General features: G+C 39.7%; 1 protein-coding gene across 1 annotated transcript; it reads right to left on the minus strand.

The window, feature by feature from the left end:
* Positions 1-5,372: 5,372 nt before the first annotated feature.
* On the minus strand, positions 5,373-97,232 carry LGR5 (leucine rich repeat containing G protein-coupled receptor 5). Its single transcript, XM_086471744.1, has 18 exons — positions 97,021-97,232; positions 58,938-59,009; positions 44,257-44,328; positions 42,567-42,638; positions 30,609-30,824; positions 27,798-27,869; positions 25,129-25,197; positions 22,035-22,106; positions 21,140-21,211; positions 20,964-21,032; positions 20,738-20,809; positions 17,759-17,824; positions 17,474-17,545; positions 16,507-16,578; positions 14,557-14,682; positions 9,409-9,554; positions 8,327-8,410; positions 5,373-6,463 (listed from the first exon to the last, which is right to left on the minus strand). Exons 1-18 carry the CDS (start codon positions 97,230-97,232, stop codon positions 5,373-5,375), a joined length of 2,727 nt encoding a protein of 908 aa, XP_086327870.1.
* Between the last annotated feature and the right edge of the window lie 15,218 nt (positions 97,233-112,450).

Below are 112,450 nucleotides of genomic sequence, written 5' to 3' on the forward strand. Positions count from 1 at the left end.
TTTTTTGCTTGACAAGTGGAAAATGTTGCCACCTGTGAAAAGATTAAATGGGGATTTTGAGTGGACTCTTTGTCTGTGACTGAGTTTTTAAGAAAACCTGGCTGTGGGCCAGCTCTCAAGAGGAATATTCTTAATGTTTGTTTTTTCCTATGACTGAGATCAGATCCTTAGATAATTTTGACAATGCCACAACAAATTGTTTTATGGAGGGAACATACTCATATTTCTTATGTCTCCAGAGTCACTGGAGCAGAAGTCTGTGATTCTCATTATGTGAACAAGATGTTCTTAATGTTGATACTGCCTTTTCTTTCCAGTAGGCTTGCAAGTGTTAGGTATAACACATGGAATTCCTTCTTCTTTATTTATTATCATGGGTAAACTGCATTTTTCTTTAAAATTTCTAATCTCATGTAACTGTGACTCTGTTCAAGCAAAGACAGATAAAAGTGTTGAATCAATTTCCTAGGCTTAGTTTAGATAATATACAATAATACCCACATTATTTTTTACAATAACACTTTTGCAGAATGACAGATTTGTCCCTTGGTTGGCACATGTTACTGAAAGAGAACACAAGGTGCTTATTGTGGTTGCTGAGATGCTGGTCTGTCTGTTGCTGGTGGAAGCAGCGCAGCTCTGCTGGAGTTTGAGAGCTGTGTTCTCCTGCAGCACCCGAGCATCTGCACAGTCACTGTGCCTCACGAATCTGGAAAGGATTTTCTAAGATTCTTCTTGCTGCTGTGATCCTAGTTCTGGTCTTTTAATGTTAGCTTTCCTGTATTCATGTTCTTACTCTTCTGTCTCCACTTCCTTGTCTTCCAGTGCTTTCCTGAAGGAAGAACATTAATTTTGCTACAAACATTTTTAATTATTTGAGCCTTTCTGAAGTGGTTGAATAATGAGGTTTTCAGCAAGACCTTAATGTTCATACAGCAGCTTAAACTGATGACAGAGAAATGTCTGATTATGAGATTATGTATGTGTTTCATACAACGGTCAGAGGAAATAAGTGGTGCCCAGTACTGTAAAGCTGAAATTCCTACTACAGATGATACGGATAGAAGATAGTTTGATACTTTGTGTGGCAGCAGCTTTCTTGCTGTCTAGCGTATGTAGGCCACCAAGGCAGAAAGCAAACATGGAGCAGCAGCAACAGCAAGGACTGTGCAAGTGGTTGGTCTCAATTCGAGATCAAGTGTAACCAGCAGTTTACCCAGGGGTGTTCTCCCCCGTTTTGAGAACGAGGTCTGAAGCCACACGCCCAGCTGATGCAGCATTTCTCCTGCAGTGTCATTCTCTGTACTTCTCTGCTAGTGTCTGCTAAGGCTTGGCCTTTATGCCCATCCATTTTTTTTACAGGTGATCACATCTTCTTACCATTTCGGTCTCCTCAGCCATCACACCGCTTCCATCCTTTTGTATCCACTCTGAGCTCTTCATCCTTCACAGAACTCCACCACCCTTCTTAATAAAACTCTGCCCCTGTTCACAGTGGGTGTCTCCTCTCTCCTCCCTGCCTTATGCACTCCCCTAAGCTATCTTTGTTATGCTGCTGGTTTTTTTCCTCTTAAAGATAATTAATGCCTTTCTCATCTGCATTCTCCGCTGGTTCTGTCCCACCTCAGCAAGACTATTCTGAAACTCACCCACCAAAATGACTTCTTCTCCACTGGCCCTTCTGGCTGAAATGACCCCATGCACTCTAGCCTCCTTACCTACACCAAGAATCTGCCTATTCCCTGCTAAAATCAATTTATATCTAGGATCATTATACTTTGTTTTTTTTTGTAATCTTTGCAATTCGTTACCATATGGAGTGGGATCCTGACTAAACAATTGCTTTCTCAGTGTTCTTACTCCATTGGTATTTTTGCCTCTTTCTTGGAAAAACCAAGCACATGTAACTGCCCCGCAGTTCCCCCTAAGAGGAACGCATCCTCTGTCTCGCCTTTCCTTGATGCCTAGATGATGATGTGACTGTGCTTAGCTGCTGCTTGTCTTGAATTCAACTGAGCTGTAACTTCTAGCACAGACTGAGCAACCCAACTCTTGCCAAGTCCCATGTGTTAGGCCCCACCTTTCACTTGCCCTTAGCACCTCCACCCTATGCATTTCATACACGACCGTGCCACTGCCTCTCTGCTGTGTATCGAATGAATTGTTTGGTAATCCCCTGACCCGCTTTGTCTGCAACATAAAGGATTGGAGGGAAAACAAGGAATCATGTGGGAAAATTTGCTGTTTCACCAGAAGCAGCAGCCTAGTGCAGCAGAACCTCATCGCTCATCTGGTCCAATATGGTCCTGAATCCTGCTGGTAACTCATGCACGTTCATGGTCTGACCTGATGCGTGCCCTTGTCACATGGTCAGAGGTGCCAGCCTCGCAATGGGGCAACTGCGAGAAGTTGTCACTGAGATATGGACAGTGGGCACAGGGAGCAGGATCTATTCGTAAGGGTCTGTGAGTGAAGTTTTGGTAAAAGACTTAGTCTGTGTTGAAATCAAACCTTCTTTTTTTTCTTTTTTTTGCTCCCTGGGCACACAACCTGTAATTTATTCTTCACTAAGAATTCCAGACACCTAGGGAGGTTAGTGTAAGTATCACAATAACTTGGGAAGGATTAATTGAGGATGCACGCCATTTTGTGAGGTGTCAGGTCCTGATTAAATGCTCTTTACTGTGTAGTCACATTTTATTACAACTTACATATGTTTGGAACACTGATAGAAAAGAAAGCATGTCACCTATTTACAATCACTACACATTTACATTATATTATTTACAGATAATGAATTTAGTAATATATATGAGCAGAAAATATAGCAAATATCAATATGAAACTGTACAGGCAGGGCTTAATCTCACGTCCTTTACTGTGGTTGCATTTCACTGTAATAATAAATACAGTTCTATATTTACACATTTTACTTTAAAAATCTATTAAATGAATTTTAACAATTTCAAGTTTAAAATATCTGATCAAAATATTTCAAACATGCTTATAAAATTAAGACACAAAGCCTTTAGGACTTTCTGCAAGCTAAAAAGTTCTGATAAAAGCAGCTTTCTTTAACTAGTCTTTAGAATGATAACATTATTTTGCTTCTGAAATCACTTTACAAACTTCTTAAATATAGCGAGCTGCAAGGAATTTCACTGACATTAAGCAGTGCAGCACAGATGGACCCCAGTTAAATTAAAGCTAAGTAAACATGGTAATAGGTATTGTGCAATGGTTGACTGATCTTCTGTTTAATCCAAAGTGGTTTCAGGCATCGTTCTCCAGCTGTATGCTGCACTGCTTCAAAAGCCACAAGAGATAAAGGATTAAGATAAGTGCTCAGCTGACTTTATCATACATAATGTCGGCATTGGTTCATTTTTTTTCCTGAAGGATGAACGTGTCAGCCAAAGTCAACTGATGCCATCTGTAACTGCAAAACTAAAAATATGCCAGTGTGAATGGACAAGAAAATCAAGGCATATCCATTGTTGGCAACAAATTCTTCATTGTGAAAATCCATCCTTTGAGTCCCAGGAAGTTTTATAGACAGTAACAGATGAACACCAGAGATCATCTGTAACTGATTACCTTAATTACTGGGCTAGTCTAACCTTCACAATGTTAAAAAATTAGTCTCATTCACCTGGAGCTTGAGTGACCATTAACTGAGCAGTGAGTACTGGGCTATTAAATGTTACTCCTCAGGGAGCTATTTTTAACAACAAAAAAAAGTAAATTTGTGCACTTTCGTGTCTTAAATGATCAGCTCACTCGAGCAAAAGGTGCCAGGTCTGAGAAGAGAATACTGGAGTATACCCTGATGGCTCGGCCAAAGGCAAAGACTGATATTCTAGGGAAGTGAAGGTGGCTCTGTTTGAGATATTTTGACAGTAGACTTGGTGAAGACCTTAAATCTCTTCTCTCTAATTGGGATGCTTCCGGTGTGTAAACATACCTGCCTTGATTCAGCAAAGTATTAACAGATTTAAAGCCAGAGAGGAACTCTGTTAATCTAATCGAACCTTTTCCTAAACTAAAGCCATCAAAAGTTCCACTAGTAATGACCATCACTGTCAACAATTTGCACCTTCATTTCCATGCTGCATATCCTTAACCTGAACTTCCAGGAGACCTTACCAGATTCTTCTCCTCTTGAATGAGTAGTCCTCTGCTCCCAAACGCCTGTTTCCCAGAAGTAGCTACTTGTAAACTGTGATCCCAGTAGCGTTTGCACCAGCGCCAAGAACACAGATCATACAGCCTCTTCACTCCTACTGGATACTGCCTTGGACAGTGGACACGGTGGCCTCAGATCTTCAACTGACTAGTGACCGTGAACTAGAAGCTTTCTAGAATCACTGTTTCACAGGACAGAGATCATGACATGAGCAGGACTACAGTTTTTGTTCCTAGACAAATTACCTTAAATGAATGCTTCTATACGAGTGCCTTTGGTGTCCTTTAATTGCCCGCAGCATGCCAGTCTTTTTGTACTGATGACTTTCCATGTAGTATTTTCCACCCTCAAATGATATGAGTCATCTGCCAATTTTACCAGCAGTAATTCTGGGAGTAATCCTACTGGCATGGTAGCAATTCAGGACCAAATTGTGCATAACCTCACTAGAAAAATATCCATGTGACAATGGCTTGCCATTTACAATTACATTTTAAGCACTTAACAGGATCTTGATTAACTTTTTTCACACCGTATTAAATTTGTAGGTTTAGCTGGCAATTAAAAATGCTTTGTCAAGTCAGATGATTTCTAAAAACCAAATCCAAGGGCAGTTAAACTATTAATTCAGCTTTATCAAACACGGAACTTCACCACAGTCTATTCTGCAGAAACCTTTAGGACTTGAACAGGACTTCTGTTCCATTTAGATACCTTGCTGAATGAGGGCCATAGACAGATGCTTATAAAAACAATCATGGCACTGAAAAAAACCTGTTATTAAACCGAAATTACAATAAACAGGAAAAAAAAAACCCAACCCCTGAAAACAAACTGTATCAGATAATGCTTTGAAAAAATATCTTACCAATTTAACGTGCTGTATTTGTGCTCTTGACCAACTGATGCCCTTTCTGAGCAGTGCTACTTTAAAAGAGAGCAGCTAATAGAACTGCACAAACTGCAGCAGCTTTCAGTTTCTCTCTTCATCCCAGCATTTTGGAAGCAGGCTGAGAAGGCTCAAGTATTGGATATTCAGCCTGCTGCAAGTTTTGCCATTGTCTGTTTTCTGATGTGTGTAACAACAGTTCAGAGGTGCTCTCTAGCTTGTACACACACAGAGCCATACTTCCTTTCGGGATTAAAAATTTTGTAAACATAGATATTTTCTGTACTGCCACTGAAACTAGCGACATGAAACAAATGCGACTGATGAGAGATTGCAGCTTTCTGTCATTTGATAAGACGATGTCATTAGTGAATTGCTGGTAGGCATATCATATGATATGCTGGCACTTGTGAAGGTTACCAATGCTTGTGTTGAGTCACAAGATTGTTTTTCTATGTCTTCTGAATTCACAGAGATCAGACTAGCATGTTTTGACCTCCTCCATAACAAAGTTTGCTTTCGCAGACTTCCCAAGTCCTCCTTAAAGTGTGGATTGAAAAGTATATAAAGGAGTGGGTTTAGACATGCAGGCAGTGGGACAATCACTAGCAGTATTGACTTAATCACCTCTGGGCTGATAAAGGTGAGGTTTAGTAAGGAGGAGAAAGATAAGAATGCCACAGGGCAATAAAGAATGCAATTAGTGAAAAGTAGCAAGGCTATATGTTTGACCATAGAGCAATCCCAAATGTTGTCTAGTTCTCCCTTTTCTAAACTACAGTAGAGCTTTGTATAAGCAATAGTCATTACCAGAAAACACAGGGAGTTCAGCAACACCAGTGCCACCATGTAGCCCATCGCAGTGGGTTCTCCAAATGGTAGTGGTAAACAAAGCGGAGAAACCCCATACTCGCTCCCAGTAAGGAGTGGTATCGCTGCAATGATTAGTGCCAACATAAAACAAAAGAAAATGGCAATTTTTACACTAGCAATGGAGGATTTTGTCTCAAACTTTGTAGCATGCTTTACAGAGAATGCACGTTCAAGTGCAGCCAGGGTAAGGAGGAAAATGGAAGTCTCTGAAGCAAAAATGGAGAGAAGGCCAGTTATTTGGCAACCAACTCCACTTTCCCACTGTGCTCCGTACTGAGCAAAGCTACCAAAAGTTGATGCATCCACGCTAGCCAGTACTCCGCTGGCCAGACCCATCAAGGCATTTACAACAGCTATTAAACCGATCAAAAGTTTTACAGAAGACATGTACAGTGGAGATCTGAAAACTGTAGCAGACACCAGTGCATTGCAAATGAAGGTCAAACCCACTATGGTCCACACTCCAATTCTGATCAGCCAGCTACCAAACAGATGGTCACATGGTTTGAAGGGACCTGAAATGACAAAATAAAAAGGGCAAGGGAAACCCATGTAAACTAAAAAATAATTTTGTGCCTTCTAAGACATTAAATTTCATGCTTCTTGCATGTTCTTAGCACGGCCAAGCAGTAAGTTTCCTTTGGATTAATCCAAGACCTTGACAACACACTGCTAAGTGCATGTTGCATGTTGCCTTACTGGTGCACTGAGTCTCTGTTCCTCAACCCGAATAGTCTATGGGTTTCTTTTTGTGCCTAGCAGTACAAGCGTACTGTTGAATGTCCAATCTGTAGTTTCAAGAAATGCTGTGATGTTTGTCAGTGTGTGAAAAAAAAGCTGAAAAAGATACCTCTCACTAAACTAGGACAGGTTGCTAACCAGTCCTAGTGAAGTGTGATGTAATGGATATGGACAAATGTTCTTTGGCTACCTTATAACATGTCATGACACAGTCCGAGAAAATTGAGGCTGTCTTTGCATTTGGAAGTGCTGCCTTTTTTGGAGAGGATTCTGATGATCTGTGGCTGAAGTCACACAGAATCACACAGAATCAGAGAATGTTTGGGACTGGAAGGGACCTCAAAAGCTCATCCAGTCCAACCGCCCTGCCAGGGCAGGACCACCTAGAGTAGGTCACACAGGAACACGTCCAGGCGGGTCTTGAATGTCTCCAGAGAAGGAGACTCCACAATCTCTCTGGGCAGCCTGTTCCTGCTCTGTATTCTCATAGAATTGAGATGCATATGCTGTGTGGTTGAAGCTGAATGCTCTGCACTCTGAGAAACATTATTTATCTTGGTACGAGCCAGCTGTGAAAGCAAGTCCTTCACAGTGGTCTGTACTTCTCCAGGAAGACACAAACCCGGCAGCTGAGATGCATTCCATATGACTACAGCTGGGGCACCAATCAGGCATAAGTGTCTATTGTGTCAGTTTGCAAGTTGTTCTAAGACACCGTTTGAAAGATCAGCATGGAAGCTCAATTTTCTCTTGGGTCTGGTGATCACTTACCTTGAAGACAGTGATGTTTTCCTGAACTCAGCAGTTATATTTAGGCCACAGGAGACTATGCGATGGCCAAATAGTTCCAAATTACTTGTCTTCCTGCCTTTTCTATTCCTCTCTACATAACTTTTAAAGTTTATTATTATTTGCTGTTACAAACCAGAATCTTCGCTTGGAATGAATGCTGAAGTACTAGTCGTCACTTGGGATTTTTTTTGTTCATGTTTCACAATGAAAGAACGGCTAGGGAAAATGATGAATGAAGCAAACAAAACTTATGACCATGGCTCTTAACACTAGAAGAGACCTTCCAAAGACATGTTTCTTTCCTTGCCTTAAAGAAAACTTTCAGTGGAATTGGTGGCCTGTAGCTTTGCAATTCCATCAATGTATTTCTTTCTCCTTTCTGCCACATTGCGAAGCCAGGGATGCACCACCATTCTACAAAGAAGATGACAGTGATGGCTTTGTGATGGATGGTGTGCCTCAGTATGGTAGTGTTTGGTATTTCCTAGACGTTGAACTAAACTGTGTTGTTCAAGAAGCTCAAGCGTAGAATAACTCAGTGAAGTTCAGAAGAATTACTTTAGCTTTGCTAAAGACTGAGCGAGCAAAAATTCTGCTCCCCTTTATCATCTGTGTCTTGGTAGAACAGAGTCTTTGCTCTCTCATTCCCTTGATAAGGGGATCAATTCCTGTGAAAAGGAGCATGGTGTGAGGATCTGCTTGAGGACTGGTTAAAACTTTTGTTACACTCAAATTAATCGAAACGATCATGTTACTGTCCTAGTATCAAATTCAGAGTTTGTTCTGCATATAGAATATCCAGGTAATACTGTGCTTGGATTCCTATCTGTCTGGCAATTTCATACCTGGAGAAGGTGAGCATTGCACTGAATGATGAGCTTTCAAATCTTCTTCAAAGTCAAGAAAAAAATCTTCAAAGTCACGCTCATCTGCAGGGGAGAAAATACCCAGATGCGATACTGCAATTTTCAGGAAAACTTTTAGTACAAATTGCAAACATGTCTGTGGCATTTAAGGCCTGGTCTTGTCCCTTTGCCTGCCAAACTGTGAGCAGAAGCAGAAGTATGCCTGCTTAGTTTTGAATTACTGTACCCAAGATTATTTAAACAGTTGGCACAATCACTTCTCTGAAAATAATTGCTTACAGGTACATTCTCTATTACCTAATTTTCAGTGTGATGACTGCCTAGGAAAGAGTTTAAAATACAAATTCTGCTGTTGTGCCAGACTACTATGAATTACCACAAGTTTTTCTGTGTTTCTTATGTCATTGCTGTACCATGTATTTTTGGCTCTGTTCTTGCTGGGGCTAGCCCTGAACTCTGAGACTTTCTGGATCCAGAAGCGGAGATAGCACAGAAAGCAGCAGGATGGTATAACACGTACGTGTGCACCTACGTAACAGGTCAAGTAACAGACCTTGTGCTGAAGAGGAAGAAAAATACAGTAGTCTTCTGTTTTGGAGTGCAGGTGCACTCTCTGCTAGCCAGGAAGTGCTAGGAAAAAATAGCAGCAGCTATGCCGAATTAGCCACATAAGCTCTGTGACTCATCCTGAAGCATGTGGACAGCAGGAGAATCAAGGATGCGCTGCTGCTTCCAAGGCTGGCAAGAAACTGGATCTTTGCTGGCCTGGTCTTGTATGGGGTTCCATACTAGCACCACTTCCCTGTCTCTCACATAAAGGGAAAACTTAACTTCCACATTATTATAGTCATTATTTGGATGGAATGATGAGTGAGTGAGATTTTTTTGAAAGTCAGACCTGAAAAAATGAGTTTGCTAACCATAAGAATGCTTGAGTAACATATTATCGGGCAAGAGAGAGGGAGAGGCTGCCTCTGTGTCTGTAAGAGTTTTGGATTTGTTTAACATCACAGGCTGCTCACAGCCTTCAGGTAGACTTAAAAGCCAAAGATGATGATTACCTTGAATTTGTAAGAACCCAGCATCCTTCCTGTGAAAATCATCAACGCTGCTATTCTCATCTTTGTTCCATTGGCTGGAGATTTTGTAGTGGCTCTCACAAGCTCCAAAGGCACAGCACTGATAAGCATAAGGCATCTCCATGACCCTGCAGAAGAATAAGGAAGCATGCCATGATACTGGTTTAGCACCGGAGTTACTGGATTGTACTGCTGCTCTACCCTTAGCACAAAGGAACTTGTTTAAACAACCATGACTGAAAGTAAAAGTATGTATGGGTAAAAATCAGCCATGATAATACAAAATGAGTACTCAAATAAAATTCCGCATCAGAAATGCAGATGATTTATGGACAAATTTTAGTGAAGGCACAATGAAGTTTTCATTGGGTTTTGGATTTTCATGGGAGATACGGAAATGGGTGATACGTGCCTTACCATTGACTGAATGTTACACTTACAGCTGTATTTTCTATTTTATGATTTTGAAAGATATTACAGTGTAACTCAACAGTTGCTCCATGTTACTTTCTTAACAGTTTCTTTTGAAAAAGCAGATCCAAAGATCATAACTGCATCTTCCTGTCTAACCGGCAAAACCAACACATCACTTCCCAAAGGGAATTTCTCCAGTTTTGGGAGTATGAGAACTTTTGGAATTCAAACTTTATCCACGTCTTTCCACATCCAACTCTTTTCACAGTAAAATGGCAAAAAGGAGATTGTCTTTGGTGCACAGATCGAGAAAGCAGTGTTCTAAACCAAAAGGTGAATGAATCAGAAAGGCACTGTGTGTGAGAACAGACGTCATCGAGGAAAAGTTTTTACTTTATTAATCATCTTAGAAATGACGACGGTCATTGCAGGACACCAGATGCTCATTCCTAACTCTTTAAAGATCATTGGTATTCCTAACATATAACTGAGTATAGATCAGTGAGTTTCAATGATTTTGAGGGTTTCTTTTGTCAGAAAATGGCTCATTTCCCCTATGTTTTGAATTTGATTCTTTTGGGGATGTGCAAATTCTGGGGCAGCATGGAAGAGCTACGTATTTTCAGGTTTTATAGACTACTTCTTTTATTCCTTAGATATATTTTATGCTTTGGAAGCAGAGATTTCATTTGCGCAGTTTGCCAATAGTACATAGTAAACACAATCACCTTAATTCCAAAAGCCCAATAAACCAAAAAATTCAAAGATAAAGAGGTGATTAGAAGTTATTCTGACTTAAAAGGAATAAAATAGAACTAGGTTCTACTATCAGATTACTTTCAACAGGTTAATAATGTAAATTAACATAATGAGCGTTCCAAGCAACCTCTAACCCCCTGGGAAATCTGCAAAGAAATCAGTCTGAATCAGGCCTGGTGCCAACAGGACTTAAACTTGCGCGCTAGCCAAAAGCTTGGTACAAAGGGGAACAAATGGAACCCAAAGCTCTAAAGTGATTTTTAAATTAGTGCATTTTGGGCCATTTAGATTCTATATACTTATAATTTCTGTTGGAAATTAGCAACAATAATCTGTACCCTTGTAACCAATACAAAAAGCTACATAAGGTATTTTTAAGGTACTCCAACAAAAGTACAAGATAACCAAGATATAACTATCAAGCAACTTCATGCCAGCAGATTTAAATATTTAATTTCTAACTCATTTCTGTGCATGCCACCTTTTAAAATAAGAATATTATCTCAGTTAAGCATTTTGGAACACATTTCCCAGCAGGCCTTCTTAAATAAACTATTACTAAACCCATAGACTACTAGACTAACCCATAGCTAGGCACCTGGGCTAAAGCCAAACCGAACCCCCAACTAGAAATACCCGTCTTCTGAAAAAGATCCCCACAAACAACCAAAAAAACTTACAAAAAGAAACACTGACAGTTCTGCAAGGGGATCACTGCAACTTGTGGCTTCAGACCTTTTGGAAGACATTGATACAGCTGGGGAAATGAACAGCTAGGGGGTATTAGGCTCAAGTGACTAACAGAAATATATTCTCTGGTTATTCAAACAGCTCTGTGTGATCAGTGATGACAGATTTCCAGATGCTGTTGCGCTTCTAACAGCCTGCTGGCCGTCATACACTGGAAATGTGGCTCTATCACACTGTACTGGTCCACTACTTTGACGAAGTAGCCAAAAAAACCCCACCACTTTTTTTAAAGAGCAAGACTCCCTTTTCTTATCCTCTCTGTATGTCTTTCTAGCATCACTTCTTAAACCTGAACAGTTTTTGTGTTGGCTGTTTTTTGTTTTTTTTTCTCCCCCCCTGCGTTACTAGGTTATACATATAGGCCTCAAACTGGCAAACGCTTCTGAATCTGTGTGCAAAACATAATTGCACAGAATGACTGGGACCCAGAACATGGAGGACAAAACACACTTCGCAATGCAGAGAAATTAGTATCAGCTCTTCTTGGTGACACGAATTTCTCTCTTGCAAAAGCTACAGCCATACTTCCAAAAGGAAGCAGTCCTTTTTATGGCTGGCCTTTATTTGATGTAGGTGATTAGTTTTTGACTTTGTCAAATTAAACTCTTTTAGAAACACTGGCTGAATTTATTTTTATATACTGCCTATCTTACTGATGATATCTGTATCCTTGATAATCTTTCTTCTGCAGCAATGAATGCCTCTTTTTTTTTTTTTTTTTCTGTTAGATTAAACTGCAGAGAACACAAGGTCATTTTCCACCTCACAAAGGTGTGGGGTTGATGGTGAATGCGAAGGCACAGTTACGATGAATGGAGCAAATCACTGAGTTCTTTACAGCGCTGAATCAAAGCATCAGATAAAGAAGGAAGGAGTGGCTGGCAGCTGGGCTTTACTTCCTCAAAGCTTGCCATAGCAGGCTGGGTTCAGCTCTGTAGAGTGTTCTCATGCCATTGCTGAAGGTGGGGCAGAGGATGCTCAGCTCTTTGATGTGTCTGTGTATTGAACAGCAACGACCCATTCAGATGAGCAGGAAGCTTTTATACTGGAATTTCTCTTTAATGTTGTAAGCAGTGTCTAGTTCCAACAATTACAAAAGGTGAAATTTCATTTTGTTTTAGATTTTCGTTCAAGTTTGGTGCTTCATGCATTATCCGTGCAGTGATCCTGTGTGAAGTCCTGGCCTCATTTTGATTTATGGTAAAAGTCCTGCACACTCCAGGTCAGGATTTTACCCTATTCTCTCCTGACTGGATATAAATTGTTCTTACAGATGTTAATCAGCTCTAAATCTATTAATCATACTTTTTATACCTTTTTTTAAGACTTAAGCTACTGCCTGACATATCCTTGTTAACTACTTACCCAGGCTAAATACACTGTAGTTGTATTTCAGCAATGTACGTAATTTTACTGGTGGAAAAATCATATCATTTTGATAAAAGAAGTAAAAAATCTTAGTTATACATAGTTCAGTTGAATAGTGGATTATTCCAGGACTACTGCAGCACCTGTTATGCCTCTAGCCCATGGTATATGCATCACTATATATTTGCTGTGTTGGAGTAATCCATTTTCTTGTGTTTACATTCTTCTAAAGAACCTTCAGGTATTTTAGAGTTGCCACCTGCCCCAACATGTGGGCAAAGACAGTAAGAGCAGAAAAATTATGGCAGAAGCTCAGCCTCAACCATTCATGATTTCTTACGGTACTTGCTTCTTGACCTCTGAGACCCATCTCAAGGTCTCTAGTGTAAGAGAGGTGTAAGGCCTCTAGAACTTTGAATGTTTATGTTATAAAGTAGTTTCATACACTGTCCTGAAGTCACTGACTAATCTCCCTGTGACAAACTACAAATATGGGGTTTATAAAGACTTTTAAGGCATTGCTTCCTAACCTTGGAACCATTTTTTGCAGCTCTTCTCTCAGTTTATATTAGAATCATAGAATAGTTCGGGTTGGAAGTGACCTTTAAAGGTCATCTAGTCCAACCCCCCCTGCAGTGAGCAGGGACATCTTCGGCCAGATCAGGTTGTTCAGAGCCCCATCCAACCTGGCCTTGAATGTTTCCAGGGATGGGGCTTCTACAACCTTTACGGGCAGCCTGTTAACAGGCTGTCATAGAATTGTTCCAGTGTGGATCCCTCCAGTGCTGTATGCAGAGCTTTAGTCAGTGCCACACTTGTACTCATGACTCCATTATTGATAACACTCCAGTCCTTTTAGTTAGTTGTAACATCTCCTTGAGTTGTCTGCCTGCTAAGACTCATGGGACTTTTCCAGTGCAAAAGGCAAATCTAGTGAAGACATAAGGGTGGAGTCCCCATCCTTGGAGATATTCCAAAGCTGTCTGGTCACTGGGCAACTGGCCCCAGATCCCGCTTGAGCAGCGGAGTTTGGATAAGGTGATCTCCAGAGGTCCCTTCCAACCTCAACCATTCTGTGATTCTGTAACTATGTGCACACTGTTTAATTGTTTCAAATTTTATGATATCAAATGTTTTACAGTAAAAAGTGGAAAAAACATATCTTGCACTTGGCATCCTCTAATTAAAATATGAAAATCAAGGGAGTGTTAGGAGACACTCCCAAATACCCTAGTCAGAGGTAAAACTCTCTTTACTGTGATTTCTCTGTGGTCATCCAGTGACTGGCAAATCTGCAAATGATCTCTAGAGAACATTTCCTTCCTGTATCACAGAGCATCCAGCAGAAAATTACTAGCATCAAAATGTTTTAGTAATAATAGCAAAGTATAATCTGAATCTTAATCAAAAGATTACAGAAAAAACATGTTCAAACAAAAGAGGTCAAATATTTTGGAACTTCAGGAGTATATTCTTCCCTTGATATTTGCTGTGTTCTCATTAAATATAATGGAAGCTCTGTAAGCACAATCCAGTAGAAGCAGCACATATCACTAAGCTGCTAGCAATATTGTTTTAACAGCTTTTGAAACGTATCACCAGGAAGCAGATGTGGGCTGTATTAAGCAAGTACTGGGGTTAGTATTTCAAAACCCTCCATAGTTTCTTCAGTTAAAAGTGAGCATAATAAAAGAAGTCTATCATTTTTATCATATTTGCTTTAGTTTTAATAGCACAGATCAAAGACTGACAATACGAAGTAACATGCGTTACACACTGACACACCTTCCATTGCACATGAACACAAATGTGGCTTATTAGTTTTAATGATATACTCACTTGAGCTCTGGAAAATTTTCAGATGATATCAAACTTTGTAGGGCATGATTTCCTGTTAATTTTAAGTGAGTTAAACCATGTAGCCCCGTCACAGGAAAAGAGGACAAAAGGTTGGATGACACATCCCTGCATAACAGCAAATAAAAATCAGCTTACGGGTTTTCATTTTTTTCCTTCAGCACTAGAAATGTCACGTTGGAAAAACAGGTTAAACTTTTCTAACTCAATCGAAAATGACTGCATCAAACAGAGGCCCCAGACAGCAGAGCAAAGCTGCAGCACCACTCAGGGGTATGCACCTATGTGCCTAAGCAGAAAGCTAAAATGAATATCTAGCAGTTAGCTAAGTCTCTCTTGCCAGATTTTGACTCCAAACGTTCATAGTTCCAGTTTTGAGACTAGTAGATGAATTTAAGATCTCTTCATTAGATTGTTTGAATTAAAGGGATCCAGTACCAGAACAGCTTCCCACAGTTTAAAAGATTCGGCTGCCCTGAAAGCTCCACAGGGAGCAGGTCAGGTGTACGGGGAAGGTGTGGGTTTCAGGGTAGGACAGGTCTGGGCTGGAGCAGATGAAGGTGACAGTTCTACGATGAGGTTTGTCTGAGGAGCTGAGGGAAGACCATGCAGATTAACACAGATATGTAACTCGAGGAAAGTAAAACAGGTGAACGAAAAAGTGCCAGTGATCAAGGAGATATGATAAAGTAATCAAAGAGGGGGAAGTCCAGAGGTATTCTGTTCTCTATTTCTCCCTCTCTTCCATTTATTCTACAAATCTTTTCAATCCTCTTCACAATTATCTACACTGCAATACTTAACATGGTCAACAGTCAAGAAGGAGGACGAAGGGGAGACTGATGCTGCCAAAATGCTTTTATGCCCAAGGCTGTAAAGCAAAGTTCCCGTCTCTTGGCCTATCTACTGAGACCTGAGGGCTAGACATAAAATAAAGTATGTTGACGGACTGGTCTTTTACCTATCTGGTTTAGTGTGTGTCCTCTTGCTCACAACATAGTTAAATACTGAAGGTGAATTTCTGGTCCTACTGCAATAGCAAAAATGCTCAGTGACTTCAGTCAGACCAGGGTTACAGACCAGCATTTCAGGAAACACTGGTACACTGCATTACTGTGTGTCTGTGTTAAAGGGCTTTTTTCTTTAACCCTCTCAGACTGGTCTATGCTATTGACTAAAGCTACAGTTTATTGCTCACCTCACAAAGCAGGAAAGTTCTGAGGAGGGCCCCAAAAGGGATGTCATAGACAACATTGTCTTTATGGACATTTTTCAGTGCACCATTCAGAGGGGAGGCTTTGCACATCGACAGAAATGAACACTCCTTTTCAAATTTAGGTTTCCCAGCAGCTACTGGATTATCTGTGAGCAAATGTCTTTGTAACAACCAAGCAGCAGGATGACTCCACAGGATTTTTTTTTCATGGCTTCCCCATACACCCATCACCTCAGGGATTCACCTTAAAGAAGCGTCACAATAACAGTGGGAAGCAGGAAAAAGTAAGGACTGAGGAGTGCTTGAAAAATTACTCCATCAAATGAGGAATGATGAAATAAAGATATGTACTAGAAAATGTCTTACTCAATTTTTAACCCAATCCCTTAGTCCTGAAACACAACAAACAGGAAACATTCCTCACTGCTACAAGAGACTAAACTGCTAACAAATTGAATGAAGAAAGGCAGATGCCCTGATATTCTTCATGGAGCCCAAATCACTCCGATTACACAGTATCGTTTGCAGCTTTGCCATTATACCTATGGGAACTGGCGAAGTACAAGCAAGCAGGTGTTTAGATCCGGATTCAACAGACCAGAAGACTAGAATAGAGAAAGCCTCAGTTTCCACTAGGGCACCAAGTTATTAAATTTTTGTATGCTCTTGCAAGAAAAATGTGAAAATTTGAATGTAAAAGATATACAAATACTTACAGTTTGATCAGAGATGGTAAAGAGGAGAAGGCATTGGGGTGAATAATTTTAATTTTGTTCCAAGCTAAATCCCTACAAGAAAAGTGAGTGGAAAATTACATACCCGCTGAGTGAATATGGAAGTTTTCATACACTTGATTAGGAGGCCTAAATATAAAAAAGGTATTAATTACATGCAAATATTTTCAATAAGCTTCTGCATATCTCATAGTGCAAGATCTTTTTTCCATTTAGAGTTACGTTAGTCAGTTAATGGTGTTAGTTATTAAACTGACAACTTTCTTAAAAGGTCTTAATGCCTTCTATAGCCTGAGGCAGTTATTTTCAGTCTGCTTCAGAGCCTTCTAAGGCAGCAAAAAGAAGGGTGAGTTATATGGACTACTTCTAAGAGGTCCTCATGATATAACTAAGAACAGCAAATCCATTGTCAATAGTCTTAACTTCCTAATCTCAATCTTCACCACCCCTGAAAAATCAAAAAGACCGAAAGCAACTCAAAAAAATTTATGGGTTAGATCCTGCAAAAACTTACAACCATGAGTAATTTCTTGCAAAATTACTCTGATAGCACACGTGTGTCTGTGAAAACTAGAAACTCACACATGACTGGACTCTATTTCTTTAGACACTGTTCTGTATAAAAAGACTTCAGGCTCCCTAGACCTGATTATTATGTGAACCTGCCAACAGATATCAGCTCTGGCTCAGTATCTCTCTTCACCTCCATCAGAAAAGTTTAGAAATAACACCTTTTCCTTTTATAGCTGTAAGTTTACATCTTTGAATTCATTGCTGCAGATGCTAAACTTCACAACATTTGTTCTCCTTTCACAGTTATGACCTAATGAATGAAAGATCAAAGTGAGGAAAAACAGAAACACGGATGTTTTGCGGCATATAGTGAGCAGACAGTATATACCCCATATTTTTGAGAACCTGGGTGAATGGCTGTTAGGGCTGTACTCACAGAGACCGAAGAGCAACCAGCTGCCGAAATGTGTCTGCTTTGATTTCACTGATTTCATTGTGATGCAAGTCACTGAAACAGCAATAAGAATCTCTTCAGTTTCAAAGGCACTCAGAGGACACTTCAGGGTGTTTTAGATTGTGTTTATGATCCACTTCAGTACAGTGTAAGGTTATGTATTCGGGATATGCCAAATTGACCAGCAATAACCAAGTTAATGATGCTCAAACACATTCATATATAGATGCTTCTTTTTAGGCTTTTTTAGGGTAGTTTGATGCTTACATTTTTTGGAGTTTTTTACATGCAGTAAAACACGGTAAGTTCTCCAGCAGGTTATAAGACAGATCCCTGTAATACAAAAGAAGAGAAAAGATTAACATCAAAGTAACGTTACAAGAAAAAGATCTTTCATTGCCTACCTTCATGCTCCATTTAAAATAACTTGGTTTTATCCACACTCACAGAATAGAAATGTGCAATCTCACTTATCATCTCTCATCTGTCAGATTTTGATTTCTAGCTGAGAAGGAGAGAGGAGGGGAAAAGGGAAGATGTATTAACTCCATATCCTACATTTGCAAATTCCTTGCATTGTCTGAAGGTTTCCTGCCTTAAGTGTAGACTTCTGCTGAGTGTTTTACAGTAACGATATCGGCCATCTGCTTGTAGGGACAGAGTTCATATTCATCATGTTTTAATTCTGACAAATATTTAAACCATTTAAAATAATCTACTAAATATGTATACTTATATTTTTCCAGAGAAGGTCCTGTATTTTTCTGGTAATAATCACAATGGATTGTAATCAACTTTTCGTTCTACCCTTTTAATTAAGCACTATTGCCTCTGATCCTTAGACCATTATAACTGAGGGAAATGGTTAAAAAAAAATATTGGAACTAACTTTGAAATCAATCACTACATGGGGGTAAAAAAAACTTAAAAAGACTTGAGCCAAAACTCAACAAATTACAGAATAACTGAAACATCTGGACTGATTTATAGTATAATATAACTAATTTAAACCAAGCCCAGGCAATTTGCAGAAATTGGAGGGGGAAAAAAAAGGAACCAAACACCCACCTCCACCACCCAATAGTCTCATCCTAAATATACATGTTGCTCCGGGAAAACTGAATGGGAAATTTGCTAGTGAAGAGAATACAGGAAAAAAGCTTATGCCTATAATTAGGGAAAATGTCCTTTTCCACAGTTATCCAATATTATCACTTAAAAGACTAACCTCTTTTCACTCCTGTTTCAAATTCTTTAAAACTGGTTAATCTCCACCCATTTACCTCCTTGGTAAAATTTTATTGTCCCTGTTACTATTCCAACAGGGGCGTTTAGGCTATTCTATATGTGATTTGTGGAAGTGGTGCAAGTAATGACTGTGCATGTTTTTAAGGTATTCTACTCTGCCTTTGCTGTACATAAAGGCTACCATCAATATGTGCATATTTTTTGTTACAGCAGGGGAGACTATGGCCTCCATTTTTGTATTTTTCACAGGTACTCTGTGGTCCAAATCAGACATGACGGAGGAGAATTCAAGTGAGCTGGAGGCTTTTAGGCCAAGGTAAAAGACGTTTGGTATGTCTGGCGGACTATGGCTATTCTGTCACGCACAGACATGTGACTTAGGTCTCCTTAAAAGTATGTTATCAGCCTGAATTTTGTACATGCTGACACTCCCTCTTTACACATGGGGAGAAAAAAAACTAATAAAACTGAAACTCTTCTCCCCTCAGTTTCTGTTAGAGCTCCAGGAAATATTTTACTTGTTTATTTTTAAGGATTTTTTCCCACTTTGTTAATACATGAGATTCTTGGCAGCAGCAGAAGGCAAGTGGTTTTGGTTCCTGTGTTGACGTGCATACCCAGCTGTGCTGAGGGTAGCCTCCTGAGGACTGCTGGGGCCATATTCTCACATACACCTTTACTGCAGGTGCACAGACACCCAGGAAGCCTCTGTGTTCATTAACCCACATTTGGAAGTATTGGTGGCTAGGTAGGATGCACGAATTGTCTTTCAAAGCAGTGTTAGTGCTTACAGTGTTTGAGCATGTATCTGAGCCAGGAAGCCCCTTCAAGATTGCAGCTTCCAAGTAACTTGTGGGGTTCAACACACCGTTATACTTCATGGTACAGGTAAAACTGATGTGCAAACCTAAGTGTGGGCTTGGCAAGCTCGTTCCAGTCTCATGGGAACGGGGAAAGAGGAACTCTGAGTACGTGAAATTGCTGTTAAATTGGTTCCTCACCATTTTAAATATCAGCTCTGTTAATATAGGGTGATACTCAATAATAGAAAGTGTGAATTTCCAATGGACAGGCCCACTCTACTAGGAACTACACAATTTATTAATTACTATAGCACTTATTTGCCTTCTGTTTTGAGATTATTTATTGGTTTTGAATAATACAGGACATATTTAAACTTAAGTCTGTGTGCAGACTTTCTTCTGGCAACAGATTCTGTCTTTTATCATTCTGGAAATGATTATATTGGGTCCATCAACTAAAACCTAATTTTTTTCTGGAAATGTTCATGACATCCACACTGGTATTCAAATAATGTGTTATAATTAGTGCTATTTCAATGTTGGCCAGAGAGCTAATACCAAATACATTCCTAGTGATGTCATACATAGAGGAAAGTGCTGTTGGCTCATTCTCAAAGAAGCGGACACAATGATTACTTTCGTTAGTGATTAAGCAAACTCCAAGGAAATTTCCAAGCTACAATAATATTGGATATTTAGTATAAAAACTATGCTCCAACTATGCCAAGGAATAGCCTATTAAAATTTTAGTCAGCTACTTACGTCTAGTTGGAAAAGAAACTAAAAGAAGAGCATAACACGGACCCAAAACGGCAATCCTTACTTTATTTTCCATTCGCTTCACTGAATTATCTGCCTCAGTGAGGAAAAAAAACCCAGACTACTGTAGGAGAGATGGAATGAATGAAAATAAGGTAGTTCCGTTGTTTTTTTAAACAAAATCAAGAACCACTTTACCATTTCCTAAAAAAAAGCAAAGTAATTATCTTTTTCAGCGATGTATGGGAAATCCTGACTGATAAGCGGGTTGTGAACTTTTTGAGTAATGCGGGGGCCCGCTCCCTGAGCTGGATTCCTAAGAAGTAACATGATACACAGAAACAGCAGTTACTGGGTAATTTTGAAATCATAATGATTTCATTTGTCCATTAATCTCTTGCATTAATGTAATGTTAATAATCTTACTGAAACGTACAGCACTTGGAGATTAGGTAACTGGTCACAAGCTGATTTGGGGAGAGAAGTGATCTGTGCTCCTGTGAGTGTCCTGTTGAAAGTATTTATTAAAAAAAAAAAAAAAAGAGAAAAAAAAAGATGACTTTTTAAAGACCGCAAAACAAATATATTTTTTAGGACATTGTTTAGAATAAGTCAGTATCCAAAAAAATAAAGCAAAGCAAAAATACTTCTCCAGCACTTACAAACTCTCCAGACTTGTAGTCCCTGTCAGGTCAGGAAACTCTGTTATCTGTGAAGCACCATTTAAAGTCCTAGAATTTGAAAACATCATTTCAAGACAATTGTGGTGAGGGAAGTAGGGGACAACTCTAATATTGCAATATATAAAGACAATTAATATGAAAAAGTAAACACATACAGAGTCCTGAGTTCTGGTAAGTGTTGAAAAGCAGATTTTCCAACAAGCTGGATAGGGTTATCATAAAAATGTCTGCAAAAAGAGGATAAAAAGACATGAGAAATATTTTAAAAGATTCTAAATATATTACATGATTACACTATAAGCAAATGAGTAAACTCTCTATCATCAGCCACAGACTGTGCACCTCTGGTTGTAGCAGAGATGCACGTCTAGGCTTTTCTTACCCACTAAGGTATATCCATCAACCATACTTCACATTTTGAATATCCACGTAGTCATTGTTTTCTTGGTTTTAAAGCCAGAAGCCAGCCAACAAAATATTCCCTCTTTCTCCCAGGTTTGCAGAGATAGAAATCCAAACACGAAGAGCTTTGTTACAAATTTGAGACAAATCTAAGTTAGCAGGTTAGCAGGTGAAGAAGTCAGAACTTCACCAATTCAGAAGGTTCCCTTGCACTTTTGAAGTCATGCTGCTTTTGCTTACAGAATAATATTGCTCAAGATGAGTCACTATTTTTCTTACATGTATTTTACAATTTCTTATTTTGGGGTTTACCCATTAAATGCATTCTCATGTAAGCCCTTGGGAACTCAGACTGGAATCCGTCATGAGTAATTTTTGCTAGCTTCTGCATTGCCAGTAATTCAAAGAGACTTAGAAGAAATAGTTCAAATAAAAGGTCAAAGGCCAGAGACCACTACTTGCTTCCCTTAAGCAGGGCATGCAAACCGCTGTTCTTTCCATGAAGTTGGAAAGATATGAGCTCGTTTGCTTGTACAATGATGTGCTACACCGTACGCCCGCAAGAAGAGCTATTCGACAATTAGCCATAAATAATGACACGTAGTTACACGTTCTCTAAGAAGAAGAGTCATCAAAAAGATCACTTACATTGTAATAAGTGATGGATTACCCACAAATGCACGCTCAGGTATTGACTTGATGTTATTGCTATGAAATCCCCTATAAAAGGAAAAATGGTTTACACAGTGGGAAAAAAAAAAAAGTGAAGGCACAATCTGTACTCACAACGCACAGTAACTTGGTTTGGAATAAGAAAAGTGTCTGTATGTAAAAGTATGTCCTTGTTTTCTGCAATAAGACAGAACTGAAAAAAGCAAAAGAGAAGAAAAGCAATGAAACAGCTCGCATTCTGCACTTTTCTAAGGGAACAAATCCATTTAGACGAAGTAAACTGCAAAATGGCATTTTAAAATTCAGATACGCTCAGTAGGAAACTGCTTTGCAGCTGTATGTCAAGTGTCTATGAATCTATGTGTGTATGTATATAGATACAATGTAAATACATACACACACATATGAACTAATAACATTAATAGTTAAATATTACTAATTAAATAAATAACAATAAAATAGTATCTATATTTCCTCCTGTACTTGTAAAACCGCAACTATTCCTTTTGCTGGGATAATAATGGATTGCATAAGTTTATCAAGTAAACGATTTTATACCTTATACTGTAGTGTATTGAGCCTCCCACAACCACCTTTTTGTTGAAATATTTTAAATGTGGACATGAACAAACTATCCAATGTAGTTGTGCTTCCTGGATAGAGGGCCGAATCTTTGTCTCATCATTAATTATTGGATTTTATTCATATGAGTAATTCTCCATTGTGAAAAACAAAAGAAACAACTAAGATTTCAAAAGAACAATGATGATTTGTGTGGGAAACTCCCATTAGTTCAGTCGGGTATGAAAAAGGCTTCCCAGCTTAAATTTATGCATTTAGAAAGCCTCAAATTGTTCACTGATGCAAGTGCGTTTGGCCCACACTTGAACAGGTCCCACGTTATTGGTTTTACTTGTTTAGGCACTGTGCTACTGCTGATGAGCTACAGAGCATGGCTCTAAATCCCTCATTCTTTTGCATACAATAAAAATTGCATCCATGCAGATGCAGACTTTAAGCAATATGAGGATCCCATTTCATCTAGAAGTAGTAAACAAACTGGTTTTGTGTCTGTATTGAAGGGGATTCCTTGCACGGCAGAAAGGCTGAGGAGATGGCACGACTATTCCCAGGGCAGTATCCGGCCCCCTCATCACCATTCTGACTTGAGTCAGAGTGCAGGAGCAGCCCCATCATCAGCCAAGAGCAGGCTCCAATGCATTTATGCACAGAGCCTGAAGCACTTCTGAGCTGGCTGGAAGAGAGTGCGCTCACGGCTGCAGCCTGTGTCCTGGGACAATGTACCCAAGTGACACACCCTGTCTGAACCGAAGGCACTTTACAGCCTGTCAGTTCACATACTGAGCAAAAAAAGCAGTAAAATCTTTCTAGGTATAAAGACTGTATTAAGGCCACACTGGGAAAAATGCTTCTATAGGTGTCCTCAAAATCCAGTCTGGAAAACATTACGTATGCATTAACTTTGGGTAACAGCTATACCCACTTACTTTGGAGAGGTAATGACTCCTACCGCTGAGACCTCAAAGTGCAGGGCACCTGGGACAATGGTAGCATCAAACAGATACAGCCCTGACTCGCTGGCCACTTGCCAGCAGATCTCCAGCTCTCTGACTGGCTTCCTTGGATGCCTCCAAGCTGTAGACAAACAGCCATAGCCTGTGTTTTCAGTCCAGGCACAAACTCTGAGAGAGAAATGAGGTCCCACCCAGAAACACCCTTACTAAGGTTGCCCTGCAATGAGCCGAACCTCTGGGGGCCTCAGCTCCCACTTGGGTGAGAACAGCAGGGCATGCACAACCTTCTGGGAAGACGCCTCGTGCTTATGAGATCGGTTTCCAGGGCCCCAACAAAGCACCGAAGCACATGGTCTCATGGACTGTGATGGATTTGGGATGTCAGGTTGCAATTTCACAGTCCAAAGATTTCCCGCACCTAGGAGCTTATCTGAAACTGTAAGTTTGATACTTGGAGGTCCTACAGGGGCCAGTAAGTGATCTCAAGCACATCAGGTGCTTTGCTGGACTGGGCAAACTGCATTTACTGCAATCCTGGGTTATCTATGTTTGGCTACTGACTCCAGATGTCAGCAAAAAGGCAACCCTTTGAGGCCACTGGATTTCATACTGATTATTTTAGCCAACAGGTGACATAACAGCAGCTGAGAACAGTTGGGCTGAGACACTCATAGCCCCACTCCCTCCTCCAGAGCCGCACTCTGCCGACACTGGAGGTGCTGAGCTGGAGTCAACACCGCCTGGGGATCCCTGTTTTGGAAAAAATTGCAGGTAGCTACATAAAGCGGCTTCAAGATCAGTTTGTGATGTAGCAGGGGTATAAATGTGTCCAACTAGTATATGATTACCTTTTTTCTTTTTCAAAAATCTATGTGGGTGGTACCAGTAACATGGTAAATAATTCAAATGCAAAGAATTCTGAATATGTGCATTGATGTGTATGTTGTGTGTATGACATGAACATAATACCATTCATTTTTTTATAATTCAGCTCTTTCTTACAGTAAACTTGGTTGGTTTCTTTTAATTGTTGATTTTTTTAATGCAAACTATGTCTGTGCATCCAGAAGTGTTTTATCTAGAGCATTACAAAGGACTATTTATATTGAAAAGAAACTGCTTTGACTTAATGGAGGAGGAGGGAGGGAAGAAGATAAAGACATTTAAACCTGATGGACTAATAAGGGTGCCACACCTTCTTCTTCTTAGACTAGAAGGCTTAGACTAGATTGTTTGCAAAATCCAGCCATTGTATTTGGGACTCAAAGTGAATTAATTGTTTATTATTTACTGTATTCCAAGGATGAAGTTCCTGGAAAAAAACCACTTGCACAATGCAGTATAAAATTAAAAGTTGTCAGAACTTGAATGCTTTAAACTGGACGTTGAAAATGATGTCTGATGCATGTTGGCATGTTTATTAGTTTTTCCTAGGATATCAGTTTTTAAGGATTACTGATAAAATCACCAGCATTAAAAAAATAATCACACACTAGACAAAACATCCTCCTTCCTAATAGGAGCTCTGTACTTACAGTTCTTTTAGGTTTGTTAGTGTCCTGATAGCAGTGGGGAACTCGTCCAGACTGTTGTAATTTAAATCTCTGTGTGAAAATAGATTTTATTATTTATGTTAGGCACTGCATAACGGATAACATAGAATTGCTGGCATTTGTAATGAAATATCATCTTCCATGCACTGAAGAAATACACACAGCCAAAAGCCAAGAAATCCTCAAAAGTGTATGGATGTTTTCCAACAATCTCTATTTAGGGCACATTATCATTCCTATTTTTTACCAGCACCCTATTTTTAATTATATGTTAGCTATTCTGCAATAAAGAAAACGTAAGTGGATTCAGACACTACTAAAGGATTTGCTGTTTTGTAAATTGCCCATCCTTTTCATTACTTGGAAGTATTAATGGAGAAAAAAACCCTTTCAAACAGAATATTCAACAGCTTTGTATGCTGAGCTGCATTTTACATGGCTAATACATCTCACTATAAAGGTTTCATTTGCCTCTGACTCACTGCCTAGTTGTATTAGTCTTTTTTTTTTTTTTTTCCCACTGATGAAAAAAATCTCTAAAGAGGTATTTCCCAACGGTTAAGTGGTAAAAATAAGAGATACTGGAGTTTGGAGGGTAAAAATGATTGGGAAATATCTTCCTCTGGCTAAAACAAGTGAGAAAACATACAGTAAGTTCAACACTACCATTAACTGTACTGTTAACTTTAAGATTTGTCAATATTCATATGGAGAATGCTTCTAACCACAGAAATTGTAAAAATGGTAGTTTAGCTAGGGTAGTGACCCCTGCTTTAGGAACTGCTCACACCTCAACAGTAATTGGACTTTATTCTGGTAGGCTGAGTGGACTATAAGCCTGCTTCTGCCCTCAGCATGACATGTGCATCCTTCAGCATTCAGGAATCACCTGCGACTAAAATTGAGATCTGCCAGTTCACTGTGGTGCTCTCTGGCACTGCTTTGTGAAGAATATACTCTGAAAAACTTGAGCAAAAGCCTTTTGAAACAAAACACAAATCACAGTTTACAATAGATTGAAATTGAAATAGTATCAGGCTGAAGTAATGCAGGCAGGAAACTGCTGTCTGAACTCAACAAGGCTTTCCTTCCTGCTTGTAAATCTCTCTCTCTTGCTTATTGACAAAAAGAGATTACAGGCATGTATGGTTTGGTTTTGCCCTCCAGTGATATGTGATTTCCAGACCCATGCGTCGATGCAAACAAACGATCTTAAAGCTGGCGTCCATCATTTACACTGAGATCTCTTTAGATTATCTTGAAACTATCTGGAAACCGGTCTATACAGTATACAATTACTGTGCTTGAGGCAAGCGCTAAGTTCTCTTGTCGCAGTGGAGAGGCTGCACCTACACTTATTCCCAGGTTCCTGACTGTCCTCTGTGTTTTCATCTCCCTCATGCCAGGTGGCTGCGACTGGGTTTGCAATTACTTATTCCATTGTTCTGTTTTTCCCCATTTTTGACCGAGTGCCATGTGAATCTCACTTAAAAAAACAAAACAAACAATTACATTTTCCTTCTCCCTTTCCCGTCCCCCTTTCCGGTGCTACACTAAGGGACTTCCTCTCAACTCACAGCCGGCTAAAAGTCAAAATTGTAAAACTGCCTTCAGTGGCAAGGGATCAATGTAATCAAAAACAGTGATACAAAAAAAAAGCCCCTAATTTTGTATTTTCTGATCTTAATGAAACGTGAAAGTGGGCAGTACACAGTTCTGTGGATGAGAAAGCAAATAGGCACCTTTAGACTAGCATTACTGATGTTCAAAACTTTGTCTATTCATTCCCTTCTAACAGGCCTTTTAGCCTCTATCCTGGTTGGGTAAAATATCTAAAATCTCTGAAAATGATGCAGCTGACTGCGGCAGGTGCTGCGGGGAAGGACATGCAAAGTTTTACTGTCCCTGTAGCATTTTTGGTGTCTGTGGGATACTCCGGCAGACAACATCTTTATTTGACTAACTCTGTAGTGAAATACTTTGCGCTAACCCTCAGCACTGCGTTCCAGTTTGGTGTTTTTCTGTAGAACTATGTTTTTGTTAGAAAAAAAAAATAAATTAATTGGTCTGAACAGACTACAGTGAAAACGTAAGGAAATTCCAGTCCTTAACAGTGCTATTCTTTATCAGAGCTCTTTAAGGACAAAAACTTGGATAGAACTGAAACAGTCCTCTTCCCCCCTTGTAAAATACATGCATAATTTGGCTACCTGGAACTTTCCTTTTTTCTAGTGACAAAAAAATATAAAACCATCAAATTTTATAGCCTTCCTCTATGACAAGGCAGTTTGTTAATGTTAAAGCTTTTCATTGTGACAATTTATCAATCTGGCTTTATTGATTAAACAAGACAAATAAATAGTACTAGGCAAACATAACCGTTCATGAATGGCCACTTCTTTTTCAATGCTTAGTACAGTTTTCAACTGTCCTTCAAACAATTTATCAATTCACAATGCTTATTAAAAAGGCAAACTAATTTTATAGTCAAAAATAGGATTTGCTACATAGACTCATTGTAAACCATCACTTAGGTCCTGTAGCGATTAGGCAAGCCAAAAAACACATTTGGCTTTTAGGCTATTTTTATTCTTTCAGAATATTAATGAAAACACTCTAAAAAAAAGGAAACAAATAAGAGGTCAACTCACAAAGTCTCTAGGCTGTGGAGCCCATCAAAGCATTTCTTTCCCAGGGAGTAGATTCTATTGTTATGGAGATGTCTGCAGGGGAACATTAAGCACACAGTCAGGAAAGCACACTGCACACAGTGGACTTAAGCAAAACATTTTGATGGTTAAATCAAAAGAAACTTATTTTCAGGCATGCACTGATTATATGCAAGTCATGCTTTTGCAAGAGCATGTATAGGAGGCACCTCCACCGCCCTCCCCCCTTCCTCCTGATATCTTCCCACCCACGCAGGCTTCCATTTGGTTTCATGGAAGAGATTTGTTTTAAAACCACCTAGATTCCTTTAAAAGGGTATATCCTGGAGTGCCACGTTGGGGTTTGCGTATCGAATACTGGGAAATTGTAGAAATATTCTCAGTGGTGCTTATTTAACGTGCTGCCTTGAAAACCGTGTGTGAGGTGTAGATTTGGAAGATGTATATTCAGAAGGTGTTAGAGGGTATGGCACAGAACAGGAGCAGGTGAGGAGGTGGACAATACGGCAGACAGGAAAGGGGCATTAGGCTTGCAGAATGAAAGAAGACACAAAGCCACAGGACAAAAAATCATAGCTTCACTGAGATGAGTTAAATAACCAATCTTAAAAGTTCTGTAACTTGCCTTCCTTTGAAACTATAAAAACTAACAACTACTTCCTCAAATGTTTAGCAACTGAAAGCAATTTAGTTCTATATTTCAACCACACCCCCTGCACGGAGGCTCAGAGTGCTGCCTATTTTTAAGTCTTTTAGACTGACATGGAAAAACCCCACTCTGAGGGAAGCTCATTAATGTGAGTAGATACAACTTGGAGCCACTTCAGGTTGTTTTTTAAGAAAGGATGCCTTTTCTCAGCAGATTTTTCCCTTTATTTTATTCTTGACACTACAGGAGGGAAACTACAGGAGTGGCACTTTACAAGAAGGGCTGTGAATGAGGGGCTGCCAGGCACCTTCCCTTCAATGCTTCATTCTGCTCTGAAAATAAAGCGCAGAGGTTCTCTGAATGTTCTGCAGAACCTGCAGAAATTGAGTCTACCTGTTTGTAAAAGGCAGGGATTCTGATGGCAAAATGCAAATGTTCTGTGGGTTTTTCCTTTCCTAGGAAGAAACCTAACAAACTTTTTTTCTTTTTTTCAATGACTACACTGACCTTTAATGCTTTAGTTAGCATGAAAAGTGCCTCTCCAAATTCTAATTATGTTTGGATCTTTAATGACAGAGCTTCAAACCTGCTCCAATTGACCATGCATTTTTTGTACTGAGTTGAAAATTTGCCAGACTGTATAGAGTAGCAAACGAAACAAAGCAGAACCACACACAAAGATTTTGCTGAGCCAAAAATATCAGATGTTGCAGATCATGAGGAGTGATTCAATTATCAATCAATATGAAGCCCAGAAGATTAGAAATAAGCAAGGGAGATCTAAATTAAGGAAACTCAACTGAGCAGAAGCAATCAGGGCATGAAAAGAAATAATTTTCTCTGGCATTTCTTAACTGTCCTCTTATCACTATATTTCTGGTAGGGATCTAGAGAACAACGTTCGAGACAATCTCTTGTCTTTAGCATTACTGAGATGAGTCTAAAAGCTCAGTCAAATGACAAGTCCATTCACTCTTTAATGTGAATGGGATTGATAGTTAGTATAAACAGAAGGCAAAGACTTTGCAGCACAAGGCAGCTTTTAACCCCCATTTTTGGTGCCCTGTATGCTTGTTTAATATATTAGGCACTAGGTAGAGACAGTGGTTATAACTGTCAATAAAGAGCCCTTGCGTGTGCCACCTTCAATGCTTACACTGGGGCTAGAATATGCTAAAATATGCTAAGCATCTTACAGACTGTTTTCAGACAGCTTGTAAAGCTTGAATATATTATTCTCTCTCAAATAATTCAAACATTTTCCGAAGTATCCTGAAATAACTTCTCCACTTCATTTCTCCACCCAGTCTAGAATTTTTTCCACTTGGTACATTCCCAGAAGATAAAAAGCTGAAACCGCACTACACAGCCTACCTTCCAGATTTAGGTGCGAGCTACACACGTTTCCTTTACCTGAACTGGTATGCAAGCATAACAAAATACAAAACTACATATACTTTCTATGAAGGGAAATGCATACTTTTTCTACTGGATGGCATTCTTTCCAAGCCACCCAGAAAGCTTTCAGTTCATTTCCTGTTTCTAATCTTCCCTCATTCAGCTTTAGTCTTAGAGGGCACAGAATTCGTCTCTTCCTGTTTGTTCTGCTGACCAGATAGGGTGATTTTTTAATTCCCTTACATAGCTCTTCATTGAAGATGAAAACCTTCAAGCTCAATCAAAACAAGTGATTTAGCAAATGCTAGTTTAACTGTAGGAAGATGTAAAAATCTAATTCTCCAAGACAATTTGTTTAAATTTTGGTTTGTAGTACCTATACAATCCAGAAAACTTAATTTATATTTCAAAAAGAACATTTTCTGCAACAAACAAAATTGACCTCTGGGTAAAGGAATATCACTAAGCCTAGTGCACATGTAGAAGGGAAACCGCAGGTTTATAGCCCCAAGATACCAATTTAATATTAGGACCGTAAGACAAAACAGACAAACACTTAACCCATGTATATACCTATTACCTATCACTTGCCAACTGGGGAGAGACTAGGGGAATATCTAATTATTAAAGGTTGTCTCGAGCAACATCTAAATTAAACATTGCATCTTCAAGTAATTTATCACAAAGAGGTCTAAGCCCTGCAGAGAAGCTGAGATTGTGTCTAAAAAGCAATCAATAAAACTTACAGAACTACCAAACTAGAGAGGTTTCCAAAAGCATAGTCTGGTATGTAATGGATTTTATTCAGTGCCAATGTCATTGCCTGAAGCGCTGGTAAACTTCTAAAAGCTTGGACAGGAATTTCTGTCAAAGAATTATCGTCTAGCCACAGGTGTCTAAGGGAGACCAAGCCATTGAAGCAGTTGGGGGGCACATAGTTGATGTGGTTAGCATCCAGACGTCTAGAAGAAAAAGAAATAGAGAAAATTGACTCTGAGAAAAAAAACAGTAGACTTACACAATGGCTATCAGAAGTTATCACCAAGAACACAACCCCAAAATGATGAACATGGGTTGCCACATCCATTTTTCATTTGCTGGAGATTCTACATTTCCATCTTGCCTGCAGCCTCACCCCTGAGACCTCACATCATGTTTACAAATCTCGTCACCTGGCTGTCCAAAGACAGCTCTTCTTTGGAACCATCCACTCACTGAGAGCACACACCAATCATTTTTGACCAGAGCCTCTCTACAGACCAGGTATGAATCTGTTTCCTTTTCCAATTATTTGAATTTGAAAAGTATGGAATGAAAAAGTGCAAGAAACTCAGCCAGAGATTCTCTTTCAGAACCTATAAACCACTGAGCTGCAAGATGATTTGGGTTTCCATACGCTAGACATCCATTCTAAGAGCCAAAAATAAAACTAATTTCTTAGTCTCTGTTCCCATTATACCGTTAATAAACAAAACATTGTTTATTCCAACAATTCTAATAAGCACTGCAGTTCACATTTTTTAGTAGTGGAGCAAAATGTTTTTTAAACAGAGATTAGTGTTGCTAATGCGATGTATTATTTTAAAAAAGAAGTTATTAAATACACTTCACTTTCTAAAGAGCCAACAGAGGGAGCTCAACTGCACATTGGACCTCTTTGGAGTCTGCAGGTGATATCTTGCTCTCACACTTGTGTAAATAAGGATTAAATCTACTGAACCTTTTGCAGATGTGGCAATAGAAATATTATATCACATATTCATTGGCTTTTGCTTTTGCTCTGCTTTGCTTTCCCATTGTGATGCTTTCAGGGAAAGATTTATAAGTGTGATTCAGATTCCTGAAACTTCATGAAACATTCAGATGGTGATCTGTATTCTGATATACTTTTTCTGCTTTTAATGTGTTGTAGTGACTTGTACCTTGTTTAGAACATGAAAGCCATGCTCTAAAACTTTTCTTGAAGATGTCTGTACAGAGGAGTAATTAAGTGAATGGTCAAACAGAAATAAATTTAAATAGATGTTTGAAAACACTACAGAACAAACAGCCACACCCAGGGTACAAAGAAGTAACTCTGTGCAACCTAAATTTGGTCTATTTGAGAGAAATGCAATACTCTTTGTGGCAGGCATACTAATCTCTTTATTTAAAGCTGCTTCCTCATTTGCAGTCATGTAAAATGTCAGGTCCATTCTATCTCCTGCTCCATGCTGCTCCTACCTACTGCATGAGAACAAATAATGACTGCTAAGGCTCCGTGCCAGGCTGGCAAATAACTGAGACAAGGTCAGTTGGAACAAATTTATAAAGTTCAGTGTCAAAGCCCTTGTACAATTAAATTTTCAATATAATAACTGACATGGCAGGCAGCAGAGACAGAGCTTCCAAAATAACTCAAGGGTCTGTCAACAAATGGGTGAGGCTGGAAATGTTTAGAAATACTCATGCTGTACCTCCCCCATTCCCCAGGCAACAACCATGCTATGCCTGTGTTTTCAAATAAGGTATAATTTGAATGAGTAGACGAGGTTTCTTTGTGTTCAGTCAGAAGTAAATTTCTTCCCTGGGTGATGCTGGTATGTAAACTAAGAAGTTACAGTTGCCTTAGTTTGACAGTTACACTGATTAAAGAATGGAGGCTTTATTCAAACTAAATGTGTTACTGTATTACAGTTAACATCTTGTTCAATATGAAGCCTGCCTGTGCAGCTCTGACATCCCTGTTGACTCCACAGGAGTTACTCACAGGATGCCTGGCTGCGTGGCACAGCCAACAGTTGTCTGTATGTGACCCTGTCACTAAAATGGCAATATTTCTGCTGTCGTCAGTGAGACTAGGATTTTTATCTTAGCAATATTTGGTAGCAAATTAAGGAACTTATTTCTTTTATAGCTGAAGTTTCCAAATGTAAACCCACTAATGGCTAGGTAAACAAAATACATGATATAGAAAGAAAAACAGGACTGCTGTAATATAAATGAAGTTCTAGGTAGTTGAATTATTGTTTAAATAAAGCTTGGAAGAAATCAAGAAGATACAATGATCTGTGCTGCAGGTCCTCTAACTGGATTACATATCTTTCAAGTGCTCATAAGAAGTACTGCCTCAAGTGCTCTTTTGTTATCTAATCTTTTTACAATTTCCAAGTACCGTTTTCCCTCTTGCAGATATTAAAAGGTTTCAGCAGTGGTTATGTTTCCCATCATACTGTAGGTAATGCACACTGATGTATAAAGCATTGGTCAAAATTGCTGTTTTCAGCCAATCGTTTTACATGTGTTGATCGAAGTTTTGGCACTTCCAGAAACAAACCCATTAACTCCCAAACATGACCCTACTTATAACTGAAAATATAGATAACATGTGGTGAGTTTGAAAGCTGCTATTGTATTCCAGAGAGAGCCAATTTAGGGAAACAGAAACGCTTGATCTCTTCTGATAGGCAGCATGTAAATAAAGCAGCCAGTATGAAATTCACCATGAGCTCACTTAAAACGTCCGAACCTTTCAAAGCAAATGCTTGAGCTATGTGGACTGTATCCCACTGGTGTTTCCTGTCACATACTGTGAATGCTAAAACCATGTGCATAAATTATGAGAAGATATTATTCATATAGAATTGTAAACAAGAGTCATTTATTGGTACTTTAAAAAGGGTGAAGGTAGATGTTTGGAAAAGATTTGATTTGCGTTTTTTGATCAATTCAGTATGACTGGATACTTAGTTTTACACCACTGCTAGGTTTCTAAGGGAATATATTTTTTTTTCCTTTCTCTGAGTCCTCTCTCAAAAGCAAGCCCAGCTAGAGCCTGGATGTACTTTGCAGTCAAGAAATTCCTTAATGCCTTGTTGAAGTGTCTTGCTCATTCATTCAGGGTTAAATCAAATGCTAGATATGGGATCAGGAAGGGGATTTCTCCCAGGCCATTCCCCCTTCTGAAATAACAGCTAGTACATGGATTGCCTCTTCTTGCAATGGATGAGGGCCTGAATACAATGAAGCACCTGGAGAAGAGGACAGTCACAAAGACAGATAAAGAACTCAAGGACAAAATGGTTCTTCTGATATTTAAGTTTAAAATAGGGGAGTTAAAACCAAATGAAAAGGGACTATACGTAACAGACAGGGGAGGCAGAGAAGTGCGAGCACACAAGGACAGATTTGGGGCATGGTGGATTAAAGAAGGGGTGCATTCCTCTCTCTCCGACCACCTTCCTCCCCTCCTGACCTGTCTCTGTTACGCAGGGAGCCACAGCCAAGCCTCGCCACAAGGTATGGGGCAATGATGGACAGGGCCTGTCTGGGGAGGGTATAATGGGCAGGAGGGGGTCACCTGCAGCTCCACTATCTTTGCTTGCACGTGGTGACATGGACCCTCTCAAGGGTTAGTTCACAAGAGTTTGATTAAAGCCTCATTTAAGTAATGGCAAGTGACATCGAAACTGGCTCTGAAAAGCGGATGTAATGAAAATACAGCCATCTATTGGGAGCCATGTGTTTCAAACATGGGGAAAATGCTAGGACTATTGTAAAAGCTTAATTGCAACACATCAGTACAGTAGTTTCCACAGCTCACTTTCAGCTCTGCCCTTGTATGGGCTTCTACAGGACTGATACAAAGCACCCTGTGTGGCAACAGCAAGCCGAAAAAAGAAAAGTCGTAAGTCACACTTTAGGAGCATTCACTTCTGTCCCACTGCTCAGTTTTACATGAGCAGGTCTCTGCAGCTCTGGGAGTTTCAATCCTTAGTGTTTCTCTTCATATCCAAACATGCCAAGTTAGGTGGGAGTGTTGATCTGCATGAGGGTAGGGAGGCTCTACAGAGGGACTTGGACGGGCTGGATCGATGGGCCGAGGCCAACGCTATGAGGTTTAACAAGGCCAAGTGCTGGGTCCTGCACTTGGGTCACAAGCACCCCATGCAGCGCTACAGGCTTGGGGATGAGTGGCTGGAAAGCTGCGTGGCGGAAAAGGACCTGGGGGTGCTGGTCGACAGCCGGCTGAACATGAGCCGGCAGTGTGCCCAGGTGGCCAAGAAGGCCGACAGCATCCTGGCCTGTATGAGGAATAGTGTGGCCAGCAGGAGTAAGGAGGTGATCATCCCCCTGTACTTGGCATTGGTGAGGCCGCACCTTGAATCCTGTGTTCAGTTTTGGGCACTTCAATACAAGAAAGACATCGAGGTGCTGGAGAGAGTGCAGAGAAGGGCAACAAAGCTGGTGAAGGGCCTAGAGAATAAGTCTTATGAAGAGCGGCTGAGGGAACTGGGACTGTTTAGTGTTAAGAAAAGGAGGCTGAGGGGAGACCGTGTTGCTCTCTACAACTACCTGAGAGGGCATTGTAGAGAGGTAGGTGCTGGTTTCCTCTCAGAGATGATTAACGATAGAACAAGAGGGAAGGGACTCAAGCTGCACCATGGCGGCTTTAGGCTAGATATTAGGAAAAATCTTTTCACAGAAAGGGTTGTCAGACATTGGAATAGGCTGCCCAGGGAGGTGGTTGAGTCACCATCCCTTAATGTGTTTAAAGGTTGTTTAGATGTGGTGCTCGGAGATATGGTTTAGGGGTGTACTTGGTAGAGTAGGGTTGATGGTTGGACTTGATGATCTCAAAGGTCTTTTCCAATCTGAATGATTCTGTGATTCAATGCTGCTGAGGTGCTTTGGTAAACCTACATTCCAGGCAGTGGGCCAGGATGCTAGCACATTGCATAAAGCACAAACAGCCACCTGCAATGCTATGTTTGTACAAACATTGGCTCTGATACTGGGTACCCTCAATCCCCACACATGGGAAAAAGCGGGGGCCAGCAGAAGTTGTTGGGTTATCCCAGGAATCTGGCTGCAGACTCCGATCAGGTGTCCACAGCTAGACCGGCACATGTGGCGTGGCTGGGAACACTGCAGCCAGCTGGCTTGGAGTGACCTGTGTTATGCTAGTGACCTCTCCTAGCCTCTCAGGCGAGGTGGCTGTATGCAAAGCACCTTAGTGGGGACAGTCCCAGGGGTATGTGAACTGCCAGATGTCCCCTGGGAACAGTTCAGACAAATGTCAGTTGGCACAGGTCAAAAGTGGACCAAGGACCCTGTTAACAGTGCAGCAGGACAGACGGTCATGGCCAGTGCCTGGGAGCACTCCGAAATACTGTTTGCTTTGCTAGGCTGGCTGTAGCCACAGTCTGTCACTGTATGGTGCCCAGGAGGATCTCGGAAATCTAGTGTGAGCCCCTGTACTGCTAACCACTCCAACAGTGGTTTCTTGTCCTCCTCCCATGTGGTGTACATCCTGATGGGCTTCAGCCATGCAGGATGATTTTTGACTAGCAGTTCTGAGGTTGAGAAATTTGTCTGTCCCTTACAAATGTGATAAAAAATCCCTCTTTTGAGATTATTCAGAAGACAGAAAAAGAGTCAGATGCCTAGTAGCTTCTACGTGATGAAAGAAAACATTGCCCAGTGGCCTGGAATTGCTCATCTAGTTCAGCCTATTTGCACCCCACTTTGAAAGCAACTGGCCCTACAGCTGGTTGAGTTACGAATTGCATCCAAAAAAATAGTAGCACATGCATTTTAGGGAACCTTGCACCTCTGTCTTCCTCCCAGCTGCTCATCAAGCTAGAAAAGTGTCTGAGAGGGGTGGTCTGATGTTGTACGAGTGCTCCAGTTTCAGCCACTCTTCTGTTACCTAGTGTGCCCCAGGGCTCTAGCAGCTCAGATGGTTAAGTTGTGCAATAAACTCACTGCAACAGTGAGTTTTGAGACATCTTTGCCATGTGTACAGACACCTGCATGGTACACACAACCTGGATTTAAACTGTAGGAAATTCCTCCTCAGGGAATTTGTGGGTACCTGTCAAGGATAATGCCTTCTCTAGGCTTCATTGTCATGGGGTGTAACATGGAAAACCACAACTAAAGCTCCTGTCTTTTTATGAAAACAGTTCTCTTGGGAGAATGTGACTTCATAAAAGTTGTTTTGTCTTTTAACTAAAAATCAGGGTTATTAACACAAGCATCAAAATGGAAAAGAATTGTTTAAAGTTAACATTTCTGAAAAAAAGGCTTTTTAATTGTAAGCCTGAACTGGAAGCAGAAATCTGTGCCCTCAAAATCTTCAGCTCTTTGTTCAGATTAAGAATGGAAACTTCTCTTGAAATGTCAAATATTTGGAGGAGTAGGGAGAAAATGAAAAATCCACTTGCTGACCTGTTCCAGCCAGGAAATTATTAAGAACATCCAAGATGATTTCTAGATAACCTTTTATGTAAACCTTGGTGTCACCATCAGGTGCTCCACGAATACTGCAATATCTTAAAAACAAAATTTAAGTGATTTACAAATTCTGTTAGGAAATGTAAAACAAATTTCATTGTTACTATTTTCTTACTACTTGTGAAGTCAAATTAACTTCCTTCACTAAACTGCAACTTTGCATGTTATCAAGGGAGAAAAGATGGTTTATTTTTTCCCTCTATCAACTGTTTCCAGCGCTTTGGAAGACAGGCTATGTTGTATTCTGCCCTATTTTCTACTAATAGTAGAAATACTTACTTAAAGTAAAAATCCTCTTAAATTTTACAGGAATGAAAGCAGGTGATACAGTAAACAATGCTTGCTTTTAATGTCCTTCATGACTAGTCTGGCATAGGCAGTGACAGAGCACGCAATCTGTTCTTGATTTTGACTATTTCTGTGTCTGATGATGCCGCAGTAAAAGCTGCTTACTAACAATGATGTCTAAACAAGAAAATAAACAGGGAGTGAATTTTCATCTGTTGTATTCACTGCAAAGGGTTGTATTGCAATAAACCAAATAAAGGAATAGTAGAAGCTTTGCTTTTCCATCAGCAATGCCAGTTATGCATTCCTCCTTTATTTAGCCACATTCGCAAATGGAGTTCTGCGACTTATCGGTTACTAGTAATATAAAATCTGTGTTAACACATTCAGGAAAAAAATAAATTAAAAAAAATTATTGATATGTCATTGCCTGTTTTACCAATCCCTTCTTGTTCAAAAATAATTAAATTACATGCAAATTCTGGTACATAAGGGATGTCATTAGAAATTATAAGGCAATTACACTAGAGGAAAAAAGCTACCTATTTAAACAAATACATACACTAAATGAAAAAAGTTGGACAGAAATAAGCTGAAAATAAGCTGTTAATTAATAACGAAATTTGAAAAACAAATAAATATACATATGTAGAAGGTTTTTGGACTATACAGGTATATTCAAAATCATTAAAAGGCTTCTTGATTTAAAAGCAGAATGGAGATTTGATGTTGTGAGAAACACAAAATCCAGAGACCATCTGCTTACAGTCAGTTCTAAAGAAATACATCTGCTCAACGTGAGTAACAGGGAAGACAGCATTCAAGTGACACTTCAAACCCTGCTGCCAAGATCGAAGTTGTGACACATCAGTGTTTGTGTGTTCATCCCTTTCAATCATGGTACCTGCGAACATATTTTCCTGGTTTTGGCTTAACAGAAATAAATGCCATTTGCATTGTTAGGACTAATAATCCAGATAATTTGTATTCACACTAGATTTCATAGGAAAATCATAAAAAGTTGAAGACATCATTCTGCTGAACTTGGAGATCATAATCACATCTCAAAATCAACACGTTCTGCTAACTTCCTTAAATCCTCCTGCCACAAAGGGAACTGGAGTCCTGCGCAATCATTGTCCAAGCTCTGGTAGCTGAACTCATTTATTAATTAAAGTAGCACATCACTGTTGTTGAGTACTGAACTACAAAGACTTTTATAAAATTGGAGAAGATTTTAATATTGTTTAATCTTATTTTTTGCTTCAGTGAAGAAAAATCCATATTGTTGATTGTTTAATGCAACACTATAAAGGCTTTCTTGTATATTTTTGCTGTTGAAGATGAAATTCACAAACCTTAGGGGTTTTTGGTTAATTTTTTTGTGCCGAGTTTTAATTTTATAATATTTATTGAATAATGTCTCCTGTCTGAAGAAGACCAATCTATTCTAGAGGTAGGTCAAGCCTTAAGAAATTTACGAATATTTATCACCCAAACTTGTCACACCATTCTGCATGTCAGCAATAGCACAACTTGGACAAGAAAGTGGAAGAAATTGTTGCTCGTTCCTGCAGTACATCAGTTCTTGTTCTGTGTGCCACAGGCCATTTAACATCAATTAATGTACCAATCAATATTGATACCTATACTGTAATTTTTGAGCCTGGAAGTAGATAATAAGGAGAGCGTATCATCCAGAAATACCTTTTTGTGCAAAAATTTGTGATGCATTCGCATGACAAGTGAACATTGAAAACTTGTGTGTGCATATATTTACCCATATATCATGCATGTACACACACACACAGAGTTATGCATGTATACTGACATAAAAATGATTTTAATATAATCCTCTTCACATTGGTTAAGGTAGCAAGGCAGTTAGCCTTAGCTGCCCCTCTACATGACTGCCTTTCTTAAGTAAAACCACAAAAGGCAGAGATTTGAGTCCTGTTACCAGTTTTCATTTTTTTTCATCTGTACTAACCTAAAGCAAAGGGTTAATGAGGCTTTCAGAAATCATGCCACCTGCATAGTTAAACATAACAAATACAAGAAGTTGCTATCTTATAGGAATTGCCTTTGTGAAGGCTTTTAACCTCTTAATTACACTCTTGAAAAGACTCCTGCTATTTCAAAGGTTTGAAGAAATAATTCCTATTGTAAATCAGAAACCAATGCAAGAACCACCTTGTGAACAGAAAATTCCTACACTATATGAAACAAGAAATTGAATCTGTGCACACCTTTATCTGACAGGCACAACCCCATTTAAGCAAACAAAAGAAGAATAGTTTTCTTTTCCTCAAAGAGGTCTCTTTTGCTGGTGATCGTCTTTCAGGTGATAGTAGCTTTTCTGTACAAGCCTGTATCTTTCCATCTTGGGTCTGCTACACAGATGTCTAAAGGTTTCCACTGACCACTCCTATTCTCCCTCTGTTTTAATTCTGTCACAAAATATCAGTCCTTTACATAGACTGCGCAAACTTTGTTTGGTTTACTTCTTCAACTTCTTCATCCAAGGAAAAAAATACTTGCAACAAAGCCTGAGTGAGACTGTCATTTTGTTTAGAAACTGTGCTGAAAATTCTACAGCCTCTTTCAGAGCAACAAAGGAACCCTTGTTTGCTTGGCTTATCGTGTTTTGGTCCAGAATGTATATAGAGTGATGTGATCTCAGCAAGATTTTTTCTGTTTGCTTAGCAGAAAGAAAATCTAATATAGTCACTAGACCAGCATTTTCTCATGACTTTTTCAAAGATCAAAGGAAAGAACTGAAACCTCAAAAGTGTATGGCTGAGATATTTCAGTCTGTGTCTGGTCAATAAAGAAAAAAGGTACTGACCAAATAACAATTATAAAATAATTAATTCTTAGGGCTCCTTCACCTTTAGAAACCTTAATGAATGCTTCATATATTAAGGAGGTAAATGTTGTTCAAGATGGACATAAGAACCTGGGAGCTAATACAATATAATGTATCTCTGTGTAGTGGTAAGTCATACACAGATGACACAACTCTGCTGAAAACCAATTCATTCCATTAATTTCATTCTTCAGATTTTGGCTGAATTGAATGTATGCAAAAGGTCTTAGCCTTCTCATGGAACTTCTTTATACACAAAAAAAGAAGAGCATGTTCAACACAGCACATTTCTCAACCAATACATCTTAACTCTAACCAGACTGGACAGCTTGATACAGATGCTCACTCTATCCTTGTCACCGTTAGACTTTTACCAGTGGCGCTGGTGATCAGTGCACACTGTAGCAACATTTTTTGTGATAGTTATATGAACTTCCAGATTGACTTCCACATTTGGATCTTGGAATGTTTTAGGAAAAGAATTTTATTTCAAAGTAATTCTGTGAAAATATAAAGTGGTCAGCTAAAGCACAAAGAGTCAGTTGACATTTTCCTCTGTCCAAACAACAATGCTGCACATTCAAAACTAGTAGATCCTTTTGAAAATCTAGTAATTTTTTTTTTCTATCAAGTGACAATGGAATTCTGTGGATAATTCAGAAACATACTCCATTTACTGAGTCCTGCATTGAGACAGCAAGAGTGGCCTTGTGGTTGCAAAATGTGAACTGCAAGTGCAGCAGAAGGAACTCATGACACTCAGTTGACTGAACAAGAACACAGCAGGTGAATTTCGGTATAGATAGGTGTCGAGTGAGACACTTAAGAAAAAGGCAATTCAAACTTTACATGACAAACTCTAGAGTAGCTACTAACATGCTAGAAAGAGGTCCCACAGTTGCAATAACTATGAAAAAAACAGCTCAGTGCTCAGTAAAGTTTTAAAAATGAAGCAAAACAAAGTTTGGGGAGTTGGTAGGAAAGCAAACAAAAAAGCATCCATAATTTCACTCTATAAATCCATGGTGTGCAAGCGTGTTATGCAGGTCTGATCCCTCCATAACTCGTCTCAAATCAAACATATGTGAACCAAAAAAAAGGTTCAGTGACAAGGATGACCAGAGGAAGGGAATAGCTCCCACATGAGAGACAAGCCCAACAGCCTACAGCTGAAAAACATGACTAATGGATATAGAACAGAGGTCTATAAAATCTGGCGTACATCAATAAGGAACTGCTTTCCAATATGGAAAGTTTCCACTTTCTCCTGATGCTCCAAGAAATGTAGTGGGAAGTTCCAAGTAAGTAATAGGAGGTACTTCACCATGCTACACAGGGCTAGCCAATCAGCAGATGGGCTGCCACAATAAAATCATGAGTGTTACATTGGCTCAAAAAGCAATTGTACAAACTCATAAAAGAAAATTCTTTAAGAGCTATTAAATTCAAAGAAGCCACAATAGGCTCAGTGAGTCCCTGAGAGCAAACCTCCAGCAGCTGGGACAGTTTACCAGAGGAGTTATTACTATATTCTTTGCTGGACCTTCTAGTTTTCCTTTGGCATCTGCTGTTGAAGACTGGATATTGGGCTAGGTCAGCTTTTAGCACAACCTGGTACAACCACCCTTATGTTATGGGGCAGAAGCACATCAAAATAATTTCATTCATACCACAAAGCAGCCAATCCTCACTCCTGGTCTAGCAATTCTGGCAGGAGTTCTGTTAAAACTGAAGCTCGTGGACTGAGTCAGCACAGCACAGTCAAGAACTATAAATATGGAGACCTGCCTGAAGCACAGAATATAATTAAGCATCCTCTAGTACACTTTGTTTCATGAGTTAATCGTGTTTTCCATACTGCTTAAAAAGAAAAAAATTACACCAAATGAAAAAAAACAAGGGAGTCATTTGGGATTCTTTATTTTCCCCAGTAAAGAATATGAGCAAGAAACCATGGGAAAGACCAGTGCTCAAGGGACCATATTCTTCTTGACAGACAGAAAGCATTGCAGGGCAAGGAGTGTCTTCTCAGACGGTGAACTAGTTTGTAACACTGCAAAGAAGCTGCCAGTGTCATGAAATTACTGGAATGAAATCAGTCACTTTTGATGTTTAATTGAGAGAACAATTCTCTTGAAAAGCGGCTCAAAGAGAGGTAAAAGAAAAAGTTGATTCAGCACATTATGAAGTGACATTAGCACGTAATTAATAGGTAATCATGTATTATTGTCCATGCAAGGTTACAAGTTGATTTATCAAGTGTACTCACAGAGACTGCAGGCTGCGCAAGTTCTGGAGTGCTTCAGTGGGAACCTGGCGTAGTTGGTTATTCTGCAGCATCCTACATTTGAGTAGCACAAAAACCAGAGACAGCACAGTAAAGATAAGTTCTTTCTAATGTAAATTTTCTCCCAAGCTTACCTCCTTTGTACTTGTTCTACTTCAAGACTACAAACAAAGGAAAGCCACACAAATACTCTGTTCCCCTATCCCTGTCAAATGCCAGTTCTCATCAAAGCAAACAATACCTGTAGCATATTAGCTTTGTTAACAGCTACGCATCAGCTTTGAGCAGGATTTTCGAAGCAGCTGAGGAAGTTGAAAGAATAAATTTGATTTGCTTTCAGCAGGGCTTGAGCTCCTAATTGCCTCCAGTGATTCTGAAACTGTCATCTTCATGTACTGATTTAGTTTTCCTTCTGAACTGCTTCAGTTTCTTATTTTGATAAAGCTGTAAAGGATTGACTCTTGAAATCCTTATGCAGGAAAATGCTAATATGGCAAACAGAACTTTTAATTGTATGAGGACTTTATGATTTCATTGGAATAAAATTTTATCTCTGTAAAAACAGCTGAATTTTTCCCAATGAAATCAATTTTCTCAAATGGAAGGTTGCTAGCAATGACCTGACAAATCTCTTTTCTGAAATATCACATCATTTAGCTTGCAAAGATTGAAAAATCACTTTTCATTCCAAAAGAATCTTTCCTCCTTTTGAATACAGCTTCATTCACGCTACCTAATATCCTTGTTTGGACCAACTTCTACATATATAAAAGGATTCTATGTGGGTAAACCCAAAGTAGTACATGCTGCCTTCAAAATGAGGCATACTAGATGGGACATTGTAAATGAAATAATTTTTGGCAGGCCTGAATCTCCTTAGGCCAACAAGAGCTACAGCTGGCCAACTTGAGAGTAGATGGAGTGGGAAGCTCTTCATACTTCTTTCCCACTTATGCATTTTTTCAGTAGAGCTTTGTATACTCTTACAGTAGCATCTGGCTTGGCTTGATGCTGCCTAGGAGGTTGGTGTTCTTGCTAATAATACAGTTTCTGTGAACTTTACATAGGCAAAGATTCCCTTTAGTATAAATATTGTGAGATGTGGCCTGCTAATAATTTCAGTAACTATATGTACTCTCTTATCACTTCAAATAATAAAGGGTTTTGTCAATTTTTTAGCAATTTATCTTATAGTAATTACATGGCAAAGAACAAGATACGAAATACGAACTGCATTTTAAATTACATGGTGTTCTACAATACTGGCTTTTCCCCTGGCTCTCAAGCAAAGGAAAATGCAATTTACCCCCTGTTTTGTGTGATCATGGAAAGTTCACTAAGATTTTTAGTCTTGAAATCAGAACTTTTGAGACAATTAAAGAAACTACGAACGGAATCAATTTTTACCTTTGATATTGTACAGAGACATCTACTTGATGAGCAACTTGGTTTTAGAATGCCATTAATGTTTTCCAACCTTTGTGTTTAGGATATTTTATATATGAAAACCCAAAGATTTAATGATGTTCAGATGTATCTTCACTTCAATTGAATTGTTCAAAATGAGCTGATCAAAATATGTAATTTTCTTGATCAAAACTTCACTGGTTAATTAGTTCCCTGGAGCATTTAGGAAATCAGAAATATATCAAACAACACACAGTTTACTTACAGCACTTTAAGACTGAAAAGGCCAGCAAATGCTCCCTTAGGAATGTATGTCAAGCCATTTCCTGCAAGACGTCTGCAAAGTTTGAAAAAGGGAAAGAAAAAGAGTGAATACTTTTTCTCTTCATGTGGAATTAATTTGGTTGTTAAAAAGTGCAACACAGCTATGTTTGAGCGACTGATGCCAGAGGCAGCAGTTTAAAAGCCTTGTTTTGTCATTAATATACTTTTAAAAGCTAAAAAAAAGAGAAGCCCTTAACTGTACAGTTGATTTACTGACAGCTGGACTGCAGAGACAAAATGCAATTTCCCTGCAAATCGAGCTTATGGTTTAGAACGCACTTCGAATCCCTCATATTCTTTCTAAGGATGATAGCAATCTCAGCAAGTAAAATACAGATATACTGACAACTAGCATCATTGGATTTATAGCATGCACTTCTGGAACTGTGCATGTATGTCGTCTGTGAACATTTAAGTCACTTGCACTAATATCAAAACATACCCACATAGTAATGACTACAGTTAATTATAAAATAACTACACATAAGCCTGCTGTACTGATGGAATCATAGTTTTCCCTGTGAGCAGATGTGTAAAAGGTTGGCATAAAGTGTATTTGCTAAAATTCGTAAGGCTTTTTTCCCTACTTCTATTGCATCTTCCTTCTCAGAATGCCTGACAGTATTTTACAGGCCTAGGTAAGTACAACAAATACCTCTGTTAAAGGTGTTACTCTAACAAAAAAAGACTGCATTCTTTAAGGTTTGTGCCTAGGAAAAAGATCATGTTAATTTATGTGAAATAATGGCATTTCCCTGTTCCCCCTCACTGCAACTCCAGAGCATGTTGCATTTAGCCTCCTAACATCTCAGTTCAGCACAAATATGCTGTGACGCCTGCATCCTAGCTGGAAACCTGACTGGTAGGGGTCAGATTCCCAGTCAATTTACTTTGTGTCACTAAAGCCATAGTGTCTGCTCTTAGCTGGCAATGAATGCGGGTTGATATGATGTAACCCCCTTCTATTTGCAGACCAAATTAAGCCAAGCGGAATTGGTATTTCCCATCAGCTAAGATATTGCACACCAAAACTGCAGTTACCATAGACCAGCCGATGTGATAACAGAGCTGACATTTCATTTGGCCTCTGGCCCCTTAGCAAAGACCACAGGACTAGATCCAGAAAAATGCCTTAGGCAGGAACCCACAGCACTGAAATAGGCACCAGAGTTGCCAATACTGTTCACAGAAAAGGCCAGGTGCTCATGTTTGCAGTCCCACAGATCCAACACTGACTGGCCCTTAAACGTTGTCTTCCTTTGGAGTTTAGCTGCCCCAAGCTAACTACAGGGTCCTGAGCACACCTTCTCTTTAGACACCTCTTTGATGCAGAAAATAAAAATTGGGCCATAAGGAAAGAAAATATGATTCTAGATCCCAGCTCCAAAGGCTTTTCAGGTATTTTCAGTGTGTGGAAAAGGCTCTTCCCTGTACACACACACTTGCTGAGCAATGTGACCGGTAACTCCCAGCAAGCAGCTCTTCCTCTCTCTGTTCAATGAATTTAATTGTGCTCAGAGCTGCTGAGCTTGTCTCTTCCTTTGGAATACCCTGGAATCTGATCTTCAGACATCTGAGAATTGTCCACGTGCACCTGAATTCCTGCAGGCAGCTGAGTGAACCAAACCTGGCTCACTTTTGCTCCCAGGTGAGGCACTCACAGGCTGAGATCTTTTTTTTTTTTTTTTTTTTTTTTTTTTTTTCCCCAGATGTGTGAAGGGCTTCTCCAGCTTCAGCTTTCACTCTGAATGAAAACAGCAATGACTTTTGGATTGTTGCTGGATCTAGCAGGCGTGTGTTAGGTTAGGCACACTAGACTGGGTCTCTGAAAGTAAATGCCATTTGTGGATCACTGATAGTACTGGCTCAGGACCTATCTAATGCTCATCTCCGTTTACGACACGATTTTTTTGGAAAGACTAAGGACTGGTTCACCCCCACAGCACCCTTTTGCTCTGTCTTTTTAATGACATGACTGGACACTAGTCTGAACATGAGCCTGGCATGAACCAGAAAGTGAGGCGTCTGCAAAACTTTACTGAAAAAAAAAGTAGGTACTACCAAGATTTTCACTTACAGCTGTAAGTTACTGCTTGGAGTGTCATATGGAAAGCTTGATAAAGAGCAGAGAACTAAATCCACATGTCTAAAGACTCAAGTTGGTGCTCTTTCAGGCCACCATCCCTTTCTTAGGAGCGGCTGTGTTGCCATGCAAACTGCCAAACACAGTAAATGTCTGTCTGTTTGAACTGCAATGCTCTTCATAAAATGGGCTAGCTGAGAAAATCAGACCTGTTTAAGAGCTCCTGAAGAAAGGCTCTGGCAATTACCAGGTATGCTCCTCCCTGTTGCAAATGCAGGATTACAACAATTTAATTGGGATACTATGCAGCTTTAAAGTTTTGTTTCCATGTGTAACACTCGCTTTTCCCAGCTTCAGAGCATCATCATGGCGTTCTGTGGTAAGCCTTAATGTTTGGCATTTTTTAAAAATGGACTGTCATAATTTGAAGACATTTTAATGGTACCTGTAATATGTATCTAATATATTTACAAAGAAATACTTAAGAACAGAGACACACCTATACAGGCATATGCTACATGTCTTACTGACATTCAGGATGGTTTTAGTGAGACTGTACTGCATTGGTCTGTATTTGACCTAGTCTCCGATGGCTAAAAGTTTTATGTGTAACTTTTTCCCGTTTCCTTTTGTGGCCAGGTTTTCTGTCAAACCATCTTCAGAAGATTTGCCAGATCAAACTGTTGACATTCTGACTGTAAGGTCCATTTGGATCATTCGGCCACCCACATTATACCACCCTAAGAGCCTGACCCCTCTGCATGGCCCCAGCTCCAACACCTTTTAGAGGAATATATGAAACTGGCAGTTAGTTGTAAATGGGGGATGCTGAGCCATGTTCCTGAGCTGTTCTGAGTGATAGCTACCCGCACTGTTAAACTGAGATGTAATTTTTTCCCCTTTTTTCTCTCGTTTAATTTCAGATTCCAACCCTTACATTCTGCTTCTTTTCCTTTTAGATCACAACTTCTCCATCATTAAATATGTCTTGTACAAACACTTTAGGCTGATGAAACCACATGTTAATCTTCTTTTTGGTAGACACAGCTTCTGCATTTACTCCTTATGAGTTTTTCAAACCTCAGGTTGTTCTTGAAGTTCTGCTTTGAATATTTTTCATTTTGGAAATAGCTCTCACTAATTTTGCAGACAGTAATTAATACTATCTTACATGATACTCCTCTGCTTTTGCAGCAGGAGGTCACGCTCATCATGCATAGCCCTGCATATTTCAGTAGAGGGCTACATCACATGTATCACAAAGAGCCAAAATACAGGTATGTCCTTGTAGCTCTCCCAGTGAGCAAACTGACAATGTCTGAAAAGGCAGACATCTGGCAATAATTATTTGCTATGTAACGATGTTGTCTGACCTTCAGTTACCATATGAAACGCTTTCTCATGATGCCCTTTTCATGATTTTCTGCGGAACTGACTTCAGGCAAACCACCTATCTATTGCCAAGACACTCCACGAGACGACTTCTGAACACTGGCACAACAGTAGCATCTTCCCAGCCCTTTGAAATTCCCAGGCATTGTGGTATTTCATAAAAATCAGAAAAAAATATTCATTGTGATCATTGTCAAATTCTGTCAGTGTTCTTGGGTGAAAGTTAGCACACCAGTTCTTTAAGGCATGCTGCAAAGCTCATTGAGTTTGGCTTATCTGTTCCTGATCATTTTTAATGCCTTCCTTGCAGGTTTTTCCTGCTGTGTTTCTATTCTCAGTCTTGGCATAGGACAAAATTAATCCCCTTGTTGACACTAGAATACCTGTCAAGTATCTATCAGGGTTTACCCTTCTCCAGGGATTTTGTTTTCCATTACCCTAAATTATCTGAGGGAAGCTGCCCAGTATTTTACTGAACTTTGTATGGACTTCAGGCAGTGATTTTAGTTTGGATGGGTAAATATCACTTTCCCTGGACAGATGAGTCTGTGTCTATAGTTCAGCATTTAGTTAATGATTTCTGAGAGCAGGAATGAACTAGTTTGTTTATAGTGCTTACATAGACATATGCCTGGCTTCTATTGTTTGAATGACTTAGAATCTCAATTTTTAAAAGTTATTTCTTCTATTTCCACCATTTCTGACATTATTTTAGAAATATCTCATTAAGTACCTTCAGGCTCAAATGTATCACACTCTTCAACGAAAAACTACTCAAAAGTACACAGCATTGCCAATTTTGGATCATATTTTTTGAGCTATATTATTTTAGAACTAGATTTTACTTATGCTAGTTCATATAATCTTGCAAATTAATGGAGGCTGGAAAAGTTTATGGGGAAGTGTTACCACATGCTTTCCTCAGCACCTGCTACTTGCCACTGTTGGAGTCAAGATACTAGGATACTTTTGGCTTAAGCACAGGCTAAGTTTTTATACTACCACATGTTTCTTTCTAAAAGACATAAAATAAATGAGCTTAGAGAAAAGCATGTTGCCTCCATCCTTTCAAACGGCAGCAATTTATAAAGTATCTTTCAACACAGTTCTGCCCAGCTGGCAATCTCTGCTCACTGTTGGAGAAGCTGCAGTGCTGCAGGTCAGGTCAGATCTAAGAAAAGGTGTGTCTGGGCTCTCCTTTGAGTGTTCCCCATCTGTTTACCCCTTTGGTGTATTCTGACCTCTCCTGCAGTGGTCATAGTTCTGAGAAATGGTGGTCACCAAGTCAGGAGAACATTCCCAAAGACAGCACAACTAATGAGACATTCACAAAAAGCTCTGAAAATTATCAGAAACTTTTTTGTTTTCCTTCGATTGTTGCTCATGTCTGAAAAGAAAAACTTCATTCCTCAAAGAAACAAATAAACATGAAGTTGTGACTGAGCACGGTCAACTATCGCCTTCATGTTTCTAGTACAATAATTCTTCTTCACCAACTCAAACCTGCTTTGTGCGTGGATGTTTTCTGCATCTCCTCATTACCTGCTGGGATGGAAGGTGAATTTGAAACACTAAAACGTCTTTTCTCTACAGCTAACAAACTGTGGCATTTCATAAAGAATGCACCTCTCCACTAATGGTGGAAAGAAGCTGCGGCAAATCTAACCCAGCTCCTCCTCACTGTCTGCAGCAGACAGTGACAGTATGATATGGGTAGTGGCTGCTTTTCTTCTTTGCCTGAGTAAGATCCAGCCCAGCATATGCTGAACAAGCACCTGTAAACTGTATTTCAAAATCTAGTAGTATCAAACCTATAGGAAGGATATGAAAGGAAGATAATAGTCTCCTTGGGAAAACGCATACGTTTACATTAATTAATATTCATACCATGTTCTAACAGGATTAGCACACTGGAATTTTCTGGAACAAGTTACTGATCAAATCTTGCAAGGTGCTGAAATGTAGGAGAATAGATGGCACTCTGGATTTTGGCGTGGCTCAACATACAACAGGAATAAGCAGCGAGAAAGCAGTCGAGCTCCACTATTAAGAAGTGAAAATCCAGTGAAATCTGTTGTAATTCTATTTCAGAACAGATACAGTTAAGTAGAACTCCATTACACTCAGATTTATGATAAATATATTGGACTCATTATTATGCCAGTAAACCATAATACCAATACCGGATTGACTCAGTGTTTCTAGACGTGCCAGTGCATGCTCTTTAATACAGATTAGCTTATGGATCATTGCATTACTTGTGCTGCACTATATTTAATCAGTCTACATGTGCTGCAATATCCTATACAGAACATAATTGTGAGTTCAATACGAAATCATCCTTCAACTGTGCAAAGATAATCGAGGGATTTCCACAAAAAGAATTCCGTGAACTACTACCTCGCCTTGATGTCCCTTTGACACTGCATTTTACTTCTTTCACTAACTGGTTTGCCAGGGTTTTTTTTAAGCAATGAAAGCAAAGACTGCACATGCTAAGAGAATGCTATCATGAATTTGGTGGATTTTATATATATATATATATATATGTATATATTTATATATGTATGTTTAAAGATGAGTAGATTAATATTAACAATGTCATGATTCAGTCAGTCTTATATTTGCCTGTTTTCTTAGAAAACAGCTACATTATATACTACAATGAACAATTACTTCAGACAAAAAATTGAAAAGGAATTATATAGAAGAATCTTTGCTTTTGTGAATAGAAATTGAAAGTACAGAAGGCCCGAGACAGTGAAAAACCCCAACAGTTGGGACAGTTCTGCTGCTATGGGGTACTAACCTTCCTGAATTTGGTGCCAAAACACTAGTATGCCATGTAGAACATTCCATTAAAATTCAAGTAATCATGGATATTGTCTTTTACACTTTGGGTATAGGTAAGAGATTCTCTTTTGTAATTTGAAACTTCTTCTTAAAAGCCTGATCCGCCTCTCCAACTGCCATAATCGTTCTGAAAAACTGATAAAGATCCGTGGTGAAATCTTAGTCTCATTGATGTCTGTGGAAAAACTTGTGCTGACACAAGTAGAAATAGGACTCTCATTTGCATCCTACCTCAACATCATATCTGCCAGTAATTTACTCTTCTCTGAGGAGTTGTACCAATAGCAATAGCGCCAATCCTAAAACTATTCTCTCCAATTCTAATAAAGGAAATGGCTGTTTGTGAAGGAACAATGTGGAAGTGTCACAGGAAAACATAAATTTCCAAATCTTTTTCTAAAACAACTTGTTCTGGGTATAAAAAATTGTCTCTGTTCATGGAAGAATTACCGATCTTTAATCTTCTGCTTCAATTTTCTTTCCTGTCAAAATTAATCAAAGATACACAAGCACACAACTACACATATGTTTAATCCAACTATATATAAATATATAGCCAATATATAATTTATATGTTTCTATGGCCATGATTTTCTTTAGCTTACATATACATCTATAAAAGGTAACACGAAATGTTCTTGCTTCTTACATCAAGAAAAATTTGACAATATGGATACTCATCAAGCACTTATCCAAAGCCAAATAAAATTTTGAGATAAGAGTTTAATTTGATATTTATTAGTGATTATTCTTGGGCCAATGAAATAGAAATGTATGAATTAATGGGTGACTAATTACTGTGTTAATTATTAGTTAATTAATTAATGATATCAACATATATATTTCAAAATGTTTTTGAGGAACTGCTTCATTAGACTAGGAATTTAAATGTTACTCTATTTTAATTATCTTTTTATATTTCAATCTGTCATGTTAATTAAATCTGTAATCATTACAGCAATATAAAAAGAAATGTGGGTCAAACGATGTATTAAAAAATGTGATGCTCAGAAAGATCAAAGAAAATGTAAACATATTCTCCTTTCTTTAAAAAAGGGGAGGGGAGTGTGCAAGTCATAATTGTGCTGTATATTATATTTATTGCTACTTACAGTTGAGTTAGAAATTCAAATATAACACAGTCTGCTCTTGCTTTAGGGCCTAATTGCCTTTTAAAATGCATGTGCCAAATTCTCATAGGGTGTAAACTGGAATTACTCCAACTGACCTCAAGCAGTTGAAATGAAATCAGTGTGTATTTGATCTTGAGCTGGCTTTGATAAAACAGATCATAGATTTTTGTCAGTTAAGTATATGGTCTAAAACGGACTATTTCTTTCTCCATTTATAAAAGGCAGAGACTCTTTCTGCACCTGGCATGAGGGTGATCCAATAACTGCTAAAGACAACTGATCTCTCCTCTTGTGAAGCTGTCCACGGCCAGGGCTGAGAACAAGCTGTTTTGCTCTCCATGCTGCAGAAGGCAGCACCCGTCTACAGGGCTCCAACAGGCAGCCAGGTATCTGCCTTCTGATTGCAGCAAGGCCAACTGTCGGGAGGTACTCCAGCATCAGCCAGGAAATCCCACACTGATTCCCAGCAGTGGGTCCCAAAGATACCACCAGTAAGAGACGTAACTTTACTTCTGTGTTTGAAGAATGCTGTCACCAAATCACTACTCCCAGAAAAATCTTAAATTCATTAAACACTTTCTCAGTGTTTACATGTTACAGCAAGATGGAGCAACAAATGGTGGGACCACACACACCACATTCCCTAGGCCTGGTCTTCCAAGTGTCATTTGCACTTCTGATGCTGGTTTTTGTTTTAACCCAGTAGCGTCAGTATCACCAGAAAGGGTAAGAACTAATAATAATCATTAATAACAACAACTGGCTGAAGTGTACTGCAGTACAACACACCATGATCAAACTATTAATAATGAAAAATGCATTAGCTGTTTTGTCATTCCTGTGTGACAGGCAAAGGACACAAATTGTGCAGATCTGAGTTTTGAGGTTACTAGCATTTTCTGAGTGGTACAATGAAGCAACACTAAAGAATTACTGGAGAAATTACTGCTACTCCTGCTTGGAAATTCAAAAACCAATTTAGAGAGAAGAAGTTTGTTTTACTGTGCTTGTGAACCTGTTAGATATAAATGTGATATTGGCTGAATTCATTACCCATAATCCTAAGCAAGTGTAAGTTTGAACAGTGTAGGTATCAGAAGTGTTTACTGCGCTGAAATCAAGCAGTCTACAAATAGGCTGAATTTCCACTGACAAAAAAAGGAAATTTTTTCTGCGTACTTGCTACGGCAGTACACACAGAATGTGCAAGAATTAAATTAAAATCCTGCCTCAGGATCTACAGATATATAGCACGTTTAATAAAGCATCATTTCACCTTAGTTTAATTAAGTATAATTTCATTATCTGTATTGATCGCAAAACACAAAAAGCTCTTCCTATGATTTTTTTTGATAGTCTAAACTAGTTCCTAACAGCTATTGCTGGATAACAAATCACAAGTTCCATAAAGCATTTACAAGCTATAAGCCAAAAATAAACTTCAACACATGCTCAGTAAGAGCAGTGCAGCAGCACTGACAAGGTTTCTTGGGTATTGGCCTAGAACATTTATTGTTTCTGCTTGCATGCATATCTTACTCTTTTCACTTCACTTTTATCTACTTCCTCCCCCCATCTTCTCCCCTTCTGCCCCTTTACATCACAGATGCACAGCAGTCCTAGAGTCAAGGTTGCTCCGTGCAATTTGCACTAACATTTCCAGAATAACTGTCCGTCAGCACAAGCTATTCAACAAGCAATGCAAGCAGCTCTGATTTAGTAAGTCATTTGCTCTATTGTTTCTCTTTTTTTTTTGTTCCTCATCTTGTCATTCTTGATAAGACAGCAAAAAGGGTAGTTTGGAGGGTGCCAGGCTGACACATCCACATGGGAGAGTTCTTTGTTGTTACTCGCTTTGCTGGCATCAAAGGGACAGCAACAAAGGCAGTGACAGCTCCAGAATATCAGGGCCTTTGTTTCGTGAATGTAAAGGTTACAAGTTGTTATCTCATACTGTAGGAATCTTCTGCATTTGGGTTTGTTCCTTTCTATTAAATCAAACTAACTGTGTATGCAACAACTAGGGGAGAAACCACTGTAATTGCTCCTAACTGATTAACTAGATAAACAGCTTTTCACTGTTTTTACCAATGTATGGTTAATTGCAAGATGACCAGTGCACTTCCCTCTGTTAGGCATTTGAGTGCCTCCCTGGCTGTATTAAAGCAAAGCTGGGGAGCCACAGGCCTGAGTTACCAACAAAGTCAGTCTCATGGCAATAGGATTTACAATGTGCCATGGGCCACTTGCCTGGCTGGTGACAGGTACCGCTCACTGACAAACACCATGTATCAAACACAGTGGCATAGTCCGAACAGACCGTCTCTACATGTATGCATGTACAAAGTGAAGAAACCAAATTCACAATCTACCTGAGGAAATTGAACTCACAACTCATGTGTTAGACTGTGCACAGCTCTGAAATTACCTATGGGATTGTAAGTCATTTAGAAGTGAAAGTTCTTGAAACTTTAGCTGACAGAGGAAGCACAAGCCCATTGCCACCAGGAACAGCTCCACTAAAACTCACTGTGCAAGAACTGTAACTCTGATATTTAAGTGGCATCGGAAGGAAGCATGTGTGGACAGTGTGAGACCACTAAATGATACTCTATTTTTACTTCTGTTGTGCATGTCAGTTGCAGGTATTTTTACTTTTTTGCCCTGGAGGCTTTTAAATCTATGTAGATTAATCTTTAGGAAAGATTTTAGTCCCGTCCAAAGGCTGTTGAAGTAAATTATAAGATTCCCCCACTTTCTCCAAAAAGTTTTGGACCATGGCTGCAGCACTTTCATGTTTTCTACTAGTCTACATAATAGTAAAAATTACAGAACCAGTTTTCAGTGCAGGCCACAATGTGCCTCCACCAGCACAAAAATAAAGACTGTACAAGACCCCAGGAGCTAATGCTCTCAGTTTTCAAAGACATAAATGACCAGAGAGCTCAGTCACACTGCTCAAAGTCAGTGGGGAAAAGAACACCTAATTCCCATTAACAGCTTTGAAAACCTCTTTGTAGGAAGAAAGAGCAAAGAGAGAGAGAAGTAAAGGGAAAACAATAAATAAGAACAGATGGTCATGGATTGTGCCTGGTAATTTAGGACTTCATTTTCACGTATACAGTGGCCTCTTGACCACTTCTGTGGTGTAAAGGGATTTCCACTCAAATCACAGTGAGATTCACATAATACGTCTGTTTTGTATTGTATCTGTACTTCTGCACTTCAGTATTGTAGTAAAACGCACTTTTAAAGGCACCTCTGCTGACCAACTGCTGTAATAATACCGTGATCAATCTGAAAGACTTTGTACATATATTTAATTCCCTTCAGGGTTATTTTAAGAAATAACACAGGTATCAGTAAACTTTCTTGCACCTGCATGTAGGTTGTAATTAATTTAAGGTGGTTTTGTTGCTTGATTTTGTGAAATGGAAGTTATTTGGAACTGTCTTACTCTGTAGGTAAATTAATTGTAATAAAACAGTCCTTTGTTGCTGTTTTACTAAAACACCTATTTCAAGTTGCTAAAAAATAGCAATGTACTAAAAATCACTTGGAGTTTTGCTTATCTGTGGAATGTTCCCCTGTTTAAAATCAAAATAAAAGCCTTATATATGTGCATGTGTGGGTGTGTGTGCATATATTTATGCATATGCATATGTATTTATGTGTGGAGATATATCTAGTTGGAGATATTTGCAGTTAGGTCTGATTCAAATAGTTTTAAATTATTACTGGCTTTCTTCCTCACTCTTCATTGACACATTAATTTATAAAATAAAACAGTTTCAGGCACTGCTTTGAAGTGTTACTAATCACAAAATGATATGTCTACACTCAGATGTAGTTGCCTCTTAACCTCTTAAAGAGTCCCAGCCTAGGTAATTCTTGACACTATTTTAAAAACACTTCTTTTCATGCATTATTCTAACTTACTGCTCTATTAATATGGACATTCTACCCACATTGTAGAATGACATACGTCTAGAAACACTCCACATGAGACTGAGTCTTGGACTCAGTCATACTGATAAATATCTGCAGTTATTTTGAATTTATAATGAAGAATTTGACTTAATGGTGTTGTACAAGTTCATGCAGAGCAACTTACTGATAATCAAGCAGCCGAAGCATATTTCTTTCTTGGTGGGAGTTCCATCATACACACTTTAAGAGAAAATTAGCCCACCATTTTCACAAATAAAAGATCTTGGTCAAAACTAAACTTTTTAGGAGCTAGAACAGTTCAGTTTTTAAAGTATCATGTTTTCCAAAATTATTAGTAACGCACCTGAAAAATACAGCACAGTTTCAATACATTGTACTTCAGTGACTCTTTAATTAAGGATAAATACCAGGCATGATCATCAGGATTGCAAGAATGTTGCTTGCAGAGGTGTCTAACCTTGGCTGGAAGAGCAGATCAGATTCAGCCTAGAAGGTCAGAACTGGCTGAACAGACCTGGCTTATACATCCTTGCTTTGGAGTCAAAACAATTGGTTTAACCATCTTAATAAAGCCTCCGTTCTTTTGGGGTAATGACTTATCAGGGTTGCCAAACCATGCATTTAGGACACAAGATCTAAGCCAAAACTCAGTGGATCAATTGTTAGCTTTTATCAGATTTTCGAACCAGACTTCTAATAAAGGGATTACTAACACTTTTTTCAACACTAAAAAAACCTAAAAAAGCATTTTAAGCTCCTGCTATTGTTGTATTTCAGACATTTCTAAGATGCATTTTAATTTCATGGAAACATTGTTTTGGTATAAAGATCTCATAAGATCTTATTTTTACAGTGTCTGCACTATGGGCCAAGTTATATTTTGCAACAGTCCCCTTTCACTAAGCCACATAAACAAAACACAGAATTCCCAGGTAAGCTGGGAATAAAAATCACGTGGCAATGCCTGGATGGGCAAAATAATTTTTGTATGTACAATCACTGCTCAGAAATGAACACAGGGGAGCACGGGAACTACAATGGCTGTTACACCCCACTTTCAAAATTGAATATCCAGTTCCCTTTCCATTGTCTATACTTTTTGCTATGTAATACTAGAATGAATTGTATTACATGCCTCTGAACACCAAAGAATCTCTCAGCACAGTGGGTTTGAATCTGCATTAAGAAGAGGTAATCAGTTGCCTCACCTCTTCAAAGGCTTCAGTTTTCTATGCTTATTTGAAAAGCGAATACAAACTGGAAGAGTTTCATGGAACAGCATCACAGTTAATGAGAAATGGAAATGACGGACTTGTATGAAATGAATGGAGGAGCTGACTGCGTATATGTAAAACAAAACGTAGTAAATAAATACATATTTTTCTGGTACTACCATCAATGAAGGACTGGAATGACTTAATTTGGAAGAGAGGGTTATAAGGATAATGGTCTAGTATTTCCAGTGGAAACAGTAGGCCCAACACAAGGATAAGGTAAGAACACCTTCAAAGGTCTTGATCAAGAAGATGAAGCAGGCTGATGAACAGTTTCTCAAGCATCGACGTAAGTCTCACTATTTGGCTCATCTAACTTCGGAGCGTAAAACAAAAGAGTCACGGTAACTTGGCTTAATGTGTTAGAACTTCCTTCCAGGAAAAGCCCAAACTTTTGTTTTTATCCTTTTCTTTAATGGCTGGAGAGAAATCATTGGGTTAGAAGCTTTTAGTAGGGTTATTACAGTTGACAGGAGATTGGACAAGCAAACATGAACATGATGCAAAAATCCACATGCACCGTCTCTGTGGCACAATTCACTTCATACACACTTGATACTGTTCACATTGAGTGTGTGACATCTCTCCTTGTTATGTCCATATCTGTATGTTATTTGAAAGTTGCACCAACAGCCATACAGATAATGATGACCAAAGAAAAGAAGTAAAGGAAGAGAGAGAATTAAAAGAAATAACGCTTTCTAAGTAGAAAACCTGCCAGTAATAAAATAAGACAGAAAAGGAAATTCTGCTCCAAATAGGTATTGTTCAAAGTTAGCATTACAAAATGGTTTTAATTTCTTCTTTTTTTTTTTTTTTTCATAGATGCCAACTGGAAAGACCAGGTGGCAAAATTCAAATAAGCTTTAGCAAGGATACCAAAAGTTGTCTGTGCAATACCCACCTGAATTGCAGAGGAGGACTGTGCACATTTCATACCTTAAAACAGACTGGGTCTTTGCAAGAAGAGTAGCACCATGACTTTGCATATCTTTTGTGGGTTTTATGGTGTGCTATGCAGCTAAATGTGCTATAAAAAAATGAGGCTTTCACTTTTAAAAGCTTATAAACCACGTTTCATAAGAGGCTGGATGCCTAGACAATTCTTTTAATCAACTTTTAGAGGTACTCATGCAAATGCAGGTGCCAGTTTTTTCCCACAAGATCTATGGTGCATCAGTTACCGAGTCTCCATCACTCCTCAGGAACCTAAATTTTCTTTTAAGCCTTGGCTATTATAACTAGGGTCACTGCCAAATCCAGGTCTCATGAATGCACAATACTTTTCACTTTTGGTTAGCCACCATCACTTCAAACCAGCATTCCTCTTTTGATGTTGTGCTTGATTAGCTAGTTTTTGCAGTGCACTTTTTCCCCTCAGTGGACGTAGTAGATAGCGTAACTAAGCTTTTTGCAGGATTCTGCATTTTACAAGTCAGCCTTCAGGGATGCTAAATTTAAGAGTAACGAAACAGTAATTAAAAGTGATTAGGACAAGAAGCCTTGATACTATGAAATGTGGACTCAATTGTCCTTGACACAGGCAGAACGAGGCAGCAGGTTTTGGTTTTGATTATAGCTTTACTTGTGATTTTAATAAACATGAGCCAGTATTCAAACTTTTAATATCCTGCTGCTTAACTATTTCCAAAAAGCAACCCAGCTCTTTTAAACAGCCCTTGTTTAAAAATTTTAATTTGTTTGGCTCTGTCTCTGCTTAGAGAAGTTGTAGCCTCACGGTAACTCTTTTATAAGTTCATTTCCAGAATCACAAGCAATTGGGTTTTTTTCAACTAAGTGTTTCCGCATGTGCCAAAAGTGTCAGGCTGACAGCTTTCCTGCACCGTTTTATCTGGTTCCCACAGTAAGTATGAGAGACAAACACAGGAATGTGTCTAGTGCCGACTATGCCCATCAAGGATACAATGATACTTACAGCTCTTCCAGGAAGCGGAGATTGTGCACGGGGTTTGAGGGCAGCTTAGTAATGTTGTTCATACTGAGATCACTGTAGGGGAAAACAGACAGAGACTTAATACGGCATGCCACAACTGTGGTATCCAGCTGTTCATTCCACACATTTTTAAGTACTACATTAACTAAAATTAGTTCCTCTGCCAGAATTGATGAATCATTATCTAGTTAGCACATTAAATGTCCTTCTTTCGTATGAACACAGCCTTGTCAAACCAAATACAGGCTGTAGCATGTTCCTTGTTTCCAAAGATTTTGGAATGTTTTATCATGCTCTATAAATCAGCCAGAACACTAAACAACCCTTGTAGTCTACGTAATTTTAATAAACCGCCGTACTGTATTAAAATTTACTTGGACTAGTAAAGGAAAACTACTACAATTTTTGTTGTTGTAGGACCGTAGCACACTTGGCTTACTGAAGTAGACAGGCAAAAGTGTACAGATACAAACTATCTATCTGCATCATTCTTTACATTTCATGGATACGGAAACGTTTTGCTTTTGCTGTACAACCTGCTGCATGGTCATACTGATTTGCCTTCCCTTACATTAGGCACCTCAGGTGTACCCAAAACCCAACTTAATTGAGTCAAAGAAATGACATATTTTCAAATAATAAACATCCCCTTTTTAGAGTGCTCTTTTTTTGCAGGTTCTCAAATTGCATTAAATAAGTGAAATGAACCATAAAACAAGGGTGTAATGTGATCCTGCTCTGTAGCACACTTCCTGGTGGGGTTCCACGGTAGTTCCTGGCACAGGAAACAACCAGCCACATCAGCTCTGTCAGAGCTCATTCAAGCTATGTTTTAGATTAAATTTCATATGATACCTTTTTATTCTTAACATGCTTTTTCATTGTTTTCCATTGTCTTCCCCATGCCCCACTGTATCACTGTAATTGCTTTGCATTAAGTATAAAAACTGTAAACAGATTGCATAATAAAATTATGTGTGGAAGATACAACTGACGTAGACTGTTAAAATAAAAATATCAGAGACCTGCGTATTTTATGCAAACATTATGTGATAATTTAAAACTCCCCACTAGTTGAACATATATATATTTGTAGTGGTGCTTACAGTTTCCAGCTACTTTGTGTAGTATTTAGACAACTTTATTCCTTCCAGCTGTTGAGAGCTTACAAGGTAAATAGGTTATCTGTGCTCTGGTGGTAGACGTTCTATTCCTATTCCATCTAGTTCTTATTACTCACAGCCTGTTTCACATTATAGAATATATGCTTTTAGTCAGCATAGTTAATTTTGATGCTTGATCTTTTGCTGAATTTTAAAATGTATAATTTAAAAACATACTTCACATAGAGATTTTGAAATAAGGAAAATGTGTTAATACTTTACAACAATTATCAAATCACTGTTGGGTAAGGTCTCTGCGTTCACTTCAAAATCAAGGTATAATTTGAGAACTGTGTACTTACTAAATTCATTCTTAAGTGTAATACTTTATCACCTAATTTTTTCATACCATTTAGCAGGTTATTACCCTTTCACTTTGATAAAGGCTCAAAGGACTTATTCTGGCAAAGGAACAAAACCAAGGATTTATTTGGCAAAAGAAAAACTCGTCCAGGTAGTGAATCATATACTACTGAATATTAAGATAAACATAATATTTTAACAATATCATTTTGATAGTGAGATTTTCAACACATGTCATAATGGGTTTTTGCAAACATACCAAATCACATTTTAGATTTAAAAAGCCAGCCTTGGTGGAAGATGGGAGTGATTCAACTTCAGACAGACACATATTTAGGGCATTCTACAAAACCAGCATTAACCAGTGCTCTGGCTGACCAGGGAAATCTGAAGCCTGTTTTTCTAGCATATTAATTTCTATTAGTAGTAGGCAGTACTTGTCTGTTTGTTTCACCCACAGGACCCTGTGATGATATCAGTCACAAGCAATCTACAGACCTGACCCTAATACCTTAAAAGGATCAGAATAAGAGAAGGTGGCTTTCATTACATGCTTCAATGCGCAGTGAGAAAATGAACAATGCATACACTTAAAAACATCTTTAGACCCCAGAGGTGGATTTACTAACAGTGAACTCCAATGTTCTAGTCTCCTTTTTGGACTCCACTCATGTCGTAAAGTATGTGCTCCACGTCATATGACAGAGGAGAACCTCTTCTTTTTCCAGTTTACACTGCAGCAATTGCTAGCTCTTTTTAAACTTATCAGTTAAATATACTCATTCTGTTAGACAGGTTCCTTTTTTCCCAGATTATTCTTTTCTTTGAACATAAAGTACAAAGAAGTTTCTGTGCAACAGAACTACTAAACATTACCTACGCGTATTTCATAGAATCATAGAATCATTTAGGTTGGAAAAAACCTTTAAGACCATCGAGTACAACCGCTAACCCAGCACTGCCAAGTCCACCACTAAACCATTTCCCTAAATGCCACATCTACACATCTTTTAAATACCTCTAGGGATGGTGGATGTAGCAGAAATTATTTCCAAATTTGCTCAATAACATCTTTCCAAACTAGTTTTTAACACACTAATAACTAATACACAGGCCATTCCAGTCTATGTTGGCGAAGCGTTATTATTGTAGCTATAAGGGTTTAAGAATATAAGGGAGACTACTGTATGGAGAGGTAATGTCTTTGATTAGGCTAGCTGATACAGCTAGAAAAACTGAAAAACCTTCAGGCACAAAAATCAAAAACCTCTACTTCTTCCAACTGTACCAGCTGGCTAAATAGGCAACATTATTTCTCCCTAAAAACCTCACATTGCTTAGACCGGCAAAGCAGTAGTTCATCTGTGCTTCCAGTTTTTAGATTCAGAATACTCTCTTTTGGGTTAGAATCACCATGGATGCATCTAATCCAATTTTTGTTCACTGAAGTAACTAAGGGACTTTTGAAAGAAGTTCCATGACCCAGAGCTACTTCAGGAGGGATGTTGAGAGAAGTGAGACAAACAAAAAGAGTTAACGCAATGCCATCAGTCACTGGGTCTCATGTAAGCAATACTGCAAAGCTTGGGCTGCTGAGCAGAAATTCCTCACAGTGCTCCAGAGACAAATAAAGAAGGTTCTCAGCAAACTTGCCAGGCTTTGGACCATATTGCCAAGAAGACATAGCTAGGATGAGATTTATAGCCATTCACTAGATCAAGCACAGTTAACAGCCAGAAAGAGCTAGTTGGTAAATTGTAGGCTTACATATTATTACTATGAAAACCAGTAAAAATTAGTAATGGCTATGTCTTATGTCCTGCACTTGCAAAGTTTTTTTTTCCAAAAAGTGCATCAAATGGGTTTTCTGATTTCTCCTTTCAGTGCTCGCTTGTCAAAATCAGAAATTTGCACTCTCTAGAAAAGAGAAGGGGATGAAAGATGGCTTGCACATCAGGATTTGTAGTGTAATGCTAAAAAATATTAAAATCAAGGTAACAGATGTTTAACTATCCCCAGTGGAATGGTTCTGATTTTACATCAGATTCATTCCCCCATTTCCTTTGTGTCCCTGTGTATGTATATTCAGAACCAAACCAGCTGAAACCGCAAACAGTAGACTCTTATAAGCTATAGTGATGAAAAACTTACAATTATTAGAATATTGAAAATCTTTAAATAAGTTAGGGAAACAGAACTACTCCTATATCCCACCACCAAAGCACATGCAAACCCCACCAATGTCAGAAGGAGCTGCAGTGTAAGAGTACACTCTGAGTTTTGAAATGCTCCTAATGTAAACAGCAATAGTACCAGATCTACCTTTATAAAAGCTGCCTGTACCATGAGGTGACGTACTGTACTGGAAAGGCGATAGGTCATTTTGCACAGTCAGATGAACAGTCAGATGATCTGTTCTCCCATCAGCATTCCTGCAGCCTGTTTTCAAATGCTTACTATAAAAGCAATATACCAGCAAATTAAAATTTATCTTTTCAAAAGATAAAAAGTCTTACTTCAATGACTGCATTGGCAACACAGCTCGCTATAATGCTATCTTAATTATACTCTGTGCCCATCAATCACCACACTGTGTCTCTGGTGACTTGCAAAAGGAATCCTATCTGTGATGGAATCTTTGAAGAATGGAAAATATTACAAATGGCACCATGCATCTATCTTTTTTTTCCCTTGGTGACTACATGGGCAAATTCTGAGCATTTGCAAAACAGAGTCCAAGAAGGCAAACACAACAGGTCTTCCCCCCACCCAGTTTTGCTGTCCATGCATTTACATGCTGAAAAAATATCCAGTCACCTTAAAACTGAATTCCCAATGAATTCCCAAAAGCCAGTAAAACAAGTTAAGCGAACCAGTTCTTAACAGATGAATCTGGAGGCCAAGTTACCAACCTGTTATTAGCTGTTATTACAAGAGATGTTTCAGTGACTATTCCTTTTGGAAGATCAGTTTTCCACATTACATTTATGTCTTTTAGAGGAGAACAAAAATCTGTCCTGGGATACATGCAAGGCTCCTATTGGCTTTCACCAACCCGTCAATCTACCACTAGGCTGAACTTCTGTTTACTGAATGGTACAAACTTGTCTACCCATTGCAGAGCTAATACAATAATCCAATATTAAAGACCATGAATATTGTAGCCTACCTTTTGACACTATCTCATAAGTAGTAATACAAAATAACGCAAAATGGTGAGAATTACTACTGCTCTTCCCCTGCTATGCCTACCTTTTTAACACAGCACTCTTTTTTTCTACGGTTGGCAGAATGCTTTACTAGCTCCACTGGATGATGGAAGAATATGCTGGTTATTAAGTGCACGCCATCTACTAATGCAAATGTTTCACGATGGGTATTAAAAATAACTTCATCTGCTACATCTATTTAAAGTAGAAAAATGTATTTGCCAATACTGTAGTAGTAGTAGTTCCTGTTTCTTACAAATAAATTTTTATAGCAAGTTTTCATTCAAGGGTCTCAATAAATAAACAGAATAAAAATTACCGTAATTTTACAGAAGGGAAACTAAGACACCTAATGGTGAATTGCCATGCTCACAGTCAAACAACAGGTTATACGCCACAGAGGAACCAAACACTGATGATGATTTGTCCAGTGCCCTTTCCATTAGATCACACTGTCCACCCCATGGCATTTACACCAGTTTTCCAAACAGGGATGCATAAGATGTCAATAGCCTCAGAAAACAATGACCATATTTTCGTTTTAATGGCCCCAGATTACATTACCTTCCAAAGTCAACACAAAAATTCGTAGTCACATATTTGCATGTTTAATACACCCATGCAGAGCAGCACAGGGCAGAGTATGAGCACGCATAAATAAGCATTGTAAGTGCTTCCTGACAATTAAATCATAGCATTTCTTCTCACAACTAGCTTCAAACTTCATCTGTGGTTCTTTGAAAGACTGTAGTAAACTATGATTAAGATGTGAATTTCCACTAAATGATTCACACTTGAAGCAGTACACCTTTGTATTTGGAAAAATATTCTGGAAAAAAAGTGGCAGATTTGCAAGAAGCAGCAGTAAAAAGAGAGAGTTATAATAGGCATTACACAAAGCATGCAATCTCTCTATCAAGGTATACACAGTAAATAACAAGTGGCAATAGAATGGATATTTCTGCCCTTCCGCACGTTGATAATGACAAATACTAAAATTAAATACTTAAAAAATCACTATCCCATGTAATATTATTTGTAATAGCAAATTCTCATCAACTGATCCCATTCTATCCTTTTAAAAAATAACATAGAAGTGATGCAAGGCTAAACTAATTTTTCACAGAAAATTTGTTACTTGACACTGAAGTTCATTTTTTCCAGAGACCCAACACCTTTGTATGAACACACGCCCTGCAAAAAGCAAATGACGTTGTGTGGCTGCATGAGAATAGACCCTGCAGCGAGAGCGTGTGTGCCTGTGCACCTCACAAAGAGCTTTATGCCAGTAAATGGTCTGTATTCCCACTGTCCCCCTTGCACTGTCCTTCCCTTTCTTGGCACACCAGTGGTACTTGTTCCAGCAGCGCATTTACCTACAGAAGAACCACTACAATTGTATATAGATATCTATGGGTAGGAGCAAGAGTCTTGAACTTACAGAAGCATCAATGGTGATCCATCAAGGTCAGGGGAGCTCTGTCTATGCCTCATCTCTGATGTTGTATATCGGCCCATTGGGTATTAAACATCAGATCCCAGCAAACCAGGCTGGGATTCAACACGAACTAATAAAATGCTTTGGCCAAAATGCTGCACTCCCAACACCTGTCAGTGGGTTCCTCTGATGTCACAGACAGAAAAATTTCACTTATTACCACAGAAGCTCTGTAACACAGTCATTTTAAACAGCATGCATTATTCCTGAACATAGTAGGCAATTCTGTCATATAAACAGCCATCAAAGACTTACTTAAATCTAGACTGCAGAACATTTGTAAAGCAAACAGTACGTGCATGATTAACCTTTTCAGGAAACAATTTTGCCATTCAGTTTATCCAAGACTCCAGCAGAGGGAGCAGGGCAGAGCGAACAATTAGGGTCAAAAAGAAAGTAAAGATCAAAGATCAGATCAAACACACACAGTGCTGAATTAATCTGACAAGTACCTGACATTTCATTTTCAGTACAAAGATTCCAGCTCTCTGCTTTTTTTTGTATATCAAATTCACGATGCTCCCTAGATGAAATTAGCCATTTACTTTCAAAGCTGATTCATGGCTGTTCATTTGGCACTGAAGACTCAGTTTTCTAAGTAATAATTACCAGTGTAAGTTACAAAAACATTCCAACGTGTCAATCATTTACTGTATTTAACTCACATATTTTAAAGCTTAAATAACTAAAAGAATATTTTATAATACAGAAGCCAGCAGAAGCAATTAAAAGAGGACTGAATGGAATTCCTCTTCCTCCCATGTCCACAGATCATATTAGTATTATTGTAATTTGTGAGTTATTCCTTGTTTCTGCTGCACTAATTTAAATAGATTATACAAGTACTGCATACACGATTCATCTTGTTCAAATACTGAAACAACACACAACAGGAAAATATATCAGTTTTTATTGTAATTTATGAAGACAACAGCTAGAATGTTTGTTCTGTTTTTCATCATTACTTGTTTGTTTATCAGGTACTGTTTACCTTATTTTTGATGAAGAACAGTGCAGTTAAACTGAGAAAAGATATTTATCAGAAATGATCAAGTCAGGGAAAAAAAAAGCTCTGTCTCTCTTAGCTGCAGAATATTTTCTGCAACTCTAGAAGTTGCTTATTCTTACAACTATTTGTTACCAAAATGACAAAATTATAGGAAAGCATCCTTTTTTTCTGAATGGATGGACACATTCATCCATTTTAGAAACTGGGGGTCCAATTTCCTTCTAATTCCAGGTGTACAATTTCATCCCTCTGAATTCAATGAAGCTGTTCCTAAATTATGGTTATTTACATGACAGTGCATCTACAAAAAGCACAGCATATGCTTAGCAGCGTACTACACCTTGACTACAGCAGAAACTAATTCCAAATATATCTGAGTGTAGACAAAGACTCAAAATACAGCCCTGAAGTCACAAAGTACAACTTTCCTAAATCAAGTAATATGGCCCACACAGCCAATTGGGCTGAATACCTAAGTAGAAGTTACGCACAGCATAGATTACATGTTACACAAAACAGTTTTAAAACACACCTTCAGTGAAATATCCAATATTACTTCAGTGAGGCTGCTGAAAGTGGAAATGAATCAGGATTAGCCTGATTTAATACGTAACAAGACATACTGGAAGTTATTTATTCTGCTGGTCTGAATTTGCCTCAACTCAATTCCACAGCATGGATTTGAAGAACTAAAAAGCAAACAGCTGCAAACACATTCTAACAGTGATGGTGTAAGTCTGACTCTCTGGAAATCTGTGCACAACACACCTGCATTTAGAGCAGGAAATATATATCCTACGTTGCGCAGTGCAAAGGTCCCCAAGGTACAGATGAGTAAGCTGGGTCCAGAGCTGTAAGTTTTACCATTTTTAACACTCATTACCACGTTAGGTGCCCTCAGAAAGGCTAATTATCCCACGTACAGCAGGATGCTGCTATGACTGTACTAATTTCACAATGCAGGCTCTCTGCACAATGCTGCTTTGTGTGATGTAATGTGGCAGTTGTTGTATATATAGACGTGATATTGCCAAACTGGTTCGCTGCAAAATACACATACTCTAGACTGGGTGAAATTCTGGCTTGGTAAAGGAAATGGCCAAAACATCATTCAGCACAGACAAGAGTCCATCCCTTTGACCCCAACTGGTCTTTTTATCTCAGAAGGAGTTTTCAGCAAAATTCTGGTTTGCTTCTTCACTACTATTACTCTATAGGTTCCCATTTTCCTGTGCACTGATGCTGAATCATAGAATCATTAGAATCATAGAATCATTTAGGTTGGAAAATACCTTTAAGATCATCCAGCCCAACTGTTAACCCAGCACTGCCAAGTCCACCACTAAACCATGTCCCTAAGCATTCCATCTACATGTCTTTTAAATACCTCCAGGGATGGTGACTCCACCACTTTCCTGGGCAGCCTGTTCCAGTGTTTGACTACTCTTTCAGTAAAGAAATTTTTCCTAATATCCAATCTAAACCTCCCCTGGTGCAACTTGAGGCCGTTCCCTCTTGGCCTATCATGTGTTACTTGGGAGAAGAGACTGATCCCCACCTCCCTACAACCTCCTTTCAGGTAGCGGTAGAGTGCGATAAGGTGTCCCCTCAGCCTCCTCTTCTCCAGACTAAATAATCTCAGTACCCTCACCTGCTCCTAAGACTTGTGCTCTAGACCCTTCACCAGCTTTGTTGCCCTTCTCTGGACACACTCCAGCACCTCAATGTCTTTCTTGTAGTGAGGGGCCCAAAACTGCCCTCAGTATTCAAGGTGCAGCCTCACCAGTGCCGAGTACAGGGGCACGATCACCTCCCTACTCCTGCTGGCCACACTGTTCCTCATACAGGCCAGGATGCTGTTGGCCTTCTTGGCCACCTGGGCACACTGCCGGCTCATGTTCAGCCGGCTGTCGACCAGCACCCCCAGGCCCTTTTCCGCCAGGCAGCTTTCCAGCCACTCATCCCCAAGCCTGTAGCGCTGCATGGGGTTGTTGTGACCCAAGTGCAGGACCCAGCTCTTGGCCTTGTTCAACCCCATGCAACTGGCCTCAGCCCATCAATCCAGCCTGTCCAGACCCCTCTGCAGAGCCTCCCTACCCTCCAGCAGATCAACACTCCCAAGTGATCAGACTTAGCACTGTCACTTCTGCTTTTATTATAGTTTAATTGCAACTTGTGTTGTTGAAGAGTAATTGAAGAGTTTCAGCAGAGAAAATGATGCTATGCTGTATCACAACTACTAGAGTTCTACTCTGAATTACTAATTTGATCATTTTTGTGTCGTTGCTTCGCTGAAATAATTTGTTACAGAATCTTCTCTTTATTGTGTGGACAACCCAACCAATGTCATATTACCAGCACATTCAGTTTCATCCAAAGTTGCTACCAAAAGAATTTCTCCTGATCTCCCCCCAACCCCAGCACTGCCCATTCCTTTTGAGGATGCTGTTAAACCAGAGTTGGCAACTGACCTGGATTAAAACAAATCCAGCAGGAAAAAAAAAAAAATTGGTTTTAATCCAAATCAGTTCCCTGAGCTGGTTCATTGCGTTGCTGTTTGTGCCACCACAAGGTAAAGTATAGAGGAGAAACAAATAAGGAAGGTGAAGCAGAACTGTTTTTTTTTTTAGTTGACAGTATTTGCTTAGAGTAATGCAGGGTAATCCTATACTCAGGACGTAAATACTGTAAATCTTTTTCAGATATACAAAGCTGTGGATTTTTTTTTATATGCACATCTTCCCTTTCTGTCTGACAGAGCTTGTTCACTGAAATACAATGGGCCTCCAGATCTGCCAACTGCTGGCTGGCTGACGGCCTCTTCCAACACCTCCTACGGAGCACAGAGGAATGACAGAGCTGTCAGATTTTTCACTGACAGACTGAACACCCAAACTTCTACAATAGTAAGTGCCAGGAAATACGTATAGCTTGATTCTTACAGAGATAATGCACTCAAAACCACTCTATTTCTCCATCAGGTAATTTTTTTTTTTTGCTTAAGTGTTCAAAATTCACTTTCATCATGAGATACCTTCACACAGGCTGGTAAAAATAATAGTCTGAATATACATAAACACCAGATCCTTAATCTTATACTCACATCATGTATACCTGGTCTCCACACATTCTGTTTGCTTCTGAAGCTGCCCTTCAGATAGGCACAGTGCTGCAATATTTGAGCTAGCTTTAAACAACTCAGGTCAAGGATCAGGGTTGAGATGTGCTAACTTACCCTACCAAGGAGAAAACTCTGGTAGAGATCTCATGTTTTGGATCAGGCTGGCATGTATTTTTCATGTGGTTATACCAGTACAATCTTCAGGAAAAAAGGGCTGTGCTCCTACTATAAAAGTGTTTTCTCTTTGGATAAGTTATTCCCTTTCCTACACCTTAAATTACTGGGATCAGAGCTGCACAATTGATATGTGGAGGCAAAATACACCAGGACTATTTCTATTGAGATCAGCTGGGCTTTTCAGAGGGTAAGCTAATATTTAGTACGAGTAAAGGCAGCAAACTCTTATCCAGAATAAATGATCCCTGTTTCCTTCCTTTTATTCACCGTGTTTACATAGTCCACTGTTTGGCAACCTCATTTTGAGGCCAGTGACCCACCACTTCTTGTGATTGTTACGATGATCAACAGAAAATCTCTTCAGGGCAAGTAATTAACTGGTGCTGTTCAGTCAACTCCACTCCTGTGTCTCAGCTTCAGGTTTCAAATATCAGTTTGGGGTCTTCCTGGAGACAATATTGAGCAATATTATAAAACATCAGTAGCCAAACCAAACTTTTAACAAACGTAAACTGTTGCTGCCAACTCTATTGCACCTGTGTGCATATGTGAACTAAGTGTGTTCCCTACACTGCACCTGTCTGCTCTGCTTTTTTTGCACGTGAAATGAACCTTCCAAGATCTCTTTAGCTATTCCAAACGCTATAAAAATGCTGGAAAGAATCAGTCACCCTATTATTTACATGTCTTAAAACTTATAACCCAGCAAGTCAATGTCAGCACTAGAAGAGTGCCTGGGGGTAAACACCTGGCTCCACTGATGCTGGTAGCAAAATTCCCATTGACTCCCATGGGAGCAGGACGTCATCCCAGGCCTATGAGTGCCTAACACCAGGTTCTACCCAATAGGCAGTATTTCAAAGTTGTGGAATCATGCAACAGCACATCGCTTTGCTTGGAGTAGTGAATGTAGTACCGCTGGGTTCACTGGGAAGATTTCTCAGTATTTTACCAGCCCTTTTATAATTTCTAAAATCTGCTGAGTTAAAGGCGGGATGCCGTTGGTTTGGGTCACTAAGGAGAGGAAAGTATGACATTTTATGCTGACGAAATCATCCTTATTCCTGTTTTTCAAGTGAGGAGGTTCAAAATCTAAGGAAGTGGTTTATTTCAGTTTCTTTTATTTCTGTATTGTTCACTGTTAAAGCTTTTCTTTCTTTTCTGTTTGATTGTCATGCCTGCTCCAGTTATTCAGGTACCTAAATTTTCATTCTGGGTGTTCTGCTTCCAAAGTGATGTGCTGATTCTGCTCATTTTTCCTTCCTCACTCTCTGTTTTCCATAGCCTTTGCTCAACTTTTGTTTTACATGAAGTTCAGCTTTCCAGTCAGCTCCATCAGGAAACCAGAAGAACTACTCAGAATAATCAGCATTGTGGTGGTTCTTTCTGGGCGAAGATAAATCAACATTTTGGAACTAGAAGGCTTAGACTCTGTGACACTTTGGGAGATCTCTTAAATGCTTATCTTGCCTTGCAATGAACAAGTAGCAGAAATGAACACAGCAACACCCACCTCCTACATGACAGCAATTGCTGATGACCACTGGTCTCACCTTGCACAAGAATGCACAAGACAGTACCTGCCACATACCGCTACTGCTGCGCTCCTCCCCCAGCTGGTGACAAAACAGATCCCAGCTTGAAAATGGAGCAGGTAGAAATGAGACACAGGACAGAAATAAAGTCAAGGCACTCACTAAGCAGAAGCAGGTCATCTGCTGAGAGGTGTTAACCTGTTTTCCACACTCTGCAGAATCTGGTCAGCCTTGCCTTCCTTTCATGAGGGGTTTGGAGTTGGTGGGATGCAGGTTGCTGTTCTTCACACCACACACAGGGTATAAAAAGACCACTTCAGCCCACATGCTGGCTTCATTCTCCCTTCCCATGCAGGGAGTAGTGTGAAGATTAGAGAGCTGAAGGATGCCCCTCTCAGTCACGGTCTCAGCATATGGATCTTGACTTTCACTTACTTGTGACAGACTGAAGAAGACAGACCCACATGGCTCTACATGCATTAACACTGCTGCTATTAAAAGGACCGCAAAGTGGGTTTTGTGGGCATTCATTCTGACTGAAAAACACAAACCTGTGGGGAACTTCCTGAATAAAGCCCTGGTATATCCTTGCATGATCCACTGGAGATTCCAGAGAAATCCTTTCTCCAGAACTATCCAGCAGGTTCTCCCTTTTTTGTTTGTGCAGTTTTATTAAGCTCTTCAGAATTTTGTTCTTGAATCCTGCAGGTTCAACACAGCACAGGAAAAAAACGAGGACTTCAAGCCACCCTGATCTTAAATTAAAACCCCTTGAACAAAACCATGATCATCTAAGGTGTTTTTTTTCCTAACTTAATCCCACAATGGACTTTTTTTAATAAAGGCATGTGGTTTGAAAATGAGCTTTTAAATAACCAGAGAAAAGAAAGAACATAGAAACAGGTTTTAAAATGTCTGTGGAAAAAAGACAGGGCATTATTTTAAATAATTAAACTCAAAGCTCAGGTGATTTGTCTTGTCACATGTATAATGTATGAGGTTACTTTTCTTTAAAAGCCAGTGTTAAAGAAGGAAATGGTAGCGTTGTTAACAAACGCTATAGGGCAGAGAGCCTTTTCTGCACAATTTTTCAATTCAATAAAATTTTCAAACTTGTATTTTGCCATTTCCAGCTCCCATATTAAAAATCTATTAGCAGAAAGCCTATTGAAAAGCTGACCATGAGCACAAGAGACTTTTTCTGGAAACACTTCTATTCAGTTCTCATGCCTGAACAAAAGCAGATTGGCACATTCAGTTATATACAAACGCCTTTGAAAGGGATGTGTCCCCCCCCTTTCCCATAGCCACGCGTTTCAGGGGTCTATATGCCGAAGGAAGCCAGTGAAAGGTTTGAAGGGGTGGGGAGACCAAGGGCTTCCACCGAGATCCTTCAAAGTCCTCCTCTTCTATAGTGGGAGGATTTCCCTCTAAATCCCTTTCAATAGCATATTGATGGCTTTGAAAGCTTAAATGGCATTTGTCAACCATCAGTAAATCTTGAAAACTGTTTCTGCAAATAGCCCAACTCTGAGTCTCAGCTTTTCCCATTAATCTGTACGTAAGGCCACTGAAGACTTTTTCAGAGCCTAGATAATGCCTGGATTAAAAGGTCCATTCAGAAGGGAAAACTTTAGCATTCACCTTGTGTACATAGCCATTTCACCAGTGGTATTCATGGGTTGTTATTTCAACTCTGCATTTGTCCTGCAAACAAGACATTTTGCCACAAAGACTTGGTAGAGACATTCTTCAGTGAATTAGTGAAACCTAGCCCTGCTATTTGTCATGGCTTGTTATTTTTATCAAGTGTAATCAGTTCAAATAGGATCCCTAGACTGACAACTTTACAATTACATTACTATTTTAAGAGTGGAAGGTATGTTTCTTCTAATTCAACAATGAAACTGATTAAAGCACAACCTGATAGCTTTATCTAATGAAACAGTCTAAAATTTCCCTCAATCAGGTGTCAGAAGACTTTTTGTTTGTTTTATATTGAAAGTAACAACAATAAAAATCATTATTCAACATTTTTACTTGATGATATTTTATAAAAATGTATACATTTACAAGGCTTAATACTTTATAATACGTTATATACTGCCTTCTGTTTGTATTTTAGGGCAATACCATAAATTCAATTTACCTTTCTCCACATGAAGCAAATGGACAGATTAAACCCTACGAAACCTCTGCCCCTTACACACATAAACCCCCTTTTTTTAGGCTGTTCTTACATGCTAATAATGTCTGTGTTCTCGCCTTTATAGTTTTATTTTTTTTTGCATTTTGCATCCCATAATTTATACCAAAGACAAGGTATGAGCTATTTTGAAGGGCACAAGGCATTTCATTATTAATATTATTGTTGTTATTATTATTATTATTGAAATAATTAGGTCAAAATGTTTATGCTTCACAGAAAAGAAAAGCAGAACAAGATCACACACTGGAGACTTCAGGCAAATTTTGGGGCGCCAGTGATGCAATGCTAGGCAAATTTTTTAATATTAAAAAAATAAAAATAAATCAGACCCCTGTCAAATTTCCCCCAATCCAGATAGATCTCACTGTTTAAACAAAATGACCTTTTCACCATACTGGACAATTTACTGTGAAAGTCAAGAAAACCCAGCCTGGGGTTCAGTGAATTTCACTGGATATCCCTCATAAGGATACACAAAAATTATCTTTCCCTCTAGTACTGTCGAAAGGAAGAAGCTTAGTCAAGGATTTATACATGTGAGATCACATGAATTATGACTGAAGGTGACACCTTGCATCTCCTTCTTTTGTTGGCCTTATTGTCCACTTATGTGGACATGTCCCACCCATTTTTTGCTGTCACTGGAAAAGACCTCATAATTTAAATGTGAAAACTCTCTGCAGCTTGGATATGGCATAACAGATCACCCACACTCAGTCCAACTCACTGTAAAATTAATACAAAGCCTATCACACAAGTTTAAACAGAAGGGTTTTCTGCTCCAAACCTGCCTGCTCCCCCCACCCCAAGTTACTGTGCTAATGACAGTGCAATTCTCCACCTGTCTTGAATATTTCTAGAGGAACCATGCCATGGCTTTTCACTGAACAAAAGCAAACTAGGCCAGATTTTTTTTTATCTGTGGGTCATTTACTGAGATGACAGGGTATCCTGCCTGGCTGCCAACCCACAGTCTCCACACAGTAGGGGATGCACTTCGTGTAGAGGTCATCTCATATGTACCACATGGAGACACCTCAGATAACCTGGAGTACCTTAAATGGCATAAGGCAAGTATGTGTGAGCAACTAAATGAAGCTCCAGCTGCATTAAAGAATGGACACTCAATTTCGTTTGCTAAACATAAGCATCTAGAGTAATTTGAAACATCCTTGGTTACCTGAGACATACACGTGGGCTGGCAAATATAACTTTATGACCTATGACATGACCCGTTGCCTCTTGAAGGGACAACTGAAGGCCAGCTAGGACATCCTAAGGCAAATCGAGGGCACTAGACACATATCTACACTCAGGCAATTGTATTGACCTCCGAGACTGTGATTCAGCTCCTAACACCCCTAAGTTAACTGTCTGCATGTGATATAGGCTCTTGGGCTCCTAGTGTAGTCAGATAAATCTAGAAAGATTGTCTCATCTTCAGATAAGTGACTTTTTTTGGTTAATGTTCTCCAACGACTAGGACTACACTGACTGTTAGGAAAGTGAGATACTGCTTACCCTAGACAGCTGCATTTTAGATCAGCATGTGAATTCGGAGCTGAATACCAGTTCAGTTGACTTCAGGAGCAACTAAATTACAAGATAAAATTTATACACAGTATTTATACTAGTGGTGGTGCAAGGAAATTAGATGGAAGAAACCTGCTTCCTTGATTCCTTCTCTGTACCAATAAAACTTAAGTTTTCTGACATCTGAAGCATACTGTAACACCTGGTTGCTTACTCAAGCTGTTTTTTTAATGGAAGAAACTAGTTTTCTCTATGTGGGAAAGTGAGAAGTTGTCTTTACTTTTCATCAGTATATGTTTGGACTTGTGACTTGATTGTTGGACTTTCTTTTATAAAAATATAAACAGGTGGGTCTTCCTAGAAATACAGAATACTTAGTAAGGGCAATTTAATAAAAATTAGTAAAACTCTAACAGAAGTGAAGGCAAGTTAGGATGTAACAACACGTAAAGACTTCTGAAATCTTTCTTCTCCGGAACTCAGGATGTGTTTCATCAAAGTAGAGCTTAGGGAGCTCAGCTTCACGTGAGTTTCCATCTTGTAGTCAGACTCTTCTAGGTTCAATGAGACAGCGCAGGTTTCTCTCCCATGCAGATTCTTAGGTGTCTCTAGATAAAAACCATCCTTTTTGGGTAAGGTTAGTGCTCAGGTAGGGTCAGACTCAGTGTTTTGCTGATGGTTTCCAGATGGCTCAGAACATGGGCAGAGCTCACACACATCTTCCTAAAAAAATTCTACGTAGATGTGACTTCATATGTGTGTTGAATCCTTTGGGACTAGAAATGAGTGATAAAAGTGTGAAGTATTCCTTGTAAAACTATTTTTCTGCTCCATTTTGAGAGTTGTGTAATTCCATATTACCACAAGAACATTATTTCAAAAACTCTCAGCCTTGTAATGAACAGAATGCTATGGGAGAAGCACAACTTTCATGATTAAGGTCAGTGTTCTCCTCCTGTAAGAGTCACAGATCGTCTGATTTCCTCACAGTTTTCATTTTGAAAAACTCTAAGGATTTAGCAAACTAATTTCTGTGCAACTCAAAAAGAGGGACAAAAGCAATCTCCTGTCCTTCTCAGGTTTGTGAATAACAGCTGTAGGAATCTGTCCTTTAGCTCACATCCTACAGAAAATGTGATGGAATTCAAAGGTCTGAGACAAAACTGCTACCTCTCCTCTTGGGAGTGCCAGGGGAGCAACCTCTGCCCACCCATACTGAAGAAGGATGGGTATTAGCAGGGCATGGGGGGACAATTTTCTAGGCTGAAGTAATTATGTGCTTGCTGGCTTTTCCCTTCTGCACTTTTTGTACAGGAATATTCAATAATGAAATACCTTTCAAAGAACAAGATAAAGAAAGAGTTAACTACTATTTAGGAGTTGAATGTAGAGTGGGAGATGAAGTAATTTTGCTGTGGCACTAAGCAATGCAGTAAGGGAATGGAAGAAAATAAAGGTCTGAATCTCAGCTCAATGCTTTATCTATGAGGTGGTGCTGCCTCCTTAAGCAAAACGAATAAACAATCCCAGGCTAACCATAGCTCTCAGCGCTATTTCAATGAATGCTTCTACTTTTCTTTATAACTCTTCCATCAGTTTTTATTTTTGTGGCCATGTTCTCACATTCAAACTACCATAGCTTTTGCAGCTGACATCACATGGGTTGGAATACAAATACTGCAGATGTTCACAATGCCAACGTGTTTTAGGACACAGAAAGACAACTGAAAAATCTGTTACCAACTTCAGTTTAAGAGTGCTATCATATGGAACACAGTTCACTGCCCCCCCCCCCCCCCCCCCCCGAATACTATTCAATGCATCTTTGCATCTTGCTGGCAGGGGAAATTAATTTTCCAAACTCAGTCTTTAAAGGATATTATTTTTTTTTAATAGGAGCGTCTTTGAGATAGAACATATGCCTCTGTTTCTCTATCCACACCATAAAATTTTTTTCCCATTCATCACAAGTAGCTGGTTTTTTCCTACAAAATCTTTTATAGAACCTGCCTCTGTATTTTAACTGTTCCTGACACAGTGGATCCACAATCCCAATTATGGCTGTGGACTGCAATACAACCGTAAGACAAGTGACAAATAGAGTCCTTATGCTTATCTGACTTTTTAAATATAACTTTCAAAATATAAAGAGGTTGGTGGACAGAATTATTAAGCAGGCTGGCTGTAACTGCCTGCTGAACTACTCAATTCATACAAAAGATGGGCAAACCTAGGGGAAGATGTGATCCTTAACCTTCATTTAGTCCAGCCTAAGGTTACGTGATTCTTCTCTGCATTACTATTGCATAGCACAAAAGTATGTACAAATGTGAGGCCCCAATGCTTATGGAAGGTCTGTCTGGCCTCCGCAAGGAATATGTGTTTTACGCCCTCAATGCTCCCCCCCAATATACCTTCTAGACCCTTGTAAGTCGAGTTTGTGAAAGTGAGACAGCTAAAAGCTGAACAATGCAGTCCAGTAATTTCTTCTAAGTCATGTGTGATGGACAATTTAGAGATCTGTATGCATTTATGATAATAGGCACGTGACTGACAGAGCACCAGACTGCTGATCAGCAGTAGACAAACATAAAAAACCGACAGGAATACATATTCTTTGAAAGCTTCTTAGTTTAATATTAGTTAAGATGGCTAATAAATATTTCCAAAACAACCTTCACTTTAAAGGCAGGGATTAAAAATGGGGGATTCTGCAGCCTATGGACTTCAGTAGGGTTAACTGAATGAGTCCTGTTTGGGTACAGACGGCAGTTCTGTGTCCTGGCATTTCATCATATAAGGCACTACATATTAAGGGTTTTGTAGTGAAACTTAGTATCTTTCAAGACATCTTGATTTATACTTAAATGGAATGGCCGAAGTCAAGGAGGAGTAACAGCTCCCAGAAAACTTAGCTGAGGCATACTACGCCATAGCACATGTGTCAGGCCAACAGCCACAGTTCGGACCCACAGAACCACACGGTTAGTCCCTAACAGAATGAGGAGATGGGGCTATCCAGTAATTTGGCTTTGGCTATGGCATCTTTGATTTCACTATGTGGCCTTAGAAACCCCCATCTTAATGCCTTATGGTAGCAGCAGATCCAGACTTTAATTAACCACTGAACTATTCTAATGCAACTGTGGAGAAAGGTACCAAAATACCTTGGGAAATCAAACAGCAACCTTAGAGAGCAGCAGACATACTGTTTACATGGCATATGTTTTTTTCCATAAAAGAGAACAGAACCTAAATATAGTAAAACTTATGTGAAATTAATCATCAGAAATGTTTAGCTGCAGAGCATTATAGATCATGGTGTACAACGACATCCCAGCCCAGAAAACCACCTTAATCAGGGCCTCTCTCCTATGGCAGCATCCTATTTTCAGCTAACAATGCCTTCAGATGAGCCGAAAAGGGTACTTTGCTCCCACCATTACAATTTCTGCTCTTCTTTTCTTTACCCTTTTCAAAAACATGAAAGCATTGGATTGCTAATTACTTTTATCCAGCCTATAGGAAAATTAGTTTATCTTCCTGATCAAAGCAAATTAGGCAGATCATGGCTGATTAGAATGCAACAGTAAAATCTCCATACTTTCTATTCCACCCCCTTTTCTCTCAGAAATGGGGCCTGTGTCAAATATGTAGGTATTTCCCACGGCCAGTCTGGACTCTGTTTCCAACGGGCTCTGGGGCTGGGACAATGGTTCTTACACAGACACTAAAGTTCTTTAGTTCAGTCATTGTGCAAGGAAAGAACTGGTAACCCCTTAGCTAGCATTTGATGAAACATCTAGATTTACATATTTCCCTAATTGCATTTTTTGAACGTGAGTGAGGTTTATCCGACCAGAGTTAAATGCCTCCTTTATTCTGCTACCCAAAATACAAACCTATACTCTCCAGGCAGAGTTGCATTTGGTTCTGATCCCAGCATTAAAATTTTAGTTTCCACTATAGTGGGACGAAGCAACGAAGTCTACCTTTACTTCTCAAAGCACAATCTAAAGAATGGCTTGGCTAGTTGCTTCCAAGGTGGCTGCTGCACTACATTGCAAAGCTGAATACCATTACTCCTTCCAAGGAACTGCTTCAAGCAGCATTTTCTATTGCTCTAGTATTTTACTATTCACTTTTTACTCTTCATAACTCATTTCCCTTCAATTTCTGTTCTATGGCTTTAATAGATGAAAGCCAAGCTATACTGCTACTTTATTTATAACCAATTACTATAAATTAACAGTAAATCTCACATTTAGCTCCATTTAAACATCACTATGCAGCTGCCCATTTGAAAATAAAATGGTTGCCTTCTTTCACTTCAGTGGGCACAATACAAAACATCCATTGAGCTTTTCCTTTATTGCAGCTGCCAATGCCCAGCCGACTTTTAACAAACCAACCAAGCGGAATAACAATGCAGCTGCAACATTTTATGGTATTTCTGTTAGTTCTCTTTTGAGACTGAAGGTGTTAATTAGGAATCAAAGAATACAACCCTGCCAGCTTTCTTTCACAAACTATACACTGGCCACTGCAGTTTTCAGAAGAAAAATAAATCTAATAAAGGGACAAAAATGTTGTTTGTCACACCAGTAACGTGTATTTAAGACCCTTTGATCATGAGCTTTTTATGTAGTCTTGTCAGACAGGCTGAAAATATTTTTTCCTCTCTTTTCTCCTTTCTTTAGGCTTTTCTGAATACTGATTCTAGGGTTGTCTGGAAAGGTGAAAAACCCAATAGTATGTGGAATGCTTTACAGGTTAAAATGACTTTGCCGAGCAAACGAGTTTTAAATTAAATGAAATTATAATTGTTCACTTCTCTGATTCAAGTGTAAGTTGTTTTGAAATACAGATGATCTGTTCCTGTTATGGAGTTTACCAATTCTGTGTATCATTTATTATTTCAAGCATTGAAATATACGCAGGTGTTTTAATACTAATAAATCAATTGTTCTGTGGACTGTAATTTTAAACCACAAAAATGACGGTTCATGGGATATTGTAAAATATCCACTACATATATATTTTCACATGTGTACCATACAAAATATATTAGATATTTTATTTACACTTATTAACCATAATCGTATTACAGTATCATATATTCAAGGGTAGCAGCGTGAAGTCATTACCTTTAATCTTTAGTCAAAGTTAAAACCTTAAAATAGGTTTATGAAGTTAGCACAACTGAGAATTAGTCAAGCTTGCTAGCTTACCCAGCAAGAGCTTTCACTGTTAAATGCACAAATCATGCCAAAATCCATTAATCCTGCCAGGGAATGGCAGAAAGAAGCTCTGGTTGTTGATTTAATGACAATGAATTGAACAGGCTCTTAAGAGTACCTGCAGAGTTTTCTAAACTATAAAACAAATAAAGTAAATTTTAAGTATATATAACAGGTTTCTTTACCTTAAACACTATGTAGGAGAAGCAAGGTTTTAAAATACAATTCTACTTATCTTGTTATATGTTTAATACAATTCCTTATAATGTTATATATCTATAGGATGTGATTATAAACCATATTTGGGGCATTTGTTATTTGATAATCAAGAAATGCAGAACTGTCTTGAAAATGTTAAAATACAAAGCTTAGTAATAAAAAAATGTCCTAATCAACTCGTCATGTTGTGTGTCTCATGTAAAGTGCAGTCTCTGGCTACTGTAGCAGACACACAATGAGATGATTCATAGTTCTAAAGGTACATTTTCTTTAGTGCCCCAAGTGTACTATTTCCTACATCCCTGGATTTTAGAAAAGTGAAACATAAAATTGGAGATGGTTTAAGCTTTTTAGAAACACAAACATGTCCACTTTTTGTTCTGCTTTTTTTCTTTTTGTAAAGTGATACATGAGATGATAACCTATGAAACATGACTGCTGTATTTTTATGTTTTACTTGCTGAGCATTGTTTGGGGATGCAGAATTTGGCTTGATTTTCAAAGCAAGCAATGGCAGCTGGGAGGCAGAAGAGAATATTCCCTTCCTGCATATGGAATAAGGTAAAACCAGCAAATATACTTGAAATTGGCTGCTGCAATCACTTCTGACCATGCTTTTTTTTTTTTTGTTATTGCATCATAATAATGCCACAGTATCTAAAGAATCTCTTGTAGAAAGATGTCAAGTATATACACACAAGACACACTACTCTCCATAGGGTTAATAATAATTATTAGTCTTGTTGCTAATAATTGGTTGAAGTTCTGCTCTGGATGATATATTTCATAACTATTTCAGAGTGAGGTGGCATTTTCAACTGTAAGCTCATATCTAATGAGTCTTTTTTCACTCTCTCAAACATGGACTGGTGTGGTCTATAGGCTAAGGATATCTATATCTTGGGTGAAGTTTGCCGTTAAGCAGACAAAATGTTTTATCTGCGGGTACTTCAATATGGAGTGGAGGGGATATTTTTTTCCAATTTTGGAAAAGTTTTTTACCTGGTCATTATTTTGAAATTATTCGGCGTATAAACTTTGTATCTATCTGACCCACAAATTCAAGATCTACTCTGTGCGACTGTTTTTATAGAGCTATATCTGGGTGAAAAATTTTCTTTCTGTAGACTACTAAATTGAACCACTGTAAATGAACTTAAAGGTCTCTGAGAATGTTTACCTGCTCAGTTTTGCTGAATTCTAGACTCATGTGGAACAGCCTGAAGAATTTATATTGTGCCTATTATAAGCACCTCCAGTGGAATTTTTACAAAATACTGTTTATCAACTATACCAAATTAATCAAGGCAAAAGACTTTTGCTAATGAGCACATGACTACAACTAAATTAAAGATAAGAAAATCCCGTCCCTATGGTTTTCTGCATGTTCACTTTTGCATTGCAAATTGTAAGGGTACAAGGGTACTCGAAAAGTTTTCCACCCCCCTCCAGTTGCTCACTGAACCCTCGATCAGTTGTCCCTGTCTCTTCAGCTGCACTGGTTCCGCTCTTTCTGTGGCTACATTCTAAAACAGACCAGTGAAATGAGATAGATATTTTTCAAGGACCAGAAATGTGTTTCTTTTTAAACCGGATTATTTCCCAGATCTGCTTAGGAGCACAGCCCAACAAACAGCTGAGTCAGCACTGACGAACGAGACAAAACCTGGAGCAGGAGGGTGGGAACAACTGACTTCGAGGAGGGGAAAGCCAACATGAACATCTTAAACCATTTCTGTTGCAGAGGGACTCTTAATATGGAAGCACATTTTTTCTGAGTTTCCTATTCCAACTCCAATCTTCCAGAAAATTCTGAGCATTATCTTCTTCCAATTCTGTGAATTCAAGAACCTTAACTAGCAAAGACAAGCAGCTCCTACTCAAGGAATTCCTCTGTAGAAAGCAAGTTCTTTTCCCAGTGCCCTGTCCTGCTAAGTGAAATCAGCAATCGTGCTTGAGCTGGGACTGCCAGGAGTCAGCACATTTGCTGGCACCTTGGAAGTTGACTTTTGGTGGTTTGTTTTTTCTCAGAGATCTAGCAAGTCCTAAATCTGTTGCCTTTCACAGCTTGGAGAAAAAAATCCATTTTGGTTTCTTATACTTTTGTATGAGGAGTTTCTGTGCTGATGAGACCAGAAGAGAAAGTGTGCAGATAAAACTTAGCAGACAATGAAGCATATAAATCAAGCCTTTCCTGCCCTCTTTCTCATCTTTTTCACTAAACCACCAATGTTACAAGATTTCATGACTTACTCTCAAAAGTACAACCTTTGGACCGAACCCAACATGCCCACTACATCCTCATTCTGTTGTCCTTTCCTTTACAACAGTAATTATAGCAAAGAACAAAATTGGCTCTCAAAGTTGGCTTCTGCAATAGCACTGATTTTTGATTACTCTGTATTTTTGTATTTTGGTAAGGAAGAACTGGGGGAAAAAAAAAGAAATTTTGTATTCACTGGATATTCGTTATTTATTCTGAGAACTTTTAAAAAACTTATCATAAGAGCATACAAAAGAAAAAAAGATTAAGACTGTTTTGTTTAGAGAGAAGATGAATACATATATCTCCTCTTCAAAATAAGAAACAATCCTCTTCATAATAAAGAGATTCCTGAAATAATAAAGCTATCAATATTGAATACTTTAAAAAACACTTTATTTGTATCTGTAAAAACTGTTGTCTTGAGCCAACTGAAGTTAGCATCTTGACAGCATTTCAAAAGGGTCAATGTGCTCTCAGGAATAAGAATATCCACATGTATTAAAATATCATGGAACACAGGGATTTGATTTCACTTGTAAGGTAGCAGTTAAGTATCTCCCAAAGCAGCTAGGCATGATTGCTGTTAGAATAAGATAAACATTTTACCACCTTGGTCTGGTCCATTTCACAATCTCTTGTTTTGCCCTTCAGAATACAGGTTGTCTAATAATTCAACTCTGATTTTCCCCATTTTAATTGCTTTATAATTTGAAGACTCTTCAATAATTTGATTCTATTTTATCAGAGCTTACACAGGTCACTGTGATAACAAGCCCGCTCAATTTTCAGATTTATTTGACAACAACTACTTCCACAAAGAGGACGGACCTAGGAACACAACAAAAATCTAGTCAGTGATCTGAGGATCAAATTTAGACAGCTGCCTTATTCTCTACTTGCAGTCATACTCTTGCTGTTAATCAATGTAGTTGCATAGGTTTGCAGATTTCCAAAGTGACTGCCAGGCACATTTAAATGGTATAGCATATAAAAATGAATACAAATATTCTAAGGCCCAAATACTTGCTGGAACCTCCTTCCCAGCCTGCATACAGACAGACATAGTATCTGTATGTATTCTACCAACTGCAACTTAGAGAGGAAATAATCTTCATCTTAACTGTTAATGTTTTAAAAAGTGAGAGATGTAGTTCAGACTCAATAACTTGAAAAAAATCTGATGAAAAACCTCTTCCTAGATCTCAAATTAAAAGCTGAGAAGCTTGAAAAAGCTTTCTTTTCTGGTGTAAGATGTCTCTTTCCTACTTTAATAGCTTAAAGATGGTAAGGATGGATGCTTTGAAAGCTGTATAGGTACTTAAGAGATGCATGCAGCAAACACGTACTTATAGGAAGGGACCAGGCATTGAGTAGATTATATGGAGGCAATAGTCCCCACAGCTGACTGCCTGATGTCACACCAGTCACACCATGATCTGTCTTTCCTTACAAACATGAAACAGCTACATCTGCAGCTGTATCCAAAAGTATGTAGCTGCCAAACTCCCCTGAATACAGGATACCTGGGTATCCAAGGAAAAATTTAATGTATAACAGAACTTCAAAAGTATTTCTACTTTGACAGAATGAAAGATTCAGACACTGAAAAAAAACACCCACTGATTTCTATATCTTAACGTATTTTACACTTCAGGGGTCAGATTTACTGAGTGTATGGAGGTTCTGCACTATATAGAAGCACTGGAGCTGAAATCACTAGGCTGAAGATGCACAATTTGCATTAGCCTGCATTTGTTTATGTCTCCAGAAAATAAAATACATATAATAAATCAAATCATTTTACCAGAGACCTTTACCTAGAACTACCAAAGCCTGCAGTTACATTGTCAGGTCTTCTACGTGTGAAAGTTTAAGAACATAGATACAAGTTTTCTAAGATCCAAGACAAGCCAATGATTTCAACTACTGAACTAAATTGATAGTTCTGACAGATCTTAGTAATTTTTAACAGGCCTGGGGAACAGTGCTTCACTGATCCAGCTGTGGATCAGTCTCAGTGGCGCTCACTTGCCTCTGAGTAGCCCTCTGAGGGCAAGGCAATGGTATACGGCAAACCTCCTCAGAAGCCAGAGAAAGAAGTTTTACATTCTCTGCTTGACAGGTCTGACTAGTGGAACAGTTCCCAGGGATCTGTGAGCTGACTGCTTCTCTAAGAAGCAGCCTTAGACCTTTTCTACTTTCTTTGCAAGCTGTATTGCTGTCCTAAGTAACCTACAAAGCAAAATACTTTAACATGGCAAAAGGTGCTGCTAGCCACCCCTGCCAGGCCTGGATTTTAGAAGCAGGATAAACTCTACTCCCATATCCCTTACTGAATTCTTCTTAATCAGTGTCTTTCAAAGTCAACTGCACCACGTGCTTTATGAAATTCTGAAAGTAGCATGAGGTGCAGAGCTGGTATTAAAAACAACCTTTTATTCATTTTAGTATCACTCAGCCTTACGTGTGTATTTACACGGTGACATCTCAAACTGGTTTCTCTACAGTGAGAAGTTCAGGTGTTATTTATTTATTTAGAGAAAATTGCAGGTCTACTTCATGTCATATGTTTGAAGACATTATTCCACGGTCTAACATGTACTTTCATTTGTCTAGTTTGAAATTTTATCTATCAATATTGTGTCTTATATTAATACTCAATATATTATGTCAATGCAACCTGTTCTCCAAGTGCTTTACAACAGTTTTTAAATTAGTTTATGATCTCATGCCAGCAGTAAACTTAACCATCATCTTGCCTGTCAGAACATTTAATTATGTATTTTTACTAAACCTGGCAGTTAGAGACAACCCTCTCAAGATTATTGTGAATATGAAAGAAAAAAATATTCATAGGAACAAAACCTCTTGATTTTACATGAGCTGCATTATCTATCCTGATGGGTGATGACATAAAAGAAAAGACAGATATCTGAATGTTGTTGGGGTTTCTTTCTCCACACTTTAAGCCCTGTGCGCAGTTTGTTCTTTCTACTTGCCCTGACACATGACAAAATATTCAAAACCTGTCTTTTAACTAGAAGTGAAGAACATAGATATATTACATCATTAAAATACTTACTCAAGAATTATGTGCTCTGAAGCAGCACCGTAGAACCATCTTAGTATGTGACTTCAAACCACTTTCTTATACTGTAACTACTGAGAAATTCCACTTCATATTTCACCTTCATCAATAATGGTGCCATAGTGCATAAAGAAAAAATTCAAGCTCCCTTTGTTCTGGGTCATCCTTCCCACCTGCTGCAGCCCTGGGCTGTTTCTTTCAGGCTAGCTTACATCGTCTTGAACCACGCATTCCCACAGTGCACCCAAGGCCACTGCAGCAGCAACAGGCCTGCTCTAATTGCACCCAAGTGGACTGACTCAGGCGTCTGTCTGTCACACTCTTTGAAGACCTCGGTCTGCCTAGTAAGACAGAAGCTGCCCCATGAGGTAAAGAGCATACAAATAGACTTTGCTTTGTCAACTCTTTAGACCCATCTTCTAAAGAGTCACATTGGCTAGTACTGGTCCAAGACATTTCATTGTGAACGGTCTTGATAGCAGAGAGGAACACTCGGATTAATGTCTAAACCTGCTAACAAATGTTAAGATTATCAAATGCCGGAATTGTTTCTGATAAACAATACCATTTTACAGACAGAGAACAAACAGAAGGCTAATTTCATGGCTATTACAGCCAGACGTATTTCATTGATCTTTAATGCTAGTAGTGATACTACTAACTGAAAGAATATAGACATAATGCTTTGCTGCTGAAGTCTATTTTTTTATTCCTCCATGTCTTTCTGTTATTATCCTCCTGTGGCTAGGACATCCATCCATTTACCGCATTCATATTGTTACATGATGATACACAGAGTGCTTATTTTCATTTGGTCTAATCTTGATCAGTACATAGTTATTTAACAACCACCTTAACGCTGCCTTATAAAAGCTGTGACACTTTAATGGAAGCTCTCCATGCTGAGATAATCAAAACCACTAATGAAGGTCATTTACAATTAATTACTATCATTGTGTACTTAGGTAATTATTCATTCACCAAATATGAAAAACAAATCTGTTTGTGTACTCAGCATATAGTGATATCTGGATAAAGAGTAATTTCCCTTGGATTAGACTCCCCATGACCCAACAGAACCCTCTACAATAAAACTACCTGTGACATACCAGGAACTCAATCCATATCATTAAAAGGAGTTTCAGTTCTAGCTTCAGTGGGAACCAAATTGGCTCATAATTAGTTTTCACAAGCTGTTATCAAGAAATTAAACTAGCAGCATGTTGAGAGCACACAGCATTTCTCTATATACTTCCAACACAGAGACAGAACACTGTAAATAATACCAGCCAGTGAATCTCGTTATTACAAGTTCCTTGTGAAATCTGATGCTCGTACAGCACTGCTCTGATCAGACAGGCAGGAGCATGGAGCTACACGACTGCAAGATGCTGTATCCATGATTGATGATAAATATAGAAAACAGATCACATATGGCTTCAGGTTTACAGGAATCTTCACAGATTGACCGGAGACAGCCACTGAAGGCAAAACAGCTGAGGCACCAATATGCACAGAAATGTGATTGCGATAACTCTATTTGGTGTGACGGTTCTTTCTGTCTACGCTATATGGAATCTATGTATCACAGTGCTGTGTAAGTACTCTCCAAAAAAATTTGTCTCTGTTTTCACTGAATGCTATCAACAATGAAAACAAAAAGACTGAAAACTGAAAGAAAATCTCTCCTTCCTCAACTGCTGGAAAGTCTGTTCTGTTGACCACAACTCCCTGATACAACACAAAACAACACTCCTGCCAGAGTCAACATCCTAACACAAACAAGGGAATAATGATCACTTGGCCGTATACTTAAAATCTTTTCTTCTAAAAAAAATTTTGACTTTTATTTATTTCAGAAAGACAGACACCATGCACAGTAATGACAGAAGCTTTTCTGTGAAGCATTAGCACATTAAAACTGAAGTGACTGCTTCATTTTAATTATATTAATGAATGTATTTCCAAAATCTTAAAATTTTTAAAATTAAAATTATTTTAGCAGTACCAATTCCACATAGTTAAGTTAGTTTCATTAGTACAAGCAGAGCAAAAACTACCTGAAGTCTTTTTTGGCATAAGTCTATTAAATTACACACACGGAATGACATGCAGAGATGAATCTGGCACTGGGTCTTTTTTCTCCGTTCCCTATAATGATTTATTTTAAATATCCCATCCAAATAATCTAATAAATACTTCCGCTACAATTTTCTTCCACATGTATCTGTTTCTACACAATGGTTTTTTCGATTCTAGATGACAGTTTTTCACTTTATCAGTACTCAATAAGCATTTGTTTTATTCTGAAAACATGTACTTCAAGATTTCAAGAATGTCTTCAGCTACGTTCCATACTGTCTCTGGCCTTCAAGCAGATAGGATGTTCCAAGATGTTTGTCCTGCCCTTCCTGTTCACATCTTCTGCCTTGGCCAGAAAGAAGTAAAGCTCTGGCACTCAGCAGTTCACACTGCTGTACACAGGTACAGGCAACAGGCAAGAGGCAACGTGAAGCCTCCATATGCTGAAGCTGAGGAACTTACAGCCTTCCCAGATGCTATTCTCAGATCGTGAGCTTTCACATCGTCCCTTTTCAGTGCTAGGCCTAAATAACACCAAGGGAACTCCTTATTCTGCTACCAAGTACTCTTTGACAGTGCCCCACACTCAATTTTTAAAAACACCCAGCAGCAATACTGCAAGCTCTTACTCTTCACCCCACCACAACTATATACTTCGGTGTTATGTCCACTAGAGCCAGTCATAAACGTTTCTGATAAGTATGCCAAGGTAACTGCACCCTACAAAGTCTTATTGCAGATGCATGTCACAAATGTGAACTGTGATTTGCATTACTGCCACTTCTCCTGAGGGTTTAAAATTGTTTGAGCTGCCTGATGACAGCCACATTTCACTACTCTATAGTGCCGATACAGACAGACTACCAAGCTACCTGCTGTCTCTTTCTTCACAATGCGCTCCTTGCTTCTCTGTTAATCTTCCTGCAATTGTGTGTGCCTGTTGCAGGTTAAAGTCAATATAGTGAGGCTTCATGCAGGGACACTGTAGGACTGGAATATATTCCCTGAGACCCTTGTCAGTTCGCAGGGTTGAACCTGCACTTCTTTTGGCCCTCTTCCAAATCCTTGTCTTTGCACAACTTCAGCACAAGTGCAGGCAATACTTCCATACTGCACCAAGCACAAGGATCCTCTATTTTCTTGTCAGCAGGTCAAATATTGCTTTCAGACTCCCGCACAGACTTCACTTGTTCCAATAAGGATCTTAAATATCAGATTTCATCCCACATAGACAGCCAGAAGCAAAACTGAAAGGCAGACATACATCCTTATGAAGAGAAGAAAATCCTTTGGGATTTCACCTTATTTTACCATGTCGTACTCATAATTAGTACCTTATTAAGTGTTTTTAAACTACAGATCTCCAGCATTTATCAGCCACTGCTAAATTAGTCAAACTCAGATGTAGGTAGTTGTCCCAGCCATCACATACACAGAGTAAGACTACAGAAAAGTTGCACGATTTGCTTAAATTTCTAAGCTACTTCATTACTATATCCAGGAGCAGAACTCAAAGGTCTTGCTACCTGAATCCCAGCTATCTGATCATACTCCCTAATCCCAGAAGCAGTTCCTGCCCTTTTGCCATGCTTCCAAAACAGTAATCTCTGTGAACCAGCATTTTAAAGAAACTTTGGGTTTTATGCCTTCATAAGAATGAATCTCATTTCTGGACACTGCGCAACTTGGTCTGCCCCCACCACAAACACAATTGCAACCTCATCATGTATGAGACCAACAGGAGAAAGATTTCATTTCTGAGGCAGCCTCCATGCCAAACTGATCAAGGATAAAAGACCCAAAGGCAAATTACTCATCAAGGTAGTTCAGAACAGGTAACTTTCAGTGATGGGTAAGAGAGAGCTTTGTCTTATCTTACTTGCTTCCTTTGCCAGCTATGACCTACTTCTCCCCTCAGGGTACACAGAGACTCATTTACAAACTCAGTGAATGCCAAATCAGTGCAGTTACACTTCCCTTAATGCTGACATCATCTCACATCTGTTCTCTCATTCACTTAGACTAGCATTTATATTTTCACAGGATCCAGAAGACATGGTATAACTGGCATCATAAGATGCCTACTGCTGCAGAAATGAGAGCTAGGAGAGTTTTATTTCTGTGTAATGCCAGTGTTGTAACTATTCCATCCTCAAGCAAAGCAGACTGAAATGTTTGGTAAAGGAACTAACAGCAACTAATCTGAAGAAAATAGAGAAATAGCAGCACTAATCACCAGCTTTGCTTTTCTACCTCCTACCTCTCTTTCATAAATACCATCATCAAATTATTGCACACTTTTCATGCGAAAATGTGTGTTGCCATCACAAAAAAACCTGTTAAGACTTAAAGGGTTACATTTATACATAATCATTATACAACTTCAGTCCCAAACCAGCAAATACTTCTGCATTACTTAAGTACTTAATGCTTATGTTTGGTAACATTATTAAGCATGGTTACTCTCAATAAAAAAGAAAGCATTTATTCAAGTGTCTGCAAAAGAGGGGAGAGATTTTGTGTGGTGGGAGCTATATGCTTTAGGCTAATAGATACTTTTTTAATTTGCCCAAAGCCTGTCTACACACACATAACTCCACATGCACAACATCATATCTCCTGCACAAAGACTATACTTTTATACTATGATGCAAAATGTTTTAGCAACTTTATCAAAAACATGTCCTTAAAAATACTTAATTGCAATTACATAACTCAACACTGTTGAAAGACAGCCTTTTAAGTGATTTATGATATACATAATGCTTTAGACTGTGTAATGCAGCAGTGTAGCAGAACATCTTAGTGAAACTATTCTACACAAATGAGTTTATATTTGGGGAAGGGGATAATCATTTTAGAATTAATCAAGGCCTTGATCCAACAAACATTTGCATATGTGATTTCAGTGGAACTATTCTTGACACTAAAGTTAAGTATCTGGATAAGTATTTGCCAAATCATACAATTAGGCCCCAACTAAAAGCCTGTTTGTTACCAATTAAATCTGAATTTGGGAGTGGCTGATTATTATAATTATCATTGCTGGACAACACTACACTTCAGAATAGTTATTTTTTGCAGCAGTGTCTAGCCATGAAAACACAACTTGTCCTTTCTGGGATGGACCTTAGTGTTGCAGCCACCATGTCCCAAACCCAAAGCTCATAGCTAAAACTTAGTAAAACATAGCAAAATAATAAAACTGGAAGGTGACAGAGAATGCGTCTTAGCAAAGGCTTCATCAAGCTGGGGACATACTGTACCAGCTCTTGGGGATCCTCACTGCTATCACATTTCCTTCCTGCTTGGAGTTCCAGGTATTGCTAGTGCCCAGTATAATACTACCTGGCTTGTGCTCTCTCAGCTTGAGTGACCAGCTTATGGGGGTCTTTTTCACCTAAATGGCAAAGACACTCCAGGATGGTATTTCTATTTGGGTGCCACCGCTTAAATACCCATTCCAAGGTCTCCAATTCAAAAATTTCAAGCTGTTGTCCATAGGCTTTTAGAAAAAAAAAAAGATGTTTCCGGGGACTAAAACCAGGGGTACCACGAGTTACTGTTGTATATAGCTAAAGCTGTTCATTGTCTTAGCTTTGTGCATTTTTCATTTAAACCTTGATTCCAAGAGAGAGAAGAGGGTAGTGCTCCTTCAGCAAGTAAAAGTAACGTCATTTCAGCCCCTATCCATTTCAGCCCCTACCCCTTTCTTTTATAGTTCTCCGGGCACTAAATTTCTCACATGTGATCACTAAAATTGTACAGAAGTTTCTCAGGTCTTCCTGGCAAAGAGTACAGAGCATGTAGCACAAGGATTTGCCACATGAATTGCTAAATCTCTGAGGAGTAAGCATGCTTTGATCACATCTCATTCTTTTTGAAGATGTTAGGGTATTTTCTTCTAACTGACGTCTAAAGCTGTTTTGGTATGTCAAAAACACCACATCATGTTCTGCCCTCAGTCAGTTTACTTGGAGCCAAAGGAACCGCACCTTATTTACCACAATTTTTACTGGTAAGAGAATCGTATCTGCTGGACAGTTCAAGGAAGGAAGTCAGGGAAAATATCATAAATGGTATTAATCAAGACCATTTAAATAACCAATAGAGAATTAAGAAAGCAGTACATGCAGACAAAATATTATCTTTGCCAACAAACAGAATAAAAGAAAGCAATCTGGACTGCTGCAAAATTGGTAGCAATTTTAAGCATGTGAAAGACAAATGACATTGGAGAAAAGCCTGGGTTAACAAGGGAGCACTTGAGGAAAGTCTAATCTCCACTGGCATGCTGAGTGGGAAGGTCAGCCCGGTGCACGCGTTCTCAGCTGGAGTCAGGCTCCCTCTGCCCGGCCAATTGTCCTATGCACTTCAGATACCAAACCAAATTGAAGGTGCCTTCACCCTGCCAGCTCCTTATATTCCAACAGCTTAAAGACAGCTTCCTTTTCCCTGTCAATTTATGCCGCATTTCCACAGAGCAAATGCTAGCTACAAAGGGGAGAGGTAGTGTGTGAGTGACTTTCCACCCCCGCTTCTGAGCAGCACAAGGCTCTTTAGGAAGCAGTGTAAAGAGTTATTTTTAGCACTGTATTCTCAAGTGGGAAGAGTGACATTCTCTTAAATACATTTTTAATCTAAATTTTTCACAAACTAACTTTGAGTTAACACCTTATGTTTTGAAATGTAAAGGGAATCCCTTGAAAACTGGCAAACGTGAACTTTACACAGTTTGTTACTTCGTCAGTTTTTATGTACCTCTGATTTATCTACACATACATTTTACCTTTGCGTACCTACTATCACCATGAGTAGAGAGGAAATGCTCTGTTTTCTTTTCAAAAGGGGGGTTTAACACTAAATTCTAAATCCAGAACCTGGATTCACCATCATCCTCAACTGGAACAAGACTCAGGTTATTAACTGAAACCACATGGCAATCATTTCATTTATTTCAACTAGAAAGGCACAAAAATGGTTTATAAAGTTTATAGCTACGTAACAAAGTACTTTCCAAGAAAATGCAGACATTTTACTAACCAACTAGCACCTAAATCTTGTCAAGGAATCTCGAAGTTGTGAGACACTTTATAAAGCTTACTTCTTGATAAGAAGATTCCCTTGCTCTTCGACCTCTTTGAAAAACTATGGTCATTCCCAAGATACCTTAGATGAAGACGAGACAAGACTTGAGTTTGCACTGTGAGATCAGAATGACTAAAATAACGCAAATTTACCACAAAGGGTTGGTCTTAATGTTTTTGGGTATTCCTGACACAGAAACAACTATCTTTCTTATTTCAGAAGTGTAGTTAATTTCTGGGAATATACTTTTTAACCTTCAAAAAGTAAATAAATTTTTTCTCCCAAGTTCTTTGTCTTTTTTCTTTTCTTTTCTGTTTAGTAGTCTTAAACACTTTCAGATACCCTACAGAGTTTTGACTGTGCTCTACAGGAATATTTATCATCAAATACAATATTATGGCAATGAACGAAGCAGAAGGCCAACATTTATTTGAAGACTAATGTGTTAGGAACCATATAATATGCACCGATTTCTTCTTCACAGTTTTTACTGCAATACTATCAATGCTATCATAGTTTTGAAAAAAAAATTTTCCTTAATCAATTATGCCCACGAAGAACTTAAAATTATAGGAATCAGATTTTCCCTAATGTTACTATGCATATTTACAATGTACTCAAAATTAAACTATTTTACGGCAAATAACACATATCCCAAAGTAACTCGTTAAGTAAACTATAATGTTAAAGGCAATATACCATATGCTGCAATATTTATACATGTGTGCATGTCTATGTCCGCTTAATAGTCCACTTAAAATATTCCACTAAGTTTATCATTGAGAGGTTTTGATCTCAAAGAACACAGCATCTGAACTGTTACACAGCTCTGGCATTTATCATAAATTTACATCTCTGTAAAGTGCCTATCCAGGCACGTAACAGAGACCCTCAAAATCTTTAAGAGCTGTCTTCTATATTGTCCTCACATGAAATATGAAAACAATTCTTTTTTTATACTCGTCAAACCAAATATTCTTGAAGAGGAGTTGCCAGCTTTTACACTACTTTTAATGAGTAATTATTTAGGAGAAGTAGGGTGAGCCTGTGGTTAAAGAATGGAGTTAGGATAAGGCATTCTGTCTTTAATTACTGGCTTTGTCATAAACTTTACCTCTAACTTTGAGCAAGCCTTTCTTTGCCTCAGTTTTCCACATCACAGTAAATGGTAACAATATTTCACTAAATCACAGGCGCGGTTTAAGAATTAATGAGGGTCCCATGTGCAAAAGACCTGTAGATCCTGGCTGCTTCTTTTCACTGTGTACTGATAGGGAAGTGACATGTTCTTAATTTGAAACAGAGACTCAGTGCTGCCCTTCATCAGCACATGGAATTCTCATTTATGTCAACAGGAATTGCATTAAATACATTGAGTACATTATTTAGCCTAAAAGTAAATGACGAAAAAGGAACGGAAAGAAACTCCTGGATTCTCCTTGCCTGCTCTTAAAAAGTCTAACAGTTCATGACAGCAGACACATAATCATGAACAAAAAGATTTTTGATGGGAGGCAAGAATTGCTGCCTGGGAATGTAAATGAGAACGGAGAAATGCGTAGCAGGTCCATCTGTAGACTACATTTAGCTCTGCTGCAAGAGCACCATCATAAAAAACATGCAAAATTCAGTCACCATAATATATCATGCTCTGTACACATCTGTCCCAACATAAAACAAACCTTAATGGCCTTGGCATTTCAACTCTTCACACAATTTCCACACCAAGAAAACATTTGCCTTTTTTTTTTTTCATGCAAGTGTCCAGATAAGGTAAAAGTTACAGAAATTTAGGAAAAAAACCCAAACCTTTTAAAGCCCAAACTTAACACAGAGTAGTACCATAGACCGTTTTTGGTCAGATCTGTCTACTGTGTAGGAACAGAATCGACTAGCGAAGATGGTTGTTTTTTTTTTTTTTGCTGGAAAGAGAGTTAATGCAAGTCCAGTTTAAATCTCCTGCTTTGATCTGAAGTAAAAATTGTCACAGCGCAAAAAGACATTTCTATTTTTTGGGGGGAAAAAAGCAGGGAAAAAAAGAAATAAATCAAGAACCATCTGGCTGGCCACTACCAAGCTCAGGGAGACAAACATCTCTATAACAAGCAGGCATGTTTTAAAATTTGCCATTGCTTAGCCATCTACAGACAATGAGACCTGACAGTTCTTTACGGAAGGCAGGCAGGAGCTACAACTCTGCATAATTAGGCAATAACTAATCAATCCAAGGGTAACAGCCTGGTAAATTTGGAAAAGGCTAAGTGGAGCTGCCTATGAGTATCAACCAACCTTTTATACTGTTATACTGCACGTCTTTTATACTGTTATACTGCCTGTATGCAGCCGTAGTCACTTAAAAGCCTGCCTGTCCTACAGTAGTGTTTTTTTCTTCAGGGTGTACACTACTGAACAGCACAGAATTCTTTACTGCAGAAAGACATTCGCCTGCTGAAGGACAAGAGGATTTAAAAACAAAAGTGCGGACCAGATCACAATCTTCCTGAGAAGCAGATTACTGGTTGTATCTTTTCAACAACAGAAGACCACAGTAGTGGTATTTTGACATCATCATGCATATTTATGTTCTCTTTTTCTTCATAAAACAGCGAAACAGTGCGTTCTCTAAAGTTTTTCCAGTTTTAGCATTCCTCCAAGCAACCAAGAATTTAGGGCATCTAGTCCTTGACACAGGATATGTACAGCTTAAGGATGCGTTTATACCTTCATTACCTATCTTTCTGCTTATGACCTCCCAAAGCACCAGAAAACACTGCCTTGTGCATACCCAAAATCCTGACCTGCTACTTTTGAAACCAACGGCAGACTTCGTACGTGCCTTATATTACGTATAGCCAAAGTTTTGCTCCACTGTAAGTGGTCATTCAGTAACACTGACTCCTGCCTGTTAACATCAGAAATAGCTTTGACTTTGAAATGTTTATGATAAAATAAACTAAACCTGATCTTACTAAGATACATTTCAGGACAGTATTTACATGCATAATATTTAGAAAAGCCTTTCAGCTGCACATCCTCTTTCTAAACCAATACTATTTTCACTACAGTAAGCTTTCTCCTAATATATACTTAGTACTTAGGTTTCATTGGTTGCGCTTCATTCCTGCCTTGCCTATGTTGTTATGTTTGTACTTCTCTTAGAAAGGCCATTTTAGTCTAGTTTCATCAACCTTCTCAGGTGCAACGTGTGGTTTCTGTCCTTTGAAGTATGGTATTAACAGAGAAGCGAGTTCAGAATTATCACTTCAGTACCCCAGGCACACAATACTGTGAAAGCATCTTTACAGTAACCATAGTAGCAAGCACGTCAACAGCATGTCAAACTACACAGATGGACAAACGCATTCAGACGCAGACATACTACCGTATGCTGGACATGGAGGATAAGCCTTAAATTAACAAGCTACTGGACATGCAACCACAGAAAACTGTATGAACTAGTAAGGAAGGCACTAAAATAACACTTCCAGTGCATCAACAATTTCAACGCACCAACCCAAGAGAGGCTAAACGATGACCCTTCTGCCAAAAAGAAGGAAACAAAGGAAACGTTTCCCCGCAGTTTTGGGTGGGTTTTGTCACTACAAAGTTTCTTCCTTCTCGCCGTCCCTGTGCCCACACGCCGCAACTCAGCGTGCCCGAGCTGCAGAGGAGCTCCCCAGCGCGGCAGCCCGGCCCGGCGGGGGTGCCCCGTAGGGCGGGTACCCCGAGGCAGGGGGAGGGCTCCGGCGGGGCCGGGGGCGCCGGCCCGGGCCCGGGACAGAGGCAGAGGCCCGGGGCAGAGGCACCTGCCCGCCCGGGCAGGGCAGCGGCCCCCGAGCGCTGCGCGCCTGCGGGGCTCTGGCTTTTCCTCCACCCGCGGGGAGATCTGTTAAAGATTAAATCGGCAGCAACCGCAGTTCAAAGCCCTGTCCCGGGAAGCAAAGGTGAAGATAACGTCCCTGCAGATCGAACCGAGTTTCTGCTGTTGCAATCGCTTTTAATTGCTCCCTAAACGGCACATCACACAGCCATCCTCCAGGCGCCGGACCGGGCACCGAGATAGCGAGATACCTACAAACGCTTCACAGCCCGCCCGCTGATTAAAAAGCGATTAGAAACTTATTTGAAGTCGGGCGTTTTCTATACACGCGGCGGCGCGGCAACACACCGACCCCCGCACCCGCACCCCCCCCCCCCCCCCACGCCTCCTGTCACCGCGGGGGGCCGGTCCGGGCCCTCCCGCGGGGCCGCCCCGCCGCTGCCGGCGCGGGGGCGGCCGCCGGTGCCCCCTCCCCGGCCCTCCGGCGCGGGCTGCCCACACTTACAGGTAGGAGGTGAAGACGCTGAGGTTGGCGGGCACGGCCGTGAGCCCCAGGTCGGAGCAGTCGGCGCGGACGAGCATGCCCTCCTGCTCGCAGCGGCACGGCGCCGGGCAGCCCCGCGGGCGCTGCCCGACGCTCCGCGCCCCTCGCCGCGGCCCTGGCAGGCTGACGAGGAGGAGAAGGAGGAGGGCGCGGGCAGCGCGGGATGTAGCCATGGAGCCCCGGGGGTACCTAGAGCTGCGGGGCGGGAGCTCTCATGCCCCGCGGCGCGGCGGGGGCGAAAGGCGGGCGCCCGTCTGGGCTCGGGGAGCTGGTGCGGCCGCCGCCGCCGCGCCGCTGTCTGTGGTAGCATCTCAGCTTACACGCTGCTTTAAAGCCCTGGAGCCGGCACCGCTCGCCCGCTGACGCCGCCCCAGCCTTGCCCGCCGTAGCGCAGCGGGCCCTGCCCGCGCCGCCGTACGAGCGGGCGGGCGGGCGGGGGCGGCCGCGGGCCCGGCGGGCGGCGGGAGGGCGGGGGGGGGGGGTGGGGGGGGTGGGGAGGCGGGGAGGGAGGGAACGCCTCCCGCTCCCGCCTCTCCGCCTGCCCGCCGGGCCCGCGGCCGCCGCGCCTGGGGGCTCGCCTCAGGGCGGTCATCTCCCTTCGGGGCGGTGATCTCCCCTGAGGGCGGTGGTCTCCCCTCAGGGAAGGGGCGTTCGCGGTGGACGTTTCTGGAGGGAGGCGGGTGCGGCGGTGTGGCGCGGCAGAACCTTCTGCACAGCTCCCCACACCCCCAGAATTGTAATTGAGATCGGAGCGTGGGTTGGGGCAGAGGGGGGTGCGGCTGGGGAGGCGGAGGTATGGTCCTGAGGTGGTGGGCTTAGCGAGGGTCTCAGGGGTGGTGGGACGGAGGCTGGGGGCTCCTTTGGGCTGGAAGGGAGGCCCTCGTTACAGTCGGGAAACCTGCTGGTGAGCGAGCGGACCCAACCGCAGCCAAAGCAATGGTCCTGTTCGGAGATGGGGATCCACTGGCTTCCCTCCCGCCCACTCGGTGAAGTCTGGGGCCTGCCAAGAGGCAGCAGTTTTGTACAGGAGCCCAGCTGCCAAGGGAAGCTGCCTTTGCAGCGAGGCTGCCGTTGAAAGCTTTCGAGCCATCCCTCACCCAGCTTCTTGCCAGAGGTTTCCCCTCCTCAGGTCGTGCGGAAAGTGGCCTTCGCGCTGCTCTTCTGGGACTGAGTATGCCAAAGCCATTGGTGAGGGAAAGCTGAGGATGGCAATTTTTTCAAACCTTTTTCTCCTCCAAATCGGTTTTCAGTGTGAACAAAGTTGACCACAAGCTCCAGACTTGAGACTAGCTACCAGTTTAATAACCCAGTCCCAGCCCAATTCCTGTTTAGACTGGTGACTAATTGTTGGTCAGGCTACTCGGTATGTGTTGAAGGGCATTAGTTAAAGGTTTTCTGCAATGCTGTCTTTGAATCTACAATTAAATCTGAGATGAAAGACTAATGAAAAGGCTGGCAAAATACACGCTTTTATATTATACTCAGTTTATAATCCTTATTCCCACCTCTGGACCATCATTTGATGTAATCTGAGCTGCAGAATGATCCTGCACTGGAGCTCAAGTGCTTTATTTAAAATAATAAAAAAGGAATCTGCTGTCTGGCTGGTTAGACAGACCAGAATGTTTTGTAAATCTAGGCCTATGGGGCTGCTGGGAAGCTTTTCCCCAAGCATCACCTTATCCTAAGCTAATAAAAACAATGGTTGAAAGCATAGATTGTCCAGAAGAAATGCCTGAGGAGAAAAATTCTGCAGGAAGCGGAGTTTTCATTATGTACCATGACATCCGTCCAGGAAACCTGTTCCTCCAAAACCTCTGACTGTTTCTTAGCCATGTCTGATATCACTGCAAAGTAGCAATGCTTTCGTCACTGAATTTCATGGGTTTTAGGAAGTTTTGCCCTGTGCTGAATAGGTACATGCTAATGGTTTGACAAATTGTGAACACCTGACTTTCTTCTAGGGTGAAATAGTTTCTATTAGCCACCTGTACTGCATGATATTAGCGTCCTTAACGTGCGCTGCCAAAAGGCATCAGAATAGCTGTAGTAACAAGTGAGTAAATATTTTTCATAACTGTAGTGAAATAGTATTTATGTAACCTGAGGCTATCGCACACATATTTTGTTTGTTCTAGAAAGCAAGGTGCATACTGTTTGTTCATTTTCTGTGGAGGATTTATCAGCTTGCGCAAGATATCTGAAGTTGGACAGACATAGTTTAATTAGTAGTGAGGATTTAACTGTAAAAATTCTCCTTTGAATGTTGTTTATTTTGCATGAATACCTTTGTTCAGCTAGTGACTTTCTTTGAAATGTTTAATGTACTTCTATTCAATTTTCCTTAAAGGTTTTTTGAAAGAAGAGTAGCTTGAAAGGATTAAACGAAGGATTTGATAGGAATGGATATGGATAATTCCTACCTTTGTACATTTAAATTAGTCTGTATAGTTATTTCCTTTTCATGTTTCTCATGGGTCTCTGGTTCTCCATAAAGAGAAAAGGAAAAACATCTGTCAGTTTGGTAACGTCTCTGGGAGGTGCTGTTACTGTTCCAAAAGGCCACTGGGACTGTAAGATTTCCTGCAGGTTCTGACATCTCAGCATAATGTCCTGGTCACTTGGAGCGACATCCATGGTACAGCCATCAGTGGTCTTGGGCTTTCGTCAAGGTGGTAAACAAATCCCTTAGGGCTCTCAGCGAAGTGCTGTCTCGAATCTCTTCCTGTCTTCCTGATACTCGGGCAAAAACATCTGTCTTCTGAACATTGTATGCAGTGTGATGACCCACCAGCTTAAGGTTTGTCAGATAAAAGATATCTTCATGGAATGTTATATATGAATAAACAGAATGATATGTTATGTTATATATTGTTAGCACACAAAAAGCATACGAATTCATGTGCCAAGAATGCACAGCAGATGTATATTTAACATGCACTTTTTAGATTGTCACTTATGACATGACAGATTTTAGACTTTATGTGAAATCTGATTTTAAAATATAGGACTGTAAGAAGAAAATCGAGTATCCAAAATATTCACTGCTATTTCTGTGTTGTAAGCTTGAACTGGGTGAACTGATTTTAAAAAAGAGTGTGGCTAAAGCGTTTAACAATGGAAATCTACACTGAAATCTAGTCCTGAAATGATCAGTTGTCTCAGCCAAAATGGAGTTTAAAGCAGAAGTGGTAACAGGTCCTGCACCTGTTAAGCTAGTGCTTAAATATTAAGGCAAGTCCAATACAGTGCCGAAGTGAAAAGCATGGCAGCAAAGGACAAGGTTGTTTTACAGCTGAACATAGCTTGTTTTTCCCTTTCCTGTCTATGGTTGAAGGGTAAGTTCCTAGAAGGCAGTACGACCGTGTGGTTGGGCTGCGGAGAAAATAAAGCTCTTGTGCAGGGTGAGGTTTCTTTTTCTCTCCACTGGGAGAAGAAATCCTTCATTGGATCTGTTGAAGTCATTACATTGAAAGGGTTCACGAGGCAAGCGTGAAGCTCCGCTAGCCCTTAGGCTGCGCTACTGTAGAGCAGTACTGCAACTGCCCAGTGATCTGTGCAGAAGGATCCTTTCCTCTTTGCGAGACACCTGATTTGCCCTTTTATTCTGGCTAGCCGTAGAGAATGGGGCATGTCTTTTAAGATTTATCACTATGTAGAGTTTTTATACATAGAGCAGAAGGCTATTTATATCCTGTGTTCATTTGGTTCCATATTTACCTGTCGGTATACATTCACATTCATTTGCATCATGTATCTGTCATGTTTCACTAAGGATCTTAAGCTAACACATGTATTTACATGACTTTATTAAGCCATGCGATGTTCTTCAGACCAAGGCAGATGGTACCATTTCTATTTTACATAGCGATAAATGCTGGCACCCAAAATGTAGGATGGTTAGGGCAGAGTCACTGCTAGAACCAGGAAGAAATACAGGAGTTTTAATTACCTTGATTCAATTTACCACATGGCTACAGCTGGTCAGTCACAATAATATTATGGATTATGTGACATCAACTTGGTTTGGTTCAGGTTTTCGTGCTATTTAAGGCATGCTATGTCATGCATCTTTAGAGCTCCTCTTTCTTTCGTTTGGCACACTGCCACCTAGCTGCACTCTTCCCTCAACATTTCTGTAGTTAGTGTGATGGTCGGACCAAGATGAAACATTTGACAGGTAAGATTTACTTGGGTTGGTCTGAAATATTCTTGAATAGTCAAGTTGCTGATGGAAAGAAAGGACAAAAATAGAAAAACAGTATTATTATTACTGTTACAATTTGTACAGTGGAAGTTGACTTATCCATATAATTTTGAAGCAAATGCTTCATGAACATTATTTTTAGTCTGAAAATACCTGATAGGAAAGCTTGCAACATTAGTGCAAAAGTCAGGATTACCCAGGCATATTTTAATAGCTAGGCATTTGGAAAAAACAAAACAAAACAAAACAAAACAAATGGAAAAAATGTAAATACATAGGATGCAGATTTGCTGAATGTTTGTTTGGAGGGAATGAAAGCTGATCGTTACAGTAATTCTCTGTTTAGGAAATAAAATCCATGTGTTAGAGTGAAGATGTGGAAATAAGCTATATGAAGAGAACCTTCTATTATTTTGAGTTGAGGTGGATGTGACATCATTTAGGGAATTACAGCCAGGATGCAAAAGCATTAAGTAGATATTTCATCAACATAGGAACTATGTGCTTTGAACAATATTTTAAATGATCCTTCTTAACTCTAACATATACTGGCCTGTTACTTTATCTTTGAATGTCTCACGTAAAGCCAAAAGAAGAAAGAGAACATGTCAGCTATGTCTAAAGGTACATGAAGAATGGTGAGGCATTAGATGAGGAGTAATACCTTTTATCAGAACAACTAATATTTGAAAACAGACAAGAGCTCTCTTTTTGGCTTATCAGTCTTTTTTTCTCAAGCTATATCTAACTGCCCATTCAAAGCTTGTCTCACTTGTAGCCCCAGTGAGTCATACCAACAGCTATGATACAGTTTCTTAAGAACTGGTCAAAAAGCCAGACAGGTCAAATTGACCGTAACCTTCCTCTAGTCAAGGTCCTAACTGTGCCTTCTTGTAGTCAGGAAATCATTGCAACAGGTTTCTGAACTGTTTTGTCTTGTTTTTACATGCACAGAAAAACACATAGTAGGCAAATGGCAAGTGGGCTCAAATGTTTCTCGGAAAGGACTGCGAGAAGGATGTGAATTTTGGAAGGATATGTTGTGATGGATGAATCCCTTTGACCGTTTCCTGAATTGCATAGTCTTGAGACTCTAGTTTCTCACTCCACGAAGGTAATCAATAGCTCCTTGTTCCATGTAATAGCAGGTGGCAGAGCCAAACATTTACAAATGCGTTACTATGCCTTGTAGCACAGTAGTAAGTCCACAGAGTGCTGCATTATGTGGTGCTTGTCAGTGGGACTGTGAGGAAGATCTCCAAAATATTTTTCACTTAATGCCACAAGACTTCAGCACTCCCATGGAAAGTCAATACCTCCACATCTGTGAGGAAGTTAACTCCAGTTCATAAACTGAAGGGCTGCAGGGTTGGGTTTTTTTTTTTTCCTTAACACTTGTAAAACATAAAACCTTTGAATATGTGTGCATGTGGAGATGCATGATGTATTTCTGTGTCCTCTACGTGCTGTAGTGAGTGATCTGCAATCTTCTCTGTGTAAAGAGTTGATACGTACCATGTGCATGCATAGAGTCATTTCTTAATTTAGCAGCTCGTATAGAAATTCTGTCCAATTCTTTCATCCTTCCTTCTCTCACTGTGTCTGTGTGGCAAACACCCCAGGGTTCCTGCGGTTTTTGAAGTGTATTTGCATGATACTGTATAATGAGTGATTACATTGTTTGTAGTTGTTTGAAGGAGTCACAATAACGTTGTTTTTTTTCTCTCTCTTTTTCTTTTTTGTGGTGGTTGTAATAGTTTTAGTCATTTTGGGATCAGCTGCCTTGCAAAAGGAAGAAACGCATCTGAGAAAGAAGCACCTAATTGTGACAAATTGTCGAAAGGCTTTAGATGTGGTGTAATACCTTGTTTCCCTGTAAATTCCTCTAGAAGGGGGGAGGGGTCTGTATTTTTATTTCTGTCTCTGTGTATTTGGCTTCTGAGGTGTAAGCACAGAAAAAGCAGATTTATTTGCAGAGAGGGAAGTCAAGAATTTTTCATTAGTAAGACCAAAAGATTTCAAACATCTCTATCATCTTGATAGCAGTGCTTTTCCTATTCTTGATGAGGACTTTGGAAAAATCAAACAGAAAATACCTTATAGGACTTCATTTTTCAGGAAGTTTTTGAAAGCTATTTGCATATTGCCCAGTGCAGAACTAAACATCAAAGCTTTTAGGGCATACTTAATGAGAACAGACGTTGAAGTGTCCATGTTTCTGTGGCTCACATGGTTCATCCTCACTTTGTATGCCACTGAGAAACTGTCAGGATATGCTGCCCACCTCTGTTGACTCTTTTAAGTTGCTGCAGTCCCAGCTGCAGTAATGCAATATGACCCAAAGGGAGGGAAGGAGCAAAATCCAGGTCTGTGACCTTCAATACATGCACAAAGCCTCCACCAGAGCCTGCCAGTGGCCATGTAGAATGCCTTCATGGATGTACAAGAAATGTTATTTCTTCTGCATGGCTGGCAATCATGCAGGGCCGCTGCTGTAGGGGGAGGAAGGGAACTGGTCAAGAATTTGGACAGAGCAACCAGTAGGAAGGAAAAGTGGGATTGTGTGCCGACAGCTGCCAAGGAGCTGAAAGTAGAAGCCTTATGCAGGGGAGTGTGGAGCAAAAGGAGGAAGAGTGATTGCAGCACAGAGGTTTATAGAAAGGTGAGAGTGGGTGAGTTAGAAGAGCCCTTGTATTTGAAAAAAGAGAATGAGGACACTCAGAACTGGTAGGAGGTTTAGAGCAAGGGAATGACAGGGAGGTCTTCACAGAAAAGAGGAGGGAAGGTGGCCCACAAAAAAACTTGCAAAGAGGCAAGAAGTCTTGGTACCTGTGATAAACTCAGCCAGTCAAAATACACAGCTCTGAAGTTTCTACGCACTTTCTTCTGCAGACATTGCCCCTGATAGTGTTAATACCCTGTGAATTGCTATGTATTTGCGTTGGATGTTTTTGAAAGATATAGAGATATATTTCTGGACTGAATGTCAGAATCAGGGCCTTATGTAACACTAACATTTTATAACATGCATTGGGTTGCTCTGCTGTTCCTTGGCAAGGCTGGTTAGCTGACTTCAGGGCAGGCACGTTTATTTTGGGATGTGTTTGCCTTTGAGGCAAGTGACTTACTTGAAAGTGTTTTATATTTATAAATCCCACCTTAACAGAGTGTCAGCGTAGACCCATGACGCGTAACATCTCTACAAAAGTGGGGAGCAGGGTGTTGCGTTGTTTAGCTTCGTCTGTCATCATTGAAAACTTGCTGGCCGCTGGCTTCAAGCTGAGAGAAGTCTTGTCTCTGCTCATTGAGATCGCACAGGGAACCTTAGAGCCTCTTGCAAGGCTGCTGGGGTTGCCCGTGCTGGATGGTTTGAATATCTCTCTAACTGCTGTCATTAGCGCTGACATTTCCAAACACACAGTTGCTGCAGGACTTTTTGAAAGAGTGTCTGAAAGAAATTCAAATTCATAGTTTATAGACCTGGACCAGAGAAGCCAATATATTTATTTCTGTTAATAACTCTGGCCTCTGAGGGTTTGGCTACTTTTCTTTAGTAATTAATGGAGACAGTGTGAGATGAGGAGAGAGTGTTCATACCACCCAAATTTAATCTCCCAGCATCTCTCTGAAGCTGATTAAGAGTAATAGGCTCCTCCAGAAGGTGGTTCAAAGCACCTGTATTAATTAATTTTTGTATTTGTGGATAGTTAAATGAAGGTTGCTATGCAAAATATCCTTGCATTGATTATGATTAGAGTTGCTGCTACAGTAGAGCAGAGCCCTGAGGAACTATATGCAGCGAAAAGGAAACTTTGGCAAACAAGGACTAATATGAGAAGTCCAGGCTTAATGTATTCTCTTTATGTATGTTTTTTGGTCTGCATTTGGCTCAACATATGAGCCCCTGAGATAGGTGAAACAGAATGTTGGAAGTAAATCAGTACTAATCATTTTGGTCTAATGCCACTTGGAATCTGTCAGAAGCAGCAGTCATATAGAAAGCAGCATTTGGTCAGGTTTAATTTTTCTCTGAAATGCTTCTGCAAACTGTGGTAAAAACAGATGGAATTTACAATATACAAAGAGAGAGAAAATGACAAAAGGAGAAAGCAATGCATTGTATTGAAAAATAATTACTTTTAAGTTTGGCCGCTTGGAATGGATTTCAAAAGCACCAAGACAAAAGCAATGTATTTGTACTTTTTCACTTCCATTTCCATTATAGGTTTTCCTTTTCAGGGAACACATCTTCATCTGTAGAACAAATACACACTTAATGCACTTAATATGAAGTTTAATAATGATCAATGCAGAATTTTAGAAAATGTTATTACTGAAAGAAGTCAGAAGTGCCAGGTCTATTGGCCGATGATTTTAGGGAGTATTTCTTTGAACACAGGAACTTAACACAATTGAAATGATTTGGGGAGAGAAGGCGGCTTTGTAAGGGACGCTGTGTTTCTTGTGGGTGGCCATGCAGAATTCAGCTGTCCTGTTATTTTGCTTCTCACTGCTGCCCTCTCAACAACTTGCAGCTTGACCCTTTTGTAGCAGAGAGCAGAATCTGCCCCATCTGTACAGTGTCAGAGTTCTAGGATAATTTGTCAGATTGTGCGTTACGTTATGTTATGTATATGTATACGTATGTACATTAGCATTGTATTCAACTTTTTTAGGGCAGGAGCATATTATTCATGGCCGAATTTGAGTCAAATCAGATACTGCTCTTTAGTGATGCTCATTTGTGCCCAGAAATCTGCAGAATGGGGTATTTCTATTTATTTACATTTTCAAAATATAACTGATATTTTTGAGATGAGTAATTTTTGTTGTCATAACTTTGCACAACTTAATTACAAATGGAGAACAACTTAAAACCAGTTTGAAAATATAGACTAAATGTAAGCTATTTTGAAATCCTAAATTCAGATTTACTGTGGTGATCAAAGAAGATATTTTACTCTGGAGCTTTAATATTTAGAATTTCAGTTTTACAGTTGTCCATCAGTATATCAGTAAAGTTCTTCCCACTGCATTTTTTAAGAGAACCTTTTTCCATGCAGTAAGAATCCTTCCTTTATATTTCTTGAGAATATATATCTGAGAGACAGCGTTAAATTCAACAATAAGTTAATTTTATCATTAAATTATTTTGAGGTGTAGAAGTTTGAAGTAATCTGGTGAGACTAAATTATTTCAACTCTTACTGTTGCTGTGAGGTGATAGATACAAAGAAAGTGTATTATCAGGTACACTGATGTTTCTCAAATGCAGCTTGTTGTTTACTGTGGTCTGTCCAAATAATAGAGGCTTTTGTGGCAGTTCCATTGGATTTATTCGTCCTATTTCTGTCTCAGTACCTCACCAAAGTACAACCTAACATGTTTAGAATTGTGTTCAGGTGAATTGCAACTATTCAGAGACATTTCTGTAAAAACATACCCATAACACATGAAAAATATGGTGCCTTGTATGAACGCTTATTACAGGAGTTATAACAGAGCTACTTGAAAAGAGAAACCAAACAACCCACATTATTAGATTTTAACAAGACATTAAAAGGACGAGCTATTCTTTGGAAAAGACACAGGAATGTATTATAAATGTATTTCTTGTACATTGCACAACTTCTTTGGGGCTCCATATGGACACGTATCTGTTTGCAAGGCCCGAGTCTGAAGCCAAGGTTGGACTGAAGAAGATGAAGCCGTAGATGAAGACATTATTTTGACTTTTGAAAAACCAGTGGCAGACAAAAAGGCGTATGAGGCCAAGGGTTAATTAAAAGATTCCAGCCATATCTACAAGTTGATCTGCGAAGAAGTTGAACGGATTCCCATGCAGTTGTGTATCCACACCAAATAACTTTTTTACTGCTCATTACCGGAAGGCGTGGATTTTATTTAGGGCTCTGCCAAAAGCGCGCACCCCCAAGGGGCAGGTACCGCTGCTCGGGCTGAGGAGCAGCTCGGCCGCCGCCTCTGCCCGGCGCTGGGCCGGGGCGCGGGGGGCGGTCGCCTGGCTCTGCCGTGCGTCGCCGCTCCCCGGCGGCAGCCGGAGCGGCCCCAGCCCGGGGCGGGCGCTCCCTCTGCCGGCGCTGCGGCAGCCGGCAGCCGCTCCGCACGGCGGAGCTGGGAAGACGCGGGCTGCAGCTTCTTTTAAACAGTTACACGTTGAAGCAAAACCATAATCAAGTGGCTATTAAAATAGGTCTAGTCTAGCCTTTAAAATAGAGCAGCGATACAAAACTTGCGTTTGAAGTGCCCAGGCACTCTGAAGTAGTAATAGTTTTGTGGTGAAAGAGCATAAGGCAGACCAAAAAGAAAATACCAGGCAGAAACAAGTTTTTACTTTCTGTGATTTCAGGTAGTAAAAGAGACGGGGAGAGTGGAGAAGTGAGGATGAAACCCTAGCTCCTGTGTAGAACTCCACAGAAAACTAATATTCCATCTCTCTCTTCTTTTTAGCTGTCTTCAGACTCTGAGGCATAATTTATTTCAGGATCCTTTGATTTCTTTTCAGATCTCAGCTGAATAAGGCCTTGAGCAACCTGATCTGAAGTTGGTCCTTGACCTGGAGGTTGAACCACGTAACCTCTGTAAATCCTTCCAGCATACATTCTTCTATCTTTCTGTCCTAAATGTGAGAGAAAGGTTAAACTTATGAAAAAGAATTTGTATAATATAGCCTTTAACAGCATGCTCATCCTGAAAGGCCTTTTATATACCAAGGTGGAAAATGGCATTCTACCTGTGTAAAGAGAGGGGCCTGGATCTACTACTTTCTGCACTTTCACCCTTTGCATACCGGCAGGCCTTTGCAGGAGTTGAGGTGTCATACAAGTGCAAGAGTAAAGGCTGCAGATTGGGGAGTTCCTTAGGCATTAAGGAAAATGGGTCAATGTCCCCTCTACCAACTAACAGCTCATAAAGCTGTGGAAAACCACATACAGCTCATTTCAAAAGGAATCCTGGACACCATCTCTTAGACTGAGGGCTCGGGTGATAGTCTCTGACATGCCTGTACAATGAGGGAAGGCTGCACAGGCTGTATGAAAGTAAGGGAATGTTTTTAACACCCTCTCTGTGTTGTAACCAACAGTTAGCACAGAGCTGCTTGACACAACCATTCACTGCATGGGACAGAGAGTGGATGGATGTGAAGTCTCCTCCATCCTTCCCTGAAGTACTGAACAGCAGTACATAGGTTAAATGAAAGAGAAGTTTACATTGACAAAGGAAAGCAGGGAGACGTACAATATTCTACTGAGGGAGCTGGTAGAGGAGCTGGCCAAACCACTATCCATCATTTATCAAAAGTCTTGGTCAACAGGAGAGGTCCCAGACAACTGGAGGCTTGCCAGTGTGCACCCATCTACAAGAAGGGCCAGAAGGAGCTGGGGAACTACAGGCCAGTCAGCCTGACTTCGGTACCAGGGAAGATTATGGAGCAGTTCATCTCGAGGGTGCTCACATGGCATGTGCAGGACAACCAGGGACTCAGGCCCAGCCAGCGTGGGTCCATGAAGGACAGGTCCTGCTTAACCAACCTGATCTCCTTCTATGACCAGGTGACGCGCCTTGTTGATGAGGGGAAGGCCGTGGATGTCATCTACCTGGACTTTAGTAAAGCCTTTGACACCGTCTCCCACAGCATTCTCCTAAGAAAGCTGGCGGCTCACGGCCTAGACAGGTGCACACCAAGTTGGGTTAAAAACTGGCTGGACGGGCGAGCACAGAGTGGTGGTGAATGGAGTTCAATCCAGCTGGTGGCTGGTCACAAGCGGTGTCCCCCAGGGCTCAGTGTTGGGGCCCGTCTTGTTTAACACCTTTATCAATGATCCGGACGAGGGTATCAAGTGCTCCCTCAGTAAGTTTGCAGATGACACTAGATTGGGTGGGAGTGTTGATCTGCTCGAGGGTAGGGAGGCTCTGCAGAGGGATCTGGACAGGCTGGATCAACGGGTCAAAGCCAATTTTATGGGGTTTAACAAGGCCAAGAGCTGGGTCCTGCACTTGGGTCACAACCACCCCATGCAGCGCTACAGGCTTGGGGATGAGTGGCTGGAAAGCTGCCTGGCGGAAAAGGGCCTGGGGGTGCTGGTCGACAGCCGGCTGAACATGAGCCAGCAGTGTGCTCAGGTGGCCAAGAAGGCCAACAGCATCCTGGCCTGTATCAGAAGTAGTGTGGCCAGCAGGAGTAGGGAGGTGATCGTGCCCCTGTACTCGGCACTGGTGAGGCCTCACCTCGAATGCTGTGTGCAGTTTTGGGCCCCTCACTGCAAGGACGACATTGAGGTGCTGGAGTGTGTCCAGAGAAGGGCAATGAGGTTGGTGGATGGTCTGGAGAACAGGTCTTACGAGGAGCGGTTGAGGGAACTGGGGTAGTTTAGTCTGGAGAAGAGGAGGCTGAGGGAAGACCTTGTCGCTCTCTACAACTACCTGAAAGGAGATTGTAGTGAGGTGGGTGTTGGTCTCTTCTCCCAAGTAACAAGCAATAGGACAAGAGGAAATGGTCTGAAGTTGTGCCAGGAGAGGTTTAGATTGGACGTTAGGAAAAATTTCTTTACTGAAACAGTAGTCAGACATTGGAACAGGCTGTCCAGGGAAGTGGGGAGTCACCATCCCTGGAGGTGTTCAAAAATGTGTAGATGTGGCACTTTGGGACACGGTTTAGTGGGCATGGCGGTATTAGGTCAACGGTTGGACTTAATGATCTCACAGGTATAGACCTAATGATTCTGTGATTCTGTGATTCTATATTCACAAGAGAGAGAGTCTTCTTTAGAAGACGGTTCAGAGTACAAGCCATAATCTAGGCATTCTTGGTTTTTCCTCCCAGTAGAGCTTATTGCCTTCTGTCAACAATGAAAGTAGCCTAGCAAGGCTGGTCTTTGAAGGCTAAATTTAGCTTTTGTGAACACTTCCTTCCCTTCCTTCACTCCAGTGTCCAGTGTGAGTTTCTCAGTTCTTTAGGCCGTGGATTAATATGGAGTTTGGTTTTTATCAGATGAGTTTGAATTATATGTGAAAAAGAGATGAGATTAACTGGCCGCAACAGTTTCATATCGTCCTGCCATGAACATGTCAGATGGAAGGTTTGTTTGGGACTCTGTTGTGCTTTCACTCAAAGGGAACTGTCAAAAAAAAGGCCTATGCTTTTTCTACTAATCTTCTGGAAAACTACCTTTAGAAACATGATACCAGCATTATTATGAGACATATTTAAAAATGGGCTTTTTTGGGGAATTACTAAAGCCCAATATACAAAGGGCAATGCTGAAGGAACAGTCTGAAATTTTTGAGAAATGGGGTGACCAAATCAGTTGCATGTTAGCAGTGATGAACCCAGCTACAACATAAGTAGATGCGAGGAGGAAGGTTAAAAAGCACCTTAGTAGTTCTATGATGATAGTCCTGATGAGGCCACTGTATCCCCAATTAGTCCTCCCTGGTCAAAATATCTTTGATTTACTAGGCAGTTTTTCAAGAAATAGGAAAAAAATCATAACCAGAAGATACAGAGATAACCTGCAGAAGCCTCATGTGATTCTTTTAACAAGTTGCCCCTCTATTTTACCGGGAGGAACTGGCATTGAAGATGTCATTGGCAAAACTGGCTTTGAAGTCAGTGTATGTTTTACAGGTTGTTTCATTCAGTGATACTTGCTGAAAATGCTGAAACTACAATGTAGTCCATGGGATTGATGGTAGTACGTGCATGTGCTCCTAACTGAGCCTATCAGGAGAGCAAAGGAAGGTGTGTAGCTGATACTGCCTCTCTTTCCAGATGCTGTTGTAATACCTGTCACAATTGCTGTTAGATTTAGTAATGTACATTTACTTAAAATAATTTTAATTATAACATGTCTGTAACTTTTTTATCCTTTTGATACTTAAATGGGCACGATGGTAGTAGTACACAGAAGTAGGCAATATTCCTTCAGGTTTGTGAACCATCTGCATCTTCAGTGTTTCAGCAATCACCCAGCTGTTGCCAGGACAACAGAGTGCAGATATAGTCAGACTTTGTATGATACGTGTATCGATTTAATAAACTGGAGATTTTTAGAACTCACTTCTTGTATGTGATTACTTTAGAAGTGCCCCATATGAATAGCATTTATTAGATATCTGTGCCCAAGACACTTGCCTCAACCCATTAAGGCACTGTCAGTAGACACAATTTACCACTCTAGACTCTATGCTGGCCAATGAATGGAGCAAAAAACCTGCTTTGAAAGCGTCCTCATATCAGGAACTTCTCTGTCCTTTATACCTGACTTTGAGACTCAGGACGGACAATATTGGATTTTGAGGGGTAAGGTTTCAAGATTTGTTTTTTCTGCCACAAAACCCGAAGAAATCTATTAATTCAGCTAGGCTGTAGTTACGAAGAGTACAGGGGTCAGCTCACATTCAGCCAAATGTAAGTTCAGGGCCTCATTCCCTTCCACAGTTATCTTAACTCTATAGCTGTAGGGGCCAATCTTTCAGTTCATACTCTGTTTTGCTAATTGTAAGTTAGTGGAAATTGTGACTCACAAGGGCTATATCATGGTGCATGGCACGGAACAGGGGTGTTTACATGCCTCTGTACGTCTATATTGATACACCTGAGCTGGCTTTGAGAGAGCAGAAGCATCTTTCAGGAAAAATGCAAAGCTGAGCGAGCTCAAGTCGTGTGACTAGCCAAGTGGCTGCATGAGATAGTACTGCGCAGCACAGATGCACTTGAAAAATCAAGGCCATTGCTAAATAGAAATTTATTTATTTATCTAAATAGAATTTTAGAAGGTTGAAGGTTTTTCTGAAACCAAAAAAGGGGTACAGCTTTCACAATTAGATTTATTAGGCTTTTTATTTTCTAGCACGTTTTCCATATACCTCATAACAGATTATGCTGTTGATATGAATGCCTAGATTTTCAAGAAGTAATGTAAAAATATGAATATGATTACCATACTCTCAGTTCTGTCTGAGTTTTAGCCTATTTTGTCCTATCACAAAATACAAGAGAAAAAAAGTCTTCCATATGCTGCCTAAAAAATCCTGGGAGAAGCATGCGCTGTTCATTGAAATGCAGTGTATATTCTATGAAATCTATTTTTTTTTCCTAACTTCATTTTATGTTAGGTGCATCTGCTTTACAGCATAAATTCTTTTAAAATAATTTCTTCTGCCT

The sequence above is a fragment of the Leptosomus discolor genome, chromosome 1 (assembly GCF_034619465.1).
Source record: "Leptosomus discolor isolate bLepDis1 chromosome 1, bLepDis1.hap2, whole genome shotgun sequence".
Lineage (NCBI taxonomy): Eukaryota > Metazoa > Chordata > Aves > Leptosomiformes > Leptosomidae > Leptosomus > Leptosomus discolor.

What these genes read in the sequence shown, in the direction of transcription:
- LGR5 (XM_086471744.1), bottom strand. Translation starts at nt 97,232, where the DNA reads ATGGCTACATCCCGCGCTGCCCGCGCCCTCCTCCTTCTCCTCCTCGTC. An exon ending in TTACCAGAACTCAGGACTCT is followed by an intron (nt 21,033 to 21,139) that starts GTATGTGTTTAC and finishes TTCAAATTCTAG; the next exon opens with GACTTTAAATGGTGCTTCAC. An exon ending in TGTAAAAAACTCCAAAAAAT is followed by an intron (nt 17,546 to 17,758) that starts GTAAGCATCAAA and finishes TTGCTGTTTCAG; the next exon opens with TGACTTGCATCACAATGAAA.